Below are 144,179 nucleotides of genomic sequence, written 5' to 3'. Positions count from 1 at the left end.
AGAAATGGTCCTCTTTTCTTAATAGGCCACCAGGAGAACAGTGGCAGCTTCTCAGGTCAGCCTCACCTGTACGAGTTCCCAACTGAAAGTTAGTTTGAGACTTCTTTTTTCAGTGGGAGTGTTAAGGTCACAGCTGGGAGTGGGGTCAGGAAAACTGGGTTCTAGTCCTAGGTCATCACTGTCTCTGAAATCTCTGGGAAAGTTTTGACCCCTTTGGACCTCCAATGTTTAGGTCCCAGATGACCCATAGTTTTCCTAAGTCTTTTCCAGTCCTAAATTCCTATGACTCTCTATCAGGTAACAATAGTTGACTTCAGGATAGTTTTTTTTTTTTCCAGTATAAGTCGTGTTAAGTAACAAAAGGGATTAAGTTGAGATGTATTGTGAATCAACATCAAGCAAGAATTAACTTGGGTTTTGTTGAAAAGATTTCTTTTTTTAGTTACTGAACAACTCATATCTACACCAGGCTTGTCAGCCATTCTTCCTGTGTGAAAGACAAGATTAAAAATCTTTAATCATTGATTTAAGGAATTTGAGTAATACTGTTTGACTTTTCCCCAGGCATCCTCAATGTTTAAGAGAAAATGTATCAATATTTGGATTCAACGAAAGAAAGATGCAAGAACTTAAGTGCCCTGTTGTTTACTGCGATAGCCGCCATTTCAGAAAAGAGGTATATCTTATGGCCAGCATAAGCTGTCCCTGGTGTCAAGCAGGAAGAAATAGAGCAGGAAGCAATTGGAATCCATGTAGATTCTAAATTCCTTAAGGCTTCTTTGCATCCAAAGTATGTTACCTAAAGTGCATTGGGTTAGGTCACATGAGTATAGAGGGAGCCTGTTATTCAGAGGTTTAGGTTGTACCATGTAAGTCCACAATATAAAGGAAATCATGTGAGGGAGAAACTATCAATACGAAGCTATATAAGGAAATTCCCTGATGACCCAGTGGTTAAGAACTTGCTTTGCAGTGCAGGCAACTTGGGTTTAGACCCTTGGTCAAGGAACTAAGATCCCACATACTCTCTTTGATCTGGATTTACAGCCCACCAAACTTTTGGGAATTGAAATTTCCAAGCAAACCTGAGAAAACATAATGATAAATGACTTTTGGAACATTTTCAATCCATCAGATTTTCCTGTTGTCTAATTTCTGGAAAGTTGCATCATTAGTTCATGAGTTCATTCATTCATTTGTGCCTAATAAGCCAGGGGCTAGTCTATGGAACGTGCAAGCTGGAGGAAGGGCCTGGCTAGTCCATCCCATCAACTTTGGTTGACTGTGGACTCTATTTTAGGACGGCAGGGTGGTAAGGGATCTCTTCTGCACTAGGCTCCTGTTCTCTGATATGAATGGGGAAAATCAGTAAAGCCAGGGCCATCAAGGTGTCATATTCCCTGAGAATAAGAGGATTCAGTAGGACCATCAGGGAAAGAATGCTAACAATGTAAAATTCACTTTCTGGCCCCCAAAGACATCTTCATGAATTTCTTTTAAAAAAACAAAGTTACATAGAATGGACTGAGGGTTTTGTCTGCCTGTGGCACTGCTAGAAAAGTGCCTGACCCTTAGGGGATGTTCAGAATTGGATGTTGAGTGTAGACACTCAAAACACTAAACAGAGTTATTAAAAAGGTTAAGTTTCACCTTGTTCTTGGAACTTGATTTATTAACACAAGGCCTCAGACTCACCCATGTTATGGATTCATCAGATATTAAGGCTACAAGGAGCCTTATTGTCTACAGTTTCCTTATCTTACAGACAAGGTATCTGAGACCCAAGCTCCCTACGGTGACTGGAACAAGATCCCTGGCCGGGGAGTCAGTAACAGATGCCAGGCCTCCTGCCTCTCTGCTCTTTAGCCAGAAGTTCATCTGTAAACCTCTCCAAGCAATCAGTGCAGTGTGCTGGTGAGGACCACGGGCTCTGAGTGAATCTGGGATTCACCCCAGCTAGTTATATGACCTGAATATTTCTGAGCCTTAATTCTTCATCAGTAGAGTGGAGATCTTGATAGTACCTACCACGTTACACTGCTGTAAGTTATAAATAGGGGAAAACATGTCATCCCACTGCTCCCTGAGGAACCAAGAGGAGAAAGATGATTCTTGGTAATTCCCTGGTGGTCCAGTAGTTAGGGCTCCACACTTCTACTGAAAGGGGCAGAGCTGCGACCCCTGGTCAGGGGACTAGGATCCCACAAGCCGCTTGGTGTAGCCAAAAAAAAGATGATTCTCTTGTATATACATGCTATCGTGTACATCTGACCCCAGACAGACCAAGGAACATCCGTGCTCTTTCTACGTGAGAAGAAATCATAACCACCATCAGAAGCACCATCTGAGGGGCATCAGAACCAATCTCTGCTGGTAAACGGTGCCCACTCTTGGGCATCCACCCAGCCACTGAGGAGAGGACCCGAGAGGCTGGGGTCAGGGGAGGACGGAAGTGTCTAGGTCTCTCCAGGACCCCTGCTGCAGAAGACTGTTTGGAAGGGGGAAAATGATACAAAGAAATTATAAAAAGGCAAACTGGAGTGTCAGAGCATAACCACAGGATATGCTCAAATTCCAACACTAACACAAAAGGATTAATAATGTAATGTAATGTAAACTTGACACGGCATCTAAGAGAAGTGCTCATGGGGCTTCCCAGGAGGAAGGGATTTCCAGGGCATTTGACTGCAGCAAGTTTAAAAATCTTTATTGAATATTTTTATGCAACCTTCTCACCTGCTGTTTCCCCCTCGGCCACCCCAAGCATTTCTGTGTCTGCTCCTACCCCAGCAATGCCTGATCCATGGGCTCCACTCTTTATTGGATTTTTCCTCTTTTGACTCCCAACTTCCAATTCTCCTTACCTCCACTGTGTAGAGCTGGTCCATACCCACCACCTCATATTCCAAACCCGGTGCATTTCCAAAGATGGCACCAGCAAGATGCCATCTAATGACACCCGGCATCAGATGGCAGCTGTGGTTATAGACAGCAAAAAATGACTGCCCCAGTGGCACTAGTGGTAAAGAACCTGCCTGCCAAAGCAGGAGACATAAGAAATGCAGGTTCAATCCCTGGGTCGGGAAGATCCCCTGGAGGAGGGCATGGCAACCCACTCCAGTATTCTTGCCTGGAGACCCCCATGGACAGAGAAGCCTGGTGGGCTACGGTCCCTAGGGTCACAGAGTTGGACATGACTGAAGCGACTTAGCATGAAGCATGCACATCTTAACATATTGCTTGTATCCTATAGTGAACATGCTTACTGGTCAACCCAGTAGCCACTTGACCCCTTTTCTTTCTTTTTTTAAATTTTTTCTGTTGAAGTATAGTTGAATTACAATACTGTGTTAATTGCCACTGTACAGCAAAGCAACTCAGTTATATATATATATATATATATATATACATATATATATATATATAATACTTTTTCATTTTCTGTTCCTTTATGGTTTATAAGAAGTTATTGAATATAGTTCCCTGTGCTATGCAGTAGGACCTTGTTCATCCATCCCATATATACTAGTTCGCATCTGTTAGTCCCAAACTCCCAATCCAACCCTCTCTTACCCCCGCTCCCACTTGGTAACCAGCAGTCTATTCTCTATGTCCCTGATTCTGTTTATGTTTCATAGATTGATTCATTTGTGTCATCTTAGATTCCACATATAAAATAGTATCATATGGTATTTGTCTTTCTGTCTGACTTACTTACTTCACTTACCATGATAATCTCTAGCCGCATGCATGTTGCTGCAAATGGCATTATTTTGTGCTTTTTGTGAGTGAGTAATATTCCATTGTATATGCGAACTACATCTTCTTTATCCATTCATTTGTCGGTGGACATTTAGGCTGTTTCCAGTTGACTCCTTTTCAGTAGAATCTATATTCTCCTTCTGGTATCTTCCATGAAGGCCTACTTTTTGATGGAAGCTGACCTTTATCCCAGCTCCAGGGGTGAACCTATTAATCTGAGCCAGGTGGACCACTCCCATCACTGTTTACCAAATGCTTGGTTCAGGAATGGGTGTGTAACTAATTAGGGCCAATGAGAAGTGACAGGAGACTTACTGAGAATTTCTGGGAAAGGAATTTCCTTGCTCTTCTGAGAGAGCTACGAGAGAGATGACAGGTCTCCCCTACTGGACACAAAGGAGGAGGCTGCTACCAGCTGCCGTTCTACAGCCCAGGATGAAACAGCTTTGGGATTGGCAAGGGGAAATGACTGGAAAAACCTGGGTCTTAAAGTTTTTGAGTCTCTAGATCTCTAGCCTAAAACCAGTCCTACCTCTGACAGCCTATTATTATATTACCATCTACTTGGCTAAGCCAGTTTCAGTCGAGGTGTTTATTTGTTACAGTCAAAAGCATCCTAAGATAGGCTCCATTGTTTCCTAGGTACTGATCTTAATATCCAAATAGACCACAAATTCTTGAAGTACACAGGCTTAGATTGCTTTCGTACTCCCCACAGTTCTTGGGACAACACTGCATATATGGCAGAAGTTGGAGGATTCAACAAGGGGCTGGACTGTTTATCATAGCCAGGACATGGAAGCAACCTAGATGCCCATCAGCAGACGAATGGATAAGGAAGCTGTGGGACATATACACCATGGAATATTACTCAGCCATTAAAAAGAATTCATTTGAATCAGTTCTAATGAGATGGATGAAACTGGAGCCCATTACACAGAGTGAAGTAAGCCAGAAAGATAAAGACCATTACAGTATACTAACACATATATATGGAGTTTAGAAAGATGGTAACGATAACCCTATATGCAAAACAGAAAAAGAGACTCAGATGTATAGAACAGACTTGTGGACTCTGGGAGAAGGCGAGGGTGGGATATTTCAAGAGAACAGAATCGAAACATGTATATTATCTAGGGTGAAACAGATCACCAGCCCAGGTTGGGTGCATGAGACAAGTGCTCGGGCCTGGTGCACTGGGAAGACCCAGAGGGATCGGGTGGAAAGGGAGGTGGGAGGGGGGACTGGGATGGGGAATACATGTAAATCCATGGCTAATTCATTTCAATGTATGACAAAAACCACTGCAATGATGTAAAGTAATTAGCCTCCAACTAATAAAAATAAATGGGAAAAAAAAGAAATAAAATAAAATAAAAAAACAAGGGGCTGGTTTGTTGTTATAAGATCCTTGAAGCAAGAGTCCTTGGTTTTTGTACATTCACCCTGAAGTGTTAGTTGGAATTCAGACACACCTCAATAAACAATTCTTAGTTAATGAAAATAATGGCTCTGGATATTTTGAAATGTCAACCATTTGGAAGTCATGATTATAAATTACAACTCTGAACCTCAGGGAATCTGAACCTTTTTCTCTAGCACATCCTCCATATTTCTAAGAATCAACTTCCACACTGGCAGGATCTGGCCAAAGCCGCAAATTGGCAGAATCTCAGCGGTTTTGACTAAACATGTTATCAAATTTGGAAACATGGCTTTTAATGAACATATTTTAATGAACTTCAAAGAAATAACCCTTTCAAGGTAAATTCAGCTAAGATTTCTCCAAAGTCCAAAAGAAATAAAAACTAGCTTAATCCAGCAATCAGCCAGTAAGTGGTCGCTCCCACCCCTGAGCTCCTATCCCTGAGTGTAGACTGTATTTTTTTTTTTTTTCAGGAAATATACAGCAAGCAAAATATCCAGAAGGACCCAGAGCCTTTGCCAAACTCACAGTTCACAGAAGCACTGTAGAGTCTGTATTCCAAGGATCAGCTCTGATTTGATGGCGTACATTTCAGTGAACACATTTTCGTTTGCACAGGGAGTCTGCTCAGAAGTCACATACATCTTCTGGAGTAAGACTCTGTGCATGTGTGTTTGCTCAGTCATTTCAGTCATGTCTGACTCTTTGCCACCCCATGGACTGTAGCCTGCCAGGCTCTCTGTCCATGGGATTCTCCAGGCAAGAGTACTGGAGTGGGTTGCCATGCCCTCCTCCAGGGGATCTTCCTGACCCAGGGATCGAACCCACATCTGCTGCATCTCCTGCATTGACAGGTGGGTCCTTTACCACTAGCACTACCTGGGAAGTCCAAGTAAGACTCTACTCGCACTTAAAGGACCTGGCATTTGTGCTGAGTTTAGGGAAAAAGATTTATTTATTAGGATTTCTGAGAACATGTTGAAATTCTTGTGTGTTAACCCAGGACAGCATCTTGGTAGTTGAAGTAATATTTCCTGCATGCTTCAGTCATTAACGTGCAAATTTCTATTTCAAGTTGTAAACCCTCTTTTGAACTTCATCCTATGCCTGGGACCGCCATCACCTCATCTAGACCCTCTTCCATGTTATAAGGGCTCCTAAGGTTATTGTTCCTTGCTGACTCCCTGGGAGGGGACATTTTCAGGCACCCCATCTGAAAATGAACTTCATAAAATTCCCCACAACTCATCACCCTACTGACTGTGTTTAGCATGAAGGAAATACTTTATTTAACATAGGTATGTGTTAATGTCAACACTATGTTCATCTATTTCTCCGTTGTCCCAATGATCATGAGCGTCTAAACAGCAATGATGCTGTCAGATTCACTTAAACTAAAAATCAGGGGAAAGCAGTGAATATTGGTGCTAATGGGGTTTTCACTGTTCCTTCTCCCTTGTTCTGTCCTTGCTGCTTCTCAGACTTCTAGTGCCTAGGGCACTGCCAATCTCGGGTCATCAGCTTCCTCTCCCCACCTCCCCAGTTCAAAATACATCTGTCCTTTGCCCTTAAAACTCTGCTCTCAGGACTTTCCTGGCGGTCCAGTGGTTAAGAATCTGCCTTGCAATGCAGGGGATGCTGGTTAGATCCCTGATTGAGGAACTAAGATCCCACATGCTGCGGGGCAGCTAAGCGCGTGTGCCATAACTACTGAGCCCACTGATCACAATATAAGGTCCCACATGATGTAACTAAGAGCTGATGCTGTCTAATAAATAAATATTAAAAAAAAAACTCTGCTCTCTGTTAAATTTTCAAACAAGCTATGTTTTTAACAAGCATACCTTACCCTATTGCCCCACTCAGCTGACATATAAACAAGACAAATGATGGGAATTTTAGGTAACACAACAAGGAGAGACATTTTGACCCCAGGAGCCTCCGGGGCTCCATCGGATGGGTACTCACATGGTTTAAGTGTTAAAAGCCAGCCTTAGAAAAGGCCATCATGACACACATAAGAAGCAGAGCTTACAGGTGGCGTAAATAAGAGGACAAGAACAAGAATCAGCTGTATTCATACTGCTTTTACTGTTCACAGAGCACTTTCACATATACGGTCTTATTTTGATAACTATGATACTGACACTCATACATGGCTGAAACGAAAATCTTGGTGGCTCTTTAAGCATGCCACTCAGCACATCAATCATACAAGACAATGAAGTCATTTGTATTTTTAAGGCAGTTTTTACAAACTTTGGGAAACAACTATTTTTGTTTGTAGGTTGACTCTTCTATTTCCTCTAGATGGGCAGGAAGGGACTCGAAGCTGTCTTCTTTCCTATTCCACATCTCTGTACTGTGACCATCTCCATACCTTGGAATGTTCGTGGGAGGGAAGGGGAAAGCCGTACCTTCCTGCTAAGAAGCCTGACAGCAAGTCAAGCAACATGTCAGGAAGCAGCGTTCTTAAGCCAAAAAAATGTTTATGACTCTTTGACCCTTAAATACATAAAGGGAGACATCCTTCTTTGTCTCCTCCCCCTCCACCCCATTACCCCATCCAAGGTGGGATGAGGGAGGTGACTTCAGGGAGAGGGTGGAGGCTGGGGACCCTGGAAAATTGGGCATGGATTTCCCTAGGCATCGCCAGCATGGCAGACCCAACCCAAGACTTGAGTTTCCAGCCAGGACCTCTGCACCTTCACATGAGCATAAACACTGCAGGGGTGTGCCTACCGAACCTCCAGGTGGTGGTACAATTCCTGCCTTCTCCCCAAACACACACATTCACAACTCCCCGGATTCCAATTAGGAGTAGGAGGCAGAGAGTGGAAAGTCAGGTCAATCAGATACTTCGAGATGAAACATCCCAGGTGTGAGGCCAGCGGCCAGGTGGCTCTGCATGAAAGGAAGGTGGCAGTTTTGTTTATCTAGAAAAGACAGGAGGGGAGGCCTGGCATGCTCAGATACCCACGTCTCTATACTTTTCATCCAAATTAAGACTTTGGTGCCACAGATCACTGGAAGAAGAAGAGATTTCACAACATCTCAGGGACACAACAAATTCTAGCTGCTGCCTTCCAAAATCTCGTTGTTGTTGTTCAATCTCTAAGTTGCATCCAACCCTTTTTGACCCCAGGGACTGCGGCACACCAGGTCTCCCTGTCCCTCACCACCTCCTAGAATTTGTCCAAGTTCATGTCCATTGAATCAGTGATGCCATCCAACCATCTCATCCTCTGTCACCCTCTTCTCCTTCTCCAAAATCTTACCCTTCATAAAATATCCCAGTAGATACAAAGGCTAGTCAGGTTAGGGTTCATAGGAGAGGCAATGAAGGGAATGCAAGAGTATTTCATAGATTTTAGTGTCTCCAAAACTCTGCTCCACAGAATATCTAGGGTTCCACAATTAGACTAGATGGGGAAATGCTGCATGTGATTCCCTGCTCATGAATATTCCCAGTGCCTATGAGCATCTGCAGTGCTTTTTGGATGGATGGATGGATGAAAGGACGGAAAGATAACTAAATAAAAATCTTTATATAAAAAAGAAAAGAGACCAGTGTTGGTAAGGATCTGGAGAAAAGGGAACCTTTTTTCTTTTCTTTTGGTAGGAATTAAAATTGGTGCAGCCACTATGGAAAACAGTATGGAGGTTCCTCAAGAAATGTGAAATAGAACCATATGACCCAGCAATAACTCTACTTCTGAGTATTTATCCAAAGGAAGTGAAATCACCATCTCAAAAAGGTGTCTGCACACCTATGTTCACTGCAGCATTATTTACAATAAAGAAAATATAATATATTATATATACATACACACACACATATGCGTGCATGCTAAGTCGCTTCAGTTGTGTCCGACTCTTTGCAACTGTAGTGATTGTATGGACCGTAGCCCGCCAGGCTCCTCTGTCCAAGAGAATCTTCAGGCAAGAATACTGGAGTGGGTTGCCATGCTCTTCTCTAGAAGAGCTTCCTGACCCAGGAATTAAACCCATATCTCTTATGTCTCCTGTATTGGCAGGCGGGTTCTTTACTACTAGCACCAGCTGGGAAGCCTCTCTCTCTCTCTCTCTCTCTATATATATATATATATATATATATATGGTGGAATGTTATTCAAGAAAAAGGAAAAATCCTGCCATTTGCAACTACATAGATGAACCGTGAGGACACTGTGCTGAGTGACACAAGAAGGACAGAGAAAGACAAACACTGTAGTATCTCATTTACATCTGGAATCTAAAAAATATCTTTTAAAAAAGTATACTCCAAGGGAAATAGGGAGAGGTTGATAAAGAGGCTTAAAAAAAAGACGGATGAGGTCTGAGAATCCAGTGTCCTATAAAATCATGCTGCTGATGATTTTAGATATCTTACAATGTTATTTGTCAATTCTTCATCAATAAAACTGAAAAAAAGTTAATAAAAATAAATTTTAAAAATTAAAAAAACACATTTACAGTGCTGTTGACTGCCAGGGCAGGGGGTGGGAGTGAAGGAAATGGATAAAGCTGGTCAAACGTTACATACTTCTAGTTATATGATGAATAAGTGAAACTTCCATGATGGCCCAGTGGTTAAGAATCCAGCTTCCAATGCAGGGGACACTGGTTCAATCTCTGGTCAGAGAACTAAGATCCTACATGCTGCAGAGTAACTAAGCCAAGGCACCACAACTAGAAAGTCCCAACATCACAATGAAAGATCCCGTGTGCCACAGCTAAGACCCCACACAGCTAAATAAATCAATAAATATTTTACAACTACAACAAAAAAAAGATGAATAGATCCTGGGTATATAATGTACCGCACCATGACTAGAGTTAACAGTACTGTGTTCTATACTTGAAAGTTGCCAAGAGTCAATTTTAAAAGTTCTCAACAAAGCAAAAATATTGTAACTATGTGAGGTGACGGGTGTGTTAACAAACGTTACTGTGGCAATCATCAAGTGGTAGACACACACATAAAATCAGTACGTGGTATACCTTAAACTTGCATGATGGCGTACTCCAATGATATCTCCACAAAGCTGGAAAAAAGTGAAACTCTCTAGCCCCGAAGTGGCGGCATCTAGGTGTGTGTACCTGGACCCTTGAGTCTGCCAACAGTTCTCTCTCTGAGCTCCTAGAAACTGCTGGAGCATCCACCCTGGAGACAGCTGATGGCCTTTGATGTTTAATAGTCTGCCAACCAAGGATCTCTCACAGGTATTGAAAAGCTTGTGTCTGTTTGACACCTGCACACTAAACAGGCCCAGAAGAGTTAAACACCTAATTGAACACTAGGGATAAAAGGCATGTGCCCCCCAAAGCTACATTTTAGAAACTTCTTGCAATAAACCCTCTCTGGGGGAGATGAGATCTTTTCAAGCCAAATTCCAGGGACCACTACAGTTTCTAGCACACGCTCAGTACACATTAGTTGAAGGAATACATGGAAGACTAAATTAATTTCAAACCATCTCTGTGAGGCTGGATTTGCAGACACATGTGCCAAGCTTTAGATCAGTCCCTTTTCCAGCTGTTCTGATGCTCACTAGCTATGGGGTGATGGTGCCACTAGCAACTTGAAGAAAAAATCTGAAAGCTAGGGGATATAGACTTCCCATTTTTATTAAAGTCCATTTGCCCTCACAACCTTAAGATTTTCAGAAATTGACCTCCTTCTTTTTTTTTCTTTGCTATGATGGGTCTTTGTCCCCACACGAGGGCTTTTTCTAGTTGCAACTTAGTGGTCTCGAGGCATGTGGGATCTTAGTTCCCTGACCAGGTATCGAACCTGCATCCCCAGAATTGGAAGGCAGATTCTTTACTGCCTGAGACACCAAGGAAGCCACCCTCTAAACTTCTGGCCTTGTCTATCTCAAGGAATGCAGTAAAATCACCGAGTCCTGCGCCAGTCTTTATCCACATTCCCTGGAAGGCCAGAGTCATGAACCTCTGATGGAGAAGCATAGGTCTTCCAAACAGTTCTCTCTGCTATTGAGTTGCTAACATTCCAACAAATAATATCCACAAAATGAATCTGAACCCAGGCCTTCATTTCTCAGGTTCATAAGGTTCAAAAAGATTGAGCTAAAGAAGCCAGTGAAATGAAGAAAGACAGTTGCTCAGAGAACCACCAGACAATGGTCACCTGAATCTCTGTGCAAGACCCTGCTGACATCTGTGATGTGCTGTGCCCACAAATGCAGGCAGCAGAGGGGCCGAGACCCTCACTCACAGCAGCACACCCACTCCTTCCCCGGTCCACTCCCCACTTAAAATAACGCATCCTGTACAACGGTGTAAATGTATCAACACTCCATGTCATGGATCCATACACTCAAAATTGGTTAAGATGGTAAGCTTTAATGTTACGTGTATTTTACCATGATTTTTAAATGAAAAAAATTGTACTCATCACCAGTGGAAGAGCAAATTTGGCATTGATGGTACATGTATAGGCAAGTTAGCCGTTATAATAGTAGTAATAGTTAACATTTATTGAGCCCTAACTAGGGGATTCCCAGGTGGTGGAATGGTAGAGAACCCACCTGCCAATGAAGGAGATGCAAGAGACACAGGTTCAATTCTGGGTGGAGAAGATCCCCTCAAGGAGGAAATGGCAACCCACTCCAGTATTCGCGCCTAGAAAATCCCCTCGACAGAGGAGCCTGGTGGGCTGAAGTCCACGGGGTAAGAAGAGTCGGATCCAACTGAGCACGCCTGCACGCAACTAAGGGATTCATTTAAACACAATTGACCCACCTATTAACCATATGTGGTACACACTAATATTATTGCCACTTCATATGGAAATGAGGAAACAGAGGCACAGAGAGGTGAAGTCACTTGCCCAAAATCACACAGTAGTGATACTAAATGTAGTAAGAGACCCTAAAGACAAGAAAGGAATTTATGTGATTCAATTAAAATGCAGTTTAAAAACTTATGTTTCTCCAATAGCAGAAAGCAAACGTGTTTACTCCCAGAAGGGTCTAAATCTACCGGAGATGAATTCAGCGTTATCATGGCAGCTCTGCAGCATTTCTGGAGCAGTTACAGACTTCCAGAAACACCTTGGAAGAGCCAACTCTCCTTCAACCCACATGTCAGGACATTTTCTGTTTAAACACTTCCTGTGGGAAGGATGTCTAACTGTCCTTTAGCTGACCAGGCTTTCCCTTCCTCCCCTCTTCCAAGTTCTGTTTCCTGAAAATACCTGAGGCTGCCATTTCCGGGCCTTCTGTATTGATTATTTCACCAGTACAAAGCCCATTGGGGTCTCTGGTATTTTAACAACACAAGAATGATACTCAAGAGACAGATAGAAAAAGTGTAAGAATGGGACTTCCCTGGCTGCCCCATGGTTAAGACTCTGCACCTCCGATGCAGAGGGCAGAGGTTTGATCCCTGGTCAGGGAACTAAGATTCCATATCTGCTGCGTGGCAGAGCCAAAAAATAAAGGAGAGAGAGAACATCAGAAAGACAGTGGGGACTTCCCTGGTGCCACAGAGGATGAGAATCCTGCCAATGCAGGAGACCCATGTTCAGTCCCTGGTCTGGGAAGATACCACATGCTGTGGAGCAACTAAGCCCAAACACCACTACTGAGCCCATGTGTTGCAACTACTGAAGTCCATGTACCTAGAGCCTGCGCTCTGCACTGAGAGAAGCCACTTCAGTGAGAAGCCCGTGCACCGTAACTAGAGAGGAGCCCCTACTGTCTGCAGCTAGAGAAAGCCTCCATGCACAATGAAGACCCAGCACAACCAAACAATTTTTTAAAAAAGAAGAAGAAGAAGAAAGAAAGAAAATACAGTGGGAATAAATCATAGAATACTCACAAAAAAAGATGAGATTACCCCAGAAGTTACCATCATTTCCCTATCAGAGAGATAGCCCACTGGACAAATACAGAACACTGAGTTCAAACTCTGACCACCTGAATCCCTCTCTTCTGCCTCATTGTCCACTTCTGTAAATGGAAGCACACTTAAACTTCTACTTTACAAGTTGTTCTAAGAATAAAGAGAAAATGTATATTACAACACTTGTTGACTATAGAACGATATGTACATAGAATTATAGGTGTCCTGCCCATGCAACTTGTATAAAAATAACAGCAAATTGGTAACAGTCAACACATTTCAAGTACAAGAACAGATTTTGCATTAGAAAGAACCCATTTGTAGAGGCATCCTACTCGTCTAAGCTATTTTGAGTCCTGAAGTGAAAGGCCCTGACTAGATGGGATTTTGATTTCTCTCCAACTTGTTGTAATTTCTGTTTAACTCATGAAGGGCCTTGGCTAAAATTATCTAGGAAGGTTAAGTATATATCACTAGTATTTCAGGATAATGTCAAAAGGGCTTATGGAGAATGGATGTCAGCAGAGAATGGATGGTCCCACCGGCTTGACTCAACAGGGGATTTTTATCCTTGACAAATCCTCTCTCAAGTTCAACTTCCCTTTGGAGACTTAAAGTATTAAAATATAGAAGCTGTCAAAGGAGCTCCAGTCCCACTGCTCAGTGTCACTGAATGATTATCCCAAAGGTTTCTGTGTCATTTCCTTGTCTATAGCCCTGGACTCAACTTGACAGGACTCAAGTGGAGCATATTCCAGTGGCCAGCACTCCAACCTAGCACCTTCTCCAATGTCAGTATCCCCCCGCCAGTAGCAGAAGCCCCAGACACTTTTCTGAAAACATGGAAGACACCCTCTTCTTGTGAAGACTCTTCCCTTCATGGTCCTCCCAGGAAGCCCCATTTCTAGCACAGGTTCTATCTCCCTGAACATCTATTCACATCTTCCCATCAACACCTTACAACGACAACATTCCACATTCACCCAGTGCCAGCGGGGCTCTCTGTTCTCCATGGCACATGTAGGGGCAGGGCTCTTGCCTTGAGGGCTTCTGATGTAAGTGGGACAAGAAATAATATTGAGATAAGACATCAGATGCAGAGACTGATATGATTCATATGTGTATTGTTCCCCTGCCTTTTCCATCCCTCTGAGAGCAGATCTTCAGCAAAGAGCCAAGAGTGAAAAGAAGGGTCAGACAAGACCCTTCCAGGGATGGGGAGATGGATATTTATGAGGGGTCCAAGGGGCAGATCTGGGCTGAGGACTGACAGTGAGACAGGTAAGTGGGGGGTGGAGGTGGGGAGGAGACGGGAATGAAGGCAGAAGCATAAGTAGGAACTGAGGATGGTATTTTATTGTTTTTTTCTTCCATTTTTTTAAAAAAATTTTTTGACTTGGACAATTTTTAAAGTCTTGATTGAATTTGTTATAATATTGCTTCTATTTTACATTTTGGGGTTTTTTGGGGGGAGGGCCTGTGGAATGTGGGATCTCAGTTCTCCAACCAACAGTCAAACCCACATCCCCTGTATTGGAAGGTGAAATCTTAATCACTGGACCACCAGGGAAGCCCCAAGGACAGATTGTTTTAAGGCAATTGAAAAAGCACTTCAAAGAGTAGCCTTGTGAGATGGTTTGAAATCCCTCAGTATCTCTCCAGTGGGGACAGAAGCAGAAGCGTGATCTCATCTCCCCAGCTGCCTTGTTTTCAGATGTGCCTGCTGGTATTTCCTCAAGAAAACCATTTCAAAGAAGACAAAGTATCTACACTCCAAAATGTAGCTGGCCACCTCTATAACAAAAAAAATCTAGAAACAATCAAAATGTTCATCAAAGGAACTGGTCAGTAGATTGAAACTGTCAATCTGATGAAGACGGTGTAGGCACTGAAAATTATCATGGTGAAGACAATGTATACATATGATATGATATTAGGAGAAAAAACCACAATTCTAAAAGGTTATGTTCTAATGAACTTGCCACATTGCCAAATGACGTGTGTGGTTCAGTTCAGTTCAGTTCAGTCGCTCAGTCATGTCCGACTCTTTGTGACCCCATGGACTGCAGCACGCCAGGCAAACCTGGAACATTAGGTCCAGGAATCAAGGTAAATTGGAAGTGGTCAAACAGGAGATGGCAAGAGTGAACATCAACATTTTAAGAATCAGTGAACTAAAATGGACTGGAACGGGCAAATTTAATTCAGATGACCATTATATCTACTACTGTGGGCAAGAATCCCTTAGAAAAAAATGGAGCAACCATCATAGTCAATGAAAGAGTCTGAAATGCAGTATTTGGGTGCAATCTCAAAAACAACAGAATGATCTCTGTTCGTTTCCAAGACAAACCATTCCATATCACAGTAATCCAAGTCTATACCCCAACCACTAATGTCAAAGAAGCTGAAGTTGAACAGTTCTCTGAAGACCTACAAGATGTTCTAGAACTAATACCAAAAACAGATGTCCTTTTCATCATAGGGGACTGGAATGCAAAATTAGGAAGTCAAGAGATACCTGGAGTAACAGGCAAATTTGGCCTTGGAGTACAGAATGAAGCAGAGCAAAGGCTAACAGTTTTGCCAGGAGAACGCAGTGGTCACAGTAAACACCCTCTTCCAACATGTGTGGACAAATATAAATACTACAGCCATATTAGGATGGTAGTGTTGTCAGTTTTTTAATCTTTCTCAAATGTTTTTAGCCTTCTTTTTACATCTATCTTTTCAATTTTAAAAGTCTTGAATGCTATAATGGTTTCATGAATGGAGACTTCCTTTCAGTGCTAATCCAAGTTGCTCAGAAGGGAAGAGAATGGGAGGAGGAGCTGGTCTCCTTTTTAAACACCCACCTACAACCTCCACTGCTTTAATTCGGTAGAGGGGTGCTAATTAGTAATTTCTCACATTTGCTAATGAATAAGCCACCCCCGGGGAAACTGCTCCAGGTGTGGAACACAGGTCACTGGGGGGCCCAATTGAGTTACTGGTTTGGAATGGAAGCTGTAAACTCGAAGATGCTAAACAGCCACCTGGACCATTTGCCTCAAATCCTGATAACCCAGCCTCCCTGAGGGCCTTGTGGTTCCACCCAGTGTCTTCCTGGTTGAGATGAGACCTGAATGCTGCCTAAACATTTCACTCAGCCTTGTTTTCCCTGGTAATCTGTTTCTTAAAGCTTAGCTCCATGGATAAAAATAAGAAGGGCTTATTCAAGGACTCAGCAACAATAGCACAGCCAAACTGGAAAGAAAAAAAAAAAAAGGCTTTTAAAAGAATTTTTCATTGTTATATTGTTTTTCATCTTGATCCTAAATCTCTTGTGAAAATCTATCTTTGGAAAATTCCTGCAAATGCAAACACATACAGGGTAAATTATCTTCTTCAGTGGCTAATAAGTAAAGCATCACCTATTTTGCTGACCTAGTTAGTATTTGGGCTTCCCTGGTGGCTCAGGTGGTAAAGAATCTGCAATATAGGAGACCTGGGTTTGAACCCTGGGTTAGGAAGATTCCCTGGAGAAGTGAATGGCTACCCACTGCAGTATTCTTGCCTGGAGAATCCCATGGACAAAGGAGCCTGGCGAGCTACAGTGCATGAAGTTGCAAAGAGTCAGACATGACTGAGTGACTAATACACAGTTAGTATTTCAGCAGCAGCAGTGGGACCCCAAGGCTTAGAAGACCAGAAACCTCGGGATGCCCAAGGAAGAGTCCTGGGAACTGTGGTCCACATTGTCTACACCACCCATGTTGCCCACCAGCATGCAGCTGAGGCAAGTCACGTCTCTGGCTGAATGTCTGTCTCTTCATCATCTGCAAGACAAGGACCGGCCACTCCGCTATCATTTACTCTCCCTGTTCATCAGACAGTGTCGTGAGAATCAAATGAGATATGGGAATAAAAAGTTTTAAAAAACCTTTTTCCGTATGTTAGTAATATTATTAAATAAACCAAAAAGATGAACAAAACTCATCAAAGGGCATATTTCAGGTGTGTTAACTGCCTCCAGCAATTGACAGTGAAGGCCCAGCGTGGGAAACGGGCTGGAATGGCAGTAAACTAAGGTCTGAGCTATTCCATGTTAGCCGAGCCCTTGAAAGAGCCACCACAGGTTACAACCATCCATTGAAGAACACAGAGGAAATGCAGAGGAGAGAAGCCAAGGCCAGCAGCCTGCACGCCTGAGCGGGCAGGAGCCCCTGGCCGGAGCCTCCAGGCCTCATTACCCTCCGCAAGGCCCCCTCCCACGGACTCGCAGCCCCTGCTGCTCACCGTCAGCAGAGCGGGCCCTGAGTCACCCACATGTCGACGCCCCGGGTTTCCCTTGGATGCTCTCCCGCGGGTGCTGCCAGATGATGAGATCATGGCACTTGACAAAACCCTCTCTTTCAAAAGCACCTTTTATCCAAATGGATAAAAAAAGAATTTCACAGGCTTTATCTTCCTGGCAGCCCCATCTTTGGCAAAGCCCACAGCTCACACATTCAATTGCTGCTGTTGTTAATACACATCTTCAGAGCAGTTCTGGGCTCACTGCAAAATTGAGTGGAAAGTCCAGAGGGGCCCCACACACACACAGTCCCCGAGGATGGACGTCCACACCCGGGTGGGACTTCAGTAACAAGCCCTGAAGCTTCTCATCACCACCGCCCAAAGCTGACAGGATCTTCACTCTTGGCAGTCTGCATTCCTTCCTTTTCAAGGAAGGAAACCAGTAAGAGGGGACAGAAAATTCACCAACCAGTCAGCAAGCAAGGACGCCACTCTCCACAACCAGAAAGTCCCTCTCTCATCCTTTCTGGGATACTATCCATCTTCAACCATCAGGTCAGGGAATGCTTGATGTTTATTAACATGTGAGTGAGTGACTGAGTGACTCACGACTTGATCCTCTCGTCATCACTAATGGCTCTGGGGTTCTCTGTAAGCTATAGTAGACACAAGACAAGACCCCACACTCAGACCCTGAGACTCTCAGGACTAGCCTTCTGCATTGTGGCATGCATTTTTATGAGAGGAATAACAAACATGGGGCTTCTTCTCCTTTTGCCTGGACCCTGCCCATCCATGATATGCCCTATCCAAAACAATCCCCACCCTCGTCCCCTTGAAGAAAAGCCCCAAGGCTAGAAGTTCATCTGAGTCCAGGACCAGAAAGCTCCACCTGGTGGTGTAAGGTCTTTGGGATCTAGGAAGTAGACCGGGGAGAAGGAGAGGTCACTCTGAAACAAGATCAAGGAACACAGATTTAGGTCCATCTGGGTCTCAGATCCAGATCATTCTCAAAGCCCTTTGGAGAAAGCAGCAAAAGGTAGGAGAGCTAGAATTCAGTACAGATTCAGCCCAGCAGCCGAGGGTATAGGAATGGGGTGGGAAGTACCTAAAAATTTTAGAAACCGTGTCTGGTGACACACCCAGGAAATAAGAGATTGGCAGGAACATTCATACAACGATGTGGATGGGTGGAAACATCATCACTGCTTTTGAGTGATGAGCAATGGAAGATGCTTCTTGACCTTGAGCAGCAGGGAGACATCAGAGCTGCTCAGAATGACCTCTCCAGGGGCTCAGTGGTAAAGAATCCGCCTGTCAATGCAGAAGACTCAGGTTCGATCCCTGGTCTGGGAAGATTCCACATGACATGGAGCAACTACACCCATGCACCACCACTGGAGAGTAGCCCCCACTTGCTGCATAGGAAAACCCCACTCAGCAACCAAGACTCAGTGCAGGCACAAAAAAATAAAAAAGAATGCCCTCTCTGCCACCTGTCTGAAGATGACCAAGCCTACCTGCTCCATCCAAGCACCCAACTTGTATTAATAGTTCCCCAGGTCACCCATGGGGCTTTCCAGGTGGCTCTAGTGGTAAAGAACCCACCTGCCAATGCAAGGGACATTAGAGACATGGGTTCCATTCTCAGGTCGGGAAGATCCCCTGGAGGAGGTCATGGCAACCCACTCCAGTATTCTTGCCTGGAGAATCTCATGGACAGAGGAGCCTAGTGGGCTGTGGTTCATAGAGTTGCAAAGAGTCGGACACTACTGAAGCAACTTAGCACACAGGCACACAAGGTCATTCATACAGAACATTTGGAACCATTTACGATGTCCCTCTGGAAAAGGCCAGACAAGGCAGAAGAGAATTCTTGGCAGCAAGACCCAATGTGTATTAAGGAGAGGAAAGTCATATTTGCAACCTACCCTTCCATCCCCCTTCCTTGAAAGACCCCAAAATATCAAGTCCCTTATGTGTGCTGCCAAGGGAGGTACTGCTGCTTCCTCAAGTCCGTAAGGATTCCTGGCTCTCACATCACAGAATTTAGGAAGAATCAGGTAGTTAAGTGGATGTTATTCCTAGAAATAGGGCTCTTGATATGAATTATCAACCCATGTTTTTTGCAGATAAAAGTTGGGGGGAATCTTTAATAGTGGCAAGGGTCAAATAATTAATAGATTTTGGGGAGTAGGGATTTCAAGATTTCAAACCACTAAAACCAACTCTTATCTGGACAATGTTAAAAGAAGTGATAATTTGACATATTTAAATGTAAATGTCTGATGGATCCCAACATCTGGCTGTGGAGTAAATAACCACAGGTAACTGAAAACTGCTCCCATGCCCCATAAAATACTGATAATGCGCTATTTCTTAAGCTTATTATTATTATTAAAACTGATTTTACACAAACACATGCTCCTTTGATTGTATATTTCATGAAAATAAAATATTTCATCTAAAATTCTTCTCATAGAATGTGGTGGGAGGTGGGAGGGAGGTTCAAGAGAGAGAGGACATGTATATGCCTATGGCTGATTCATGTTGATGGATGGCAGAAACTAACACAGTATTGTAAAGCAATTATCCTTCAATTAAAAAAAACAAAAAAACATAAAGCGTGTCTGCTCTATTTCCATTGCCCAGTCCATGTGAAGTTAACAGAATGCCAATTTCTAGACCAGATGTGAAAGCATATCTTTTCTGTGTCTTTAGGTCTCTCGCTCTGTACTTCTTTTCTTTGTTTGGCTTCCTGTTTCCTGACCCTGCTGGAATGTGAGCAGCAAACCTCCAAGAATTTGTGAACAGGACTAGGGCCAGTCCCAGCCTTTGTGTGCTCAGGGACTGAGGCTGGACCACTGGAACCCCTGCCCTCCACGCCCAAAGGGAAAGACACAGCAGATGAGGAGAACGGAGGACTCCCTCCCGGGGGCCCGCCTGCCTCTGTCTCAGCCCCAGATGAGAGACAGGAGCTGTAGGACAGATGACAAACTACAGCCTCTTGTAGCCCAGGCACGGGGCGTGGGCTCTACAAAAACACCCAACCAAGGCCTGTTTAGCCCTCTTTTTCTCTCTTCCCTCTCTGTTCCTCTTACCGTATAAACATCAGCCACCTCACTGCAGGGAAAGATTCAGAGACTAGTGAAGGAGGAAAGCAAGATCTTGCTTGGAAAAGAAGAGCAAGACCCCTGAACACTTGGCCCTTGGTTACAATCACCCTTGTATGAAACATCTTCACATACACGTGGGCTTGAGACTGGTGGTTACTGGTTAGTAACCAACCTGAAGAAACTGTACAGCTAAGGGCACAAGTGACCCCAAACTGCTACTGCAGCTCTCTGGGACTGACCATTACAATCACATGTTTTGGGTTGTTGTCGTTGTTTTTTTTTAGCCTCATGGCTTGCAGGATCTTACTTCCCTGACCAGGATTTGAACTGGAAGCTCAGAGTCTTAACCACTGGACTGCCAGGGAAATCCCCATTACAATCACATTTAGAATGTAATGATGTGACCTTGCAGCCATAACTAAAGGAAGGAACAACTGAGAATCTATCTTCTTTGAAGAGCAGAACAGTTGAAAGAAACTGGTTAACGGTAACTGACAGTAATTTAGGGCTCGAATGAAACCAGTTGGAGAGAGGAGCGCACATGATGCTGTTAAGTGTGGTCAGGATTGTGCTCAGCCTGCCTGAGGGGAAGGCAAGCTGGCTCAGCGCCCTAGTACCACAGCATTTCCAGGCAAGTCAGAGATGCTCTCCAGTATCCATGAGTCCTGTTTTTAGTTAATCACTTAGTTAGAACATTATTTACCATTATTTCTTTCACTGACTGTAGTCTAAGTCTTCTGATAAAAGTTATATTTTAAGTAATTTTTTTTTTCAGTCTACAAGCCTTCCGAGGTCTTGAGGAGAGAGTGACAGGATTTAAAAGCCAGGATGAACTAACTCAAAGATGTTGACTCCGACCCTGGGATGGCAATCTCCACTCTGATGCCTCCCCAAATTGCTCCCAACTGAAGGTTCTATTTTTAATTACTCACATTGATAAGGTACTTGAGAAAGAAAACAGTGTTTCTTGTAATCATTCATCACTTCTTCCTAGAATGGAAGAACAGCCAATTCCTAGAAGACAGACTATCTGTTATAAAAGTAAAACAACACAGCTTAACCCTCCTTTTTCACATCTGACAAGCTCAGAAGGTGACCACATCCTGATGCGGGTTTTTTTTTTTTTTAAAGGTAGACTTTGGCATGTCAGAAAGTGATCATCTGGCCTCAGACCTCCTAGTGGCACTTCAGGGTCCTAGAATGTCAGAAAACACCCAAAGGAGGAAAAAGGAACTCATTATTGCACGTTTACTCTGGGCCAAGCTTTATGCTTGGCAGTTCACGTAGGCCATTTTATTTAATTTCATGACAACCCCATCATGACATCTCATTACTCCCATTTTACAGATGAGTACACTGAGGCTCACAGAGGTTAAATACTATTACCAAGTTCATACGACTGGAAGATGGGAAAGCCTCGGTTTAAGTCCGGATCAGTCTTATTCCAAAGCCTTGCTTCTTTTCCAACACATTTTACAGATCGCTAAACTCCAAGAAAATGAAGGCAGAGTGTGTGTCTACCTATCATTACCCTGGAGCTTCTACTATGAACATGTCTTTTAAATGAGACATACTTTTAAAAATATTTTTTAATCCAAAAAATACCTATGATATTTACTGAAGGTATGACATCATCACATTACAATGATAAAAAGACTTCAGTGTTCTGATCAATAAACACATATGATGTCAATTTTTAATGCTATTTGAAAATCTGGAGCCATTTTCAAAAGAAGCAATCACAACATATAAATTCCTAACAAGTCTCTACGAATCTTGTACCAAAAGAGGAGCAGAGGAATTTGGTGCTAAAAAGTGAGGAAGGAACTTGCAGCATCGTCCCTCTTGGTAGGCAAGTGGAGGCCCACGGGAGCCCAGTGACTTGCCCAGGGTCACACAGACAGACCATGCAAGCCGAGCCCAGAAGTGAGGGGACGGGCACTGGGAACTCCTGCACTTCCAGACAACAGCCCCTTCCACAAAACTCCCCCTTGGTAGGAAGCCTGAGAGAGTCCCCAGGGAAATATCCAGCACAGAAAACTGATCCTGCCTGAGTTCTAAAGATCCTAAGGGCCCCTCCAAGCTGTGTCATCACAACATCCACCTCAATTAACCCCATCAATGTTAGACTGACGCCCAGTTGCTAAGGTTCAATGGCCACGCCTGTGGGATATGATGGTAAACCTTACGTGTCAAATTGGCTAGGCTATGGCACCCAGTTGTTTGGTCAAATATCAGTCTCTGGATTGAATCAAGCAGATTACCCTCTATAACATAGCTACTGCTGCTAAGTCACGTTAGTCGTGTCTAACTCTGTGCGACCCCATAGACGTCAGCCCACCAGGCTCCTCTGTCCCTGAGATTCTCCAGGCAAGAACACTGGAGTGGGTTGCCATTTCCTTCTCCAGTGCATGAAAATGAAAAGTGAAAGTGAAGTCACTTAGTCATGTCCAACTCTTCACGACCCCATGGACAGTAGCCTACCAGGCTCCTCCATCCATGGGATTTCCCAGGCAACAGTACTGGAGTGGGTCGCCATTGCCTTCTCCATAATGTAGCTGGGTCTCGTCCAATCAGTGGAAGTCCTTAAGTGCAAAGACTGAGGTTTCTCAAGGAGAAAAAAAAAATCCCCCCAAGAATACAATATAGATGCAGAAGACCTAAACAGACATTTCTCCAAAGACATACAGATGGCCAACAGCCACATGAAGGCTGTTGCTCAATGTTGCTACTTATTAGAAAAATGCAAGTCAAAACTGCAATGAAGGACTGCCTCACACCAGTCAGAATGGCCATGATCAAAATGTCTACAGATAGCAAATGATGGAGGGGGTATGGAGAAAAGGGAACCCTCCTACACTATTGGTGGGAATGTAAATTGGTGCGGCCACTATGGAGAACAGTATGGGAGTTCCTTAAAAAACTAAAAACAGAGTTACCCTTATGATACAGCAACCCTACTCCTAGGTATATATCTAGAGAAGACAAAAGCTCTGACTTGAAAAAATACATGTACCCTCATGTTCACAGCAGAACTAATTTAATAGCCAAGACATGGAAGCAAACTAAGCATCCATCAACAGAGGAATGGATAAAGAAGATGTGGTACACATATACAACGAAATATTACTCAGCCATAAAAATGAATGAAATGATGCCATTTGCAGCAGCATTGGTGGACCTAGAGATCATCATGCTAAGTGAAGTAAGTCAAAACAAGTATCATATGATATCTCTGATATAAGGAATCTAAAAAAAAAAAAAGATACAAATGAGCTTATTTACAAAACAGGAACAGATTCAGAAATGTAGAGAGCAAATATTTGGTTACCAAAGGGGAAAGGAGGAGGGCAGGATAAGGAGTTTGGGATTAACAGATACACACTACTATATATAAAATAGCTAAACAACAGGACCTACTGTATAGCACAGGAAACTGTATTCAGTTTCTTAAAATAACCTATAATGGAAAAGAATCTAAAAGGAATATATATATATATATATATATATATATATAACTGAATCACCTTGCTGTACATCTGAAAATAACACAACATTGTAAATCGACTATGCTTCAACAGGAAAAAAAAAGAATGCAAGGTAGAAACCTTGCCTAAGTTTTTAACGTGCTACCCTGTAGAATTCAGACTCAAGACTGCAACATCAACTCATAACCTGAGTAACCAGCTCGCCGGACTGCCGTGTGGACTTCAGACTCACCAGCCCCCACAATAATCCTGTAAGTCAATTCCTTAAAATAAATATCTGTAGGTAAGTAGATGGATAGATGGATATCCACACACAGCAACATTTATGTGTGTATGTATATAAACACATACATATGGTTTCCTTTCTCTGGAGAATCCTGACCAAAAGATGGAGAATGAATGAATGATGCTGTTCTTAGCTGCACACAGAAATTAGAGAGCAACTAATTTAGTAATTATCTCATGAAGGCCCCATGCTAGCTAGCCCCATGCTCAGAGCTGCAAACTCTGCCCCTCCCTTCACGAAGCTGAAATTAAGTGAGGCTTCAAGGCCATCAGGTGGTAATATTGCTTTTTCCTTTTTTTTTTTTTTTTTTGGTGGAGCCATGGCATGCAGGATCTTAGTTCCCTGACCAGAGATTGAACCTATGTCCCCTGCGGTGGAAGCAGAGTCCTAACCACTGGACCACAGGGAAATCTGCTCTTCTCCTTGAAGAAAGGACACTTCAGCCTGAGAGGTTAAGTAACCTGGTCAAGCCACAGAGCTGGTGTGCGGAGTCAGGGTTTTAACCCACGTTTGCATGACTCAAAAGTCCACAGCCTTTCCACTTCATTGCACCCCTGACTTATCTATAACATCATGAAAGTCAAAAGGAGAAGCTTCAGGAAAAATGGAGTGAGTCCTAGTGTCAAATGCTTCAAAGAGGTCAAGGGAGGCGGACTGAACCGGAAGCAGCTCCCTCCACCGCCAGGATCCTAGATACAACCAGCAACCAACAGCTTCTCACTGTCAGTTCCAAAATAAAAGACTCTCAACTGTTTGTGAAGGAGAGGAGACACCTTTGGGGATTTCTCCTAGAAGGACCCAACTGGAAATTCCACCACTGAAGCTAGTGGAATTAAAAAGTCAGAAATGTCTGTTGTAGACTCAAGTCAAAATGTAAGTGGAAGAATAGAATTTTTTAAGAAGTCCTACAAAAGTACAAAGAATAATAAGCATGTAAGAGAGAGAAAAATAGGGTAAGAGTTATAGAAACATTAAATATTGTGTAATCATGCAGTGTGTTCCACAGGGACTAATGAGTGATAGGAAATACACAGCAGATGCTCTCAGTGTGATTCTCCATGAATAAGATGCCTTGTGTTCTCAAAATATAGGGTGCTATGAACTAAACAGGGCTTCCCTGGTTAGCTCAGTGGTGAAGAACCCACCTGCCAATGCAGGAGACCCTGGGTCAGAAGATCCCCTGGAGGAGGAAATGGAAGCCCACTTCAGTATTCTGGCCTGGAAAATCCCATGGACAGAGGACCCTGGTGGGCTACAGTCTATGAAGTCACAAAAAGAGTTGTACACGACCAAGTGACTAAACAGCAACAACGATGAACTAAGCAGAGTGAGTTTACAAAGTTCATTCAACAAGAGTCATCACTTTCACCCAGCCAGCCCAGTCACTGGTCATTGCCCAGCTGATTGGAGCCAGAGATCTACGCTCTTCCAGATTCAACAAGAGGAGAGCATGAAGAATGCAGTCTCTTATTTACAAGCTGTGAGGCCTGCAAAAACTCTGCAGCGTCTATCTCTCCATTTGGTGATAAGTGATCTCCAGGGGCTCAGAGAGGGAAACTGTTTGGGTTTGCAAGTGTAGGTGTTTGTCCCGATTTCCTGCTCTCACAATGCTCTCATTTACTCCAGCAAATGCAGCCTGATGATTCACTGGAGACCAACTGTCATTTGTGCAGCTCCTTGGAGGTAACTCAGAACTGGTGTTTGGGGTGTATGCAGATTGGCCCAAGTCTCAATAGCTTGTTAATTCCTAAACTGCTGAATGAAGCAATGCTCAGAGTAGGAAGAAGTTGCCAGACTCTGCCAAAATCCAAGCTTTTGCTCACAGTGTTTGGTTCTCAAGTTTCATTCTACGATCTCTCAGCCTAGTCCAGAGCCAAGGCTATTGAACAAGGAATCTGGAAATCCAGGTTCCATATCAATTTGCAGGATTTAACCTCTTGAGACTCAGTTTCCTCAGCAGGACCTCACCAAGGTCCCTTCCATCTCTAAAGTTAAATGAACCCCTGATTTAAACAAACAAGTGCACTTATGTATTTCCTCGATCAGACAACACCAAGAATAGGGGTCTCCCATCAACACCCAATACACCAGCCATGCAAGTAAAAACTGTATCTTCTCCTAGAAAATGCAAGAGAAGCAAATGAAAATTCAGAATGAATTTCAGAATTCAGAACAATTCTGGGAAACAAACTTAATATACTTTTAGCATACCTAACGACCAATAAGAAGAGTTATACTGACATCAAAAAGTGTGAAACATCTTCCACACTTCCCTTGAAATAAACTTCCCTTGAAATATACACAAAATCTACATGAAGAAAAGTTTAAAATGCTGATGAGTATTTACAAATTTTAATATTATCCCAATAAAACACCAATGGGATTTTTAACTGAACAAAATGGTTCTAAATGGTTCTATTTTTCTATGAAAAATAAATAAGCAAAAATAGTGATCAAATTCTTATTGCTTAAGAGATTAATAAGAATCGGCTAGCCCTCTAACTATACTGAAAGGTATAATAATCTCAAAGCATTTCATACCAAAGAATTAATAAATTAACGACACAGAATAGAAAAATCCAGAAATAAACCCAAATATATATAAAAATTTTTATGTTAAATATATATCCACATAAGAATTTATATACATATGTATACATATACACATACAAGAATACATATACATATGAGAATCTACATTTTTTTTCAATTCCCATTTTGAATCAGTGGGAGGTACATGGGATTATTCAGGAAATGATGCTGGGACAATTAAGTTGCCATTTGGAAAAACATAGGTTAAATATATGTATACTCTACATGTCACAAACAACCAAAAACAAAAATTCCAAATGAAAATCCCCAAAGCAAAAATACAAAAGTCCTAGAAGAAAACATGAGATTTTAAAAAACAGTCTCAACAGTGCAGTTTTCCCAAATATTATACAAAATTGCAAACTCAGAAAAAATTGATAAACTGAATTACCATTTTTAAAAAATCGTGATTCTTTTAAAAACATAAAGTCAAAAGAAAAACCAGGAATAAATATCTTTAAAGTATATTTTAGGCAAGAAGCTAATTTCCTCTGGCAAAGAACTTCTCAAATCAATGAGATAAATAACCCATTAGAAAAAAGTAGTAAAAAGAGCTAAAGAATATGAACAGAATTGAGAAGAGTTCACACAAAAGGAAATACACCTGGCTCTTATCATAAGAAAAGATGTTCAACCTCAGTCACAGTAAGATAAATGCAAAACAAAGCTCGGGGATAGTAAACGGACAAAAACCAGAGTGCTTGATAACAGGCTCATTTGACTAAGGTAAAAAAGGGCACTCAAAATTGCCCATGAGATTGCAAATAGGAAAAACCCCTAAGAGTAATTTGGCAATACCTATAAAAGTTTTATAGGTAGAGATATCCCTTGACTCAATAATGCCACTTCTAGAAGCTGATCTTGTAGGTATATTTGCATAGGAGTGAAATGACACAGATATGGGATAGTAATTGCAACATTGCTTAAAAAGCGAATGATTGGAAACAAATGTTCTTCAGGAGGGTGCTGATTAAATAATGAACTACTCAGACATACTAAGTAAAAAAAGCAAAATGCAAAGCAATGTGTATAGTACACTACCACATGTGTAAAAAAATGACTATTATAATGCGTGTGTATGCATGGATAGTTAATGTGCATAATCAATGCAAGAAATAAGTTGTATCTAGTACAGGAACTGAGTATCGGGAGAAGAGATAAAAGAAGGGCAATTGTTTTTCACTGTATTCCCACTTATAACATTTTACTTTTATACTATTCAAGAAGTTTCGATGAACACAAAGGCCCCCAAACTGGAGATTCTTCAGCCTTACACAGGACCTGAAGAATCAGGTTCTCTGGGGCAGGAATTAGGGGCTGCAATTCTAACAAGCACTGTGTGTGATTCTTGGGCAGAGAAGTTTGAGAAGCCCCAACGGATAACATCACTGGAAACGCAAGTTATCAAAATAATAATAGCAACAGTGATGTAAGCAGTAATGAACACTTCTTTGGAAAGATGAAGTCCAAGACACCACTGCCAAAATCTTGCACAAGCTTTCCTGAAAAAAAGAAAAAAAATTCTTTGGCACAACCAAGCATAAAGAGTTTACTCCATGACATATTATTCCCTGTTCTCTCTGGTGTTCGGTTTTAACCACTGTTAATCCTTTCACTAGCTTTTAATACTTTAGCAAAATGCTTTACTCTCATCTTTTGAGCTAGGTAAGAGCATAACAAGCCTCACTTGAAATTACATGAAAAGGAGAGAAGTGAAATATTCAAAGACAGCACACCTCCCAATTCACCACTTTTCAGCTAACAACTATGCACTTTCCGTGTTCTAAAGAAACTGCCGACTGGGAGAAAGGAAGAAGCGTGTACATTCAATAGATTTCTTCAGTCTAGGCATGTCTGTGTTGCAAAGCACAATTGTGTATTTCTGAGATGCTAGAGGGGAGGGCAAGGGCATAGCCTCAGGTTTCACACCGTTTTGGCTCCTCCTCGGTGTTCAATTTCTTTCCCTTTAAACCAAGATGAGAAAACAGTATGCTGGGGGTGATTAGGAGCATGTGCTCCAGAGCCAGACAGCCTGGGTTCAATTCCCAGTTCTGCCACTGTGTAACTTCGGGCAAGTTACTTAGCTTCTCTGTGCCTCGGCAGACACAACTGTAAAATGGAGATAGCACCACCTCACTCACTTGGCATGGGAATTAGCTACGTTGATATAGGTGCAGCACTTTGTATAGAAACTGGTAGTGCTGGATATATACCTGTAATTACTATTTCAGATAAGTCGTAGACTGTCAAGTGGTAAAGAGACAGGGAGGAGAAGTCTGTAATAGCTAAAAAGGCACAGAAGGCAAACAACAATGAAAAGTTGGTTATTTCCAAGAAATAAAAATCCAACTACAATATACTGAAGCAATGGGCCAAGCAAAGCAAAGCTGTTTTTTCCTTGTTCGGCTGATGCTCGGCGGCTAGACCTTTCCATTTTCCGGTCTGGGTCTGTATCACTGGATAAGTTTTATATCAGGAGCCTCCAACTCAGCAGGTCTGGCATTAGGGGGTGGCAGGACCTCTTACCGAGCCCCCGTGCCCATGAACATGACCAGGATCGCCACCCTCAGTGTCCCCAAAGGCAACAGGAGGACTTGACCTCCACAGAAAAACCCGAGGTGACAAGGAGCCTGGAAGAGCTCTAAAGGAATCCCTAATCCACCAGCTTCCCTGGTCATGGACTCTGGGAGCCCAGACCGGACTGCAGGCCCGCCATGGCCTCATTGCAAACAATCTGCACATGGGATTGTGGGCAGAAAAAGCAAATGGAAGGGACCCCCCAAGACCACACTGCCTGCTTTCTCCATTTTATGGTTGCTGTGGAGACTGAGGTTCAGAGAGAGGAAACGACCCACCCCAAAGCTCAGTAATACCTAGATGATTATCTCACCACAGGGACCACTGATAACTGAAAATAGAAGCCCTTCTACTAATTAAACATTATTTCATCTTTAATTGCCATATTTTAGCCATTCTTTAAAAAAAAGAATAAGTATTCTTATTATTATGCATAATAAGTATCTCATTAAAATAATGACATCAACCATCAAGCTAGCCCTTCCCTGTAACAACTGCTGAGCAGGGGGCATGGTGATGTATCAGCTGTCTTGCTAGTTCTCCAGGGCAGACTGCAGAGATGCTGCGCAGTGCCTGGAGGGGTCACCACTCTGACCTGAATCTCAGAGCCGCCTCTCCATCATCCTAGCTTCCCTTTCAAAGCTATTTGGGACTACCAAGCATAATTTACTTATCCAAAGTTCCTACAAACTTACTTAAGCTCTCAGCCTAATATCCTATAGTTGAACCAACTGAAAATACCACATGACTCCTTTCCTCTGCAGGTCCAGACAGTTATCACCTTGGCCATGACCCACTCCCCCCTTCCCCAGAGACCATAGCATAGAGGTCTGCTCAGAACCCAGCTCCAGCTAAAGGTTCAGCCACGCAGAATCCAACCTGGAGTTTCAACTGGCCAAAGCTGAAGATACCAAATTTTTACCCACAGACTGTGTTTTGAAAGATCTGGCCTAGCAAGTTGATTAATATTTTTTTCTCCTTTTAAATAATCCAAGTCACATCCAATAGACCATCGGAGCGTCCAAACAACAGAAGGTAACCAGTGTCGCCAAACTGACTTGCTATTTCAACTCAAAACAATGCATTTTAATTATTCTGAGCTGCCTTGTTCTGAAAAAACATTTGATCTTTGCTCTGCCCTCCCACCCTCTGTCCACACACCTTCTCAGAGTCACAGGGATTCGAAGACCCCGGTGGACAATGCAAGTAGACACTAGAGCCACCACACTGCCACAAATGGAGAGCAGCCTGGAATACAGCTGAGCCAAAGGCTGACTGTATTGCCCTCCCAGCAAATTTATCTCTGATCTGAATCTACAGCAAATTTCCAAGGACTGGGGAAAACATTTCCCATGAGCAAGAAGTTAATTTATTTGCAGGGGAAAATGAATGGCTCCCTCCATAGGCACCAGGAAACAACATGAAGTGACCCTGAAGACAGACCCCAGACAGAGCCCTCAGTTATGTAAGATGGCCTAAACTCAGCCAAGGGTGACAGAGGACATAAATTTTGCAATGCTCAGTAAGGGGGTCTGAGGATTCTTTAAACTGAAGCGCACCTTGTACTTAAATATACTCCCTAGTGAGAAATGACTTGGGTTTTGTAGGTTATACTTTAGGGGAGAGTGCTGAATTTGTGTACTTAGAAGAAATTATCAAACATCTGCTTTAGACAATTACACATAAGCAAGTTATCACTGAAAAGGCCAGATTAGAGGAGTCCGCTGTGTTAGGACAGGTTACCAAGAAGCCCTCTCCCCATCTTTCTGCCCCTTATATTTCATGAACTCCTTCCCTTTGTGTGTGTGTGTGTGTGTGTGTGTGTGTGTTTAAAAAGAAGCAGCACTTTAGAAACTAACTGGTATCTTAGGATTAGAAGGAGCAATATTTGAGACCATCCTCAGAAAAAAAAAAAAAAAAAGACCCTCTGGAAGACTCTGTAAGAAAAATTCATTTTCCAATCAAAGCATATTAACTTGAACATCTCCCAACCCACCAGAAAGCACTCAACGTAATAAGAACTGTAAGAGGAGGAAGGGGAAAAGAATGAGCCAGTGGGGGTAATTCTGCTGTCAGACCATACCAGTTCTACAAAACAATCAGCCAAAACCAGACTAATATTTCTGAAGCGTCCATCTCTGCCACCAGCCACCTGGGCTGAGGGGCGGGCAGGGGGAATCCCTCATTCCACTCTGCCCCACTTTGTTCAAAAGTGCAGGTAAGCCAAAGGACACAACTCTCACTGACCATAAACTTCAGGTACCTATATGGAGTGAAAGTGAAAAGTGAAAGTTGCTCAATCGTGTCCGACTCTTTGCCACCCCATGAACTATACAGTCCATGGAATTCTCCAGGCCAGAATACTGGAGTGGGTAGCCTTTCCCTTCTCCAGGGGATCTTCCCAACCCAGGGATCAAACCTAAGTCTTGAGTATTGCAGGCGGATTCTTTACCAGCTGAGCCACAAGGGAAGCCCAAGAATACTGGAGTGGGTAGCACTCCATTTGGAGGAGTACCATATGGAGTGAGGCATAAGTAGCACCATATGTAGTGGGGCATCCAAAACACTCACGCACTGCCAAGAGCTCACGCCCTTCCTTCAGTGTCAGAGTTCACACCGTGCCGGTTATGCACCAGACACTTCACACGGATTATCTCAGTCCTGTGAATTATATGTGTGTGTATGTTAAGTCACGTCAATCACGTCCCTATGGACTGTAGCCCACCAGGCTTCTCTGTCCGTGGGACTTCCCAGGCCAGATTACTGGAGTGGGTTGCCATTCCCTCTTCCAGGGGATCTTCCCGACCCAGGAATCAAACCCGCATCTCTTATGTCTCCTGCATTGGCAGGCCTAGTGCCAAGACATGCTTTATGTTATGAGGAAAATGAAAGCTAGGTAGCTTGTCCAAGGTCACCAAGCTCTTCTTGCAGAGCAGGGACTTGAAGCCTCGTGGCCTCACTCCAGACCTCACTCTTACCCACTGTCCCCGCCCATCATAGGGGATCAGGGTACAAACGAGCTTCACTGACTTCTCCCCACACACACATCCCAGGCCTGCATCTGGCTTCCAGCAACACCCCACCACAAAAGAAGACTTCCCTTCTGGTTCAGACTGGACTCCACAGACAGGCTGTAATCAGTACATCATTTACAAAGTTGTCATGTTTAGGGAGCCAAAATGAAAGGCCATCATTTTGTGAAACAGCCTCCCAATTGAAACTCATGCTGCAATGTAGAAAAAGAGAGGCTACTCAAACCATTTCTATCTTCTGCTGAGTATAAAGACTTTAACTTCACATGAGCTTGGAGATGTCACCACACTCTGTAAAAGGGAGGTACTAGGAAAGAAATCCTTCTGTCTCTGGACCACAGAGTATATTTCATTCAGTGGAAAAGAAACGATCTTCTCAATGTTTTTAAGGCTTGATCCTAAACAGAATGTTTATAATTGCAGATAATGTCATATAATACTGGGTCTTTTTCACTTATAAAATTGTCCTCAATGCAACGAAAGTGGAAACTTGCCTCCATGTGGCAATTTCAGATGAATCAAAGGTATAAAGCAGCTCCAAGAGGAGAATTCATTGAAGTCTGTAAGACCATTTGCAAATATCACAGGTACTTGCTTTATATGAATGTCTATAGCCATACACAGTATCAAAATGAAACTATAAGGGAAGGAATTCACTGTACAGAAGACAAAACAATACCCTTTTTATTTTTAAAACTCTGGTGAAATAGGTTTCCATATGACATCCCATTTTTTAAAAAATTAACGTAAACCAACCTGCCTGTGGGTTAGTCACACTATAGAGACTTCATCATGGTGTGTACAGATGCCTAAAGTATTTACAAATGTTATCTGTTAGGTAGTAAAGTTTTGTTGCCATTTTTCCAGCACATATTCCACAGTAAAATAAAGGGGAGATACTGGTGTTCTTATACAAAAATTCTTAACAAGTGGATAAAGGCAATTTACCTGAGAGAAGATTTGTTCTTGAAATATTTTTTTCACAACTGGAAATATAGAAATGGGATGTAGTTGTAAAAGAAGCATAAGAATGTCTAAGTTTACATTTTCTTCTTTTAAATTATTTAAGTACCATTAAGTTAAAATGTTTACATTCATTATAAAAAATGTTGTTAAATCTTTTATGCAAATGATTTAACACTGATTGCTGCAACGCAAATTGCACTTTTTTAAAAAAAATTATTGTTTACATGGAAGAAAAATATCTTTTGTTTGCTACCCTGTTTACAAATTCGGACTGACTTCGGGTCAGTCGCACAATATGAACTTTGAGAAACGTCAGTCACAGTGTATGTTACAGTTACGATGCAGTCCTGCAAACTGAGTGATATTTTTGAAGAGACCTCAAGAACCGACTCAGCCTCCGGAGGTGTGTACCAAACGAAGGATCTTCTCCATGGACGCGCGGGAAATCAGGGAAGGGGGCTGTGGAAAGGGGGCGGAGAAATTCTGGAATAACCAAAACTGATCAGAAGAAGCACATGATTTGGGGCAATACACATAAAACTTTGGTTTAAAAATCTCTTTCGATATTCCATGGCAGGCAAGGCCCCGGGCATAGTTCCGGTTTCTGCATGTGTCACGATGGACATCCAATCCCCTGGCCGACCCAGAGACCAGCTGCCTGGAAGCGGCCCCCGTGGCCAGGGAGGCTGTGGGCTGCCCCGGTCCTTCCCTGGAGAGGCGGTCCCTCTTTTCCCTGGGTCTTCAAGACAGGGCAAGGCAGAGCAAGCCTCTCGGGAGATTCATCTCTTTCAAATAAAGGCACAGAAATCATGTATCAGAGGAAGAAGTCTGGTCAGCATCCTCGGCCCAGTCCTGACTGCTTGCCAAGAGGATCCATGAAGGCGATCCCACGGGCCGGCAGCGTCCTCCTCTGGTCCCCGCGGCCGCTCAGGCCAGGGCCAGGGCGCACCAGGAATCCTGCCTCACCGACGACGTGACTTCAGCCGGCGAGGCCAGGCTAACGCCGATGTACAGCCCGTCTTGACCTGAGTACTTGAGCTCGCTGTTCTCGGGGTTGGCGCTGTCCCCGGCACCGGACATCACCGAGCCGCCTGCCTGGTGGAAGAGGGGGACGGAGAGAAGGGGAGAGACAGTTACCGACAAATATGTCAGGCAGGGCTTCCCTGGGGACTCAGTGGTAAAGATCTACCGCCCGTGCAGGAGACGCGGGTTCAATTCCTGATCCAGGAAGATCCCACTTGCAGCGGAGCAACTAAGACTGTGCGCCTCAACTACTGAGCCTGTGCTCTGGAGCCGGGAGCCGCAACTCCTGAACCCCACGTGCCCCAGAGCCTCTGTTCCACAGCAAGAGAAGCCACCGCAACGAGGAGCCCAAGCACCGTGACTAGAGAGTAGCCGTCGCTCGTCACAACTATAGAAAAGCCCATGCAGCAATGAAAAAAATAATCAAAAATATATCAAATTATTATTTTTTTTAAATATGTCAGGGAGAGACAATCGAGATGGTTAGACTAGCCGGCAGAGCTGCTCACTGGGCGGTGAGATGCCCTTGACTCAACCCTGGTGATTTTCAGCTCTTAGAATCAGCCTCCTGCTCATGTTATTAACTCACGGCAGGAACCACCCGGCAAGATTTGCATGGACACAGGTAGGAACGGGAACTGGAGGCAGCCTATTTGTAAAAAGTGCCAAATGCTCAGATCTCTGACAGTGAAACAAACCACACCACATATGTCCACAGGCCCTAAGGATGCCCGCACATTCTAATCTCTGCAAAAGAGAAAGTGCAGAGCACTGCATGGACGTGCACGCGCGCGCGCGCACACACACACACACACACACACACACACACAGCAGAACCATGAGGCTTAGCGGTTCTATTAAAGTCTAGGAAGGGAAAGATACATAGTTCAGCAAGTCCTGATAAATGAAATTTTTGGGCACTGACTTCATGGAAAATTAACCCATGCATACACAGGCTTTAATTCCTCCCAAGAAGAACAGGTCATGTTTGAAGCAGGCCACATGATAAAGAAAATGCTAGCATCTTATATCTGTCACGATCATGACAATTATTTCTTGAAGCAAAAGGTCATTTTTCTCATTTCATTCCTTCCATCTAAATTAAAATGTCAAATAGCAAACATGATATAATTTAGTAAAATCAAATCAAAATAACTAAAATCATGTTTAGATCATGGTTTGAGAATACAGTTGCATTTGGCTTTTTTAATCTAACCAAATTCACATACTTTTAAATCACTTTGTCCTCCTTCTAAAGCACTGTAGTTGTTCAGTCATTAAGTCATGTCCAACTCTTTTGGGATCCGTGGACTATAGCTCAGAAGGCTCCTCTGTCCATGGAATTTTTAAGGCAAGAATACTGGATATGGGTTGCATTTCCTTCTCCAAGGGATCTTCCCAACCCAGGGATAAAACCCACGTCTCCTTCATTGTCAGGAGAATTCTTTCCCACTGAGCCACCAGAGAAGCCTGGTATTTCTTCTGAATTTTCAGGCTTTCCATAAACTATAGAATACTTGTTTTTCTGACACAGGTAGAACATCTTGCACTTTTCAAAGCATTTTTTTTTTTTTTTACATTCACAAGTCCATTAAATCCTAAAACATCCATCTGTCTGGCCAAGCTGATGTTACTACATCCACTTCAGAGAAACACAGGGCACCAGACACAGAACAAATGAATGTAAGTTTCCCAGAGTGTCCCTGGCTCCACTCAGGGGCCTGGAAGTGGATGCAGTCCTACCCTCTCCTCTCCGGAGAAGATCTGGTTTTGTCTCGAACCCTCAGAATAACTGTATGGGGCCGAGAGGCAGGACTGCAGGAAGTCCGACCGTGGAACTTCCCTCCAGCTGGATAGGCTGAAACCGGCCCCTCCATGGCTAACCAACCCTTCCCCTCCCTGGCAAAAAATGAAGGTTTGTGAAAATCCAGAACAGCACACCCCACCAAAACTTCTTTTTAAATAACACGATCTTAATGATGTAAACAAAGGGCTCTGGGTGCCTAAAAAAAAAGGAAGTTTCACAAACTCATTGAGATGTCTAAAATTTAAAGTAGGTTCTTGTGAAATAGATGAAATAACCCTGTTAAACAAACTAAAGCTATGGATTTACATACACATACAAATATGGTGGCCTTCCCAGGTGGCTCAGGGGTAAACAATCCAACTACAATGCAGTATATCCTGGTTTGATCCGTGGGTCGGGAAGATATAGGAGGGCATGGCAACCCACTCCAGTATTCTGGTCTGGAGAATTCCATGGACAGAGGAGCTGGGTGGGCTACAGTCCATGGGGTTGCAAAGTCAGACACGACTGAAGGGACTGAGCATGCATGCACAAATACGGTGATTCCTTTTAGAAAACCTCAGCTATAAGCAAACTAACCATGGATCCAGGCTTAACTCCCAAAGAAATACATAAAAGGATGCTATTCAATTATAAAAGGAGTCTTCGTTTTAGAAAAGAGCTATCACACAACTAGCAGAGTGAGGTCCCTTGTACACGATTGTCATATCCAGCTTTATATTACCTACCTATTCTCCGCAAAAAGCATTTTCTTCCCATTTGTCTGACAAATCTGACTTCACCACAGTGAGTGCTGCTTTCTGGAATGGAGGGGTGCTGAGACTGGCCCAGGAAGTGGCTCACCTCAAATGGCCAGACGTGCTGTGCCGTCACCACAAATCACAACCAACAATATCAGCAGAGCCAGGCAGTGGGGCCGTGAGCCCCAGACACAGTCGCTCCCAGCTTGGGTGGGGAAACCAGGACAGATACACTCAAAAGTAAGACCGCTCAACAGCTGTGATGAGTTTATGACTATCCGAGACAGGAAGGTGGAAGGAGAGGTCGGAAAAGGAATTGCAGAGAAAGGATACCTGGGGGACGGCCGCAGACAGCCTGCACGGTGGGACCAGCTCTGGCTTTCCTGTTCTACCCTGGTTTCACCCACCCACCTCCTGAGCCTCCTCCTCAGGAAACCAGCCCTACCTCAAGTATGTTCATGACAATTAAGTGAGCTAATGTTTGCAGACGCGTCAGAATGCCTTGCCATGTTAAACATTCCTTCAAGGAAGCTATTGTTGTGGGTGAGGAAAGGGTGTTCAAAATTGGAAGAATGCAGGATGTGGGGAGACCTGCTCGCAAGACAAGACGGCTGAAAGGGAAGGACATGAAGCAACGAGTCAGAAGAGGCTATGGGAAAGGGAAACTGGAAAGTCCGACCTAGAACTTTCTCAGTTTCCTCACCTGGAAAATAGAAATAAACAGGCAGCTAGCTACATCAGGAAATTGTTGCAAGGGTTAAATTAGAAAATATAAAGAGAGCCCTTGTCTCTGACAATAGTCAAGACTGAGTATGTGCATGCTACTATGAAAAAGTGTTAGTTGGTAGTCGTGTCCAACTCTTTTCAACCCCATGGACTGTGGTCTCCCTGTAGGGGAACCTGGTGGGCTACATACAGTCCATGGAATTCTCCAGGCAAGAATACTGGAGTGGGTAGCCCATTCCTTCCTCCAGGGCAATCTTCCCGGCCCAGGGATCGAACCTGTGTCCCCTGCATTGCAGGCAGATTCTTTACCATCTGAGCCACCAGGGAAGCCCTATGCTACTCTGAGAGCTTTGTTATTGCGGTGAAGGAGCATGGACCTAATGAAATCTCCCCAATGTCATTCTTCACCAGACAATTTGCAGCCATGGATGGGTGGGAGCAGCCCTAAGAACTCAACCAGAGCTAAGTTCACTTCAACCAGGACATTTTTCTAACCATCGTTGACGGCTCTCCCCAGAAAGAAAGCCAGGCCCTCCTGCACCCCCCTTCAAAAGGGGCACTGGCCCTTTATCAAATAAGCTGCATTAAAGAAATATCAATACCCTGAATACTATTCTTACACCTGAACAACAGTCCTAAAAGCTACTATTGAAATGCTTATTGTCTTCTTTGTTCAGACAAAAATGTTATATGGCAAGCAAATCCCAAATTACATGGGTGATGTGCTCCTGAAAAAAACATCAACTTTGAAATCAAAAGCACTATCTGTTCCCTGTGAGAAAAAAAAATAAGTACTTGTGCCCAAGGTTTGAGAAACTTAATTTTTAAATGAGGATATACTATTTAAGGGCTTCCCTGATAGCTCAGATGGTAAATAATATGCCTGCAATGCAGGAAACCTGGGTTTCATCCCTGGGTCAGGAAGATTCCCCTTGAGAAGGGAATGGCTACCCACTCCAGTATTCTTGCCTGGAGAATCCCATGGACAGAGGAGCCTGGAAGGCTGCAGTCCATGGAGTCTCAAAGAGTCGGACACGACTGAGTGACTATCACTTTCACTCATCACATACTATTTAAGCAAGTAATGTGGCAATGCACAGCATTTTTTTTCATGTCAATCATACCTCAATTTTAAAAAATTGAAATTTTATGTCATGATACATAATGAGATCGTGATGAGATCAGATGGGATAGATAACGCCAGACCCCTCCATCCCTGACTGGCGGGGCTACACTCTGGCACTAGCCTTAGAGAAGGCAGTTAGCAGAACCCATCAAGTACTTTATACCTTTCTGAGTGCTGTAATTTCACTTCTGGAAATGGATTATAAGGAAAGAATTCAAAGGGAGGGAAAGACGCCCCACAGGAAGACATCCATTGCAGGGTTATTATAACAGTGGAAACCATGGAAATAATCTAATGTCTCATAATATGGGGATGGTCTGGGAAAGCAAGGGATATCCGCTCAGTGAACAATTATGCAATTATTGAACCTAGTAAGATCCTGTAATGCAATGTTAATCGAAAAACCACAGGAAAGAAATTCTAGCTAAGTCATAATTACAACGTATCCATGGGCATACATAGGTATTTCAAGAGAACCCAGGTGAGGAGGTGAGGGACCAGCTGCAAGGGCCCAACCTATTACTAGCCATCTGTAGCTTCCTTTTGAATATTTTAATGGAGTGGCACAGCGCAGTCTAACTCTGGGGGAGAGTGGAAGACATTAGGTCTGGAAACGCAAGGCACCAGCGCTTGAGAAATGAGACAGGCTAGACAGAATCATAAAGTAACATGAAAAACAAGGAGGAATCAGAATGGAGGGAGGATCAGAAGGGCCCCCACGCACCCTGAAGTCACCTCCACACCACCTGGCACAGAATGGAACCTGGCCAGTCATACAGTTTCAGGTACCTGAAAATATCACACAGAATAGAGATGGGCCCATCAGTGTAACCTGAGCTCTTGAAACTGGCATCTAACTACAGAAGAAGTCTAGAACTGGCATAACTCTCCTTCTTAAGAAATCTGGCTTGTCACGTTGTCATGTTAAGTATCTTCCCCTCACTGGGCATATGCAAGCTGCCTCTCGAAAAGCAGTTTATTATGTTTGCCGGTCGGAGGGATGGGGGAAGGGATAGTTAGGGAGTTCGGGATGGACATGTATAGACTGCTGTGTTTAAAATGGATAACCAACAAGGACCTCCCTTATAGCATAGTGAGCTCTGCTCAGCGTTATGTGGCAGCCTGGATGGGAGGGGAATTTGGGGGAGAATAGATATATGTACGGCTGAGTCCCTTCACTGTTCACCAGAAACTATTACAACATTGCAAATCAGCTATGAAAAAGTCATTCAGTTGTATCCGACTCTTTGTGACCCCATGGACTATACAGTTCATGGAATTTCTCCAGGCCAGAATACTGGAGTGGGTAGGCTTTCCCTTCTCCAGGGGATCCTCCCAACTCAGGAATCGAACTGAGGTCTCCTGCACTGCAGGCAGATTCTTTACCAGCTGAGCTACCAAGGAAGGTTCTATAATCCTATATGCCAAAACGAAAAGTTTTAAAATAAAAGTTAAAAGTAAAAAAAAGAGAGAGAGAGAATCAGTTCAATTTGGAGAGAAAATCAGAGATCACTTATTACGACCCTGGACCCAGCACAGACACACACAAAGACAAGTATAACTGTCAACTGGGTAAGGTTTTCTCACATCTACTTAAATCCCTGAAAGGATCAGTATGCAGACATCTCAAAGCAGGCACGTCACTAACCTAAACCAGCCTAATCCCCCAAAAGTTCCTGAACAAAAGCAGGAGAGAGCTCTCCGGACGCCCACAGCCGAGCCATCCTTCCTCCTCCGGGAGGCAGCCTGGCCAGCCCAGGTCCTGGCTCTCTCTCTGATCAAAGTGCAACCCGAGGGTGGAGCAGAAATCTGTTCTGTGTTTCCACTCCCAGCTTATCGGCCTCCACCCTCCCACAGACTGAAAATGGAGGCACTTCCTGTTGAAAGAATGTGTTATCAGCCCCGACCCAGGCCGGGCTTAGCACTGAAAAGCAGGCCAGGTCAGATGGGGGACCCAGAGCAACCAGCCGGACACCCCACCTCCTACAGGAATAAATTAATTTAGGGACAAGTAGCAGCTGCAGACGCGAACATGGAAAATCTCCCCTGGCCTGTGAGGTGACACAGTGATTTCTGGCTCACCCAGGCTGTTTTCCCGTGAGAATGAGCCTTCGCTCATTTTTCAGACACAGATCTGCAAAGTCGAGGATTTCTGACTTGGTGAGCTCCTCCAGAGGACGCCCAGCGGCATCGGACCCACACTGGGGCTCGCCAGGACTTCCCTGGAGGCTCAGTTGATAAAGAGACCACCAGGAATGCAGGAGGCCAGGGTTCGACCCCTGGATTGGGAAGATCCCCTGGAGAAGGAAATGGCAACCCACTGCAGGGCTCTGGCCTGGAGCCTGGCGGGCTTCTGCCTGGAATCCATGTCAGTCAGTTCTCTCTTTTCCTTCACTCGTCACATCCCATGAGAGGCAAGCCCAGAGAAAGCCTCCTACGGTACTGAGGGAGCAGTCCTGGGAAGGTGACACATCCGAGCAAAGCGAACCCTTAAAGGACATAGCCTGTCCAGGAGAATTACAGAGGTTCTCTGGCTTGTGAATTATAAATTTTGTTTTTTAGGAAGCAAACCAAAAAGGAATGGGCTGATCTGGAGAAACAAACCCAGCACCCCGGACAGGTTGGGGGAAGTGTGACCATTCCCAGAGCACAGGACTTTGAAGATGACCACACTGCCTCCGCAGCGTGGGTTCAGGCTGTCAGCTTCCATGGTATCTGGTCTCTCCTTCCTACACCTCTAAGCTGTGCTTACAGCTATTTCCTGGGTGAGGGGAAGCCAGCCACCTCTCACTGCCAAAGCTGTCTTCTCGGCTAGGGCTTCCCAGGTGGCTGAGTGGTAAAGAACCCACCTGCCAAGCAGGAGACTCTGGATCCTTGGATCGGGAAGATCCCCTTGAGGAGGAAAGGGCAGCCCACTCCAGCATTCTTGCCTAGAAAATCCCCATGGGCAGAGGAGCCTGACAGGCTACAGTCCATGGGATCGCAGAGTGGGGCACGAGTCAGCAACTAAACAATAATGCAGGTAGATAGGAGAGATGTGGGTTCGATCCCTGGATTGGGAAGATCCCCTGGAGGAGGGTAGGTACAGCAACCCACTCCAGCATTCTTGCCTGAAGAACCCCACAGACAGAGGAGCCTGGTGGGCTACAGCCCGTAGAGTTGCAAAGAGTCAGACACAAATAGAGCCACTTAGCCCAGACTGCTTTCGTAACCTCTAGGTTAGTCCCTATGGTGCTTCACTGCAGCCTTCCTCAAAAAAAGAAAAAGAAAGAAAGAAAAACTAAGTGTATGTTTCAGCAAAAGTAGAAACACTTTCAGATAAACCTTAACTCCCATGGTCATTTCAGTTTGGATGGAGGGAAGAGGGGCTAGACACAAAGTGACCCAGTTGACAGTTGCGGAGGCAATACCAGGAAGCTACACAAACACACACAGGTTCTGTCTCCACCAGGACGTGTGAAAGCCATCCATCACAGCAAAACCTCGAATTCTCCCACAACTGCTCAACAAAGCTCAAGAAGAGAGTGTCACGGTCACCTCAGCCGATGACCCAACTCAGTGTTTTGCAGAAGAGTTTATTTCTTTATAATTTAGCAAACAAATTCCTTACTGAGTAGAGTTCATCAGCCACCCCTTTGACCCCTCGTCCCCCTTCCGGGCCTGAGTTGGCCGGGTTACATCCATAGGCTAAACGCTGCTATTTTTAAGGAGGAAAAGAATTCTTCTATAGACACACTCTACTCTGGGCAAAGGAGCAAACCATTTTACACGTCCATACACACAAACAGCAAGAATGTTGTGATGAAGGCATGGCCCCAAGTTTACAAGGACCCTGGGTTTATCAGTAAGAGCCTGATGTACTGAGTTGGCCAAAAAGTTCTTTGTTTTTTTCCCCATAGCTTCCATAAGACGTTACGGAAAAATCCAAACTACCTTTTTGGCCAACCTGATACAAACTGCAGGGGGGAAAGGGTTTGTCCCACAACTTGAAGTCACTGGCCTCTTGAAGAAAAGGTTTATCTTTTGAAATGAACCAAAATGGATGACTTAGTCAAATTCAGTGGTAAAAGATCCAATGGCAAGATAAAAATTAGCTATAGGAGCTTGGATGAGCCCCCTGTTCTGGCCATCTCTGCTAGACAAAATGGACAGCAGTCCATGAACCCAGCAACATTGACAAGAAAGCATTATGGAAAAAAAAAAAAAAGTCAGCAAGCATTATGAAACTGCTAAGAATCACAACAAATGAAATATCATTGCTATCAGGGAAATAAAAGTATCGAAACACAGTTACTTTGTTAACATAATAGCTTTATGTCTCTAAATTCCCTCCATGAAGAAAGTAAAGATTTATGCCTAATGTCTTGGGATGGAAAAAAAAAATGCCATGCAAATAAAGCACATCACTATCAACTTCCAAGGTCATATTTAAACAGTGCTAGTCCTCCTGAACTTCAAAGCTGTCTGCAGGCATCTCCCACTTATGCTACACGCTATTCCTAAGGACCAGATGGTGGAAATTATTTTTCCCCTTTAGTGAAGGGAGGAAAACAGGGGCTTTACAAAGCCTTGGCAGCTCACTATAGTCACACACAGAGCTGGAGCTAGTGCCTGGCTGCCTGACTGTGTCCTTCCAGCTGTTAATCCGTGAACCCAGAGAATAAACTTCAGACCATACTCAGGCTCCACCATGAATCTGGTGACTAAACATAAGGAGAGCTTTCAATTACAAGTATTGGTTCCCTGGTGGTTCAGGAGTAAAGGATCCGCAAGTGATGCAGAAGACTCAGGAGACCAGGGTTCGATCCCTGGGTCGGGAAGATTCCCTGGAGGAGGGCACGGAAATGCACTCCAGCATTCTTGCCTGGAGAATCCCATGGACAGAGGAGCCTGACAGGCTACAGACCATGGGGTCGCAAAGAGTCGGACATGACTGAAGCGACCGCGCACTTGCTCACATGCTATGTTTAACAGGATAAAAATATGATTCTGGAGCGTGTGCTCCAGCTCTGGTAAAAACCATGCCATGCTAACAGCTACCAAAAGGGGCTGTACATCAAGCAAATTATCATTTAAACATTGTTAAGTAATGACTTGGAATTGTTTACTCAAAAGACTCCAACAGGACATTGAAATCAATGTCTGTTATTTGTTCAAATCTTTCTTAAAATCTGGGGTGAATAAAATCATCTCTTTTCGCTTCAGCTCACAAACGCTTGAGTACTTGCCCTGATGTTGTAGGTAGCTGAATTATGAATGATCGCCTGTGTCAAGACCTATCTTTGGAGATGCTTTTTTAAATTATTCAAATTTCAAGGAAAATTAACAAATTGGTCTAAATGCAGAGCTAACAGATTGTATTTAATTCATATCCATTAGATCTTCATATTGCTAGTAACTCTTTTGGCAGACACCCATGAAATGCATAATAAATTACTTTTTGTTCCAGTAAAGGAATTCATTTTCTTCGAAGATTCATTTAGCAATAACATTTCAGGGCACCCTTAGCCAGATTTCTTAAATTTGGCTGTGTTTTCCCGTAACATTATTTCATGTTTTGTGACAATCTTGTATATTCTTATAGAGGCGGAAGAAAAAAAAAATTGCAGTTATGTTCTGAGATGAATCTGTCTAACTTGAGGCCATAACAAAAAGGTGACACCCAACCCACACTTATTCTTTACCTAGCATTCTAGCTTTCAGATTGTGACAATGAGTCACTTATTAAACAAACCACAGTACTGTGATAAATTGGGTGGACACATAGGTTACAAACTATTTAAAGAGTGATACAGCTTTAGTGTTGCCTAACAGACATACAGACTCACTGGATATTAGTGTAGTTAAGTGTATTTCTAACCACCATCCTCCTCAGGACACAAGCACACAAGAAGAAAAAGAAAAAGAAAAAACGGGAAGTCTAGAAAAGGCCCTCAAATCAAAATGAAACTATGCAAATTCCACATGCTTCCACGTTCCTTGCCAGGGTGACGTGTGACTTTCTCAGTGAAGGCCAATGTGGTCAGACAGGAACGTGAGTGAGTTATTAGAAGGGGCTGTGAAAGAAGAAAAGAAAGGGAGCCTGGCACGTAAGGAGCGTGAAGATAAAATGCCAACAAAATATTTATGTTCATGGCTTGCAGCAAGTGGCGAGTGGTATATTAATAACTGCGATGATGGGCCGACTCCCTGGGAGCGGTGGGAGACGTCGGCTCCAGCCCCGGCTGCAAGGCAGGCTTGTCTTGTGACCTTATGGAGTCACTCCGGATCCTGGTTTACAAATGAGCCCCTCATAATACCTAAGTGCAACTCTCTCCCAGACCCTCGTGCGAGATTAATGCCTTTTTAACTTTTTATTCATTTAGAGAAAAAAAATATCTTGGACTATAAACTCTTGGGTGGGGGAAATGGATGCTTGTCTCTTTAAGAAGTGCTTTTTAATGATTTTGTAAAAATTAAATTGAAGGCAATTTGCTTATTCTGCAAGTTCCAACTCACTTGGCACTTACTAAGCATGGGTTTAAATCCCACTTCAAAAGGATTTTGGTACCTCGATCTTGTATTTCAAGGGAGACTTTTTACCATCACATTAGGCATGTCAACAACAGTAAACTTGCCTACCTATTATTTTTTTTCCCATTACCCAGCTAAAAAAGCCCTAGAAATGCAATGGGTTTTATTGATAAGTATATTTAACAAGAAAATGTATACAATGTAGCTTATATATTTGGTCATGAGCAAATCATTTTTCTATGGTGCTATTCTCCTAGCTGTACCATCAGCCAAAACTAACCAAAACTACTCAGATTTGTTTAAGAAAATGCCATTTCTTCCCTCTAAAGACTTCAACAGTGCATATGGTATCACACATGAATTCAGCATGCTGTAAGGGTAAAAACACTGACTCTGCATCTGCCAGGCCTGGATCCAATTCCAAGCACATCTCTTAATCTGATACATAACCTTTGGCCTATTATTGAGTGTCACTCCCCAAAATAGAAAATAGAAAAAGATATCTCATTTGTACAGTGATAACTGAGACTAAAAAAGATACATGAAAGAACTGGAACATAAAAGGTACTTGGTAGAAGTTAGTCTCCTGCCTTCCTACGTCCCACAATCTTACAAATCAGAAAGTACAAGAAACGGAAAACGCCTCAAAGCAACCATTATGGTGATTAAACCACCAACACCCGATTCTCGAGCGCCCTAAAGGTGTGTGTGGAACATTCAATGTAAGAGTTAAGCAGGAACTTTTGGCCCCCACTTCAGCAGCCTCTTAAATCTCTTTGACACGTGAAGTCCTCTGACTGAAAGCAACTCGGACTGTATGTAGTAGGTCCTTCATGAATGTTCCTTTCAGCTATCTAACCACTATAAGGATAATTAATAATAATAGAAGCTATAATTGTGTGACCAATCATTATGTCGAGTAAATCCAAAGTGATTCAACTACTCAGGGGAAAAGACAGTGGAATATAAAAGTTACTAACAAAGAAAGAAGCTACATGACTCAAGGGATGTTTTCCCATTTTCATCATAGGATGCAAATATTAACATATACAATAAAATCCATAAAAAGAATATAAAATATTAACTTGCCAAATACCTAACCTTTCTTCAGAGGCCTTATAAAGACATTCAGACAGCCCAAGAAATGTCAGTCCCTAAATCACTGCCCCTCATCTAAGAGCACTTAAGCACTTAACTCTTTCAAACCACTTCTAGCATGAGATTTAGCACCGTGCAGCCCAGAGGTATTGCCTCTGCCAAGGTCATTGCATAAAGCTGTTACCAAGGAGAGGCTGCAGTAGGGAAAGTTTCTCTAGGCAGACAACCTCCCTGAAGGTTAAACAGGAACTGAAGTTCAGCACAGAGAAAGTGACCAATGAGCAAGGCTCATCCAAACGCAGAGAACCAGCCAGAGAGGAATCTGAGGCACGATCCCCGTGTCTCAGTCTAAAGACGCCTGCCTCTCTCCAAGGAAGCTGTCTATCACAAACCACCGACCACAAAGTGAGGAAATGAATCCCTATCACTAACACACCCTCCCTAATAGTCTCCATTCTGAAGGGTCACCTGGCAGCCACCCTGAAACCATCTTGCCCCCAAGGAGCCCCTAGGGACCAAGAAACTCAACATTCTAAGGTCAGGACACATCACGAGTTTCGAGGAGGGAGTTTTCCTTCGTAATTGTGAGAGGAAAACCCTGCTTGTAAAATGTACAAAAAAGGATCATGAGAGCATTTGTTTACATCAATTATCAAAACACGCCCAGTTCAGGATGGTTTTAATTGTCAGACTGTAACTACCTGGTTGACGAGAAACCACAGTAGGGGTTAGAGAAAGTCCACCATTTAGAAATGAACTTAGTGTGGACCCTACCTAAGGCTTAATATGGACTTGAAAGCAGTTTGAAATATCTGCCTTCCACCTAATTGATCCATCTCATCTCCTGCTATATTGGCTTTTTACACCCTACGCTCAGCCACACTGAATTCCTGAAACTGTGCCCTTGAAGAATCATAGCTACGCATGCTCTTCCTCTTCCTGGAGATCTCAATCCCAATTTTTCCCCTACAAAAATCCTCCACAATTAATTCAGATTTCCTCTCCTCTATGAAGCCATTTCCAACCCTGTAGTCAGAATTCACGGCTCCCTACTTTTGACTTTGTTGTTCATTTATAACTTTTTCAAACCTGATCTGTCTGTACATACATGCTCCCACCACTACCACCACATTATGAACAATTCAATGTCTGGAACCTTGTTTTACTACATGAAGAACAGTCACCCCAGCACAATGCTCCTTAAATAGAACAATGACTGCAAGGCAAAGGCTACCCAGATGGAGTTTGTGTTTATTTCAACATTATGTATTCAATGAGGACGTCAACATTGTATTTGCAGTATTAATATAAATTTAAGTAGGCTTTAACTTTTTAAAATAATCCTCAACAGAACTACTTTCAGGCGGGCAAAATAGGTCCAGTGATTTCTTATTCTCAGACATTGTCTTATTGTTCATTTTCTCACCAAAGTAATCCTCCCTATCCCAAAGAAAATTAAGAGAAATACCCTTTATCTAAAAATTGGGGGATGAGTTATAAACATATGGTACATGCATATGTAGAATATATATATACACACACTTTATGTATGTGTGTACATACCCAAAGTATCCTCCAGTTTTATAAATTTTTAGTTACAAGTCCTAAGAGGGATAGGAATCTACAGAGGCTACTTGTTAAATCTTATTTGGGAATTGCTAAAATAAAATGTTATCATATTTATCCAATAATAATAACAAGTACCATAAAAATATAACTCAGTCAAGAAATGGAATTCAGTGAAAGATTTAAATATTCTTACAATTCAGAGAACACAAATGGCAAAGAAAATCTGATGTCTATTCAGGTCCACTAAAGACTCAAATTTTTCAGTAAATTTACAGGTATAAGAAGATTTTACACTGAATAAAAGAACTATTCTGGGGAAATTTAAGTTCCAAAGTCACAAAATTAATCAACGTATCAAAAATTAAGTTCAACACATTTCTTAACCCAAAGAATTCCATACAAGAAACTGATTCTAAAATTCTGATCAACACAGAAAAAAAATAAGGAAAATAAAAATGAAAGATAGTACGGTCTAGTGAATAATAAGTGTTATATAAATGAAAGCAAATAAATCATTTATTGCAATCATTTTTTAAAAATTCTAAAAGGAACAAGACAGGGGTTATTTTACTATCAGGCTGCGCGGCAGCAGCAACAGGTTTTCCTGTTTTCATAAAGGAGACAAACTGCCCTCCCTCCACCTCCCAAACCACACCACACCACAACACACAGGCACAGCTTGCAACACAGAAACTGAGTTCTAAGGGATCCAGGTCGGCGAGCTGATGACCATGAGAAGGAATGAGACAGAGTAAAGTTAAAACACAAAGGAACACTGCTTCTCAGCCTTTTGGCTAAGATCAAGTGTAAAACACAAAGGAGCAACATAAAGCTAAGACATGCCAAAAAGTCAACAGCATGAAGCTTCAGAGCGGTGCAAAAATGATTCTCCTGTCTTCACCCCCCCCCCCCCCCCCGCCCCAATACTCCGCTCCAGCCAGATCTGCTCAGGTTCCAGGTCCTGAGAGGACCACTGCTGAATGCGCCCACAGGCGGAGACCTCAGAATGTAAAGAAAATCCTCTAGGACTGCCTGCTGCTAATCTCCAGCAGCTGATTCCTCAGACGGGAATTAACACAGCCAGTCTGATAGGTCTCTTCTCAAAGACTTCTCTGCTTTAACTCACGGTCTTAAAGGAAGGCTAGAGGAGAAAGGTATGCAGCCACTGACGTCTCTAAGTAGAGCACATGGCCCGTTTCCTTGTTCCACTGGGAATGTTCCTGTGATCACCCTTTGTTCTGGAGCTCGGCTGTCCCTATTAAACTAGGACTTCCCTGCAGGACTAATTTCCACCCCGCCAGTCACAGGGGCCGCTGGAGATCCACAGCGCGGACCCGTCACCAGAGGAGGTTTAAGGGTCAAGCCAAAGAAGGAACCCTGTGCTACAGACCAGATACACCTTTGCTACGGGGATATAGCAACATCCCCTTTACCTGCAGCACTCACAAAATCCTATAAGCAGTTGGTCACAACGACAGCTGTCCTCCAACATCATAAGCTGAGACCTAAGTGGGAACATGTCACATCTTCGTCAACACAGCCGCCTTTCACAAATGCTTCTGCCAGCTGCCCACAGATAACACCTCCAGCAGACTCTGCATGGCACCCCCACTGCCACAGTAGCCACGCGCACGCAGAACCAGTCAGCCCAGGAGGGTCTGAAAAGTGTCAAGGGACCAACAAAGACACACCCTGGCGTGGGGACACCACGGAGTCGGCGTCAATTATCCTTGGAGGGGGCAGATTCCATAAGGCGGCCAGCAGGTTGGCTTCTGCCAAATAAGCCTGCTTCCCCCAGCGGCCCTGTCAAGAGGGCAGCGAGGACTCCGTGATGGGCTGGCCGTTGGGGAACACCCAGGAGCCCAGGTGCCAGCCCTGGCCAGGGAGGGGCGGGTGCATGGAGGGAGGAGGGCATGATGGGCCGTCCTCTCCGCCACTGGGCCGCCGCCCACCCCAGGCCACCCCCCACCCCCGCTCCGCCCCGCGCCCCCAGCTCTGGGAAGAGCTATCAGGACGCATTTCTGAGGCCACCTGGGCTCAGAGAACTGCCCATCTGCGGCTCGCATGGCTGTCTCCCATGGAAGGTGCCCGGGCCCCGAGAGCAATGGGGACCTTGTAGGGAACTGCTCTCCAACTCCCCCAATCTCTAAAGTACTTTTTTTTTTTAAATACTAAAATTGCTTTGCCTCCTGGCTGCTAGTGGAAAACAGCCTTCCTCCGACGGCACCGGCCGGCCAGCCACCCCCAGGAAGCGGGCTCCCAAGTGAGACAGGTGCCGAGATACCAAGGCTGCCTTAGGACCAGCCTCCGGATTCCCAAGGTCCCACTTCCAGACATGCCCAGACTAGATCCCATCACCACCTTTGCACTGTTCCTCCCCTGGAGGGCAAAATTGATCGGACTTGCAAATAATCAATTTTGAATTTTTACATCACAGAACCAAGAGAGCAAAACAGATTCCACCCACCAAGTTTCTAAAGCCCATTGTTGGGCAAATATCTCTATTTCTGTGCCATTCATCATTCAAATTTAGCTTTTGCCTCACTAAGCTTAGACTATAGCACTGCCAAAAGTGAGCTGGAGCAGGCAGCAACCCATTTTTCAGCCAGTAGAGATGGACCACTGAGGCTGAAATGGTAGCTGGTCCCTCAATGATTTGGAAAATCAGAACACTGTTTTGCCTCACATAAGCCCCATAATTGGCTTCCGTGGCAGTTCAGATGGTAAAGAATCTGCCTGCAATGCAGGAGACCTGGGTTTGATCCCTGGTTCAGGAAGATCCCCTGGAGAACAGGATACCCACTCCAGTATTCTTGCCCGGGAAATAGAATGGGCAGAGAAGCCTGGCAGACTACAGTCTATGGGGTCATAGAGTAGGACACAACTCAAGTGACTAGCACACTTTCAAGCTACATAATTGCTTCTGAGGACTCAGGGCTTCATAAAGGAAATTTTAAAATAATATTGATCTTTTCATTTCGTTACAAGTAACTTCTATTTACCAACTAAGACCCTTTAAGTTACATGTTAGCCTCCTGTTAAAAAAAAAAAATTTAAAAAAAAAGTCCTTCACCAGCATTCACCTTTATGAAGGTTATAAACGCAAGAATGTTCTTTAAGAACATGTGTCTGCAACAAATAAAAACAGCAAAAAAGCTTTTTCCATTTTGAAACTCTAAACTTTCTTGTATTAAAGAAACCCCCCCCCAAAAGAACTTGAATTGGAGGATAAAGAAAATATCAAATATACTTTAAAGCAGTTTTTAAAAAGGTTTTTTAATGTTTAATTTTTGTTAGTTTAAGGCAGCAAAAATACCAGCTCCAAGGTTCCCAATTCAAAGACACCTCGAGGGCAGTAGTTTCAATTTCACCTGCGGTTATTGTTCAAAAACACAAATTTCCAAGCCCCACCCCTAGAGACCGCTGACTCAGAAAATCCAGGGTGGAGCCCAGGAATCTGTAGTATTTCAAAGTATCCCAAATAAAGCAAAATTCAATGGAGAAAAGAATTACTAAATAGGGATTTTAATGCTAATGTTTCATCCTAAACTAGTCTCAGTGTAATCCTCACCCGGGACACTCTGAGAAAACCGGCAGCCCCGGGGGCCAGCCTGCATCTCTGAGGGCCAGGGTGCGGCTGGGTCATTTTTAAAGGGCATTCCAGGTAAATTTGGGAAACCCTAGGGTGGGAAAGTGCTCTTCACTTGAGAAAAACTGAGTTTCAATCAAGGCTTCACTGAAAGTAACACTGTGATCTGCTCCAAAACCCAGGCATCCTCGTAGGGGTGTGAATCTCTCACAAACCCAATTGCTCACAGGCTGATCACAAGGCAGAAATAAGCCTGGGTACAATCAAGGAACATTAGAAGAAAGCAAGGCTGCCCAGCCCAGCAGAGGATCAACAGTTAGGCGAAGATCAATGAATACAGCAGCACGTGACTCATGGTGATGACGTTTTACTTTGGGTAGATGATTTCCAAAAAAAGAGAAAAAAGGAAAGAAGGAAGAGAAGAGGAGAACAGAGAAGGCTGGAGTCAATAAGATTTGCTGCTGTTTAGTTGCTCGGCTGACTCTTTTGCAACCCTATGGATTGCCCGCCAGATTTCTCCGTCCTTGGGATTTTCCAGGAATAATGGAGTGGGTTGCCATTTTCTTCTCCAGGGGATATTCCCAATCCAGGGATCGAACCTGTACCTCCTGCGTCTATTGGCAGGCAGATTCTTTACCACTGAGCCACCAGGGAAGATGTTGATAAGATAAGCAAAAGCAATTTAAATGTCATGGGCACTGGGATACACAAAAACCGTGGAGCTGGTACTTTTCCTGATCTACACTAGAAATATATTGATATACATACATGTGTACGTATACACACACATATATAAACTCAGATAAAAACCTGGAAATAAAACAATTTAAAGCACTTCAAACCCAAACTCCTTGCTTTTACTTAGGTTAATTCAACCATAAAAAAATGATATAGATCTTAATTAAGAGGTTTGTAAAGTACTTAAGTTTGTCATTTTGTTGACATTTAAATGTAATTTCCTCTAAAAACTATTCTTAGGTATCAGCTAACTAAACTGAACTGTTGGTTTAGATTATTGTACTACCAGATAAGATAAAATTGGAGATAATATACAGGAGAGCAACTCACTAGTTCAGAAATAGTCTATGCTGTTTTAACACTTACCCCTGAGGCTGCCGGTTGTGTGGTGGGGGAAGTATTTTTGCTGCAGTCATCTGCGTTAGAAGAGGTGGAAGTTGGAGTCATGGGAACAGAATTATTGCTATTACCTGCAACGGTCAAAATTAACCTCATAAATACACATATACTCTACTAAGGTTGGCAAATATTTTACAGTCAAACAGCATTTTCTTATATTTACCAGAGCAAGCTTTTGACTTATTTATGTTCTTAGGTTTTCGTTTCCTGGTTTGAATTCCCTCTTTTTTCATAGCAAGCGGTCGAGGCACCTAAAAATTTTTTCATATAGGCCATAAGTTTAATAAATATTATACTGCAGAAAAACCAAACTAAAAAGCCCGAACGTCAGTACTGAAAGCCCCCATTTAAAAGAACTTGGCATAAATTTCAATCCAATTTTTATACACACTTCATAGATTCCAACTGCACAAAGACTACACTTTCCCCCATCAAATGCAAAGATTCCTCCAGGAAAAAAAAAAAATGGGGTGATTTGCCAAGTAGAATCTCTTCCCTCAACTTAATATTTATTGTTTTAAACAACTTCAATTACAGAGTGAAACCACTGAATTACGTATTTTTATTTCAAAGAGATCATGCATTCTTCTTTCTACATATACCAAGGTTATTTTTCTTTTTAAAATTGGCATATTTTATAATATCTTGCGCTATGCTTAAAATGCAAAATCTTTTTAACTAGAGATACCCAATGTTATGACTCTTCTGTATAGATGTGTTTGAGCGCATTCACATTTTTAAGCTATAAACTAGTTAATGTGCATTTCTAGTAGGTTCCGTGCTTTTTTCTTTTTAAGTGTACAGGTCTTTAAAATACACACTACTATATACAAAATAGATAACCAACAAAGACCTCCTGTACAGGGAACTATACTTAACATTCTGTAATAACTTAGGAGGGAAAAGAATCTGAAAAAGAATATACACATTCACATAGGGGATCACTGAATCACTGTGCTGTACATCTGAAACACAACATTATAAATCAACTAGACTTCAATTTTACAGTTTTAAAAAAGATTACTACCATTGTATCAGTTCTAAAAATACATATTTCCATATTTTGGTATTTCTACAATCTGGATGTCTGACTATGGATGTGTGTGAGTTTAACTGGCAGCATTTTTTGTTTCTTACCAGTATGATAATAGTTCCTAGGACAATTAACAGGCCCCTAGATTCACAAACATGCATATACAAAAATCAGATCTTTCACCCCATGCCCGCTCCTTTGCTGATTTTTTTAAACTGAAACTAAGTACAAAGAAGACACTGAAGGTGTATACACAGAAGTGGAGAAGGTGGCGCACCCCATGGAGCTTCATGTAGAGTCCACACGCATTGCACACAGGCTCGCCCTCGGCGTTTCTGCGCCACAAAGTGGTGGTCGTGGTGTGACAGTTGGCACAGGACAATCCAAGCCGACGGGAGGAAGGCTAGAAAGCAGCACAAGAGGGTGGACAGACATAAGTGCTTTTCACGTATACGCTACACACGTCCATGTGTCATGTCCCTGCCAGCAACAAGCATGTACCTGCTTATTATAAATAAGCAGTCCCCCTTGAGGCAAAAAAAAAAAAACCTTGACCTGTAATTAGGTTGACCTTCCTGGACCAAAGTGTGCTCCATCTAATACAGATCAATTGATCTGCCCCAGCTCATTAGCATAGATTAGAGCAGTCACAATACTAGCTAATGCCTGCGCTCACTGTTATTGTCAGAGGTCTCAGTGAAGAAATGCAGTCACAAACTGCCTGGCAATGTGTTAAGTGGCTTTGGGGAGTCTCTGCCTCATCTGAAAACTGAGATAACCAGGTCTATTTCTCAGATATGTGCAGAGGAATAAACCAGAAACTGTAGAAAAGCCTATATATAATATAAATGAATTTTGGAAGATGCACAAAAATTTTGTAAAGAAATATATTTTAATACACCTCATTAATGATCATCGCGATCGCCTATTGCCTGAATTTTCTGTATTATCCATTCTCCAAAGGATGACCAAATTCTACAACACTGTGTTAGTGCTGGCCTTCTCTTGGTGATGCTGTTATATTTGATTTACCCTGTCAGTATAGTACTTTTCCTCACGTGGTGGCAGTGGTTTAGTCGATAAATCATCTCAACCTCTTGCAACCCCATGGACGGAAGCCTGCCAGGCTCCTCTGTCCTTGGGATTCTCTAGGCAAGAATACTAGAGTGGGTTGCCTTTTCCTTCTCAGTACAAAGGGTTAAATTTATCAGAAAAGGTCAACTATCTGTCACTCTGATTTTTATGTTTCCTTTATACCCATAACATCCTTATGTGGAGTTTATCTCCTCTGAACTGTTATGTGTGAATTATAAAGAGGGACTTTTTAAGCTAGTCTAAGTTCCTACCTAGAATGACAAAAATCTAAATTTGCTTTTCAGTTACCTAGATAGGCAACTAAAAAAATCTGCTATGACCTCAGTTTAAAAAAAAAAAAAAAAACCTATGCGGAAAATCCAGAGACCAAAACAAGTTGAAAGATATAGAATTAGGGAAGTTGGCCATGATGATTAATTTAAGAAAAGAAGTTATAAAGAATACACAACAAAAACACAGATTGAGCATGTACTAACTATTCAGATTAAAAGACAGAGATTTTCAAAATCTTTGTTGGCAAAGTCAAAGCTAAAAATTGAATTTTGTTTTTACAACTCAGGTCGTTATTGCTACAGCACTCTTTACAGACAAGTTGTAAAACCAAAGAGACACTGGGAAGCTTCTTAGCACTGCCACGTTTTTAAGAAATCGGTGCTAAGAAAGAATCACTTTGACTTTTGGTGGAAACGAGTATGTTTGGCTGATAGAAGTACTTGGGAATTTGCTTTGTTAAAATGATGAAAACATGAAATCTTACACATCAGGGCTTCTTTTTTTTTCTTTATCCTTAAAAGAGAATAATTTCCCAGAAGAGCACTCCTTTCTCTTCATAAATATGAAATAAGTAAATTAGGGACAGGAAAGTTCATTTTATAAACAGGCCATTTATGATAGTTTGCAGTGGAATTTGGAGCCAATGTGAGGCAAACTTGTTATCAGGATTTGCCATTATAACAAAGAACTTTATGACTGTCAACTGCAGATCATAAGTGAAGCCAGTCCCCATAAACATGTGAAATGAAGGTGAGCAGGTTATAAAAGTTCCTTGTAACAAGCGATCTCAGTTATATTCATCACTGACAAGGAATTCAAGTTACACCATAAATCTCTTATTTTGCAATGTATTACAAGTTCAAATTCACCGTGATTGGTCCTGTACTGCTAGCTAAACAAACTTGGGTTCAACATTCTATGTCTGAGAACTAACTAGATCCAGCAAAACCATAAATAAGAAGCCCACGGGAGAACTAATTGATAGACACGCCCTTCAATTGGTATCATTTATAACCCATTTACAAAGCACATTGTCGGACCTTGGTCACTGCCAAGACACCTGCCATACAGAAGGAAAACTAATAGATTCAGAGATGTTAAAAAAAACTGGGTTTTGTGTTTCCTGTTATCAAATTTAAAATGCCACTAGAAATGAAATGGCTACTATTCTGCCAATTTTTTGCTAAATCTTGAGAAAAATGTTACCTTTCCGGGCTCAGCCAGGACTCTGTTCAATGTGCCTTTCCAAAAAAATAATAATCACTTTCATTGTTCATACACTGGCTAATGCATGAAAACAAGGAACTTCCTTGGAATATTTACCAGCAGTACTTTTTAAATATGATGCATGTAAGAAAAATGAAAACCAATGGGAGTCAGGCACAGAAGTTAAGGATGCCCTTTGAAGCAAAGTCTAAGCTGTGGGTGACTAACAAGTTTAAGGCACATACACTCATTAAATTAACCCCGGCCACTTTATTTTAAATGCATTAAAAACAAAACAACCATAAAACTAATTGCTTCTCTTTAAGGTGGCAGACTCACATTGTGATGCAATTTCACTCTAATCTATTTAACACAAACAACATGTGTAGCATTTGTTCCTGCTAATTAGAGTATAACAATTAAATAAATTACTTGGATACTTAAGATGTCTGGCATCTAACTGTAAAATATTTTACTTTAAAAGGTATTAGAGTACCAGTACTTGGCTAAACAAATGTTAGCCTTACAGTGGGGCGTGTGAAAGCTTTCATTTATTTTCTCTAATCATGACAGCAGTAAATAGCCTTTCCTTCTTAAAAACACAGGGGACAATAAGAGATTAATCCCCGAAGAAAATCAAAATTCTCACACTTTAAATCATAGTGAAACGTGTTGGGATGGTGAAAATCTTCCACTTGAGAAAAATGTGCAGACTGCATTTTTTCCCCTCAAGTTCTATGATCAGTAGTTCTCTGAACAGCCAGATTTCAAAATAACAAAAGTTAGAGTAAATAAATTTTTCACTAGACTCAAGGACAATCCAAAGGACGGATGGAATTTGGAGCTAAAACTAGTCTGAAGAGGTGGAAGGGGCCCAGAGGTGGAAAGGACAGAGTCAAAGGGATTCAAGACAAGCCTGTGGGGACAAGAGGGCTGTGGGTTCCATTTTAAACGTCCATTTTACGGGATGTTACAGAGGAGCTAGCTAAGAATCGACTCCAAACCAGACAAGAGTCCACAGTGAAAAGAAGCCTTAACCCGACCTGGGGCTGTAGCCTCAGTTTTTCTCCCTGGTGGTTACTAACATTACTCATTCGTTGGATCTCCTTCCAAAACTATTTCAGTGCATTTGCAAGTACATCTAGAGATGTGTAAAGATAGGGGGTTGGTACTTTTTTTTTAAAAGGCAGAAGCACACCACACCTTCCTTCCTTTTTTTTTTTTTTTTTTTTCATTTAAGGATGTCACTCCCTGTGTGAATTTGAGCAGAGGGCTGCCTTCGTTCCCCTGTGGCTAGTTTCGGGGACGATCTGCCCCGGTGGGCGCTGAAACTACCCAGGACCCCCAATTCGGGTCCGCTCTAGGCCGCGGGCACAGGTGCGGGCCGGGTCGGGCGGGGAGACCCGGGCCCCGCGGGCAGCGCGCGGCTCCCGGCCGGGCCGCGGGGGAGGGCGGCGCCCGCACTCACCACGCGCTTCTGCGGCTTGATGAGGGGCCGGCTGAGGCCGTTCATCTTGCTGTAGAGACCGCAGGCGTTGCACAGGTAGTGGCCGGTGCCGTCGCGTCGCCAGAGCGGCGTCTGGATGGAGCCGCAGTTCACGCACTCGCGGCTCTCGGGCAGGTCCTCCAGCAGGTCTGCGGGACGAGAGGCCGATGAGGTCCCGCCGCGCGCGCGCGCTTGCCGGCCCGACCCCGCGAAGCCCCCAATCCGCACCCAGAGCCCCCCGGGCCCGCTCCTGCGCCCTTCCCCACCCGGCCTTTCTGCTCCTCGGCCCGGCCGGGAGCCGGCTGTTGATGTCACCGCGACCGATCTGTTGACCAATTATTTGTCCAATACTTCTGCACCCCTGGGCGCGCCCCGTGAAAAGCCCTGCAAAGTCCGGTGACAGAGCTGGAAGCCCGGCCCGGATCATCCGTCTTCCGTCTCCCCAAGGACCTCGGAGTTGAGATGAGCCGTGGGGAAGTCGGTGTGGGCCCCCTGACCTCTCCTTTCCCGCTGTTCCCAAGCTTTTCAAAACTGAAATCCATCATAATTACAATATACCACTTGCCAAAACCCGAGCAAGCTTTGCAATATTAACAGTGATCGCTCACCCCAGCCAACCCCAAATATCTCCACAAATACCCCGGGACATAACCAGGCTGTCTTCTTTTATCTCAAGTAATTTTTTGAAAGTATTTTCTATAACTACCACTCTTCCTTTTCCTCCATAAAGAACAGACAACTGAAATTAGAATACTGTTCTTGAGCACTTTTGCCAATTAATTAATAATGACTCCTGGGGGGAAACACAGTAAGAAATTTGTAAGAACAGAGATGAATGTTAGTTTGATTTTCATGTCACAAAAACCAAACACTAAAATATTATGATTTTAAAATGGGTCTAATTGCTACAGTCTACAAAATTTCTACAAACGGTGGATACTGAATGGATTGAGAAAATTACCAGCACTGTTGCAGTGCTAAATCAAAGTTTTTCCTACTTTCCTACACTAAAATTTCAACTTATGTCATCTATTTAAATTAATATTTGTCATTTTACTGTTTGGTTAGTTTTCCAAAGTTCATAATTAACCTAAACCTGCTAACTTTAAAAAAAAAAGCCTTCAGAGTAAATGATTTTAACATTTATTATTTCCCCTTAAATCAGCTAAATATGAACAATCAACTAAAGTGAGATGGGTACTTATCAAGTACTTTTAAAATACTTTAAAAAATATTTCCTTTAAAATAACTGTTTAGATTTATTTATATTACACAAAATTTAAATGTTACAATTTAGCTTTCTTCAACGGGCATTTTGAATCAAATTTTAAAGTAAATAAACATTACACTTTAGAGTTTATTTGAAGACTGTGTTAGCAAACCTTTCAATTCTTTTTCTTTCTATTCATCAGTGGTTGGTTTATAGCTTGTGTCTATCATCAGCTTTTGCAAAGATATTTCAGTCTGATTTGGATGCACAAAATTATTTAATTCAATTAATATTATTTTCCCTGCAAAACAAGTTTCCTTCCTCCTCGAGAAATAAATTTAAAGGAAACTAGCACCCCCCATAACCCCAGTTCAAAGTTGTCATGGGGATACTGCAACTTAGAACACATCACAAAGATTTATTCTTCTCCGCCCTAAAAGCCACTATTGACTACGGTAATCAGTAAAATGCTCAGGACTTCAAGGACACTGAAGTTAAACAAGGTATTTGTCTTTGTTGTTGACTTTAAAATGTTACCTATCAGAGCCCCTCTCCATGGAGAAGTGGGGCATTCCCTGGAGAACCCAGCCCCATGCCTGGCCTCCTTCTCACAGGCTGGGAACAATAAAGAAACTCCCAATAGAAGACTGTGAGCACCCCAGGTAAATCTCTTTGGTCAGCTGAAAACCTAGAGACAAAATGTAAAGCCCTGCTTGGATAAATAAAATTTAGGAAGTTTGCCTATTTTTAATTAAGTAAAATCTACAGTTCCCATTCCCTCCATACTTTTCCTGCTCGTCTTTCAGTAGCTTCGATTTTACAACCGAAGTAAGCAAAATGCGACTTTTTATAAAGCACAAAATCTAACTGTGCTGGAAGCTCTCTCACCAACAGGCCCCCAATAGGCCCCCTATTCATCCTAACTTGTCTGCTTTGGGTGCCCCGGGCAGTGACAGACTCTGGGGAGAAGGGTGAAGTCATCCCCAGACTGAGAATGGAACCCAATTCAGCAGGAGCTTGGAAGTGCACTGGCCTCTGGAGACAGAGCTCACCCCCAGCCTCCCCACCACACACCCACCAGCACCAGGGAGAGGTGAATACACCAGGTTCCCAGGGCACTCAACCACACCCCTGCCTTCGCACTGAGCCCTGCCATTCACTCAAATCAGTTAAAAGAGTGCCTCCATTTTTTTTTTTTTTTTTAAATCAGATTGGAGAAGCAGAGAATCAGGAACCTGGGAGGAGAGGGGCTGGGGGTCAAGGTCTCTCTAGCAGGGGAATACCTGTGGGGACAAGCAAAATTAGGGTCATTCATCTCCCCAGCTCCCAGATTGGCTTATTCTCAGCAGCTTCCTGCCTTCTTAAAAGACTCTTTACGCAAAAGATTGGTGTTCTCAAACACCTCTCCATTAAAAAAAAAAAAAAAATTCTGACTCTATGCAAGACTTTTGTAACTTTGCAGCATCCTATCCAGAAAGCGAAAAAAATAGTGAAAGGATAGACTACATTTCAAATGAAATAACTTATAACTTGTCTGTAACTGCACCCAACCCCTCTAAAAGGGTTTTCTCCACAGAACCAATCAGTTTAACCATCCCCCAATCAGTTTAAACATCCCAAGGCAGAATGCCTTTTGGACTGCTGCTCTTCCTCTGTCCCCTGAAATGCTGAAACGGGGCAAAGGGAAATGGAGGTCAGGCTAAGGTGTGTCCGCCAGGCTGGCAGAACTGCCCCCAACCCAATTCACACCACCTTTCAGATTCCCTGCTGGATTCCTGACTTGACAAGCGCCTCACACCCCAACCACCACCTCCTCCCCATCCTTTGAAGATCCTGTCTCCCAGTCTCTCTGCTCCCAGGAGCCAGACATGGGTCCCCATGCAGCAGCAAGGGTGACCTGGCTCTGTCTTCTCCAGTCTCCAAACCTCAACGGGGCCCCTCCCCGCCCCCAATCTACACACAGACCCACAGGCTGTAAAGATTTTCCACCCAGTGTTACTGAGAGACGGAGGTTCGAGTCAGATCCTTCACCTTCAGGCCACTGGTATTCCCAGACTGTCCCTGAGCACAAGGCTGACTGTGCCTCACTTGACCCTCACTAATTAGGACCCCCAAAAGTCCTAAATGGAGGACCCCAGCCCTGGGGAGTGCAAGTCCCAGGTGGGATAACTTAGGCTGAAAGGCCTCCTTGTCTTTGCCACCTTCTGACACCCACAACACCCCTTAAAGCAGCAATGGGCCAAAAAAGTCTTTTTTTTTTTTTTTTTTTGTCTTAGGAAACTGTCAAGTTATATCAAACGCGTGAAATACAAAGACAGACCCCTGAATGCACGAAGAAGGATCCAGAACCCTGCGGCTAAGGAAAGAAGCCAAAACGCCTCTGTCGGGCCAGACAACAGTTCACACCCTCCCGCTTGAGCAGGACAAACGCTCTTCAAGACCGCGCATTTGCAGGAATTTTGACAACTTTTCCCAGCTCACTCCAAACTGCCCCCAGACACTGGAATGGAAAGCATGAGTGGGATTGGAAACTGAAAAATTATTGGCGTGCACTCTGGCGGAGGAATAGGTGTGGGTGCTGGCGTACCCCTGGTCCCAGCCTGGGGGTGGGGCGCAGACGGGAGCAGCAGCCGCAGACACCCTGCCTGTTGATGCCAAGCGAAAGGGCCCTTCCACCAGCTTTCCCTCGGGACAGTCACGAGGCTGACCTCTCTGCCTCCCCTCCCAGAGTGGCAGGGAGATGCCAACTAGGTCCTTTTTTCCACCGCGGAGCTCTTTTAATAAAAACACTGTCCTTGAGAAAAACACACTCAACTCCCGACCTTTGGAGAGGTGACTTGGGAACGACTCTATCTGAGAGGGTGACTGCCACGCTCAGCACTCACCTAAAGTCACCCTCCCAAATGGGAGTCCCGGGTGGAAACCCGGGAAAACTGGGGTCTGCGACCAGGCTCAGGCCCTGTCGAGTCCCTCCTGGGCTCACTGTTCCCAACGGCCCACTGCAGTCCCTGGCCTGAGGCGTACCGGCGCATCTAGTCTCTCTCGTGCAAAACAGAAGCACCATCCCAACGGGGCAGGACCCCGGGCACCCACACCAGGAAAGCCCCGGAAACAGGGTCCAGGTCAGAAAGCTGCTCCACACCCGCCTCGCGCCCTCCAACCCGCACGCCGCGGCGCGACCCTGCCCCTTACCTGTGCCGGGGCCGCGCGGCACCGGGAGCGGGGCTCCGGCGCGGCTCTGCAGGCTGTGCAGCACCGGGGTCTCGAAGGGTCCGGCGGGCCAGGCGGGCGTCAGCGGGGCCCCCACGTAGGGCGAGTAGGCGCTCGGGTGGTGGTGGTGATGGTGGTGGTACGTCCCGTTCAGCGGCCGCGCGGCCGACAGCGAGCCATACTGGTGCTCGCGGCCGCCCATGGCCGCTAGGCCGCCGCCGCCCCCGCTCACGCCGCCCGCGGCCCCACCGCCGGCCGCCGCGTAGCCCCCGGGGTCCCGGGCCGCGCCGTTGGCCATGGGTGGGCTGGGCGAGTAGGGGAAGCGCGCCGAGACGTGAGCCGCGGCCGAGCCGGCGCTGCCGGGCCCCGCTGCCCCGCCGGCCGCCGCGCCGCCTCCGCTGCCGTACGGGGGGCTGTCGGCCGAGGCCTGCGGCCAGCCGGGATGCGCGCCCGCGCCCCCCGCATGATTGGCCGGCCCGCCGCCCGCACCTTGTAGGTACGGCAGGCCCGGCAGCATGGAGCTCACGCGCGTGGTGGGGACGTAGACCGGGGAGCTCGCGGCGGCCGCGGCTGCAGCGGCGGCGGCCGCCGAGTGCACGAAGCCACCGGGCGAGCCGTCGTAAGCTGCAGGCCCCTGGCTGGAGAGGGCGGCGAGGGTCTGGTACATCTCCTCCGGCTGCTCGGGCGCGTAAGGGCTCAGCTTGGCGCCGCGGCTGGACCACAGCAACTTGCTGGCGGTCGCGGCTTGGTCGAGGTCAGCGAAGAGCAGTAGGTCCTCCCAGCTCGACAGGGCGCCCGCGGGGCCCGAGATCCCCGGCGCCGAAGGTCCGTGGGGAGCCCCGAAGGGATGCGAGGCGTAGGGACTGAGCAGCAGCGAGCGGGCCGTGGGTCCCGCCGCCGCCTCCGTGTCGAGCTGCGGCGTCCTGCAGTTGCTGGCGCCGCCCGGGCCGCGCTCCCCACCCCGAGAGCAGCAGGAGGAAGAAGAGGAGGAGATGGGGGAAGGCGGCGTGGAGGGCTCCCGCGCTGGAAAGGCTCCGGAGTCGCTGGCGTCCGCAGGAGGCGCGGCCCCAAGGCGCTTCGGCAGGCACCAGCCGCCGTCAGTCAAGGCCATCCACGGTCCTGCGCCGCTGCAAACTGACTTTTAGCTCCTGAGACTAGATGGGGAGGGAGACAGGGTCGAGAAAGGAAATTTTAGGAAGGACTTATCAAAGGCGCGGGCTGCCCCGCATCTCACCTCCACTCTTCTCTCCAGCTAATGAGATTCCTCAAAAATCCCATTTTCTGCCCCGGGTACCAGGTGTGGGGAAGGAGCATGGAGCCTGCGCAACCGCTGCAGGGTCCTCCCACGGCCAGGATACCCGCTCCTCCTCACCCGCAAGGCTTGTATCCCCTCTAGCTCCCCTCCCACCCCCGACGCAGCATCCTTCATCCGCGCGCGCCAGATCCCAAGGGTGCATGGGAGACTGGCCGAGCTTTTCCTTCCGCCCCAAAGTGGCTCCCTCCGGGCCAATGGCACACACAAAGGAACTTTTTAAGGAGCCATGCGTGTCTGCGCCGCCTTATCCTTCCTCCGTACCGCGGTCGCTCGCCCGAAATGCCTCGGGGTGAGGGCTGCCCGCGTGAAAATCATTAGCGTAGGGAAGGCAACCTGTCCCCCGAAAACGAAACCGCCGCGTTCTCCTACTCGGGCTTTCCCAGAGCTTCCTGGACTGCGCTGACGAGACAGAACGCGAGCCCCGGAGTGAAATACAACCCAGCCTTGGGAAGGTGGGGCGCCAGGGCGGAGACCGGAGTCTCAGACCTTAGGTTCACACAGGCTGTGCGGGATGTCCGTGGGGCCGGAATCTCCTGCCCACCCCCACGTCCCCGGCGCCACGCACCTTAGGTACCGCTTGCTTATGCAGCCGCCAGCGCGTGCGCTCACGCCGGCTGGGCCACGCCGGCCAGGCCACCCCGACCCACCCCGCGGTCATCCCCAGCCACGGAAAGGCCAGACCGTTCTGGAATCGGACGTCGCGGGGTGGAGCGGAGTGCAGAGAAAAGGAGGGGGAAATGCAAGGGGGGGGTGGGGTGGGGTGGGGTGGGGTGGCGTGGGGGGGACGTGAGACCGCCCCGGAGCCGAGGCCACCCCAAAGGGGAGAGCAGGAAGAATGACAGGGAGACTGGGAGGGGGTAGAGGAGGGAGGTGAACGCAGCCGGACTGGCCTTCTCGGGGCCGCTTCCTCAAATCGCTTCGGCTCATCGGAGATAACCATACTAAAATTAATACCCACACACAGACCCGGGCTAGATAGCAAGAAAGAATTCTCTGCCTGCCTGACTGCCGGCTCCCGCCCCTTTGCGCCAAGATAACTCTGAGATAAGGCTGAGCGCAGATAAGCGCTTCGGGGAGAGGAAAAGACACCAGAAGTTGGTCCGCGGTGTCCCGGGAACCTGGGAGCCTGCCGGGAATGGAGAAGGTAGACACCCCCGGAGCCAATCGCGGCCCGCAGAGGGCCGGAGAGCCGAGGCCGAGGGGCCTGCGACTAGGGAGGGGAGGTGCAGAGGAGGAAAGAGGGGAGTTAGGGCAAGAGAGGAAGCAGCCGAACCTCGGATGGGCGCTGCGCATGGAGAACAGCCGTGGTGGAGGGTGCTCCCGAGCGCGGAGAGAGGCCGAGGGCGCCGGCGGGCGAGCGCGAGTCCGGGGTCTGCGCGGTGCTGCTGGTGAATAAAAAGGAGAGAGGAGGCGCCTCTTACTGCTCTGCCGGAAAACTGCAGCCTGCGCTCCTGATTGGACTCACCGAGCCCTAAACAAACAGCGCTCGCCGAAGGGTGCCAGGCTGTGGGTCGGAACTGCGCTCTGCGAGCAGCTGGGCGCTGGAGGTGAAGAGGAGGAGGAGGGAGCGAGGGGAGGAGAGAAAAGAGGGTGGGGAGGGGACGCCGAGCGGCGGGGGGAGGGGAGCGCGCCGCCCCGGCAGACAATGAGCCCCGCGCAGCCTGCGTGTGTGAGCTGAGCCGCGAGCGCCGTCCTGGGAGCAGGAGGCCCGTCCATCCAGGGGGCGCCGATCCCGGGGACGCCGGGGGAGGGGCGGAGGTGGCAGAACGCCTGATCTGGCGGGCGACCCACACCCATTCCTCCGCCCTCCGTTACACGCGCGCTCAAGGGGGCGGGCTGGGGGGGGAGGGGAGGGCGATGGCGCGGGAGGAGTTGACCATACACAACCCCACGCAGCCACCGCAGCCGGAGCGACGCGCCAGCTCCCGGGTCAGCGCTTCCCCCGAATAAGAGGGGGCCATGCTTTCCTCCGCCGGCCTTCCCCTCTCCTCTCGACCCAGTAAATGAGCCTTTTTGCTCCACAGTTGTGTGTGACCGACCTTAAACTCTCCCGATCTCTTCTCGAGACTCTGGGGCTCAGGTCGTGGTGGCCGTCGGGGGTCTCGTCTCCTGGGATCTAGGAAAGAAAGAACTCGAGTGTCCAGCTCCCTATCTCTGTCCTACTAAATGTGCTAAATTCCTGGGAAGTTTCAGGAGGTTCCCATCTGCACTCCCCAGCTAATCTGAAACTTTCAATTCGGGGTCACGGTGCACGAAAGGTTAGTCCATGAAGCGCGCAGAGTGGAAAGGGGTTTCCACACCAGTCGCGCCCGGAGGTGCTCTCCGAGTTTGGGTGTCCCGTTTCCTCTGAACTTTCCCTGGAGAACTTCAGGTAAGTCTCAGATTAGTCGTTGGCAAGAGGAGGGGGTCACCTTCCCCGGTCCCAGAGAGAAATACCTCTTCCCCACGCCCCCGCCTTCACATACACACCCCTTCTTCGCTCCCTCCAAATGGTTATCGCAATTGTGTACAAACTGATACGGTCCTTGGCCGGCAGAGGGGCTGGAAATGAACGTCGCGGGGTTATCAGCGCCGATCTGTCAGCAGGGCGTCGCGGGGCCGCAGGTTCGTCCTCGGCAGGAGCCGTGATGTATGTCTCGCTCCCTTTCACTCGCAAAAAGGATTTTTCCCAACAGATGTGACCTCGGGAGGCTGTCGAGAGAGAGAGAGTTTTAACTAGGGCAAGAGGAGTTGTTTTGTGGGAATGGATTTTTACATTTTTTTTTTTCAGGTAAATCGAAGTAAATGATTTTCTAAAGGTCAGTCTCCCTGAAGTGTGTGTGTGTGTTTGTGTATATGTGTGTGTGTGTTTCCAGCTGGGGAAGGGAGAGGCGCCTCAGCAGAATGGAACCAAGTTAGGTAGAGGCTTAGTAAAATAGGGTTTCTAGAGATCATGAGACCTCCTGGCTAAATATATGTTTCCTCTGGATGTAACTGTGAACCTGTGGGTCCTAGGGGACAAGGGGACAGGGCCTGGCAGCCCGAGGGAGGAGGGAACCGAATGGAGAAAGTCGGCGATTCTTTTTTTTTTCCCCAATTCTTCATTGTAAATTGCTGCTAAACACTTCTGAATTTCAAATTGCTACCGAGAAGGTCCATAAACCGTTCTCATCCAATTTAGTCACTTTTATTACATTCCTCTTTGCCTCCCCCGATCACTGCGGCAGCTCCCAGTTTCAGCGCGGCCGCAATTCCGAAAGACTGAAGGCAGAAAACTCTGGAAAGGAGACTAGCGACTGGAGCAGGATCCAGGGGCTTTAAATTTTAACCTGGGTTCGATCGAATGCATCTATCCAAACAGATAACCCGGCGTCCACCGTCCACTTAACTCCGACCAGGGCTTCCAATGCCTTTCTTTTTTCTTTTCTTTTTTTAACCTGAGTTCCGACCTAATTTTTACGCAGACTGTTTTGCAAAAGCTCATCTGTAAGCCGTTACAGAACGGTTGTGGGCATTTGATTTTCTGAGTCCAGGGGTTCTTAAATGTTTCTGAGGTCTGTTCTCAAAAGCAAAGTTTAAAAAAAAAAAATACATACTCAGTGAAGTGATTTCTAATGAAACCAAGTTAACAAATAAATCCTTTGGTTAAGTTGGGAATACAGGCTGTGAATGGCCTCCAACTTTGAACCCCAAAGAGACCGAGCCCCCCCCCCCCCCCCCGCAAGAAACTGATTCCTGCTGTGTGTATTTCTTTATATTTGCAATTACGGGGGTGACCGTGTAAATTTCTTTGAACAACAGATGATCCCCAGAGACCTGCTTTTCCGGCCACTCCGCAGCAGCCGGGAGAGGGTGCCCTGGCCCCCGCACGGCCGGGACAGAGGTGAGAGGCGGGACGCACACCAACTTCACTATGTGCGATTTCTAAGGCTCGAGAAAGGACCTGACATTTTACCACCCCCACTCCCACCCCAGAACTCCGATCGCGTTTGAGTATTGCTCAGAACAAAGGTGGGGGCAGGGAGGTAATTGTTTGCTCTCTTGCAAGGTCACAAATTTTTTTTTAAAGACTGGTTTTGTTTTTCTTGCCAATTAACTAAGAAATAAAACTGTTTGACCCATGGAATTGATTCAGACAGAAAGCCAGATTGCCTGACCCTTTCAGTTTGCAGTTTTCCCAACGCGTCGACTTTGGCCCTGGGGACAACACCCCTGGGGAACAGCACATTTTCAAAGCCACCCTCCCAGGGGCCTCAGGCCCGGCGCTCCGAGCTTGCTCTGAGAGCCCCAGCTGGTCCGGGAAGGTGGGGGATATTAGGGGGCGCAGAGGAAGAAGGGCGTCGCAACAGCTGGCGAAGGCCTCCAAGTGCTCCAGGTAGACGGTCCTGTCCTTAAAAGTTGTTTCCTTTCCTTCCTTTCTTTCTTTCTTTCTTTATTTTTTTTTTTTTTTTTCCTTTTCTTTTCCTAACGCCTCTCTCTTCCTTGGGGATTGGCTAATCTGGAACGAAATCGTTCCTCTCGCGACCACTGAGACCCAGGGAGCGGCCCCTCCAGAGCTAGCCTGCCTCCCCGAGCGGCCCTCCTCATCCCTGGAGGGGGGCTGGCTCCCGGGCGCGGCCTGTCCCCAGGGCTGATTTATTTGGGCCGCGCGCGCCACACCGTTCTTCGCCGCTCGAATCCAGCCGAACCCAGTCGCCAATCGGGCGGGGGGCGGGGGCCTGGCGGCCAAACGGGGAAGGGTGACGGGGACGGGGGGGCCCGTCGTGCGCCGCTTCCGGAGGAGCCGCGAGACCCGGAGAGGACGCGCGATCACCCCCGCAAACGGCAGCGCATCCTCAGTCATTTCACCAATCTCGGGTGCTCCAGCGACGTTTAAGGAAGAAAACGAATACATGCAATTTCTGACTTAACAGCATGGTTTTAATTTGAGAGGTTTTTTCTTTTCTTTCTCTTTTTTTAGTTTTGGTTTTTATTTTTCAAACCAGATTTACGGGACCTTCTCGCTATAACCATATTTCTTCCCTCCCTGGGGACGCTCTGGGCGAAGGACACGGGGTCACCTCGGCGCCCCCCTCCACCCCCTCCAGGGCCCGGGCCCACTCGCCCGGGTGGGATGGCTCGACCCCCGACTGGACTCCACCGCTGTCACTCCGACGCAGGTCATCGCCCAGAGAGTGCTGACAGTGATGGTGATGGGGTTTGTTGTTGTTTTAATTCTTGAAAAGCCCGAAATACTGCTTAGAAACGTCAGGTGGCGGCGGCTGCGGAAGCGTGGGCCGCGCGCAGCCTGGAGGTGGCCCCACCGTGTGCCCTGGGCCCCCCAGCCCCCTGCCCGCCGCCGGGTCCCGGGCTCCGGGCGTCAGGCGCTGGCGACCGCGGCCCCGCAGCCCCGCGCCGACCCCGCGCGCCGCCGGCGGCCGCCAGCGCGGCGCGGAGGTGGGCGCGCGAAAGGTCACCGCGGTGGCATTCCTCTCCGCGCGCTGTTTACGTGACTTAATGTACTTCGTCCGCCGCGGGTAAGTTAGGGCCGCGATAAGGGGGCGGCAGGGGGAGGGTCGTTGTAAAAGCCCCACGCTGGGCGCCTTCCAACCCTCCCCTCATCCATTAACCTTTTTACTTTCTTCTTCCCTCTCTCTTTTAAAGCTTGTTATCTAGGCCACCCAATGACCGACGAAAGATTTTCTCCCTCGCTGCTTCTCCCCAGGCCGCTTTAAACCAAATAAATTTAGCTATTAAGGGCCAAGATGTCTGACAAAAGATCGAAAGGTGTCTCTCCGTGATCGCTTAAAGAAGCGAAGGAGAAGCTTGCGGCTCCATCTCGATAAAGACATTCCACACCGGCGCCGGCCTCCCTCCCCGCGGCCTGCTTGCGTCCCGACACCCTGACATCCCCACTTGGCGGCCCAGACCTCGGATGGGCCGGGCGGGACCTGCGGCCGCTTCCCGGCCAAAGAATGCCGGGCCCTAGGGACCCGGGAGAGCCGGGGACTCCAGGCCTGAGCTGGACTCCCCAAACGTGCCCTCCCCCGCCGCCCGCACTAGACTGAAGACCTAAAGCGAGCTCATTCATGCTAAGTCGCTTCAATCATGTCCGACTCTTGGTGACCCTTTGGACTGTGGCCCGCCAGGCTCCTCTGTCCACGGGATTCTCCAGGCAAGAATACTGGAGTGGGTTGTCAATTCCTCCTTAAGGGGATCTTCCGGACCCAGAGATCGAGCACCGAACTCCCGCATTGCAGGCAGATTCTTTACCGTCTGTGCCCCCAGGGAAGCCCCAAATTAGCTCCCATTCGAATTATTTGCTGATCCTGAATTTATATTACAAAGCCAAACCACACCTAACCTCTCGCCCACTTCTGCGGTTTTGCTGAGGGGCAGTGTTACTCCGCATCACTGGTCCTCCGAGGCAGACCTGTTGAACCCCAGTCACAATGTAGTGGGTGGAAGGGACCCGGCGTCTGGATCACACGGAAGCTAATGGGGAGGGTGTGGACGGCAGAAAGACAGTGTGCACCTGGGAGGCAGCAGTCCAAATATTCAGGCATCCCTAAGTTGAGTTGGGTTATGAAGTGTGGGATTTATTATTATTAATTACTGCTGTAATCATTGCTTAAAGCCTTGGACTGCCAGCCATGCTGAGCCCCGCCCCCAAGTGATGCCTTCCCCTTCACCAAAGATGAGGCAAAGAATATCCAGTTTCCTGATCAAGGGCTGAAAATTGGGCTGTGCGGGAGTCAGATGCTGTGTTTTCAGTTTCCTTGCACTGAGTCGCTGCTTCATCCCCTAAGTGAATAAAGACTCCTCGGTACTCCAGGTCCACAGAAGCCTTTTCTAACCTCTTTGAAATGGGCTTCCCTGCTGGCTCAGCTGTAAAGAACCTGTCTGCCAATACAGGAGGTTCGATCCCTGGGTGAGGGAGATTCCCTGGAGGATAAAATGGCAATCCACTCCAGTATTCTTTCCTGGGAAATCCCGAGGAGAGAGGAGCCTGGTGGACTACAGTCCATCGGTTGGCAAGAGTCAGACCTGACAGCCACTGAACACACGTGCTCCACTTTGAAATATGGCAAGGCAAGAAACTGGGGGTAGAAGCTGGAACCCTCTTGGCTTCCCTGCTATGGGGCCTCTTCCCACATTTTCTGCCTTTTCAATCTTTTCTTCTTTGGCAGTGTTAGAGACAAGACTCAATTTCAAAAGGCCATTGAACATCTTCAGCTTCTTTTTGTCATCTCATGCTGGGCTCAAGGAATTAAAGATGCCTCTTTTTTCTCATCTCTTCACTGAAATAAGGTGAACTCCACCTCATTTAATTCTGAGGTGAGGATCATTCCCTTCATCTAATCCTGACCCCTCACCCAGCCTCCAAAGGTGTGAAAAATCAGACCATCAGACAGAAAGGGACCATTTATGTCTCAAGAAGATGAGAAAGATGCAGAAATTTCCATCCCACTAGACAGGTGAAACCCAGGCTTTCTCTGGGCTTTGCAGGTATCACTGGGTGTTTAAGTGATGCCCTTTCTAGAGTCAGCATCCCATGCCACTGCCCCAGGGCTGTCTCAGCCTAGAGACCTTTGTGACTGGTTTTCTGGTGGGGCAGGGGGCGTTGGAGAAGCAGAAAAAGGTGATAATAGACATTTGGAAATTTGCTAAGTAACTTATGCTTCTCCATGATTCAATCAAAGGGGGGGGGGAGTGCCCAAGAAATTTTTTTTTAAGTACTGCATTTGCTACCCAGAAACATGACCTCTCCAGCTATGTTGCAAATATGCGGAGAATTAGGACCAAAAGGCTGTCTGCCCGTATGCAGTCCTCCAGTTTTCTGCCCTTGCCCAACAGGATTGAGTGTGCCCTGCACAAAGAAGAACTCGGAGAGGCACCTACTGGTTCTGAAGTGTTTACAGTCTAGAAGGTTGGCACTTCTGTAGAGCCGGTTAGGCAAAGTACCACAGACAGCTTTCAAGATAGACGGAGATGTCTGAGCCTTTGTTTCTTTCTCTAGAAAAGTACCCATGCTCAGATTTTCCTCTAGCCTTCATGATGAACATATGAAAAGGAGGAAGGGTGGTATTTGCTCTAGGGAGACTGAGGGAGTCCTGTGTGAGCCCAGGGAGCTCAGACTCCGGGCCAGCCTTCCTGTTTGAGTCGTGACCCCACCCCCTTCCTAGCTGAGTGACCAAGACAATTTGCCTGACCTCTCTGCCTCAGTTTCCTCATCTTTAAAATGGGGTTGAGAAAAGCACTTCCCTTACAGGATGGTTGAGAGGGTTAAAAATGGTCTTGTGTGTGAGGGGCTGAGGGGACCCAGCACATCGGAAGCCCTGTGTAATCATGAACTATTACCAACATCTGTATTGTAACAAACTCACACCTACTACATCAGATTTCAGTTTGGGGGGCGACCCACCTATCCCCCTGGAGCTAAATTAGTTCCCAGAAAAGAACTTCGAGCACTCATTCAACTTTGAGACCCACCATTCACAAGGGTTCTTAGGCTTTTTCTATGAACAGCAGTTGGGGACTTTATCACACATTGATAGGAAAGGAAGGGTGGGTGATACAAGCGTAGATCTAGTTGTTTTTGTTTTCTTTGAAGAGGGACAGTTCCTTGTTTCCCTTGCAAATGCCAACAGCAGACTACTACTGGACAAAGATAGTAATCTTGAGCCTTGTCTCTGCTCCAAGAACATCAATCCTCAGCAACATTGCCTCCCTAGAAGCTTCTTTCTGGCAGAAGATAGGAGCAAATTAACAGCTGGGGCCGTGAAGGAGGGCAGACTTGAGGATGGGCATTAGATATAAGGGGTGGGGGGAGAACTAATTAAATTGACCTGGTTATTCACTACTCTCGTGCTTTTTACCTTTCAATTTTGTATTGCTGTTTATGCAGACTTACTCCACACTAATCACATTGTGTTAAGGAATAAAATAAATAAATAAAGATCTATGAGAGAGAAGCTAGGGGCCTCAATATTAGTAGAGGAAAATCCAGATCATTCCAGACTTTTTTCCAACTGATTTCCTTTCTTTCTGTTTTTCTTTTTCTTATAGCATCCCATCTTCTAAAACAAAACCTAAACCTCAATAATGAAAACTTAAAAAAAAAAAAATCCATGGGACATAACAAAGAATACTGTTTCCTAGATAAAATGGCAGGGAAAAGGGTTTGTTTTTCAGGAGGCAAGGTCTGGAGGGAACATAGAAGTCTTCCCTCTGTGCAGGTTTCCAGCCAGGTTTTTGCCCAGAGTCTGTTTTTCTCTTGTCTCTGACAGTCTTGATCTTCTCTCCTTTTGATTTACTAAGTGCTGTCATTTCTCTGCTCTTTACTTTCACAATCACACATTCAAACCTGATAAAGTTCAAGACCCTGAGGAGTTGCAGCCTTCCCAGATTTACAGTCTTCTGCCCCCCACCCCGGCCCGCGGTCCCCTGGCTGATTGAATCCTCATGGACGGAAGCCACGCGGGATCAACAGGGGAACAACAGCACCCGTGTCGGCTCTGTTACTCAAGGCGAACCTTGGTGGCTTCCTTTCCCTGGAAAGTGATGTCAGCCTTCTCTCATTTTATTTCTAACTTCTAGTTTGTAACCTGCCTGTGGGTAGGAACAGAAGTGGTAACTTGCAAACTTTACAGTTGGTAAGAATTAGATGTAAAATCCTGGTCAGCTTGCATAATTGTCTTTCTTTTCTTAAAAATCACTTAATTATTTATTAAATATTAACAAATTATTATAATATTTGTTAATTATGAGTATAATGTAATTATTGAGTTAGATAATAAATAATAACATCATTGATATATATTTAGTATTATTTATTTATTTTTGCTGTGCCAGTCTTAGTTGTGGCTCTCTGGATCTAGTTCCCAGACCAGGGATCAAACTTGGACCCCCTGCATTGGGAGCATGGAGTCTTACTCACTGGACAACCAAGGAAGTCTCTCCATGGTTTTCCTGGGTCTATGAAAAAGCCTTATGATCGAGGGCAAGCCACTTAACCTCAACTGGAGTTGCTCAACTAGAGCAACTGGAATGCCTCAGTTGCTCCATCCATAAAATGGTAGAAATATTACTTTCTACATACATTAATCACAAATCAGTGACTAGAGTCCTCTTCCCTGTGTTTAGTTCTGTTAGAGCCCCAGGAAGACCACTAGCATGTATCTGGTCTGGCTGTTTGAATTCTGCCAGGCTAAATACAAACCTACTAGTTAATCTAAATACTGTAACAATGTGCTAAATGAAAGGAATGATTCATCTTCAAAGACAGAGCAGTCAAATCAGGCTCAAGTTTTCAAACCACTTAAAGGTCTTCCAATGGAAAATGTCATCTAAATAATCTATTCTTTGCCTATAAATATGTCATGTCAACTAAATTACAAAACAGTGACAAAAAGCAGTCACTGAATATGAATGTCCTTATTTCCGATATGGAGACTTCATATTTACTCTGTAAGTAAATATTTTACGTAATTTAATGTTTTCATTTATCTTGACCTAGTTGGGCCATAAAGAAAGCTGAGCACCAGAGAATTGATACTTTTGAATTGTGATGCTAGAGAAGACTCCTGAGAGTCACTTGGATAGCAAGGAGATCAAATCACTCAGTCCTAAAGGAAATCAACCCTGAATATTCACTGCTGAAGCTGAAGCTGAAGCTCCAATACTTTGGCTGCCTGATGTGAAGAGCCGACTCACTGGAAAAGACCCTGATGTTGGGAAAGATTGAAAAGTGGGAGGATAAGGGGACCCAGAGGATGAGATGGTTGGATGGCATCACCGACTCAATGGACATGAATTTGGGCAGACTCCAGGAGATAGTGGAAGACAGGGAAGCCTGGCCTGCTGCCCTCCATGGGGTTGCAAAGGGTCAGACACAGATTAGCGACTAAACAACCACAACAGTGAGAAGTTTATGAGTAAGGTAAGCAGAAATTTATGTAGGTCATTTTTTTTAAAATCACTGTTCCAAATCCATAAATTTTAAAAGGTATATTTTTCCCCCTTTAAAGCTCATATTCTGGAAAAAAAAAAAACTAAACTCTCATAATATCTAAGAGGAAAATTATATTTACCTATTAGAGAAAGAAGCTGAATTATTGCCTATGTTCTTTCGAAGGCTTTTTTTTTTTTTTAACCTATCCAGTCAGGAGATGCCAATTAGAGTATATTATGATGTTGCTTTTCTATCCTGATGGTAAGAATATTCGCTTCTACAGAGGTGTCTAAAAATAGAAACTTGACTTAGTGGGTATCAAATAACTTTTTCTGGCTACTCCGAAACTAGGTTACTGCTCTGTTTATAATCCCACAAATTAAAGACATGCAATTATCCAACAAAAACAGTGGGAATATTACACCATTTTTTAAAAGACTTGACAACCACATAGCCCATGCCCAGCCAGCTCTAGCCAAAAACCACAGTGTGGATCCACAAATAAAGCTGTCAACCTGTGCATTTCAAAGGCACCTTTCGGTAGAGAGCTCAGCTTGCTTTGGGCAGAAGTGAAAACGTCTTGATGAAGAGAAAAGAGCCTCCCCAGTTGTTGAGCTGGTGGGCCGGCAGCAGAATTCATCCACACCTGGGTACTATGGCTAGACGAAACTCTCATGTGGAGGTTGAGAGCTGGAGGTCTGAGTTTAAATCCCAGCTCAGCAGCTCATTCTCTTTGTGTGTCCTTACACAAGCTCCCCAGCGTCTCTTTTTGTGATTTTCCTCATCGCAACAAAGAGGGTGGTAAGAACAGTAGACTTGGGCTTCCCTGGTGGCTCAGTGGTAAAGAATCCACCAGAGTTCAACCCCTGGTCTGGGAAGATTGCCACATGCCTAGGAGCAACTAAACCCTTGCACTACAATTACTGTACTGGTGCTCTAGAGTTTGGGATCCACAACTGCGGAATCCTGAACACCCTACAACTTGTGTTCCACAACACGAGAAGGCACCAGATTAAGAAGTCCACAAACCAGTAGAGAGTAGACCCCACTCGCCACAACTAAAGAAAAGGCCCACATGCAGTGATGAACACCCAGCGCAGCCAAAAAATAAATAAAATTAATCAATTAAATTTTAAAGAAGAACAGTAGCCTCCTCCTCAAATAATTCTTATGAAGACCTAATGAGTTCATATTTATCAAATGCTTAGAAGAGTGTCTGGCTCAACAGGCAGACTATTTGAGCCATTTGATAGATAAGGAAAAACACAAATTTCCATTTCAGGTCCCCTCTCTAGGGGAAGAGAGATGAAGGGAGAAGGGAGGACAACCCAAGATCTCAAAAAAGTTAGGTAGGAAGGTGATCAAAGGCAGAAAGAAAAGGTATGGGAAAAAGTCTATAAGTATGTCAGACATTTCCTACTGGGGATTGTTTAAGGTCATAAACTCACTTTTCTGTGTGTAAAACCTTCCAACGTGCTGTCTTTACAATGATGAATGTGCCAATGTCTTGAGCAGTGAACAGAGTCATAGGTTCTCACCCAGCATATTGTGTTTATATCAGAGACAAGAGTGAAGGTTGCAGAAGCAGTAAAATTCTCAAGGTGCAAATATTTTAACAATGAGCAAGTGTAAAAAGTTGTTCCTGGCGAGTCAGTAACTTTTCTCACTCTAGGAAACCCTGCATGATGGCTAGGACTTGGCCTTGGGGTTACATCCTCCACGTTGTCCTGGTGAGCTTCTGCAGTGTCCACAGTCATGACTGGTGTGACTCTGATGGTCGTGGGATCCATCCTAAAACCAGTGAAGGCTGACATCACACAGTGGCCGTCTTCTTTCTCCAACCACCCCACCACATTTCCACAATTATGGCTGTCTTCTTGATGGTCAGGCAGTGCTTCCTGTGGTCACTGGGACATAAGGTGGGTCATAGGTGGCTAATCTTTACTGCATCCTTGTGCTGCTCTGGTCCGTGAGACCTCGGGGGCTTGGATCATGTCTCGTTCATGGATACACACAGTGTCTAGCCAGACTGTTAAGTGTGACGACTTTGAAAGCTTTTTGTTGTCATTGGTGTTTGTTTTGTTTTTGGCTGCCCTGGGTCTTCGTTGCTGTGCATGGGCTTTCTCTAATTGCGGCGAGCAGGGGCTACTCTCTAATTGCGGTGTTGGGGCATCTCATTGTGGTGGCTTCTCTCATTACAGAGCACAGGCTCAGTAGTCATGGCACACCAGTTTAGACCGGGGATCGAACTTGTGTCCCGGTATTGGCAGGCAGATTCTTAACCACTGGACTACCAGGGAAGTCCTGAAAGTTTTAAGCTACCATGCTCTAAGTCCAAATAGTGAATTCCAACATTATTGATGTCAGATGTTTCTATGCTAAGATAATGATCTCTTTATTTGAAGAGATAAAATTCCTTGAAAATTCTTTTCTTTCTCTCTTATATATAGAATTCTCAACAGAAGTATGAACATCAACTTTGGGGGAGGATTCTATATTGAATAATGCTGATTATCAAATGATATCTTTATAAGACACTTTCTGATCCAATAATCTTAATATAAACAAATCCCAACTATAACCTGTGCAAATTCTCTAATCCCAAGCATCATATCGTTGGTCCTTATAGGAGCCACTGTGAGGCTGTTACTGCAGCAGACATATTCCTTTACTTTCCAAACTCCATCTCAGTTTTTATGGACTTTATATTTCACTACATTCTACTACTTCCAACTTCTAAATACTTTCCACATTTTTCCCTCTTAATTCAACCACTTAAGAATATTATATTGTCTGTGTTCAGAATTCTTTTTTGGCCAATAATTTATTAAGCCAATTAGAAAGAGCACTTTAAAAGGGTAATCAGTGGTGAACAGTCAGCAAGAATGTATTAAGCAACACCAGCATCGCCAACACCATGAACACGAAGTGAGGCGTCAATTCTGTTCTGAGTACTAGGCACATGCTCCTCCTTTGTTTTCATCATCCTAATGTTAACAAACAAATGTCAGTCTTGAGAATAACTGCCTTTTGCCAGTAGTTATAATGAAGGAACAGATTTATAACTGGCACCTGCCAAAAATAAAGTAGGATAAGTTCACATTAAAAAAAAAAAAAAGGTTAAACAGTACCAGAGAAACAAGGGTCCCTTCTGAAGGATTCATTGGAATTCAGTGTCACATTCTTTTCACCTACATTTTCTGTCCTGTGGTTCAGGGCAGTGTAGATGTCTCTTCAATGGTAGGGATATGCCTAGTGTGAGAGCTGGTGACCTACCTGGAGAAAACCGGCCACCATTCACACCAGGGTCCTCCCTCCCTGGAAGCCCCCAGATACATGGGAAACAGGGCCAGACACTAAGAAAATGAAGTTTCAAAGTCCTCACACAACAAACACCATGAAAGATGGAGCACCTTACTAGAACACTGTCGACGAAGTTCCTCCCTACAGAACCCTTTTCTAAAAGAATTTTCACCATAAAATGTCCCACCCAGTTAGAAGCACCCCAAATCGATTCACAGCACGGTTGCAGGCCCATAGCATCAGCTATAGTTCTCCTGTAACGCACCGTCAAGGGCAAACATCACTGCCTGTGTGCCACAGCTGAAGCCTGAGCACCCTAGAGCCTGTGCTCCCCAACAAGAGAAGCCACCACATCTTCTCCTACCTGCTTCATCCCTCACACTGATGCAGGGACTATGGGCTTATCACGAGGAAGAAGCGAAGGAAGAATTGTCTCTCGCTCCCTCCGTCCATGTACCAAACCAGGGGCTCACTGAAGTGATGTTAGCTCCGGGCATGACCCTAAGGAACTCATTCAAGACACAGAAGCTGCATCCATACAATTCCACCTACAGAGCAACTGCTAGGCCACTTACAGGGGTCCTGGTGCGACCCCTTTGTAGGTGAGATGGCTCAGATAGTAAAGAATCTGCCTGCAATACGGGAGACCAGGGTTCAATCCCTGGGCTGGGGAGATCCCCTGGAGAAAGAATGGCTACCCACTCCGGTAATCTCATCTGGAGAATCTCATGAACAGTGGAGCCTGGCGGGCTGTAGTGCATGGGGTGACAAAGAGTTAGACAAGACTGAGCAACTAATACCCCTTGGGGAGGTCCTGGTCCTATGTAATAAGCAACAACAGGGCAGAGAACAAGATTGATGGAAAGGGAAGAAATATTCCTGTCCATATCCTCTGAACTTCAAGAAAGAAGATGAGATGTATTGACTTCTTTAAATCAAGATATGTAGGGAAAGCCCAAAGCAATGCTATGAAATAGGTCGGATTATCTCCAGTCTCTTGTTTCCATACCCAGTGCTGTGAAATCAACAAGAACTCCCATCAGTTACCCCACACTCAATCCTTCCTTTCTTCCCTTTCCCACCCTAAACAGGTAGACACCAGGCTGATCTAAGTTAAGCTACTGGGAGTTCATGGGCTTATAATAACCAGCCCATCAGAGGAGACATACTCTTGTTTCCATGGAGACTTTGTATAGTACAGTTTCTATAAGGTGTGATTGGTGAAATTTCAGACTTGTTGGCATCCTTGGGGGAAACGTTTTGGAGGAAGGTCTCCTAGTAATATTTAATTCAGGTAGGTTATCACCCATGATTCCAAGCATGGATCTTTCATTTCAAGTCACCCTTTGAGCTCACTTGACCACTTGTTTTTCAATCTATAACTTAATTATTGAGCTCAAAGTTTTGGGGTTTTTTTGTTTGTTTGCTTTTTTAAAAAAGAGAACTTATAATTTAAACTGGAAAAGGAAATGGCAATGCACTCCAGTATTCTTGCCTGGGAAATCCCATGGACAGAGGAGCCTGGTGGGCTACAGTCCAAGAGTTCACAAAGGAGTTGATTTAGTGACTTAAACAACAAAAATAGTTTAAACATGGCTTTTTACAAATTTCAAATTTATTACAAATTACAAATTATAAATTTATTTACTTATTATTTATTTTGGCTGTGCTGGTTCTTCGTTGTGGCTCAGGCTTCTCTATTTGTGGTGCTTGAGCTCTAGAGCACGCAAAATCAGTAATAGTAGCAACATGTGGGCTTAGTTTAGGCATGTGGGATCTAGTTCCCCCACCAGGGCTTGAACCCAGGCCCCCACAGTGGGAGCACAGAGTCTTATCCACTGGACCACCAGGGAAGTCCCTGAACCCAAAATATTATGAACTATTACATTTTTGTGTTGAAACCATCTAAAGATGACAAATACCTCTATTCTTAGAAAAAAGTCCCTGCTTTGACTAACCCATGGGTGGAGAAGGAGAAAATTACTATTTGTTTTTGCTTAGAAATGTGAGCCTGTTTGGGTCCTCAGGTTTTCATAAAACTGACAAATCAAAAAATGGGTTTACTGTAGGAAATAAGATATTCTGTATATACATATTTAGAGGCAAGATGTGAGCACTGTACTAGAGTTTCAAAAGTGGTTAAAATAATGACAGCAAATTCTCAACTGCTGTGAAAATGAACATGATAGAACTTGCTGAAGGCCAGTGAAGAACTGTCAGATGCCGTATTATTCAAGAATGCCGCCCTATTACAAGGACTCAGTTTTACTTACTTTCAAATGAACCCATAAGAAAGAATCAAGAAAGCTAGGAAATGCCTTAAACCTCATCTAATATTACACTCTCGTGAGAAACCTAAGACTCAGAGGACCCCCCAAAGTTCATTGGTAAGTTGCTTATTTGGATGTTGGAGTAGATATTCTCATAGAAATAATGTGATAAATGATGGTTAGAACCCAAAATACCATCCTTTCCCTTATCATTATACAGTATTGTGTACTTGAACATTAATTCTTTTCTAATATTGTTCACTGCAAGTGTGTACTGTTTAAACTACATTCTTCATTAATATGCACAATTGATTACCATTCCTAACATGTCAGAAGGAAGACACAGCCCTTAGAGATGGGCCATATGGTGGCTAGATATAAGATACTTCCAACCCTCTCTAAAGCTCCCAAGCTGCAAAACTCCTCTCTAACTGGACTGAGCAGTGAGAATATTCATGTGTTGATGTAACTAAAGTTCAGAGTCACTTTAATCCAGGAGTTCCTGCCCCATTTCTCTGCCACTCCCCTGTATGTGTTTCTCCCATTTGGTGACTTTATCTTCAGGTCACTTCTCTCAGGTGGCAAAAGGACTTCTTACATCCAAAAGAAGAGAGAGGAAGCACAGGTCACAGGATTCCAAGCAGGAGTCCTGAAATTCATTTTAATTGGATCCTGTAAGTTATACATCCACCCTGAACCAGTGACCTTAGCTTGGGAATGGAATGGGCTAATCGGGTTAAGCTAATCAAGAATGAAGCTTGAGAACATCGCCCCTCAAAGTCCACAGGTGAGAATGATGTAAACTAAGACAAAAATGTGGGTCCATTGAGTTGGGTGAAGGGGGGAAATGGATAGATAAGCAACAATATCTACTAAACTATCTTTCCCCGTTGACCCCAGCCCCAACTGCTGAAGGAAGGTATTATATGGCTGGTGGAGCTAAGGAAGCAAGTTTAGCAGGGCCAGGCACATGAGTGTCAGTCAGTCAGTCAGTTCAGTTGCTCAGTCGTGTCTGACTCTTTGCAACCCCATGGACTGCAGCACAACAGACCTCCCTGTCCATCACCAACTCCCAGAGCTTGCTCAAACTCATGCCCAGTGAGTCAGTGATGCCATCCAACCATCTCATCCTCTGTTGTCCCCTACTCTTCCCGCCTTCAATCTTTCCCAGCATCAGGGTCTTTTCCAGTGAGTCAGCTCTTCACATCAGGTGGCCAAAGTATTGGAGTTTCAGCTTCAGCATCACTCCTTCCAGTGAATATTCAAGACTGATTTCCTTTAGGATGGACTGGTTGGATCTCCTTGCAGTCCAAGGAACTCTCAAGAGTCTTCTTCAACACCACAGTTCAAAAGCATCAATTCTTCGATGCTCAGCTTTCTTTATAGTCCAACTCTCACATCCATACATGACTACTGGAAGAATTGTAGCCTTGACTAGATGGACATTTGTTGGCAAAGTAATGTCTCTGCTTTTTTCCCCACATGAGTGTGGGGAAGTGGAAATGTTCTACTCTGTTTGCTCCATCTTGGGGTACACTCTACCCCCATCCTCAAGGAGCCCTAGGCCATAAGTCCCTAGTCTGTCCCAGATCCCAGCCCCTAGACCTCCACTCTACCTTAGAACTTTAGGATCTACCACCACCACTAGAAAGAAAAATGCCAATGGAAAAATTATATCTTTTCCTACATCATTTTAAAATGGTTATGTTTTCCATCTTCCTCTTCATTCCACTTCATTGTAGAAGGGAAACTCAAGGGCCATAGAAATTTGACTTATGCTTTGTCCCCTGACAAAGTGGCTTAGGCACCCATTGACTGATCAGCATGCTTTGGGACAAAATTGTGGTGGCTTTTTTTTTTTTTTTTTTTTTTTTATTTTTGGTTATGCTGGGTCTTGGCTGCTGTGCATGGGTTTTCTCTAGTTGTGGTTACGTGGGGACTCCTCTCTAGTTGTGGTACTTGGGCCTCTGGGTGGCTTCTCTTGTTGTGGAGCATGGGCTCTAGAGCTCGTGGACTTAGTTGCTATGTGGCATGTGGAATCTTCCCAGACCAGGGATGGAACCCATGTGCCCTGCAGTGTTAGGCAGATTCCTATCCAGTGTACCACCAGGGAAGTCCAGTGGCTTTTACAAAACATACATTTATTTATTTGGCTGTTCAGGTCTTAGTTGCAGCATGGAGGATCTTTGGTTGTGGCCTTCAAACTCTTAATTGTGGCATGTGGGATCTAGTTCCCCAAGCAGGGATCAAACCCTGGCCCTCTGCATTAGGAGCATGGAGTCCTAGCCACTGGACCACTAGGGAAGTCCCTGTGATGGCTTCGAATCCACTGTTTAATGGTCTATCTGTAGTCAATCGGGTACTAAAAATTGCAAGGTCAACATGAGACCATCTAAAGAAATGTAGAAAATGAGATTAATACTTCTTTCCCAATTACCTAATGTTAATAAAGCTACATATGCCCAACTCTGCAGAGTATCCTCTTTTTGACTAATGCTGGGTACAGTGTTTATTCCTGAGCCATGAAGCTGTGAAATATTACAAATAGACTTCTGATTGGAACAATAGTCTGGGACTGGATTTGCAACAATGAAAACACAGGAGTAAAACAGAGAAAGGGTCAGTTACTCGGGCTTCTTAGAGAAATTGTCCCACATAAAGACTGATTTCAATCTCACTCCACTGTACTCCAAAAATCCCACTTTCTAAAATGGTGGTTTCCCACTGCAGGACTGGCTCAGAGCCCAGGCTCTGTGTCTCTAGAGCTTTCCACCGAGTTCCAAGTAATGCAGTCTTTGCTTGACTGGAAGTGGAAGGCTGGAAATAAATTGTCCCATTAAGTGTTCAATGGAAAAGAGTCTGTTGTATTGCAATAATAATAATTTAGCTGTTTGCTATGGCTCACTGTCACATGAAATGCTGACTTCATAAAGAGATGTGCAGGTGCCATATTTAGAAACTGACTTACCTGCCGTAGATCCTGAGCAATGTTGACACCTGTTCTATGTCTTGGGGGTGCAGTATGCAGTTGTCGAAAAGACAAGAACCAGGAATTTTCTTTCTGATCACGGCAAATAACTCCTGAAAGTCTTGGCTTTTATTATATATTATTTTTGAAAATGAAGTCTTTGTTTCTGAGTAAAACACCCATATTCTGCGGAGTAGAAGTGAATTCCCCCCAACTCCCCATCCCCCAGCATGGAAGATCTTACTTCTCCGACTAGGGACTGAACCCATTCCCCCAGTACTGGAAGCTGGAGTTATATCCACTGGACCAGGGAAGTCACTAGAAGTGAATGTTTTCTTAAAAATATTCCTTTTCCTTTTGACTAATTTCTCTCTCAAATAGTTTCTGCTTTTAACTAGCATGATTTTATCTTCTGTAAAGAAAATTGCTTTTAATTTGGGGCCATGAATACAGGGACAAAGATCAGTATAACAATATTAGTTGTTTTGCATTATTATCGCTCAGTTTGGGGTGTCATTGCCCCTTCGCTTTATTACACAAGCTGTTTTTTTTTTAAAGGGTGAACTCTCTCTCCTCAATTTAGATTGAGGTTTCCAGGAATGTTTTCCAAATTATCCCACTCCCCTGTGACTCCCTACCCTTCGAGGGGCCCATAGTTAAGCCTGGAGGAAAAGGTTAGTTCACAGCACACTAGAGGCTATTTAAATGGAAAGGAGCTGTTTCGAAACCCTCATTTCTCAACTGTCAGCATTTAAAATATATGGGGCAGTCACAAATGGACTTAAATGGATATAGTCTTTTGGAAAGTAACGTGATAATCAGCTTTAATAGCCAGAGAGTTTATTGTGCAACATTACAACACTCACTCCAGTGGTGGCAAACTTTAAAGAATTTATATGACCCACAACAAGGAAATGTTAAACGTCGCACATCCATACAATGGACCATTCTATTGCCATTAAAAACAGGTTTTTAAGGAATATTTAGTCAATGGGCAAATGTTCATCTTTATGGCATAATCATCTCTGTGGCTGGTGAGATAGGAAGGGCTTGGTTTTCTCTGTGTGTGTGCTTGAGTTTCTCTATTTCACATGTGTCTAGAATGAGCGTGCATTGTTTTCGAAATAAGAAAAAATAAATTCCAGAAATTCAAGAAGGTTGAGTTTGGACCCTCACCCTGAGCATGAAGTCTGGCTGTCAGTGGGTCAGTGGATCAGGCAGCAATATTTATCCAGCGCCTACTTTGTGCCAGGAGCAGGGACGAACACTGGGAACACAAAAATGACAAAAATAAAACAAAACAATGCCAATCAGTAGGGGCGGCGGGGCTGAGGCACTTAGAGTTCATGGGTCTGTTTTTTTTTTTTTTTTTTTTAGATTTTTTTAAATTTATTTTTTAAATTTACATAATCTTTAAAATTGATTTGTATCTCCTATTTTGGCCTCTCCATACAGTATGTGGGAACTTAGTTCCCTGGGGACTGAACCCATGCTCACTGCATTGGAAGTGTGAAGTCTTAACCACTGGACTGCCAGGGAAGTCCTCACAAGTCTTGATTGTGTGAACAAAAGTGGATGCTGGGTGCCCTGTTAGTCAGTTCTAATTGCTGGTACTCTAAGGAAAAGAAGCTGGTGTAATACCAGCTATATTATCCAATCAACAGAAAGTCCACTTTATCAAAAATTTCTTTCTCCAATATGCTATTTTTAGGAGAAAAATGGTTAAGGAAACAAGGTACCGTAGAAGGTTATTAGCTCATCTCCCACTGTTCAATGAGAATCACTTTTCATACTAATGTAAGATAGTGTCTGATTTTCTTCCATCCAAATCTCATTCTCTTTTTATTTATAGCAACTTGATTAATCCTACACATCTAAGGAATGGCCTAAAATGTCTATTCAATTTTAAAGAAAACTTTTCCTTCGTCTTTGTATTTGGATTCTTTGAAGAGTGGGGGGTCCTGCTACATACAGAAAAGTTTAGTTAACTAGAAACTCTTAACCATTCTGGATAAATAGAATTCTGTATTTAGAATGCCAGGTCACCTTGAAGAATTCAGCTTGAGATAAAAATAACTTTTGTAAATTATATCTGCAAGAAACTTCTGTGTAAATAACTACTATTGTTATTGCTTGCGAAGAGAAGACTGGATTATTGTGGGTGAAAATGTACATAATAATTAGCCAAAAGAGTGACTTCCCAGGTAGTCCAGTGGCTAAGACCCTGATCCCAATGCAGGGGGCCCCTGGTTCTAATCAGCAAACTATTCATAGATCCAGCCTGTGGCAAGAAGATGGAGAGTACTGCTTAAGACCCAACACAGCCAAATAAATCAATAAGTATTTAATACATTTAAGAAAACACCTGTGGGTTTCACTTTTCTCATCTGTAGAGTTGGAAGTGGCAATGGCTACTTTCTGATTACAGTGATGACTTAAGGATAAATCATATATTAAAAAGTGCCCATAATTCCTTGGCAGAATGAACTATAATTGGCTGAAACTCACAAAAGTGGGAGTCAATGCAGGTATGAAGATGCCTCACCAACTCCAAGCCTTTGTCTGTGCAACCCCACCTTTAATGATCCGCATGTGTTTGGATTACAGAAACAACAGAATGAGCAGAGGATAAACATTCTCTTGCCTTTTTTTTTTTTAAGGATAATCTAGGGCTGTATAGGTAAGGAAAATCTATAAAAACTGTCTGAGGTAAGTCACAACTAACATTCATAGTAAGAATAATGAACACAGAAAATCACCATCTGGAAAACACCACAATCATTGCTTAAGGGATGAATCATCACTGAAAGCTAAAATTAGTCAGTGAAAGTATGATAAGAAACAAGATTTCTATTTAATACATAGTCTCAAAGTAGAGCCCTACAATACTTACTAAGGAAAAAGCAGTAACTTTACAGCGGAGGAACCTAACAGATACCACCTTAACCAGATTGATTAAATTTATCATCTCTGATAATGAGATGGATCAACATAACATGCCTCCACACACAGATGCTCTGAGAAGGGCCCAACCTCATTCTGGTGGTACAAAAACTTCATGAGGAAATACAAGATGACCCAAGTTGAGGGTCCCCCTATTAAGTACTTGGTCAGTACTTTTCAAACATGTCAAAAGTTGTGAAAAACAAAGGACTGAGAAAGTGTTCTAGATTAAAGGAGACAAGGAAATGCAGGCAGCTACTGCAACCTGATTCCTCATTGGATCTGGGGCCAGAAATCAATGGTGATATTTGAATCAGGTCTGGAGTTTGATAAGAGTGATGCATCAGAAATAATGTCTCAATTTTGATCATAATGCTATGTAAAATGTTAACTTTGGGTGAATCTGGATGAAAGGTATATAGGAATTCTTGTTTCTAATTATGCATTTTTTCTTTTCTTTTTTTTTTTTTTTTTGGTACATCTGAGGGGGGAAAAAAAACTGTTCAAGTTAGGCAAGTAGATTTTTGTTGTTGTTCAGTCACCAAGTCATGTTCAACTCTTTGTGACCTCATGAACTGCAGCATGCTGGGCTTCCTTGTCCCAGGTAGAAATTTCTTAAAATCATTTTTGTGAAAGTGATACTCAGAGGAAATAAGCAGAAATATGATTTGATGTACCAAGTCAGGATGTCTCAAAAGGCCCCTCTTCAGAATTTGAGACAGAAATTTTGAGAAGTCGTTTTCTTTTCCTTTCGCCAAACATAGAATCATGGAATCTCAGTATTGGAGGGAAACTTGGGGGGAGAATATTGATAAGGAGGAAACTAGCCACAACTTTAATATCCAGCAATAGAGAAATCATTCATTATGCTTCCCACACACTCCCTGTACTTACATAGCCAGTAAAGGTTGTTCTCATGAGAAATCATACAGCAAAATGGGAACATGTCTGCACTATAATTTTATTCCTTTAAAAATCAGGATGCAAATTACATATATACATTTTCTAAATCCAAGTACCTAAACTATACATCCATGAAGAAAGGCAAAAGAAATACTTGGTAAATTTGGATAAGATGATGGGATTGTGGAGATATTTTTTCCTTCCCTATTTTCCAAATTTCTTATGATATTTTAAATGTCAAAATATTTTTAGAAAGAAAAAAATGAAAGATCTCCTAACTTTAAGCCAAAATTTATTCTCTACAACAAACTCTAAACCTTCTTCCACATGACTGCTTTGCCCCAAGTCCCTCAGCCGTAGGTACAGGAGACTTTCATATACACTCCAACCTGACCCAGACACTGGGCCACTCCCCAAGGAGGCAACTTGCAAAGAATTTCCTAGGCTCTTCCTGACCTGAATTTGATGTCGGCTCTTTTGAGTTTGGGAGATGAGACCTGGGAAAGCCCATGAGTGTAGCTTTAACTTCCCTGACTACGCCCCCAAATTCACTGGCTTTGTCTCAGTTCCCCTTTCACTTTCATCCCTCCGTGAGGCTGAAGTTTCACTCCCTCACTTGGTTGGTCCTTGCTGGTCCCCTGCCCCCATCCTCTGGGAGCCAAGGCCGGTTCCAGTGTATTGGTTCGCTAGCCCTGCTGTAACAAAGCACCACAGGCTGAGTGGCTTAAACCACAGAAATCTATTGTCTCACAGCTCTGGAGGACAGAGGTCCAAGATCAAGGTGTCTGCAGGGCTGGTTCTTCCTGAGGGCCGAGAGGGAGAGCTCTGGTCCAGACCTCTCTCCTTGGCACCAAATGTCCACCTTTTCATTTTGTCCTTCACAGTGCCTTCCCTCGACATGTTTCTCTGTGTCCAAATTCCCCTCTCCTTAAAAAGGCACAGAAGAGTCAAACTGAGCAACTGGTCACAACACAGTCATTGGATTAGGGCCCACCCTAGTCCAGGATGACCTCCATGAAACTTGATTACATCAGCAAAGACCTTATTTCCAAATAAGGTCACATCCTGAGGTTCTGTGGAGTAGTAGGCTTTTCTACAAGTGAACTTGAGGAAGGGTGGGGGCAGGACAGGATTTGACCCATAACATCCCGAGGCACTGGTGGGACAGTGACTCCAAATGAGATGAGAAGACCTGAGAGGATCAACAAGCCTCTGGCCTGACACTTTCTAGAGCTCTCAGATAGTGATTTTTTTTTTTTTTTTTTTCTGTTTACCACACAGCTGAGAGGTGTGTGGGATCTTAGTTCCCCCCCAGGGGCCAAACCTGAACCCTTGGCAGTGAAAGCGCAGAGTCCTAACCACTGGACCACCAGAGAATTCCCCACTGATAATGGATTTTTTTTTTTTTTTATAATGGATGTTTTATCAGACTCCTTTTTAACAGACTTGTGCTGCTTGGCTACAGGGAGTTATTCTGCCTGCTGGAGGGTTATCCCCATTGGATGAGTGACAAGTGTATCAGCCCATCATAAAGAATCTGCTTGCCTGGTCACATGAATTTCAGCATCATATTTATCAATTAAAAAAAAGGAATTATTGTTTGATATTCTACAGTCTCAACTGTACATTTTTTTAATCTTTATGAAAATATTTTAATTTTTTTCACCCACATAGACAAAGAAATTCTTTTCTCTTGATGGAGATGATTAGAATTTCTTTTTTTTTTTTAGAATTTCAAGAGAACATTTTTTAAAAGTCTTTTTAAGGAACGATATGTACCTATTTCAAACATAGAAATGGGCATAGAAAAGTTGTGTTCGCAAAATCAGGGTGAGAGTTTTCCATTAAAGTTTTTGAAAGGATTTTATCAGAATATTTAATTCAGATTTGATATTCAATATTTTCCCACTCATCTTCTAGGCAAATGGTGTGTAGTAACTGCTTTTATGTTCTGATCCTCTCCTCCTAAATATTCATCATTATGCTCTTCCAATTAGTTCCTCTGCAACATCCAGGTAAATATACCCTAATAAATAAGCTTCTCTGCCTCATAAATATGGGCATAGGTTTCATTTCATCACTGTATGTCAGTCTTTTTTTAAAAAAATAGTACTAGTTCTTTATTCTACCAAAATTGGATCTCATATTATGTACATCTATTTGTAACTCACTTTGTTTACTGAATATGTTTTCACATTTTTCTGTATAAATGTACAAGAAGTTGCCTCATCTCTCTTTTTTTCTAACTTTTTAAAAATTTAGTTTTTGATGGAAGTATGCTTGACTTACAATGTTGTGTTAATTTCAGCTATATCCCAAAGTGTGTCTATAGGTCCCAAGCCCTGTCTACAAGGTTTCTATGAGGTCATCTTGTCTCTGCCTGGTGTTAAAATCTCAAGTTTCCTTTGCTTGTTACCTGTGCCCTATGTGTTTGTACTTAGACATCTGAGGCCTTAAGTATTGTTTCTGGCTTCCTTCCCAACTGGTTTCTCACATGAATCACCAGGCACCTCTCACTCCCTTCTTTCTATATTGTACCTATTACTCTTCAGAGTAACTAGATTCGCAGGTTTACCTGGCTGCTTTCCTCCCTTCCCTCACTTATTCTCTTTTCAAGCTCCATGGATAAATTACTATTTATCTAGTAAACTCCTGGGTTAATTATTATTCCCAATCTTGGGAGATGTCCTCCATCTCAAATCAAAAGTGCACCACTTCCATCACCTAACTACCCAGGACTAAGATCCATAAATCCAAATACAGTAAAATGAAACCATCTTCAGGGCCCGCCACTCAAGTCTCCGGCCTTCAAACTCACAAATGTCACTGTCTGCTCAGTTGATCAGTCATGTCTGACTCTTTACGACCCCATGGACTGTATTGGCCATCTCCTGGATTGGCAGGCGGGTTTTTCAACACTGAACCACCAGGGAAGTCCACTAAACAACCAATCGGGCTACCAACTCCTAGCCTTTGTAGTCTCTTTAAAATGCTTCCTTTCTTTGCTGATGAAGTCATTCATTCCCACAGGAGGCAGAGTGATCATTTTTCAGAGTCCTAGGTATTACCTTCAAGCAAACAATCTCCTCCACTCACTTCAGCCAATCCATTGTCCTGTTAATTCTTCCTCATAAATGCTTCTTGGGTCTGTGATATTTCTATCTCTACTGTATTGCCTTAATTGAAGCCCTCATTGTATCCTGTTTCGTACATTGCCCTGCTCTCTTTTGGGGCTTCCCAGGTGGCAGCAGTGATAAAGAATCCACCTGCCAATGCAGGAGACACCGGAGTCAATCCCTGGGTCAGGAAGATCCCCTGGAAAAGGAAATGGCAACCCACTCCAGTATTCTTGCCTGGAGAATCCCATGGACAGAGGAGCCTGACAGGCTACAGTCCATGGGGTCTCATAGAGGCCGACACGGCTGAGCATGCATGCAGCACAATGCTCTCTGCTCTCTCTTACGGTGTAGTCTCCACCCTGCTATCAGTTATTGCTCGATGCTTCTCAAAAACTGTTAGTAGCTCACATTACTAACCAGTGAAATTCATCACCTTTGATAATATGGCCCCAACCCTCTGTTCTGGCCTCAATATACATTTGGTGCCAATAATCTTGTGCAAAGTGAGCGATCTTCAATTCACAGAATGTATCATATGCTTCCATGCTTTGGGGCCTTCCTTAATGATTATTCCATCTTTCAAAGCTCAGGCAAGGAAGCTACTCTGAGTCTCCTCCTTCCCCACACCTTGCCAGAGCTAATCTCTTCTTCCTCTAGTTCCTCTTTTAGCGCCCCCACTGTATTTCTGTTGTCTGGCAGACATGGATTGCATCATAATCTTTTCTCCATCTCTCCCCAGCACTTGACTCAGAGCCTGGCACATAACAATTGCTTGAATTGTTAAATTTCCAAGAATTTGTGAGCTAGTTGCCTTGACTTTGGTTGCTTAAAATTAGCCATGAAAGTGAAAATGTTAGTTGCTCACTCGTGTCCGACTCTGCGACTCCACAGACTGTAGCTGGCAGACTCCTCTGTCCATGGAATTCTCCAGGCAAGACTACTGGAGTGGACTGCCATTTCCTTCTCCAGAGGATCTTCCCAACCCAGGGATCGAACCCAGATTTTCTGCATTGCAGACAGATTCTTTACCATTTGAGCCACTTGGGAAGCCTTAGTGGAAGTATTTACACCATGGAAAACACTGCGATAAAACAACACTACAGTATAACCTTTTATTTATTTTTTTTGGAGAAAGTTGCTTCTTAAATGTTTTTTTAGAAATCACAGTAGAGTTGCTTCACAATGTTATGTCAGTTTCTGCTGCACAAGGAAGTGAATCAGCCATATGCAAACATATCATCTCCTCCCTCCTTCTTGGACCTCCCTCCCACCCCACCCTCAATCCCACGCCTCTAGATCATCACGGAGCAACGAGCTGAGCTCCCTGCACCGTGTGGCAGGTTTCCACTAGCCATCTATCTTAGACATGGTAGTGTATATACATCATTCCCAATCTCCCAATTCATCCTCTCCCTCCATGTCCACATGTCAATTCTCTGGGTCTGCGTCTCTTTTCCTGTCCTTCAAACAGGTTCATCTGTACCATTTTTCTAAATTCCACATTATGTGTTAATACAGCACACCCTTGATTATACAAGTAATACTGGTCATTTTTTTATTGGATGCAATCAGAATCAACTGTCCTCTTTAATACCTCACATACTCAATCCAATAAACAGTTTGGTGTGTTTCTTCCAGACCCTTTATCATACATTTATGTATTGTGACATTTGCTGAGTTTAAATCTACTGGCTTATTGCCTCTCAGCTGGGAAGCTTTCTCAGACTGCTCCTGCTGCCACTATTATGTCTTTCCTCTGACCTCCTTCTACACCCACTACATCTTTTCCAACTTCTGTGTGCCTTGTTTTTTCTTAAGATTTCAAGCTGTTTGGAGAAAGGTATCTTTAAATGCCTGTATTTTCTACTCAACGGGCAACCCTCATTAAAATGAGTACGTTCTAAGGATCCAATGTACAGCATGCTGACCACAGTTAACAATACTCTATTGTACACTTGAAAGTGGCTAAGAGAGCAGATCTTAAGTGTTCTCACCACAAAAAAAAAAAAAAGGCAGTTATATGAGATGATGGTATTAACTAATCTTATTGCAGTAATCATTTTGCAATGCGTATGTTCCTCACATTGAACACCTTAAACTTATACATTGTTAGGCATCAAATTATATCTCAGTAAAGCTGGGGGAAATATTAAAATGAAAGAAAAAGAACAGACCCTCCAAAATGTCACTCGTTTAATTCTTTGATCCAAAACCACCTAGGAATCATCCAGGGCCTATCTAATCTAGTATTAGATAGAAACAATCCAAGCAATAAGCCCTTTTGAGGTATTTTCTTTATTTTTTCTCTCTTTCTTCATTTGGCTACCTCGAGTCTTAGTTGCATCATGCAGAATCTATCATAGTGATGCACAGATTCTCGAGTTGCTTCGTGTGGGCTCAGTAGTTGCATGCAGGCTTAGCTGCTCCACAGCATGTGGGATCTCAGTTCCCCAACCAGGGATCGAACACAAGTCCCCTGCATTGCAAGGCAGATTCTTAACCACTGGACCGCCAGGTAAGTTCCTCTTTAATTTTTGATATAAAGGGCAAACTGTTTCCTCCGGGTACTGCAGTGCCTCAGTCATGAAGTAAAAGACAAGAGAACGGTACCATGTTTTGATCTGTTATCACGTCCTCAGTTAGGCAAGGCTTCCATCTCTTCCCAGGTCACCCTGTGGACCGGGAGCCACACAGAGTAAGAACGAACCTTCCGGCTCTCAGCAGAGATTCTCATGGTAAGTAGACCTTCCCTGTGGGTGTGGAGCTTCCATCTGCCCATTAAATCTACCCCTCTGTGCCCAGGAAAACACTGTGATGCAGCCTGAGGGCTGAAGTGGGATCCCAGTTGGATGGCAGACCTCAATTTCAGATGCAAGGAAGAGGTCTTTTTGTCTTACACTTGCTCTTGCCCCAGGAGCCATGAGGACCTTGAGCTCAGGCAGCAGAACTCACTCATATTTGTTTATCCAAAGGCTACCAGAGCACCAAACATACTGTTGGATGCTCAATAAGTGTCAACAGAATGAATTATGAGTCTGTGTGAAGGATATCACAGTGTCCCTTGTACTGTTCTTTCAACTTCTATGTAGGCTTGAAAGTTTTCAAGCAAAAAAGTTGAGGAAAAAATATCCTCCCAACCCAAGGATCAAACCCTGGTCTCCAGCATTGCAGACAGATTCTTCACCATCTGAGCCACCAGCGAAACCTGAATTGAATGGTGGGAGGGTCACTAAATTTTTGAGTGATGGTGCCTAGGATGTTAAGTTCAATAAATTTAGTTCTTCCTAAAGAGCAGCCTTCCTTACAGGATCTAAAAGCCTCTGAAATGTCTAAAGGTGGTTCTGTCTGGCGTGAGTGTGCCCTGGAGGGGGTGGGAGAGGGAGGGGCAGGAGCTGCCAGGCAGGGGCATGATTATGGAGTAAAATATCACAGCTTCCGCCAGGGGAGGGGGTCCCTCCCCAGTCTGGGGTCTGTCCAAGGAAGGCTTGAATAAGGACATTGTAAGTGGAGTGAAAATCTGAGATGTAGATCTCCACCCACTCCATCCCAAGGAGCAACCGCTCTACACTCTGCCACAGGTACAACAAGACCTGCCCCTGGGAAGTGGCCACCTTACCTGGCTCCACAGGTCTCCACCTCGGGGTTCATCTTCTCAAGTTCACAGCCCTCTGCTAGCAGACTATAACCTGCTAATCTCAGTAAGTCAAGGTCAACTACAGCTTTGATTTGGCCATCTCTCTACCAACCTAAATCTTCATTTCAGATTCCAGGAGCGCTTGAATTGTTTGCCTCTTGAGAAACTAAACATTCACCATTTATCTTTGCTCACATTTTAGAAATCTCCAGCTCCAGGACTCAACCTCCTCTTCTCTTTTCCTTAATGTCCAATGGTGATGTTGTCCGGGTGACCTGGTCTTCAGCACATGCCCAAGCCCTCCCTAATGTAGTTCCCTCCTCCAAATTGTAAGCTGTGGTTGGTTAATATCAGTAGTAACCACAGAAGAACACACAAGAAGTCAAGACACTTTTCATTGAGAACTATTACTTAGTGATATGATTAGTCATCATCTATTGAACTCTAATGGGGCTTCCCTGGCGGCTGAGTGATAAAGAATTCACCTGCCAGGGCTGGAGACACAGGTTCAATCTCTGGTCCAGGAAGATCCCACATGCCTCGAAGGAACTGAACCTGTGTGCTGCACTATTGAGCCTGTGCTCTAAAACCCTGGGAACCGCAACTAAGGAGTCCCCACGCCACAACTACTGAAGTCCGTGCACTCTAGAGCCCATGCTCTGCAACAAGAGAAGCCACTGAAGTGAAAAGCCCAGGCACCATAACCAGAGAGCAGCCCCTGCTCACTGCAACTACAGAAAAGCCTGAGCAGCAATGAAGACCCAGCACAGCCAAAAATTAATTAATTAATTAATTTTTTAAAAAAAGAATCCACCTGCAATGCAAGAGACATGGGTTCAATCCCTGAGTCAGGAAGACCCCCTGAAAAAGGAAATGGCAATCCCCTATAATATTCTTGCCTGGGAAATCTCATGGACAGAGGAGCCTGGTGAGCTACAGTCCATGAAGTCGAGAAGAGTCACATATGACTAAGCGCGTGTGCACACACACACAGGCACACATTGAACTCTAAAACCTCACATCTGCTAAACACTAATAATAACGGTGTTAGATATGTACTGAGCATTTACTATGTGCCAAGGACTGCGGTTAGTGTTACCTTAATTTTCTCATTGAATTCTAACATAGGTCCTTTCTAGTGAGTGTTATTTCTATCCTACACATAAGAAAACTGAGACATACAGAAGTCAATGAGTGGTAGAACCACAATTTGAAGCTGGTCACTGTTTCTAAAATCTGTGCTCTTCATGAGCTATGCTAAAGTGTCTTTCCCTAAGTAACTTATTTTGAAGTGAAATGAGTAACTTTAGTTCTAAAAGTGTTGAGGGAATTCTCTGGCAGCCCAGTGGTTAGGACTTGGCACTTTTTCACTTTCACTGCCTTGGCCTGAGTTTAATCCCTGGTCGGGGTACTAAGATCCCCTATCAAAATAGTATGGTACTCGCATAAAACAAATGGAACAAAATTATGAGCCCAGAAACAAACCCAAGTGTACACAGTTAACTAACATTTGACAAAGGAGTCAAGAATATTCAATGGAGAAAAGGCAGTTTTTTTTCAATACACGGTGCTGAGATAATTGGATAGTCCCATGAAAAATAATAAAACTGAACCCAAATCTTACATCACTCATAAAAATTAACTTAAAATAGATTAAAGCCTTAAATATAAGACTTTAAATTATGAAATTCTTAGAAGAAAACCAAGGAATAAAGCTTCTTTACATGGGGGTTGGTAATCAGTTTTTAATATGAGAGCTAAAGCACAATTAGCAAAACAAACAACAAACAAGTGGTCCTCCATCAAACTAGAAAGCTACTGCACAGAAAAAAGAAATTATCAACAAAGTGAAAAGAAAACCTGTGGAATGGGAAAAAAAACAAACATTCGAACCATATATATATTGAGAAGATAACATCCAAAATCTCATACAACTCAGTAGCAAAAAAGAGACAAATAACCCAGTTTAAAAAAAGGACAAAGGACCTAAATAGACATTTCTCCAAAGAAGATATACAAAAGGCCATTAGGTACATGAGAAGATGCTCAACATCACTAGTCATTAGGAAAATGCAAGTTAAACCACAAGGAGAGGTTAAATCACCTCTTACCTGTTAGAATGGCCATCGTCAAAAGGACAAAAATAATAAATCTTCCTGTGAATGCAAAGAAAAGCGAATCCTTGTGCACTGTTGTGAGATTATAAACTGGTGTAGTCACTATGGAAAAGAATATGGAGGACCCTCAACAAATTAAAAATAGGCCAACCATATCATCCAGCAATTCCACATCTGGGAATATACCCATAGGAAACAAAAATATCAACTTAAAAATATATCTGTATCCCCATGTTCTTTGTAGCATTATTTACAATAGTCAAGATGTGGAAGCAACCTCTGTGCCCATCAATGGATGAATGGATAAAGAAATTGAATACATAATAGGAGATCCAGTCATTTACAAAGAACTGTGCCAATTGACACTCTCAGGAGACGTATATGAGAGTTCTACATCCTCAGCAACACTTCATATTATCAGTCACTTTAACTGTCGTCATTCTTTTAGTGTGTAGCAGTATGTTACTGTGATTTTAATTTGTATAACACTTATGATTAAAATGAGGTTGGGTACTTTTTTACATGTTCACTGGCCATTTAATATCTTTTTTAAAACATGGACCCATTCAAGTCTTTTGCCCATTTTTTTGATTGTCTTTTTCTTATTAATTCCTAGGAACTTTTTAATATTCTAGATATGAGTCCTCTCTCAGACATTTCCATTGCAAATATCTTTGGCCAAGAATGTTTCTGCTTTACCTTCTCACTCTCTATGCAGTTTGCCTATGTTGAATTTTTAAAAAATCATTATGTGGAAAAAAAAAACTGCACAAATAACCTCAAAATATCACTTTAGATCTTTTGATTGGTGGAAATACATGTGACATTTTCCTTCTTATTTTCACTTCTTAATATTTTCCTAAACTTTTATTTCTCATTATAAATAATAAAATTTCTATTTCAAAACTAATTATATGAGACTCTAACAATGAAACCATGAAATGCTAATGATGAAATCATGAAATGCTAATGATAATGTAGAAAGAAAAAAAAAGATAAGAAACAAATTTGATTTTACCATTTGAAGTGGGAGTTTCTATTCTTATTACTAGAAAACAAAAGCTTAAATAGATGATTCCTGAAGCTCCCGTGGATAACACTATGGATTGAAGAGAGCATCCCCAAAGTGATACTTGTCTAAGGGAGATTGTGTGCGCCTTGGCTTTCCTTGGCTCATCCCTCACCTGCCATGACATCCAGCTGCTTCAGAAAGCCCAGGAGACACTGTTTCCTTTGTGGGACCAGAAGGGCTAAAGCAAGTGGCAGATAGAGGGGCAGGCTAGTGGGTGGGAGCCCTCCTGGTCAAACTTGAAACATCCAGTCAGGACAATATATGAACTTGTTACTTATCTTGACATTTTGGAGCTTTTGGCTGAACATAAGACCTTAAGTTTAAAAGAATTTTAAATGCAATGTCTACTTAAAATTTTCTTTCCTGAAATGAATTAGAAGATCCAATTTTTGAGGAGGAAACCAGTGGAAATAAGAACTATTTGGATGTGTGGTGATGCACTGTTCCATTAGAAATGGTTTTTTTAATCATGCAAATCTCACCCATTTGTGCTCAGACACAAGGCATAGCTTCCTTCCTTTGCCATTCCTAAAAGGTATTTTTCTTTCTTCTTTTGAATGGAGTTGTTTTATGGGGACACAGTTACTTTCCTACATTATCACATGACGCTGGAAATATCCTTGACCTGGAAAGTCTTTTCTTTTATTTTAATATGATTTGGAAGAATTTTAGAAATTGCTACTGTCTGCTAAGAAACATAGTAATTCTATTTTGTTCTAGTCCCTGTCCACCTCTGTGCCTTAAATGCTCAAAGAAGCTTATGGATTTTTTTATTTAATATTTTCCAACCATCTAAATCTACAGTTTTCAACTGTAAACTAGGGAGCAAGAGACAACATGAGACAATGAATGGAGATTCTTTTTTTTTTTTAATATTTATTCATTTATTTGGCTGCACCAGGTCTTAGTTGCAGCATGTGGGATCTAGTTCCCTGACCAGGGATCAAACCTGGGCCCCCTGCATTGGGAGCTCAGAGTCTTAACCACTGGGCCAGCAGGGAAGTCCTGAATGGAGATTCTGAAGCCCTACCTTCCTTGTGCGTCTGTGATCATGGTGATAGCTTTCATTATTGTTATTATTTTGGCTGTGTTGGGTATTTGGCTGTGAGGGGTTTTCCCTAGTTGTGGCTAGCAGGAGGCTACTCTCTAGCAGTGTATAGAGTTTTCAATACAGTGGCTTCTCTTGTCGCAGAGCTTGGGCTCTAGGGTGCCCAGGCTCGGTAGCTGCGGCCCCCGCGGGCTCTTAAAGCATGCACGGACTCAGTAGCTGTGGTACATGAGCTTAGTTGTCCGGTGGGCACGTGAAATCTTCCCAGACCAGGGACTGAACTCATGTCCCCTGCATTGCCAGGTAGATTCTTAACCACTGGACCGCCAGTGAAGTCCAGCGATACCCTTCTTTCAAATTTCATGTTCGAAAGCTTAAAGCAAAGTTTGATTTTTGTCCCTCAGATGTGTGTGTACTCCTCTTTGGAAATATTCATTTTTGAATCTGGAAAGTGTTGGGGAAAGAGGCAGGATCCTGGGCAGTTTGAAGGGGGCCCACACACCCCCAAGCATCCTGCCTGGGTCAGTTAACAGGATAAACCTCCTCCACAGAAGGCCATACAGGTGTTTCCACAGCCCGCTCCTGGACCTTGTCTCAGGTCCCCTAGCCCAGCCTAGGAGGTGCTAGACCCCTCCTTCTCACAGTTCCCAGGGCACCAAGCAGTTTCCCCGCCCCTTTCCTCTGCTGTCCCCTCCAGCCTGACCAACCCCTTCCTTCCTACGCGAATATTCACAAAGCACCAGCACAGACTTCAGAGCTGCAAAGTCACATGACCACCACACCTTGACCATCCTTTTATATTCCTTACTCAAGTCCATGCGGAAGTTTATTTTTTTGTTTGCTTGTTTTGAATTAGTTTGTTTCTTGCATTATCTCTAAATGTGACTATATCAAATCTTGTCAAAGATCGGGCTCAGCCAGGGTGTGTAACCTTCTTGGTTGTGACTTCAATTAGATTTTCCTAAATGTCCTACACTTTCAAAGAGATGTGAATGCTATCAGCAGTTAAACTAAGCAGTCTGTTTCTCAAGGCTTTCCTTTACAACATCACCACCAAGACATTCACCAAATGACAGTTACCTAGAGGAACGACAACAATGTGTTTTGGAATGATAAAAACCACGCTGGATTCCCAAACGCACCTGAAAGAGTGTTTCCCATATAGTCCATCTGCTCTACCTTCCCAGGCTTTGGCTAAAGCTCCATTCAAACTAGGATACTCAGAAAGGCAGTGGCATCAGGGTTTATATTCCCCTTGTAACTACCTTCTTTGTGCATCTGTGACCACGGTGATCACAGATCTGTTATGGATTAACTGTAGCATCGATGGGCTTCCCTCGTGGCTCAGATGGTAAAAAATCTGCATGCAATGCAGGAGAACTGAGTTCGATCACTTGGTGGGGAAGATTCCCTGGAGAAGAGAATAGTTACCCACTCCAGTATTCTTGCCTGGAGAATTCCAAGGACAGAGGAGCCTGGCGGGCTACAGTCCATGGGGTCGCAAAGAGTCTGACATTACGGAAGGACTAACACTTTCACTTTTCACTGTGCCATCAACAACAACAAAATTCCTTGAGTCTCTAGTTCTCTCGAGACCTAGTTTTCCCTCCCCTTCTTTTTTACTTATGTTTTATTCTGCAGAAATGCAAGTCAAAGCACACTTTAAATTAATCAGTCATCAATAACAGTTAAGTCCCCAGCTCTCCCTACTTCTGATTCTCCAGCCACCTGTCCCCTGGAGATTCCAGCTAGGATGTGGTGTGATCATCATCTCTGAGAGAAAGTTAATCCTCTTCTCTGGAACACACCAGGGCTCTTTTCTCTTTTGTGGCAAAGCACAAAATGACATTTAGACAATCCCACTTCCGTCCCTGAGATGGCTTGTGTAAGAGAAAGGGGCCATTTTCTTGCTCTTGACCTTCCTCCCCATTGAAGTGACTGCAAGCAGGTGTGCAGATCAGGAGAATGCTAGGTTAGAAATGCCAGCACTTCAGACCCTGCAGGAGGAATCTTCAGCTGAGGGAAGAGCCACTTCTGATTGGTCAGAGCATCCCACATTGACCTGTGTGTCATCAGGCGGGCATCATGCCTAGTTCTGTTTCCTAACACCGCCAGTGGGTGGCAGGTAGGGGAGGTGAATGAGATGAGATAGGCTTTTATTTGGGTCAACTCCAGGACAACTAATTAAGAGCAAGTGAGGCACTGAAGGGTGGTTTCAGAAAGAAAAAGTCTGCTAGGATCACCATTTTCTCTGATTTCAATTTATCAAAGGAACTATAAAATCCTTAAGATTTTGAGCTCTCCAGATGATTCTATTAGGCAGCCAGAGTTGAGAACCACTGGTCGACATCTACCATTGTATTTATTAACAAGGCTTTTAAAGATAGAGCAGCAAGCAAGTCCATATGTTTTTGAATGTATTCAAATAGGTAATTTCTGGAAGCTCACTCCCAGTCCAGAAACCAGTGTGCTAGAGAAGCAGCCATCCCTGGCCAGGTACAGGGCACCCACCACCTCTCTCCTTCCTGCGAATATGTTCTTACAGATGACTTTGCTGCAAGTGAACTCAGAGCCCAAGGGGAGGGAAGATGCCTCAGAAGAGCAACACCAAGCCCGAGGGGTGTGGAGGAGCACAAGACATTTGCCTCCTGGGCGGGGATGCTGATAATTATGGGATGGTTCTGACCTACAGCGGCTTCCCTGGTGGCGTAAACAGTAAAAAAAAATCCACCTGCAATGCAGGAGACCTGGGTTCAATCCCTGGGTTGGGAAGATCCCCTGGAGAAGGGAACAGCAACTCACTCCAGTATTCTGACCTGGAGAATTCCATGGGCTGTATAGTCCACAGAGTCGCAAAGAGTTGGACACAACTGAGCTACTTTCACTTCACTTCACTTCTGACCTACAACCCATATACACAGCAACCATCCCATAATAATTGGATGCCCCATCATTTATTAAATAAAATATTGGAGCCCTGTAATTTTTCCTATGTGAAAGACTTTGACTGTGTGGATTATGACAAACTGTGGAAAATTCTTAAAGAGATGGAGATACCAGACCACCTTACCTGTCTCCTGAGAAATCTGTCTGTGGGTCAAGAAGCAACAGTTAGAACCAGACATGGAACAATGGACTGGTTCCAAATTGAGAAAGGAGTACATCAAGGCTGTATATTATCACCCTGATTATTTAACTTATATGCAGAGTACACCATGCGAAACGCCAGGCTGCATGAAGCACAAGCTAGAATCAGGATTGCCGGGAGAAATATCAACATCCTCAGATATGCAGATGACACCACTCTAATGGCAGAAAGTGAAGAGGAACTATAGAGCCTCTTGGTGAGGGTGAAAGAGGAGAGTAGAAAAAGCTGGCTTAAAGCTCAACATTAAAGAAACTAAGATCATGGCATCCAGTTCCATCACTTCATGGCAAATAGAAGGAGGAAAAGTGGGAACTGTGGCAGATTTTATTTTCTTGGGCTCCAAAATCACTGTAGATGGTGACTGCAGCCATGAACTTAAAAGAACCTGCTCCTTGGAAAGAAGACTATGACAAACTTATACAGCATATTAAAAAGCAAAGATATCACTTGCTGACAAAGGTCCATATAGCCAAAGCAGTTTTTCCAGTAGTAATGTATGGATGTGAGAGTTGGGCCATAAAGAAGGCTGAGTGTCAAAGAATTGATGCTTTCAAACTGCAGTGCAGGAGAAAACTCTTGAGAGTCCCTTGGACTGCAAGGAGATCAAACCAGTCAGCCCCCACCTCCAAACCCCACCCTAGACCTTAGTGAAGTTCCAAATGGACTGAGCGACTGAACAACAAGAAAGGAGAAGGCAGCAACCAAGGCTGGGACTCACCAAAGGGCCAAAGTCAGTTGGACAGCCCAGTGGTCAGTCATCCTGGGGACAGGGCAGGAACCTCCACTGATCCAGAGTCAGTGGCTAGAAGAAGACTTTAGAACTTTATGATGGCCTGGGGTGGGGTTTGGAGGTGGGGGACCCCAAAGGAGGAACAAGCCCACCCACTTAACCTTTGGGGGGGCCATGTTCCCAGGAAGCTCCTAGTTTACTGTACACGGTGACATCCCTCACAGGTCACTGAAAGAAGGTGCAAACCAGCAAGAACACAGTCTTTGAAAATGGAAAGTGTCCGATTCTGTGAGCCCATGGACTGTAGCCTGCCAGGCTCCTCTGTCCACGGGATTCTCCAGGCTAGAACACTGGAGTGGATTGCCATGCCCTCCTCCAGGGGATCTTCCCTGCTCAGACATGAAACCCAAGTCTTCCGTGTCTCCTGCACTGCAGGCAGACTCTTTACAGTTGGAGCCACTGGAGAAACCCTTAAAAATGGAAGGAAAGTTAAAAGCCTGGCGTGGCAAGCCAGGACTGAGCCAGCCCCGTCCAGGGTGAGGAGATTGTTTACCCAGCGACCAGCCCCAGCAGCACCATCTGTTGGTGAGCTCCCCTCCTTAAGAACATTCCACGTGGGATCAGTCAGGTGTTGTTTAAAAAACAAAGAAAGAAAAAAGCTGTTCAAGGACATATCCCGTGCAGGCGTGGTCACGTGAGGCAGCCACAGGGGAAGGATGGGGGTGGGAGCCCGGGGCCCTCCCTGAGGCCACAGGGCCGGGAACCCGGGGACTCCTCCTCAGCCAGTACTCTGTTGGGGCAGGAATCGGGTGGGTCAAGTCAAGGAAAGGCTTCGGAAACTTTAGGCTGAGTGAAAGTTTCTGGCTTATCTTTCTACCATACCCTACAGTATTCTTCTCCATACCTGTTTTTAAAATATACAAACACCTATGCACAGAATATACATGCATGTGTAGCATGTGTCTGAAGTTTCGGGTGAGTGGGGCTGGACTGGGATGGTTGGTCCCTTCAAAATCTTTCTGAAATACAGCATATTTCCTCTCAATTTTATTCAAAGACTCAATTTTATCCAAAGAAGCAATAAGCCTTAACATGGAAGAAGCTTAATTTTGCTAACATCCAGGGATAATAATCATAACTCATTTATATTTGTTTTAGAATCACTTTCAGTGTTGATGTAACTTTAGAGTTCAGGCCATCTTCATGATCTCCTCCTGCTCCCAGACCTCCAAAGTGATCATCAGAAAACACCAGGGTAATTCACACACACACACACACACTAAACCCTCCATAGCTCCCCATTGCCTACTGGAAAAAAGGTCACACCCTTTGACTTGACACATAGCTCTGCCCCTGTCTGTTTCACCTCCTCCTTCCACCGCAACTCAAATAGGTGCCTTCTTTCCTCCATGAGCTTGAACTCGCTGTTCCTTATTCCTAGAATTGCCTTTTCTCCTTGATCTGACCTTTAAGTTCTCCAGGATTGTCTTCAAATATTGCCTGGTTCCAGATAATTTCTCATTCCCCGAAATGATCATTATTCTCCTTTCTGTGCACCCACTTTGTAACTTATTAAATTTATTTAATGGTCTGTTTGCCTGTCTCTGCTGCTATGTTGTGACCTTAACAAACAGGAACTTGGTGTTCACTAATGGATGCCACCAGAGCCTGTGTGCCACAGGCTCACAAGTGCTGACTAAGCATCACTGTGATGCTACTTCTCAAGATTTTCATGAGATTAATATCATATGAGTAAAAGATCTAGCTGCCTAGAATATAGATCTAGCTATTAATATTATACATTTGTTAAATGAACGCTCAAATCTCATTTTATCAAATTTTACTCACATGGCCATGCAGAAAGTTCATATTTAAATTCGTGCAAAGTGGACTCAATCAGAGCAGGCAGAGCCTTGGGATGAGCCTGGAATGCTCACTCCCTTGGCCCCTCTACGGCTCAGCTTTCTAGCTCTACAGATTCACCAAAAGTATTAGTCATGCCTGCCCCACAAGACAAGCAGGTCCAGGAGTGCCTGCCAATAACATTCCTGGAGTTCTATCACCAGCGTTGAAGACTTACTGTGAATCGAGGACTGTGCTGCCCACAAAAAGAATTGAACATATTCCTGTCTCTCAAAGAGAGCAGGCAGCAAAGACAGACAAGACGACAATAACAACAAGCTAGAATTTGGTGACTGTTGTCAGACAGGTACAAGCAAAGTCCATTCACAGCATGAGGGAGGGAAGGTGGGAGACGGGAGCGGCGTGGGGGCGATGCTCAGGTATATTCTTTGCCTGTCCTGGGCTGTGGGGGTTATGTGTTGCCTTCTTTAGTCCTCTTAATATGGTGAGGTGAAGATTGTTAGCCCATCTTAGAGATGAGTGGGGACTCTGAGAGGCTAAGTCACTTGATGAAACCATGCTGATGATACATGAGGCTTCCGTTGTGATGCCAGCCTGGTCCCCAAGTGGGATGGAAAGGCCTCCTGAAGGTGGTTGGGACTACACGGGAAGAAGGAGTATCTCGGGAAGAAGGGACCAAGAGGACAAAGATTCAGAGGGTAAATATAGTTTGACAAAAGGGATAGCCTCTGTGTGTGTGTGTGTGTGTGTGAGATGGGGGAGTGGGAACAGGGAGTCATGGCTGAAAAAAAGACTGTGGACCAGTAGACTAGGGTCAGAATGTGGAGTGCTTTGGGTTTCAGGCCTAGGATAAATTTTTTCACTAATGATAATGAGATATATATATATATATATATATACACATATACAGGCCATACCACATGGCTTGTAGGATCTTCCCCAGCCAGGGAATGAACCCATCCACCCTACATCTCTGCACTGGGAGCTCATAATCTTAACTACCTGAACTGCCGGGCAAGTCCAATAATGATCATTTTTAAATTAATAGTAATACTACTTTGTGATGATCGAGGTGCCTTTCTTTTTTTTTTTTTTTTTTTTAATTTTTATTAGTTGGAGGCTAATTACTTTACATCATTACAGTAGTTTTTGTTATACATTGACATGAATTAGCCATGGATTTACATGTACTCCCCATCCCAGTCCCCCCTCCCACCTCCCTCTCCACCCGATCCCCCTAGGTCGAGGTGCCTTTCTTATGACCAACTTAAAGGTCTTTCCAAACTGTGAAGTCAAATTCCCACTATCATTCACTCTATTTTATGAATCTGGAAACTGAGACAAAGAACATTTCAGAAACTTGTGCAAAGTCATAACACACGAGGCACCTTGAACACCTAGTCCCTGGCAATCCAAAATACTCTATGCAACACTTAACAACATCTGAGCCCTGAGCCTCACTTTTCTCATCTGTAAAATGGGCATAATAACATCTACAAAGTGGTCTTAAAGGGCTTTTCCAGCTTTGTAAGATAGCACGCGCAGAGGTAGGATGCACAGATAGGGAGATAAGCAAAGTATTTCCTGTCATCCTGGAAATGTCATTAGGGCCCTTTGGAATAGGGGTCTGATGTTCAGAGAGATTTATCTGGAAGACAGAAATCTGCAGCTCAGCGAGGCTGTGCTGGTGGGCCCTGGGGGAGGAAACCACCACCTTTGCACACTGAACCACTAACAATTGCTGAGTGTGCGCCTCTGCTCCCGCTAGTAAAATCTTGTCAAACAGGAAACAGGTTTTTAAGGCAATGGGGTCCCCGTGAGTTCAAACTTCTGCTTTCAAATGTTCTTCCAAGATGCACAATTGGCACAGACTTACAGGAAATATTTAATTGGAATCGGAAGGCGCTGGCTCCACGGGCCTTGTTTTATATTGTCTGCGGGCTTCTGCTGAAATGACTTCGGTGTGGAAGCAGCGGTCACTCGTTTTTATATTTGCTGATGGGGAGTGAACTCAAAGCAGACTCTGCGGGGGCGGCTGGGGCCCCAGCGCCGTCTCCCCGGCGGTCAGGAAAAGAAAGGAGGAGGAAAACTGTCGCAGGAGAATTACGCTCAGAGAAGAGACGGACTCCAAGTGACAGATTTATGAGCTTGGTATCAGTTGCTTGTGCTGATAAGCGTTGGTCATTCGAGGAAGGAAAAGTCACCTTTGTGTATATAAAATATACAAGATTCATAGCCTGAAAGGACTGAACAGGAAAGCATTAGGTAAATAGAGGATTTCCCTTCAACTATAATGTGAAAATTAAATGACTTCAAGAAGGAAGAAGGGAGGTGTTTCTGAGTCAAATGTTGAGAAAACCAGTGATTCCTTAATTTGAAATCAAGCTTAACTGGCTTTCAACCATTTTTGGCCCACTTCTGAGAACACAGTGAAGACATTCCTTCTTCCCAAAAGCCCTTTGGTCTAGTCTCCCTTTTGCATGTCCCCTGCTTAGCCTCAAAATGAATACATGGGTTTTAGAGTCTAATGGATGCAGTTTAGACTCTCAGATCTGCCTTTAACTGCCTCAATGGGATTGGCAAATATTAATTGGAAGGATTGATGCTGAAGTTGAAGCTCCAGTACTTTGGTCACCTGATGGGAAGAGCCAGCTCGTTGGAAAAGACCCCGATGCGGGGAAAGATTGAAAGTAAAAGGAGAAGGGGGTGGCAGAGGATGAGATGGTTAGATAGCATCACTGACTCAATGGACATAAATTTGAGCTAACTTTGGGAAACAGTGGAGGACAGAAGAGCCTGGTATGCTATAGTCCATGGGGTTACAAAGAGTCTGACACAACTTAGTGACTGAAAAACAGCAACAACCACCAAGTCTCCCTGCTGTATTTGCAAATGATGGTTCATCATCTCAGATTTTTGTGAGGATTAGATGAGAAAATGCACTTTCCTTGCCTCCCGAGTGCCTGGCATCTAGGAAGTGTTCTGTCAAGGTGACCCACAATTATCCTGGTACCACAGACTACTGGTTTTTCCCAGAGTCTTCCAATCATGGGACACCCCAGAGTTTGGAAGTTATTCCCTGTGAGTGTTAAGAAATTCTCCCAGGGTCCTCCAAGACTAGATTTAAGACTTCCCTGGCAATCCAGCTGTTAAGACTTTGCCTTCCATGCACGGGGTGCAGGCTGGATCCCCTGGAACCCACATGCCTCGAAACCAAAAAACCAAAACATTAAACAGAAGTACTATTGTAACAAGTTCAATAAAGACTTTAAAAATGGTCCACATTAAATAAATAAATAATAAATAAAAATCCATGTTGGCGTATAGAGCATTTTGACATAGGAGGATGGTGGGGGAGGGGATAGAAGAAGAGCTTTTCCTGGAAATTCTCTTCTGATTTTTGTTTCGCAATCTCCAGACTGCCTTGATCCCTGGAAATGACCTCCATACTTGGGCTTTTAGAGTGCTCAGTGACTCCTGGATTAACCCTCCCAAGGTAGATAAAACTCCTTCTGCCTGACTCCAGTGACCCCCTAAACCCTCCCCTTTCCTTCTCCCAACTTCCTCCTGGAACTATCGAGATTCTGGTCTGATAAGCCTATCTCCATTCGAAGTCAGGCTTTGCATATCTCAGAACCCACCTTACTGGCAGAATATCCTCCTCTGTGAGCCACCAGCTGACTGAGTCCCAGTTCAGGCACTCCTGTAGGTTCCTTCCTGATGAGGGTTTGTGACAAATGTTCTTCCCTCAGGCTGGGTTAGACAAGATATTCTAAGAAAAAAAGACAGGAAAAGACCTTATCTTTATAGAATCTTCTATCTCAGGGGATAACCTCCTGTCCATTTGCATCTACCAAGTATATTCTCAGAAGACCCCTCTCAGTGACTCCTGGGTGTCAACGAGCTGACTGCATGGAGTAAACATTACTCACAGAAACCCTTTTTATTTTATTTTTTGACTGTGCCACACAGCTTTCAGCATCTTAGTTCCGCTACCAGGGACTGAACCCAGGCTCAGGGCAGTGGAAGTCCACAGTCCTGATCACTGGACCCCCAGGGAATTCCCTGAAGTCCATGTTTTGTTTCTTTTTCTAGTTTATTCAAATTTTATTTATGATTCAGTGTTTGTAGGTTGTACATTTCAAGGAATTTATGCATTTTCATTTGTCTGATTTGTTGGCATGTAATTGCCTCTTAGATTCTTTCCATATTTGTGGTATCAGTGGTAACATCTTTTTTGTTTCTTATTTATTCAAGTCCTATCTCTTTTCTCTTTTTAAATTTTTTATTAATTTATTTTTTATTGACGCATAGTTGATTTGCAATATCATGCTAGTTTCAAATAGACAACATGGTGATTCAGATACTCTTTCCTTATAGGTTACTATAAAATATTGAGTATAATTCCCTGCGCTGTAGAGTAGGTCCTTACTGGTTATCTGGGGCTTCCCTGGTGGTTCAGATGGTAAAGAGTCTGCCTGCAATGAGGGAGACCCGAGTTCGATTCGTGGGTTGGGAAGGTTCTCCTGGCAACCCACAGCTGGAGTGGCAATTCACTCCAGTGTTCTTGCCTGGGAAATCCCACGGACAGAGGAGCCTGGCAGGCTACAGTCCATGGGGTTGCAAAGAGTCGGACACGACAGAGCAACTAACACTTCCACTTTGTTGGTTACCTATTTTTTTTAATTGGAGAATAATTAATTTGCAATATTGTGTTGGACTCTGCCACACATTAATATGAGTGAGCTATAGGTATACATATGCCCCTTCTCTCTTGAACCTCCCTCCCATCTCCCACCCCATTCCACCCCCTCTAGGTTGCCACAGAGCACTGGATTTATAAATCACCTTTTCCCTACTCAAGCCTCTCCATGACCTCTGCCACAGTAAAATATATCTCTAGCTTCTAATTTTAAGTCACTGTCTCAGAACTCCTTACATGGGACTTGCCCCAAATGAATACCTCCAGGGCATCCTAATATTTATTTTTATTTCATACTCCACAGTCCATCAGCAGATTCCAGTTCACCTCTATTTATGTTTGGAACACAGCTCATCCTCTTCTCTGTTCCTAACCTGGGAACCATCGTCTCTTACCCAGTTTACTGCCGAAGTCTCCTAACTGGACTCCCCACCTCCGCCCTGCCCATCTCGAGTCCATCTCACGAAGCAGCCAGAGGGCCTTATTAAAAGTTAAGTCATCACTTCTCTGCTCAAAGGTTTCCCTGAGTCCCCATCGCATTCTGAGTAAATAATGAAGTCCCCTGTGAGGCCCTGTCATCTGCCACTTCACTTTCCATGGCTTCAGTTACCCTTCAGTCAGAAAATATTAAGTATTAAATTCCAGAAATAAGCAATTCACAAGGGGGTGTGTTTGTTTTGTGTTCTGTTTTTGCTACAGTGCGTGGTTGGCGGGAAATTAAATGTTAGCTCCTGATCAGGGACTGAAGCCAGGCCCCTGCAGTGAAAGTGCTGGGTCCTAACCACTGGACCGCCAGGGAATTCCCTTGTAAGTTTGAAGTTGCCCGCTGTTTTGAGTCATGTGATGACATCCACTCTGCCTCACCCAGGACGTGAGTCATCCAGGGTGTCTTACCTGTGAGTCACTTAGTTATCAGATGACTATCTTGGTTGGGGCTTCCCTGGTTGCTCAGACGGTAAAGAATCCACCTGCCAATGCAGAAGACTCGAGTTCAGTCCCTGGGTGGGTAAGATCCCCTGGAGAAGGAAATGGCAACCCACTTCAGTATGCTTGCCTGGGAAATCCTATGGACAGAGGAACCTGGCGGGCTACTGTCACAAAAAAGAGTCCGACACAATTTATCGACTAAACAACAACTATAATGGTAGCACAGGGCTTGTGTTTAAGTGACTTACTTTACCTAATAATGGCCCCGAGGCACAAAAACAGTGATGCTGACAGTTTAGATACTCTCTTACCGTGGCTAGTTTATAAATTAAACTTTATCACAGGTGTGCATGTGAAGGAAGAACATAGCATATATAAGGTTCAGTACTATCTGATGTTTCAGACATCCACTGAGGGTCTTGGAATGCATCCCTTGAAGATAAGGAGGGACAACTGTATGGCCCACTCAGTCTGACCCCACCCAGGCTCCATGTACCCCTCTCGTCTCATCTACCACCCTCCCCCTCGATCAGCTACTTCTGCAGTCACACTAGTCTTCTGTGGGTTCTGTGAATGTGCCAAGCACATCCCTACCTCAGGGCCTTTGCACGTTCCATCTGCCTAGATTGTCCTTCTCCAGATAGCCACATGGCTCACTTCCTCACCTCCTTCAGCTCTTTCTTAAAATCTGGCCATATCAACTATGCTTTTCCTGACTATTCCAATTAAAACTGCAACCCTGCTCTCATATCCTGTATATTCGTGTCCTGACTTATTTTTCTGCATATCATAGGTCACCACTTAACTAGTATGTAGTTGATCATTTATTTTGTTGATTTTACATCTCATATCACTGACCTCACTAGAATGTAAGCTCCAGAAGGGCAGGGGTTTCTGTCTGCACTGTTCGCATAGCTCCAGTGTCTAAGACAATGTCTGGTACCCAGGAAAATCTTTCATCCTATTCAGGCTCAGTAATTGGATGAATAGGGTGAATGCCCTTCCTTCAGTGCCTCAGTTCTATGGGAGGCAGACATTATCATTCAAGTCAGAACAGGAGTTAGAACTGGTCTTAAATTCCTTTGGTTGCCCTTTACTACCTGTTTGACCTTGAGCCAGACACCTAAACTCAAAACTTTACGTTCTCAACAGTAAGATGGGAATAATAACATTACCCATATCATAGGACTGTGTGGCTAAATAATTTCCAGAGAGTGCTTTGTCCAGAAAGTCAATAAGTGATAGATACAGTTATTGTTATTGCTATCACTATGAGGTGCCATGAACAACAAGAATAAAATTCTCCAGCCATGGAATGGAAGAAAAAGAACACAGAACACTTTTTAAACTAATTACCAAATAGAACAACTGTGACTCAGGAATGTGTTGGATTTCTCATTGGAAATTGCTGCGTTTTCATTATTGTAAAGCATACCACTAATAACTTCCTTAAAGAAGCAAAAAATGGGCATGGCAGGAAGTATAAAAATATTTTCCAACTGCTGCAGACTCCCCACATCAATCAAGTGTTTTCTTCTTGCAGTGGGGTAATCTCAAGTACATGACACAAGATAAACACAGAGCCATGCTCCATTGAATTTATGAAAGGATGTTGTTTATTTTTATCACATTTATTAGACTTGAAAGATATCCTTTAGTTCTCAGATCAACATCAGCATCCATGTTTATTTCTGGGTTGCTGAGTGCTTTAATAAATAATAGAAGGCTGATCTTTCACCTTGTGCAGCCTAGTCAAGTGCTTGAGTGCCAGGGTTGAAGATGGCTCTGGGGGTGGTGCACTGATGTGTTGGGGGGTTATTTTTTTATGTTTGACTGTGCTGTGCAGTTTGCTGGATTTTAGTTCCTCAACCAAGGATTGAACTCAGGCCCTCAGCAGTTAGAGTGCAGAGTCTTAACCACTAGACCACTAGGAAATTCCCTGTTGTTATTGTTTTCTACATTTATATATTATGTATTTGGCAGCACCAGGTCTTAGTTGCAGCACATGGGATCCAGTTCCCTGACCAGGGATGCAACCCCGGTCCCCTGCATTGGGAGCTTGGAGTCTTAGCCACCAGACCACTAGGGAAGTGTCCCCGTTGGGATTTTAAAACAACATTTTTTTTCTGGTAATTTAAGGCAACCTGGAATTCTGTGAGATTCAAAAAAATAGGAATGGTTCTTCTACTTGCCGGGAGAATCTATCAACTCTGCTAGGCTGTTGGAGCCTACTGGGCATTTTATGAATGGTGAACACGCTGTTCAAGATTCAGAGCAGTTTGGCAGTCTGCCACTGCCTATGGGGCCAAGAAACGGCTCTCAGAATCCTTCCCCAGCTATCCCCTGCTCTCCTTTGCCCTCAGCACTACTGTCTTCCCTTCTGGAGAAGTCCAACGATGCAGAGGTCATGGCTAGGGCAGTAGAAGTGTGATCACACACGCGTCCGCTCCAGCCCCACGATTCCGTCTTGTGGGGCTACCACACTCTCATTCATTCCCTCATCTTGGGGTCCCTCTGCCCTACTGCTGCACTAGAAAGGGGGATGATGAGGGAGTTGTTAGGGAGTGAAAATTCCTCCATCTTTTATCCTTTACTATCTTCTTAATACGGGTGTTCAGTCGCTTTTGTCGCGTCTGACTCTTTCTGACCCCATGGACCTTAGCCCGCTGGGCTCCTCTGTCCATGGAATTCTCCAGGCCAGAATACAGGAGTGGGTAGCCATTCTCTTTTCAGGGGATCTTCCCGACCTAGAGATTGAACCCAGGTCTCCTGCATTGCAGGCAGATTCTTTACCATCTCTGGAGACAGAGGACATTGAATATAGATATTCTTCTCTTTCATGTCTGAAAAGGCTCTTGTCCTCTGTGAGAGATGCTTTATGATTAAAATAACTTTTAAGGCTGATTATAAAAGGAGACTTGAAATTTCCTGACTGTGCTGAGGATGCAGTGACTTGGGAAACTGAGTTAGGCGGGGTCTCCAATCTTCCCTGTTGCTAACAGATTCTGCCTCCTGCAACCTCTGGCCACAGCCCGGTGGGCTGCAAAGCACCCAGGACTCAGTCAGCACCCTGTAGCTCCAGCTTGGGAAAGCTGCTCAATCAGCCCAGACCTCAGTGTCTTCTATTATGAAACTAAGACCTTGGGCTCAGGCGCTTTGCAGTCCCTCTCCTCTTCAAAGTTCTGGGGTTCTGTGCAAGCAGTGACCCGCCCTGTGATGCTTTCGGTCCTGGAGTGACGTCATCGGTGGTCATCAGTAGTAAAGTGGCCCCTGAATCTAAAACGTTTCTCCTCCAGGTTGTATGTCCTTGAAGAGTCGGTACTGCAGAGCCTACCAGGAAGCCGCTGGCCTGACTCCCATCCAAAAGGAGTCTCTCTGAGGGCTGAGATCACCATGGTGTCAGCTCTGGGTTAGAGATCAGAGTCCCTGAGATGGGTCCTGTCTCATCTAACAGCTCCGTCATTTAATCACACTTTTTTCTTTCCCCCGAAACCAAAGGTGGGGAGTAGCTGTGGGTCAGAGGCACAAGAACAAAGGACACCCTCCCCCACAGAGGAAATACAGTGAGGATTATCCCTTTTCAAAGGTACAATAATGAAATACTTTCCTTCTCCTGGACAGGCAATTTTATCAGGGTTCACTGCAGGGGAAACAAGATGCTATTGTCTTGATTTAATTGGCATAATATCTCCCCCTCCTCCAAATGATCGTTCAGACGGCTGCTAAAGGCTTTCTGCTGGAAAATGAAATCTCTTTCAACTTGGCACCTTTCATCCTGGCCAGGCCCCTCACACTGCCTTCTCCCAGTGACTGCCTCCTCTGGGTGCCAGAATCTGGAACATTCTCCAGGTTATCCTTACTCCTCACCTCCACACAGCCTGGGTGTTAAAACAGCCACCAAGGGAGCCGCTCCACAGTCCCCACAAAAGTCACAGAATTGCTAAAACCCTTTCTGGATCTGTTCTGAGACTCGGCAGCTGTGATGAGGGGAGTCCGGAGTGAGGACTCCTAGAGAATTCTATCATGAAGACCTGAACTTTTTTTCTTCTTTTTTTTTTAATTTAAAACACTTTTTTTAAAAAACTTTTTATGTTGCATTGGAGTATGTGTGTGTGTGTGAATTTGGCAATAAGGAGTCCATGATCTGAGGCACAGTCAGCTCCCAGTCTTGTTTTTGCTGACTGTATAGAGCTTTTCCATCTTTGGCTGCAAAAAATATAATCAATCTGATTTCGGTGTTGACCATCTGGTGATGTCCATGTGTAGAGTCTTCTCTTGTGTTGTTGGAAGAGGGTGTTTGCTATGACCAGTGTGTTCTCTTGGCAAAACTCTATTAGCCTTTGCCCTGCTTCATTCCGTACTCCAAGGCCAAATTTACCTGTTACTCCAGGTGTTTCTTGACTTCCTACTTTTGCACTCCAGTCCCCTATAATGAAAAAGATGTCTTTTTTGGGTGTTAGTTCTAAAAGGTCTCATAAGTCTTCATAGAACTGTTCAGCTTCAGCTTCTTCAGCATTACTGGTCGGGGCATAGGCTTGGGTTACTGTGATATTGAATGGTTTGCCTTGGAAACAAACAGAGATCATTCTGTCATTTTTGAGATTGCATCCAAGTACTGCATTTCAGATTCTTCCGTTGACCATGATGGCTACTCCATTTCTTCTAAGGGATTTCTACCCACAGTAGTAGAAGTAATGGTCATCTGAGTTAAATTCACCCATTCCAGTCCATTTTAGTTCACTGATTCCTAGAATGTCGACATTCACTCTTCCCATCTCCTGTTTGACCACTTCCAATTTGCCTTGATTCATGGACCTAACATTCCAGGTTCCTATGCAGTATTGCTCTTTACAGCATCGGACCTTGCTTCTATCACCAGTCACATCCACAGCTGGGTATTGCTTTTGCTTTGGCTCCAGCCCTTCATTCTTTCTGGAGTTATTTCACCACTGATCTCCAGTAGCGTATTGGGCACTGACCTAGGGAGTTCCTCTTTCAGTATCCTATCATTTTGCTTTTTCACGAACTCCTTATTGCCAAATTCAGACTTAAACTGAATAAAGTAGGGATAACCACTAGACCATTCAGGTATGACCTAAGTCAAATCCCTTATGACTCTACAGTGGAAGTGAGAAATAGATTTAAGGGACTAGATCTGATAGACAGAGTGCCTGATGAACTATGGACGGAGGTTCGTGAATTTGTACAGGAGACAGGGATCAAGACCATCCCTACGAAAAAGAAATGCAAAAAGGCAAAATGGTTGTCTGAGGAGGCCTTACAAATAGCTGTGAAAAGAAGAGAAGCGAAAAGCAAAGGAGAAAAGAAAAGACATTCCCATTTGACTGCAGAGTTCCAAAGAATAGCAAGGAGAGATAAGAAAGCCTTCCTCAGCTATCAATGCAAAGAAATAGAGGAAAACAACAGAATGGGAAAGACTAGAGACCTCTTCAAGAAAATTAGGGATATCAAGGGAACATTTCATGCAAAGATGGGTTCGATAAAGGACAGAAATGGTATGGACCTAACAGAAGCAGAATATATTAAGAAGAGGTGGCAAGAATACACAGAAGAACTGTACCAAAAAGATCTTCATGACCCAGATAATCATGATGGTGTGATCACTCACCTAGAGCCAGACATCCTGGAATGTGAAGCCAAGTGGGCCTTAGGAAGCATCACTACGAACAAAGCTAGTGGAGGTGATGGAATTTCAGTTGAACTATTTCAAATCCTGAAATATGATGCTGTGAAAGGGCTGCACTCAATATGCCAGAAAATTTGGAAAACTCAGCAGTGGCCACAGGGCTGGAAAAGGTCAGTTTTCATTCCAATCCCAAAAAAAGCAATGCCAAAGAATGCTCAAACTACCTCACAATTGCACCTATCTCACACACTAGCAGAGTAATGCTCAAAATTCTCCAAGCCAGGCTTCAGCAATACGTGAACCATGAAATTCCAGATGTTCAAGCTGGTTTTAGAAAAGGCAGAGGAACCAAAGATCAATTGCCAATATCCGCTGGATCATGGAAAAAGCAAGAGAGTTCCAGAAACACATCTATTTCTGCTTTATTGACTATGCCAAAGCCTTTGACTGTGTGGATCACAATAAACTGTGGAAAATTCTGAAAGAGATGGGAATACCAGATTATCTGACCTGTCTCTTGAGAAGTCTGTATGCAGGTGAGAAAGCAACAGTTAGAACTGGACATGGAACAACAGACTGGTTCCAAATAGGAAAAGGAGTACATCAAGGCTCCCTGCTTATTTAACTTATATGCAGAGTACCTCATGAGAAACGCTGGGCTGGAAGAAGCACAAGCTGGAATCAAGATTGCTGGGAGAAATATCAATACCCTCAGATATGCAGATGACACCACCGTTATGGCAGAAAGTGAAGAGGAACTAAAGAACCTCTTGATGGAAGTGAAAGAGGAGAGTGAAAAAGTTGGCTTAAAGCTCAACATTCAGAAAACTAAGATCATGGCATCTGGTCCCATCACTTCATCGGAAATAGATGGGGAAACAGTGGAAGCAGTGTCAGACTTTATTTTTGGGGGCTCCAAAATCACTGCAGATGGTGATTGCAGCCATGAAATTAAAAGATACTTACTCCTTGGAAGGAAAGTGATGACCAACCTAGGTAGCATATTAAAAAGCAGAGACATTACTTTGCCAACAAAGGTCCATCTAGTCAAGGCTATGGTTTTTCCAGTCATCATGTATGGATGTGAGAGTTGGACTGTGAAGAAAGCTGAGCACCGAAAAATTGATGCTTTTGAACTGTGGTGTTGGAGAAGACTCTTGAGAGTCCCTTGGACTGCAAGGAGATCCAACCAGTCCATCCTAAAGGAGATCAGTCCTGGGTGTTCATTGCAAGGACTGATGCTGAAGCTGAAACTCCAATACTTTGGCCACCTCATGAGAAGAGTTGACTCATTGGAAAAGACCCTGATGCTGGGAGGGATTGGGGGCAGGAGGAGAAGGGGACGACAGAGGATGAGATGGCTGGATGGCATCACTAACTTGATGGACATGAGTTTGAGTAAACTCCGGGAGTTGGTGATGGACGGGGAGGCCTGGCGTGCTGTGATTCATGGGGTCGCAAAGAGTCAGACACGACTGAGCGACTGAACTGAGCTGATTGATGTGTGTGTGTGTGCGCTCAGCTGCTCAGTCATGTCCAACTCTTTGGGACTCCATGAACTGTAGCTTGCCAGGCTCCTCTGTCCATGGAATTCTCCAGGCAAGAATACTGGAGTGGGTTGCCATTTCCTTGTTAATCTGAGTATAGCCGATTAACAATGTTGTGATAGTTCAGATGGACAGTGAAGAGATTCAGCTATACATCTACATGTATCCATTCTCCCCCAGACTCCTCTCCCATCCAGGCTGCCATAACACGGAGCAGAATTCCCTGTGCTCCACAGTAAGGATCTGACCTTTTTGTCCCTTGGAATGGAAGAAAGGGAAATGTTGAGTAATCAGCAAAGTATTCTGCTGGCCAGAGCTTTACCCAACCCAATCGATCCATCTCTGTGGCCCCTCTGTGCTATGGCTGGATACCTAAGCCAACAAAGTCAGGTGGGCCCCACCTGGGCAGGGCTTGGCAGCCACTACTGGCATCCCACCAATTTCTGGCTAAGAAAACACAGAAGCCAGCTGTCTGGGCATGGCAGCTACCTGCCTGCCACCTCCAGGTCCTTCTTTCCAGAGGGATTTGAGAATAGAAACTTGAAAGGGGATCAGCTGGTGGGTTGGAAGGTGTAATCTCTAAGGAGAACAATGTGAAGTCCCAATATCAAGCAGACAGATAGCAGGACACTTGCATACAGAACTCCTACTGCCCAGATGCTGAGCTCCCTTGATAAGCAAACCCATGACTATCGACCTCCCACCCCGCCCACTGCTATATCATGCATATTACTGAAGAAGACTCAAATCTCCTGCTAGAACTTCAACCCAACAGCAGGTTAATAAATTCTTACAACTTAAATTAAACTTACTCATAAGACTGCCGCTCAATCCCCCCACCATTTTCCTCTTCCCCACCCACCACACCCACCCTATTCTGCAACTCGTTAAAGAGGATTGAAATCTCTAGGATCTTTTTTTTTTTTTTTAAATCAGGACTTTCTGCTCAAGATAACTTGTCTCTAACTCAACTTGTCCTGAGAGCACTTTGGCACAAGTATCTCAAGAACCCTGTTCCTGGTGAGCTGTGAGATCTCTGAGAAGACCTGGTCTCTGAATCAGACTTTTAAACCCAACGTGAATTACCCCCAGAAAGACAACAGATTTAAAGTCAAGAAACAAGAGTTTGTAGGTGATTTTCTTCTTGTAGTGTTTCATGTTGGGGGGAAGCCTTGAAAGCTCAGAAAGACTTGGCTGAAGTGAGGGAATTTCTAACATCTTCCACCAGGATTACATTTCACACAAGACACTTCTGATCTCCAAACCAAAAAAGGAAAAAAAAAAAGATACAAGAAAATAAAAACTAACTCATGAAACGAAGCCTGTTTCTTCCATTTGGTTGGAAGAATATATGATGAACTTTCATTTTTAAATTTTAATTCTGGAACATAAGATTACATCATAAGTTGCCCAGGATAAAATCAGTGGCATCTACCCACATACCAGACCACCGTGATGCAGGTGTTTGATCTAAAGGGGCTTTTTCAAAACTCTGTGAGTCAAAGAAAGGTTGTAGAGGTGCATGTCTACCAAAGCTCTCAGACTTATGATTGGAAAGGATTCTTTCCTTTGAAGCCTCCCCAGCTTGTGTGAGCAGCTGAGAAAGCAAAGTGATGGTCACCTCATTACATGAAGACGCCGAGCCAAGAATGACTCAAGCCTGAAGAAGCTTCCTTCTTCAGTCACAGTGATGGCCACCCCATGTTCACATCCAACACACACACACACACACACACACCAGTGACAGCTAACCCCGTTCACATTCCAACGCACACACACACACACACACACACACACACACAGAGGCAACAACAGCAGTCATTAGTTGCTCTAAGAAGGGATATTGGACTAGAATGGAAAGAGTTGAAAATAAGAACTTGGGCTTTCAGTATAAGATGATAAGTCCTGGAGATGTAACGTACAGCACGGTGACTGTAGTTAATGATATAGCTATTAGATCTGAGATCCAAATCCTATCATAGAGTAGCAATTATAATGTTACCTGGAAATAAACTGGTAAACGATGAAGTCCCTATGACCACATAACTGCTGCTTCCCCCTTGGTGTCATACCATCCATTTTCTCCGAGGGTGGATGCTGGGCAAATGGACAACCCCACCATTCTAGAAAATGGCTTATCCATTATCTACCAGAGATGTGGATGTCCCCTGGCCTTTTCCCCAAATCCTGGGTCACTCATGTGTGTGTATTTTTCTATTGCCTCTTGCATTCATACATAAATAATAGTATTACTTACAAATTTCATTTCAAAAAAAAAAAAACTTAGGCATTAGATTTTCGTTTTCTTCCCCCGTGTACCCCCATACACTTTTCCATGGTGACTGGTTGATCTTGTTTACTTTTCTATTTTATGAGCCTTGGCCTTTCTGCCGCCCTCCAGAACACGGCCACAGTATGGGTCTCCTTCTGCATTTCCTTGTAACAAGGATGTATTAGTTCCCCTTTTGTAGACACCTAGAACCACCAATGACCTGTTTCATCATGAGGGCTAACACTTTTATTTCCTCAAACTATCTTCTTGGGTTTGTTTTTTAATACTTCTTAAATCACAAAAAATTGAGTTACTAATCCTAGACATACTGTTCCTGGTGTCTACGTGTCATTTACCCAAAAAAGAAAAGGAAAAGTAGAGAGAGAGCAGATAGTAAGAGAAGTTTAATACCTAAGCACGAATTGGGTGTCAGCTCTTCTCATGAAGGGTTTAACATCTTGTTTCCAAAAATGTGTTCTCAAAAAAAAAAAAAAAAAGTGTTCTCAAGGGAGGTTAGCAGTAAATTGTCAAATACTTTTGATGCTCCTCTTAGTTAGCAAGTTCCATAATTAACCAATCGTATCAGGAGGGTTTATAGCCCACATTTGTTGCTTTAACTGTAATTTGGTTATTTCACACAAGTCAATGGCTCCAGTCTGCAAAGCCAACGGAGCAGAAGCAGGCAGCCATCGGTATCCCCGGCACCATCTCAATTTGCTGTGTCACTCTGAGTAATTCACTTAGCTTGCTGGGTCTCCATTTCTTCGTTCAAAATGTGCTTTCTTCCTGCCTACCCACAACTTAGGGCCATTTCAGGATTAACCGAAGAATGTGCTGACAAAGGAATGCTGCTTGAAGAAAGAAAAGGAAATCACTCATTCACTCGTTCAACCAGTGTTTCATGTGGATGTAAGTTGTGTGTAAGACATGTTGCCTGGCATAGGATTAAGGAGCTGTGTTGGGTCCTGGAGCCCTAGACAGTTTTGCTGACACATCAAATGGGCCCCACACGTGCAGGAGGACAGCCACGGGGAGGAGCAAGGTGACCATCTAGCGTGAGCCCAGCGGTGAAGACTTGTGAGCAACAGTCCTGAGTTTAAACCCTCTGACTTTGTCCCTATGAGCATGCTTGTCTTGTCAAATGATTATCGAATAAAAATCCTCATTATCAATCTTAGATTGGGAAAACTCAGGCCCCACAGCCTGAGAGGCGACTGTTGTGATTGTGGGGCCAGTCACCTTTGTAAGCCAAATGGAATTGATGACAGTCCATGTGGAATCGTCTGTCAGTTCCTCCTTACAGTCCCAACCTGTCCTGTGATGTGAAATAGCACACTTCTTGCTCCAGAGAAGAATTTGACTTGGAGAAGATGCCGTAAGAGATCCTCTAAAGTTATGATAGAGACTCATGGAAAATGCCTTTTTCATAATCCAGTGGGATTCTTTGCTATTTTTTTTAAGTAATAAACTCTTTAATCATCTCTACTGGTGCTTTTATAATAAATCTAATCCATTACCGGTTATGGCATAGGTTTTTAGTTATGTCTACAAAGAGACTTTAAGATGCATTTAGACAAAACTTGGAAAAATTCCTTGGTGGTCCAGTTGTTAGGACTGAGTGATATCACTGCCGTGGTCCTGGGTTCAATCCCTGGTCGGGGAAATAAGATTCCACATTTTTTTAAATTAATTAATTTAAAAAGAAGAAGAAGAAGAAGATTTGGGACTTGCCTGGTGATACAGTGGCTAGGATTCTGTGCTCCCAGTGCAGGCAGCCCAGGTTCAATCCCTGGTCAGGGAACTAGATCCTACATGCTGCAACTAAGACCCAGCGCAGCCAAATAAATAAATAAATATATATATATATATATATATATATATATAAACTTGAATAAAACATGGAGGCTAGGGGGGTGCATGGGGAATCCCTTCTGACTGCTCATGAGAAGATTACTCCTAGCTGGTGTTGGGACGTGTGCACCGTCTCTGACCTGTCACATCCAGATTGAACACAGAGGCATGTGGGGAGCCAGGGAGAAGTCTCTTTTGGTCAGATCAGGGGGTGTCAGTACCCCAAGACCAAGGCAAAATTAGGAGGAATTTTAAAATATCAGGGGATTCCCTGGTAGCTCAGACAGTAAAGAATCTGCCTGCAATGCAGGCGACCCGGGTTCAGTCCTTGGGTCCAGAAGATCCCCTGGAGAAGGGAATGGCTACCCAAATCCAGTATTCTTGCCTAGAGCATCCCATGGACAGAGGAGCCTGGTGGGCCACAGTCCATGGGGTTGCAAAGAGTTGGACGCAACTGAGTGACTAGCACTTAAAATATTCTAGCATATTTATTCTGATATTATCTATCTACATATGTCTCCCCCCACCAGACTGTCTCCTCGAGACTAGACCCCTCCTTCCTTCCTTCCTTCCTCCCCTCTTTCCTGCCTTCCTTCCTTTCTGCTTTCTTTTGCATTTACCTCTAATGTCTCGCTCTATTCCCAGGCATTCAGTAGCTGCTCAAAAACCACTGAGATGGGCTGAGCCCAGATGGTCCCAACAGATCTCCACATCTGTCTCCCCTTCCCCCTCTCACTGATGCTGTAAGGAAGGGGCTGTCCCCTCCCTACAGAAACTTAACTCCTGGCCATCCTGTGTCCCACCCCCACCTCCACCCCCAGCCTCTCTAATCACAAGGGTTCGGCTGAGCTCCTGGAGAAAGGACTCCTGCCTCCCTGGCTCTGTGCCCCTACTCGTCACTCTGAATGCATGAGAGACTGTGGCCTCTGAAAGTTCTCCCCTCCTTTTTCTTCTGAAACAGAATCCGGTGGGCACGGTGAGAAGCCCCATAACCTCAGTGCCCCTGGCAGGGCCGGCTTCAGAGCTGACAAGGATCCCAGGCTTGGTTCTCTCTGCTCTCACTCTCTTGAAACTCTTTTTTTTTTTTAATTGTTTTTTAAGATTTCTTTTTTTTTTTTAATGTGGACAATTGTTAAAGTTTTTTTTTTTATTTGTTATAATAGTGCTCCTGTTTTGGTTTTTTGGCCTCAAGGCATGTGAGATATTAGCTCCCCAACCAAGGACTGAACCCATACCCCCTGCATTGGAAGGTGAAGTCTCAACCACTGAGTCCCTCTGCTGAAACTGAATAATTCTTGAACAGAGGGCTCTGCATTTTCATTTGGCACTGGGTCCTGGGAAATAGGTAGCTGTCCTGTCTCTCAGGCACAGGGCACTTACAAGGAGAAAATGGAAGGGTGAATCAAACTGTGTTTATCAAATAATGTCTCCCGGAGTTGGGGGAAAAAGGCTCCATGTTAACTTTCATCATTGGCCAGCTTGTAAACAGGAAGTACCTATAAATGTAAATTTGGGGCAAATGAGCCTTTTCTTGTTGGAGGAAAGGTGTCGAGGACAAAAGTCACATTCTTTGCTTCCTGTGACCCTTTCTGGGTTTGACTCAGAGGTTGGTTGGCAGGAAGCATGAAGAAATTTAAGTCGTGGTGTTTGGGAAGTGGGGTCAAGGGAAAAACCATTTTACCTTAATTTTTTTTTTAATTTACCCTAAAATTTTTTAAACCCTGAATTTAATGGTAAGCAGACATTTTGGTGGAAGAGAATCCTAGGCTTCAGAGAGGAATACCTTACATAAATGTACGTTATCATACAGTGAACCTGAGCCTATAGATTCTTCCTATCATATTTTATCCTCTTCCAAGAAGAAAAATACAAGATGGTTATAGAGATGAGGGTCTAGGAAAACTTGGTTAGTTATATCTTTGCATATGTGGATGCTATGTCGATTCAGTTGTGCCCAACTCTTTGCGACTCCATGGACTGTAGCCCACCAGGCTCCTCTGTCTTTGGGATTTCCCAGGCAAGAACACTGGAGTGGGTTGTCATATCTTCCTCCAGGGGATCTTCCTGACCCCTGTCTCCTGCGGCTCCTCCTTTGTAGGCAGATTCTTTACTGCTGAGCCACCGGGGAAGCCCACTTTTATCTTTAACCCTTATATTTTTAACCATTATCAAAGGCATTTCAAAGTGTTACAAGGAAAAATTCCTTGAAATTTCTGCATGGATTTTGTTAAGATGTTGTTGTATCTGTATCCGTGTGTGGTTTTTGTTTTTTTTTTTTTTTCTTTTCTGGGTTAAATTTCTAGGCTACAGGAAAAAAACCACAACTTTCAATATCAAATAAAGGGAGATGGGAGCCAAATTATTGGGTGTTCAGTGTAGGAATTCTTTCTAGTCAGCCTCTTCCTTATACCTGTTCTTGTGGAGTGCCTTCTGTCAAAATCACCATAGAAATTTTCATCCCCTTCCATGGTGAATTTTGCGGCATGTACTCATCTTTCTAAAGTGAAAAAGTCACTCAGTCGTGTCCGACTCTTTGCAATTATACAGTCCGTGGAATTCTCCAGGCCAGAATACTAGAGTGGGTAGCCTTTCCCTTCTCCAGGGGATCTTCCCAACCAGGGATAGAACCCAGGTCTCCCACATTGCAGGCGGATTCTTTACCAGCTGAGCCACCAGGGAAGCCCAGGAATACTGGAGTGGGTAGCCTACCCCTTCTCCAGCGGATCTTCCTGACCCAGGAATCAAACCGGGGTCTCCCGCATGGCAAGCGGATTCTTTTAACATCTGAGCCACAAGGGAAGCCACCTTTTAAAACTTTGTAAAATAAACTTTTTAATGTTAAAATTATTTTTTAATTTTAATCTGTATTTTTAAAAATTTAATTAATTGATTTGGCTGAGCTGGGTCTTCATTGCTGCACATGGGCTTTCTGTAGTTGCGGTGAGCAGGGGCTACCCTCCAGCATCAGCTTCTCATTGCAGTAGCTTCTTCTGTTGCAGGGCACAGGCTCTGAGGCACCAGGGCTTCAGTAGTTGCTATGCACAGGCTCCGTTGCCTCTCTGCGTGTGGGATCCTCTCAGACTAGGGATGGAACCTGTGTTCCCTGTTTTGGCAAGTGGATTCACTGGACCACCACGGAAGATCCTAAAATGGTTGTAGACTTACAAACTCATTGCAGAGGTAGTACAGAATGTTCCCATGTACTTGGCGCTCAGTTCCCCTATTCTTAACACCCTCTGTCACCATGTGCTTTTATCATAACTAAGAAACCAAGTTGGGGAATTCCTTTGTGGTCCAGTGGTTAAGACTCTGCTCCTGATACAGGGGGGCTGGGTTCGATCCCTGGCTGGGTTCGATCCCTGGGTTAGATCCCACATGCCACAACTGAGACTCTATGCAGCCAAATAAATAAAAATAAATGTTTAAAAAAAAAAAGAAAAAAGAAACCAACTTGTTTTATTTTGTATTTTGTATTATTCTATTTATATGAAATGTCCAGAATAGACAAATCCTTAGAAAGCAGATTAATGGTTTCTGGGAGCTGAGGGTAGGAGGGAATGGGGAGTAACTGCTTAATAGGTACGGAATTTCTTTGGGGGCACAAGGAAAAGCCTCAGAACTTATACTGTGAATGTACTGGAAGCTCCTGGTTTGTGTGTTTTAACATGGTTCACTGTATACTGTGTAAATTTTATCTCAATTTTAAAAGAGTGTCCAGACAGCAACCTAGAAATTCTGATTTCACAGTTTTGGGACAAGGTTTTTGAAAGCTTTCCAGATGTTTCCAAAGTGCAGTCAGGATTGACTGAAAACCACTAACTAACTGGGAATTCAAATAACAGTAACAGAGATAGGTATTACTGAGCACTCCAGGTGTGGTTCACACAAAGGGGATGGAACTTTGAAAGATGAAGGACCAACCCCAAACTCTGTCACCTTGCTGCTCAGCATTTGTGTTTCAGCAGCATCAGCTTTGCCTGGGAGCCTGTCAGAGAGAGACTTTTCAGCCCCACCCCAGAGCTCCTGAATTATAAAGCTGCCTTTTAACAAGATCCCCATGGCTAAGAGGGCTTCCCGGGTGGCAATAGTGGTAAAGAACCCACCTGCCAATGCAGGAGACATAAGAGACACTGGTTCAATCCCTGGGTCAGAAGATCCCTTGATGGAGGAAATGGCAACCCACTCCAGTATTCTTGCCTGGAAAATTCCATGGACAGAGGAGCCTGGTGGGCTCCATGGGGTCGCAAAGAGTCGGACATGACTGAGCGACAGAGGACACGCACACCATGGCTAAGAAACCAACATTGGTGAATTACTATCAACTAAACTTCATGCTTTTATTCTGATTCCTTTAGCTCTGTAACAGGATACCATGTTGCATTTCATTGTCACGTCTCTAGTCTCTTCTGGTCTGTGACAGGTTATCAGACTTTTCTAGTTTGCCAATAACCTTGACAGTTTTGAGGAGTACTGGTCAGGTATTTTGCTCAAAATCCCTCCATTTGGGTCTATCTGATAATTTTCTTATGGGTGTACGGGTTGTGGGTAAGACCACCATGGAAATCAAATGTCCTTCTCACCACATCACATCAAAGTTAAAGCTATCAGCATGATATATCGCTGCTGATATTGACCTTGATCACCCAGCCAAGGTGGTGTTTGCCAGATTCCTCCATGGTGAAGTTACCCTCCCTTCCCCTTCTACCCTTTGGGAGGAAGTCAGAAACAAGCCACTCTGCACAGCCCACACTCAGGTGGAATGTGAAGGGAGCTTAGCGTCACCTCCCAGTGGAAGCATCTATATAAATTATTTGGAATTCTTCAACAAAGATTTGCCCCTTCTCTCCTCATTTATTTATATCAGTATGGACACAGGGATATTTATTTTATGCTTTGGGTTATAATCCCATTTGTGGTTTATTGTTGTTCAGTTGCTCAGTCATGTCCGACTCTGCAACCCCATGGATTACACCACTCCAGGCTTCCCTGTCCTTTACTATCTCCCAGAGTTTGCTCAAACTCATGTCCGTTGAGTCAATGATGCCATCTAACCATTTCATCCTCTGCCACTTTCTTCTCCTTTTGCCTTCAGTTTTTCCCAGCATTAGGGTCTTTTCCAATGTGTCAGCTCTTCAGATCAGATGGCCAAAGTATTGGAGCTTCAGCTTCAGCACCAGTCCTCCCAATAAATGGTGGTGGTTTAGTCGCTAAGTCGTGTTGACTCTTGCAATTCCATGGACTGTAGCCTACCAGGCTCCTCTGTCCATGGGATTCTCCAGGCAAGAATACTGGAGTGGGTTGCCGTTTCCTTCTCCAGAGTATCTTCCTGACCCAGGAATCAGATCTGGGTGCCCTGCACTGCAGACAGATTCTTTACTGACTGAGCTATGAAGGAAGCCCCTTTCAATGAATATTCCAGTCCAATACTACACTGTTTTATTGCTCAAATTGTTCCAGCTTTGGCCACTGGGAACTCTCTCAGATTGGGTCTTGTGTCCCTTTGATGCGCCTCATCATTTTGTTTCATTTTGTTTTACTTCTTTATTTTCTGACACTGAAAGATGCTTCAGGCTTCTCCTGTATTTCTCTGCTCCAGCTTTCAGTTCAGTTCAGTTCAGTCACTCAGTCATGTCAAACTTTGTGACTCCATGGACTGCAGCATGCTTGGCTTCCCTGTCCATCACCACTCCCAGAGCTTGCTCAAACTCATGCACATTGAGTCGGTGATGCTATCCAACCATCTCATTCTCTGTCATCCCTTTCTCCTCCTGCTTTCAATCTTTCCCAGCATCAGGGTCATTTCCAATGAGTCAGTTCTTTGCAACAGGTGGCCAAATATTGGAGCTTCAGCTTCAGCATCAGTTCCTCCAGTGAATATTCAGGGTTGATTTCCTTTATATTTGACTGGTTTGATCTCCTTGCAGTCCAATGGACTCTCAAGAGTCTTCTCCAGCACCACAGTTCAAAAGCATAAATTGTGTGAGGGTGGCAAAGTTATTAGGAAGCATCTATAACTCCATTTGCCAAAGAGAGAGAATCGAGGTCCAGAGCAGCAGACCATCTTTCCCAAGGTGACCCAGCAGTATAAATTCTGCAACCCTGCCTTTCCAAACAGTTGCTTAGCAACCCATGCCCACCCACCCCCAGCCCCCACCTCTCAATAACTCTATTCTCACACAACACACACAGGATGCATCTAGATAAGCAGGCAGTTCAAATAAAAGATCAAGGAGTGATCAAATAAAAGATGGAAACTAGACTGCAGATTCCCAGAATCGAAGGTGTTCTCATGACCCAAATGTCACCACAACCCACTGTTTACCATAAGAAGCCAAACAACCATGCCTCTCAGTTATCAAGGCATGCACAAGTCACATTTCTCAGTGACCCCCTGGGGGAATTCATAACCTGCTAATCCCAGCCAGAACATTCTTGGAAATGTCACCTGCCAAAGCCAGCCGTTCTGAGAACAGAGGGGTGGGTCGCAGTCGTCGGTGAGGGAGCTGGAGAAGTTATTTAGGGAAGAGTGTTTCTGCGAGAACATTGGTGCCCGCTGAGCAACACCCTCCCCACCACCACCACCAAGGGAGTGTTGCTCTGTCTGCACTTAGCACAGGCTTGGCAGGATCTCATATCCTGCTCTTTCCAGGACCTTGGCCTTCTCCCCTTGTCCTGTGGCTTTCTGGTTTTCCAAGAAGGAGGAAGTCCCAAAGCAGACTTCTGACCCCTGGGAGCCAGAGTGCCTTCTCGCTCTCCCCCGCTCTGCTCTGACTCTTCGGGGTGTGGACAGTGGTTGGCCCTGCAGGCTGTGGTTCCCAGGATCTGAGTCAACTGGCTTCTGTCAGACAAAACTGGGTCATTGGTAGTGAGGTGGATGTACCTAGAGTGTGTCATACAGAGTGAAGTAAGTCAGAAAGAGAAAAACAAATATTGCATATTAACACGTATGTGTAGAATCTAGAAAAATGGGACAGATGGACCTATTTGCAGGGCAGGAATAGAGACGCAGACATAGAGAATGGACATGTGGACCCAGGGGAAGGGGCAGGGGAGGGTGGGATGAGTAGCCCTGACATATATACACCACCAGGTGTGAAATAGATAGTTAGTGGTTGGGAGGGAGGCTCCAGAGGAGGGGATACGGGTGTACTTACAGCTGATTCATGTGGTTGTACAGCAGAAACTCACACAACGTTGTAAAGCAATTATATTCCAAAAATAAATACATAAATAGCAATTAAAAATAAAACATTGGCTTCTGTCTGGGTTCAGCAAGGGCCCATGAGAGCTTCCAGTTGGAAATGGGAAGGAGGATGAGCATTTCTCCCCACCTCCCTCTTTGCCAGTAAAGGAGACAACTCCTCCTGCTCCACCTCCTACAAGATGGACTCACTGTGGTCCCAGCTTCTGCCACATGACCCAGCCCTGCACTCGAGGAATGCCAGCTCCTTCTTTGGTCCCTCCAGCCTGGAGCAGTGGGGGCTTCCTGCTCCAGCTAACCCCTTGGCTGTCTCACTGTCCCCTCTTAGGAGTCTCAGCCATTCCTTCAACTACACAACTGATTCCTGGCACTGAAGTCTATCAGCTGCAAATGCTCAGGGTGGGTCCTGTCCTCACTGGCTGCACATTCTCCTGACAGGAATGGCAGATACCATCTCAGTGACCTTCTGTCTTGTTTTCATTGCAACAGTCCAAAAGTGGGAAGAAATTGGTCTGAACGGAAAGAAACCATGTTGTGGACAAGCAGACCTTCCAGTGAAAATTTTCCTCACAGCTTCTGGCCACGGCTTCCCCAGGACAGGGGCACTGAGAACTAGCCCGGGCTTGTGAGCACCTCTGTTGTGCTCACCTCACACATGGCGTCATTTTATAACCCACCTTTAAGAACACGTGGCAAAACGTGTTCCATAAATTCAGTCCAGAAAGTCTAGGAAACCTGGGCATGATCAGTCCTGTGGCTGATTTTTTAGATAGTGTTAGTGTTAGTTGCTCAGTCATGTCTGACTCTTTGTGACTCCGCAGACCATAGCTCACCGGGATCCTCTGTCCATGGGATTCTCCAGGCAGGAATACCGGAGTGGGCTGCCACTTCCTTCTCCAATTCTAGGGAGACTTTCCCCCAAATTTAGTTCCTCCAGTCTCCACCCCTGAGGAATTCCCCAATGGGGAATCATCTTCCCAAGGGATGGGTCAGACAGGGTTTGGCAAGTGTTCAGGGTGACCTCATGGAAGAGGAAGGAAGAGAGAGGACCCAGGGAGCCATTCATGACAGCAAGAACACTCCAGAGCCTCTGGAGGAGGGAGCAGGGCCACCACGGCGTCTGCACTTTGCAGCCTCGAGAGCTGGACCTGAAGGAGGCAGGTGGCCCCGAGGCCACACTGGCAGCATGCAGGGAGACGGGCCAAGGCCTACCCGGTGGCCGAGGATCCCCTGGCCTGGGAGGAACAGGATCAAATGAGTTCACCTCCTCCAAAGTGCTCTGCTGAGTGAAGATGTTTGAAGCCAAGGCCCCAAGGGCACATTTGTCAAGCTCTCAAAAAATAGAAACCGGGATCAAAGCAGAAGCACTTTCCAAATATAAACATTTGTCACCTACATTCACTTTTGATGTGCTCCATTTTGAATACGTTTCTCCTTTATAAGAAGGACAGCTTAATCTTTCCGTACACACACTTGGGTCCTTCAAACGAAGCCCAGGGACAATTTGGGGTGAGTGGGGGGAGGTGAGAAAGGAAGTGGCAGCCAGGCAAAATAAAAGACAGGAGGAAGGAGAGTCCCCCAGAAGAGGGAGACAGGAAGGAGAACAGGAAACCACGATTTACGGGGTCCCCGACATCCCGCGTGTCACTGCATATTTTCCTGCAGACTAACTCTGGGAAGAGGGCACCAATAGGCCCGCTTTATAAAGGGCTGCCCTGGTGTCTCAGATGGTAAAGAAGCTGCCGACAATGCAGGAGACCTGGGTTCAATCCCTAGGTTGGGAAGATCTCCTGGAGAAGGAAATGGCAACCCACTCCACTATTCTTGCCTGGAGAATTCCATGGACAGAGGAGCCTGGTGGACTCCATGGGGTTGCAAAGAATTGGACACAACTGAGCAACTTTACACCACATAAAAAGTGTAAGTCATGAATCCGAGCTCATAAGAGTGGAGTTAGAATCTCTTCCCAGCCGTGTCTGACCCTGTGGGCCTTGCTGCCACCTGTAATAAGTGACCTCAGCTAAAGAGAGGTAAGTGACCTCAGGTTGACATACCGTCCATTGGGCATTCAGGGCCCACTCACAGCTAGCTGTGTGTCTGGAAGGGCCCATGTTTTAGAATTGAAAAGCACCTTCATGTTTCTCCAATCCAGCTCTCACCCAAGATTTCAGAAGCAGAGCTTTTCTGTTTTTATTTATTTTTTTGTTTTTGCCCCACAACATGTGAGATCTTGGGTCTGCCGTGGTGGCTCAGTGGCCCCAGGTGAAGAACCTGTCTGCCAAGCAGGAGACTTGGGTTTGATCCCTGGGTCAGCAAGAAAACTGGAGTGGGGTGCCATTTCCTCCTCCAGGGGATCTTCCTGATCCAGGGATCGAACCTGCATCTCCCGTGTTTCCTGCACTGCAGATGGATTCTTCACCTGCTGAGACATCAGAGAAGCCCCTACATCTTACCTTTGTTCTATAATAATTTTCATGGGTTAGCCCTTATTCTTTAATGGGATTGCACATGCCGTAAAGCAAGTGCAGCAAAGGGAACACTATTCAGCAAGGCACATGGGCCATTTTCTTCTCAGCATCAGGCTGTGTGATTAGAAGCCTCTGGAGTCACCATTAAAGGGACAGAACAATTAAGAGGGTGAGTGGGACCTCCCTGGTGGCCCAGGGGTTACGACTTCACACTCCCAATGCAAGGGCACAGGTTCAATCCCTAGTCAGGGAATGAGGTCCCACACACTGCACGACTGGCAAAAGTAAGAAAATATTTTTTAAAAGAGAGTGACTGGTGAGGGATCTGGCCTTTCTGTGAGTTCAATGGAGTCAAGACAGTGACTGGCTTCTCCTAGTGACCTAGGTAAAAGAAAAAGAGAAACTAGTGGTCTCTATCATAAGCCACGGACTTGGAAAACCTCACTTTCCAAAAGCCACAGAGACAAGGAATTAGGATCTGGAAGGAGGAAGGTAGGGCAGAGGTCGGGAGGAAGATTCTTCCAACCGTCTTAACTGACCCGGCAGCAGTTTGGGTTTCCACTTTCCCAAACAAAAAACCTTCTCTGAAACTAGGAATCGGCCTGTAGACTCGTTTTAAAGCCAACCTAGAAAGAGATTTACACTCCCTGAGTTGATCTAGTCCTTGAGATGAAACTGTGAGATATATAATGATATTAATAGCAAGAGATCAAGTCCAATTTAGAAAATTTGGTCGTTGTTGAGCATGGTAAATCATCTTTCAAGCAAACACACTTACAGTCTCAGAGATAAAGTTCATTCCCCTGTGATGAGGTCGCTTGATGGAATGCTAGTAGGTCCCGGGCAGGGTTTCAAAGCCGTTAAGTGAGCCTAGGTGAGATAGAGCTGCTGGGATTTATGGGAATGTTGGCACCCAGGGGACACGCTGGATAATCTTTAACAGAGGAAGTCTGGCTGGTGCCTGCTCTTTGTTCCAGCTCCGCTTTCATATTTGAGAACCCTTGTGATATACTTGCTATTCACGGCGCATTTCAGTCAGTCACGAGCGTGGTCTGGCGTTGGATGCTGAGCAAATAAAGCCCTCCCCCTCCCCTGGCCTGAGTCTCCCCCCCAAAAGCCGGAGGGCAAGGGCAAAATTTGCTCTCCACCCAGTAATATTTTGCAGGGGGTCGTGGGGTGTGTTTTCCAAAATATATTTTGTAACCATTGCTTATTTTCTTAGATAAAATAAGCATTTGGGGCTCCAAACGTGTTTTGTAGGTTTGGCTGCTGGTGTCACATGACATACCTATGGTATAGAGTACTTTCTCCAGGGGCTTTCCTGGAGGTCCAGTGGTTAAGACTCCACACTTCCAATCCAGGGGGCATGGGTTTGATCCCGGGTCCAGGAACTAAGATTCCGCACGTTGCACAGCCAAAAATAAATAAATTATCTTAAATATATAATGTATATTTAATTGACAGCCAAGTGCTGTCAGCAGCCTAGGGGCTTCCCTGGTGGTTCAGATAGTAAAGAATCCACCTATAATGTAGGAGACCCGGGTTTGATCCCTGGGTTGGGAAGATACCCTGGAGAAGGGAATGACTACCCACTCCAGTATTCTTGCCTGGAGAATCCCATGGACAGAGTAGCCTGGTAGGCTACAGTCCATGGGGTCATAAACAGACAGACATGACTGAGCGACTAACACACATCACTCACTACACACACACATATATACATATATTTTAAGAGTAGTTTCCCTTGGAGAATATAAACTTTTGTCCAGACAATCTTCTGAAGATTATTAATAGAGAAGGAAGCAGGAGATGAGTCAGTGTTTTCATAATCAATAAAAGACTTTGGAAAAGAGTGTCTAAGAAACCAAGAGATTTGACTGCAAAGTGTTGAGTCTTTCTCTCCCCTGCAGAGAGAAGCTCTTTAAGATACACAGAGAGTATACACAGGAGAGGGTGGTTAAACCAAGAATGACTAAACCTACCATTGCGTCTCACCTATGCATTACCTAATCCCAGCTGGACATTACCAACAGCAACAACAATATCGAAGATGACTCTGAGGTCACTGACTTTCTCCCAATGCCTGCTGGAGAAGAGGGGTGTCTAGTCGCCATCATGGGGCCACTGGCAAGCACACTGGGGTTGAATGACTCCCTTCCATTTGTCATATTATTAATAGTTAACTGGAAGCTGAGATTCCAAGACTCCTTGGCACTGGAGTAGCACAGGTTCATTTCCATTTACTAATAAGTGATCACAATGAAAGGCATGGTTTGGCTTGGTTCTGTTTTCCACAGACTCAAATGACCAGTTTACATCACTTCTTGCAACAAACATCTATTAAGTACTCACCCGGGGTTAAACACCAGGATTCAGAGATAAATGAGACACAGTAACTGTCATCCAAGAGCTCCATGGGGGCAGGCAGATTGGGAAGCAGCTCTGAAAGAATTGCTAATAGGAAGTCCAAGCAAGGAGCCGGGAGGATGGCCGGACCCCTCTGCCCACTGGGAGAACATGGAGAAACTCACCACTGTGTTCTGGGGCTGAAGGGGGCTCACCCGTCTCACAGAGGCACCTCCGCTCCCCCCCCCCCCAACCCCCCCATCCCCCCACCCCCAGCCAATCCCTCAACAGACAGCGTTAACAGAGCCTGAGGTTGGCTGCTGGCGCCAGTGGACAGAGCCAAGTGCTGTCAGCAGCCCCAGAGCCGACTGGAGCAGAAGTCTGCCCGTCACACTGTGTGAGCCCACAGCCTCGCGCCCTGAGCCCCTGGAAGCCAGCAGCATCAGTAGCACCCCCGTGAGGCTCACCAAATGCTCTCCCATGGGGTGAGACTTCGGGCAATGAGGGGGCAGGGACAAAACCTAAAAATAGAATACCTCCAATGGATTAACTGTGCTTCCCAGCTGGCCCAGCGCTTGCCAATGCAGGAGATGTGGGTTCAATTCCTGGGCTGGGAAGATCCCCTGGAGGAAATGGCAACCCACTCTAAGTATTCTTGCCTGGGAAATCCCACAGACAGAGGAGGCTGGCAGGCTGCAGTCCATGGGGTCACAAAAGAGTCAGACGCAGCTGAGCATGCATGCATGAGGGATTACCACACTGTGAGCCTCAGAATAGCCCAAGTTCACTAGATGTTAAACTGGACGCCTGGGGGGGAGTAACAACCTTCCCCCAACAGCGTACTTTCCATCAGGGACTGACTTTGCTACCAAAGGCAATGAAGATAGTAGAGGTCATTACAGAGGTGACTGGAGGATTTCTTCCCTAGAGGCATTTTCATTACAGCACCACGTTGCTGGAAAAATAAGTGAATTCCTTAACGTCTCCTGACACAGGTAAATCCTGAAATGGTATGAGATGAGGCTTTCGCCTCAGTGCCTCATGTGCAAAATGAAGGATTGAACTGGGTGATCTCTGAGGTCTCACATTTAATCTATTAGCTTCTCTGCCCGAACAAATCATTTCCCCAAACCCTCGATCAGCAAAGCCCAACACTGGCTTTTCATTCAACCACTATTTGTCTTCATCACGAAAGGCCTTTCTCAAAGACAAAGAAAACTTATAGGAAAGAAAAAGGAAGGAAAGAGGGGGAAAGACGCAATAATCTCACCCAGGTATTTATCCATCACGGTGCTTTATGTAGAGAGTGATTTTCCTGTTATATTTAGATTACAATCAAACTGTAAAAGAACTCTTATCTCCCTGGGCCTGCTTTTTACTTTAAACTCCAAGACCTTTGTCCCCCGACATTAGAGAAGCTGTAAATACTACAAGAGAATGTTTACATTTTAAAAATCCATTTTCCTTGATCATTTGTAGAAGGAAGAAAAAAATCTTTGTACTAACATGCCAATTCATCTTGACTCTGTAAAAACTGTTGCCCACAGAAATTAGGTTTTGTACAAACTCACCTGAAGGCCACCCTTCTACACAGCAACTTCATTCCTCCCAGCTTTTGTCATAGTTTTGCTATGTGCCTCTCTCTTTTCTTCTCTTGTCCTTGACAAGTCCCTGAGAGCTGAAAACACTCTCTGAGTTGGGAAGGAGGAAGGCAGAACCTGACCTTGTAAACTTGGGCCAGACCTTGCACACTTGGGCCAGACCTTGTAAGGGACATGGAGCTTGGGTTTGTTGTATTCTAAATCTCCAGTTAATGTGAAAAGTGTTAGTCGCTGAGTTGTGTCCAACTCTTTGCAACCCCATGGACTGCAGCCCGCCAGGCTCCTCTGTCCATGGGATTCTCCAGGCAAGAATACTGGAGTGGGTTGCCATTTCCTCCTCCAGGGGATATTCCCGACCCAGGGATCGAACCAGATCCTGCTTGGCAGGTGGATTCTTTACCACTGAGTCACCTGAGAAGATCAAAATCACTATACTTCAATAAAAATAAATATGGCTTGTGGTTTAGTCTCTAAGTCGTGTCCGACTTTTTCAACCCCATGGACTTTAGTCTGCCAGGCTCCTATGTCCGTGGAATTTTCCAGGCAACAATACTGGAGTGGGCTGCCATTTCCATCTCCAGGGAATCTTCCAAACCCAGGGATCGAACCTGGATCTCCTGCACTGCAGGCAGATTCTTCACCAACTGAACTATCAAGGAAGTCTAAAAATAAATATATAAGATAAAAAATTAAAATCACTTCCTAACCTTCCATAGATGTGTGGCTTATAGAGCCTTGATCGATCAAAATAGATCAATCTAGACTTTTATCCAGAAAAAAATTCATGCTGAGTTCACATTATTGAGAATGTTCTTAACAAGATCCAATTGTCACCTGGATTCTTATTGCACATGACCTTATGAAAAGTCCTATTCTTAGAATGAACGATAGAGGAGAGAGGAAAAGGAACAAGATTCAGCCATTTTCCTCAAGAAGAGAAAACAAAAATATAATATAGAATGAGATAAGTGAAGCTGGCACATATTTGGTGTTTAATAAATATTTACAGAATGAATGAGTGATTAAATAGTAAGAAAGTATTTTAGAAGCACAGATGAGAAGATTATTTCTGGTGGGGGACCTCTAGGAGCTGACATTTGAATTTGACCTTGGTTGGTAGATAGGATCTTCTCACTGGGCTTGGAATCCATTCCAGGTCAGGGAAGAGTGTGAGGAAAGAGTCAGCACTACAAGATGTGCATGAGAGAATTCCCTGGTGGACCAGTGGTTAGCATTCAGCACTTTCACTTCTAGGGCCCGGATTAGATCCGGGGTCAGGGAACCGAGATCCCAAAAGCCACATGGCACAGTCAAAAAAGAAAGAAGTGTTTGGTCATAGCAAAGTGGCTAGAAGTCTGTTGAGATGGGATATTTAAAATGGAAAATGGTGAGGGGTATGACAGCTGGTTCTCCATTTGAACAAGGAAGCTTCAGATGCCAAAGCAATTGGGACTCAAGGAGACCTTTTTTTAAGGATAAAGTCTATGAGGTTCATGAGTTGATTGATCTTTTTGCCAGAAGTGTTCATTTCACCACTTTAGCGTCTTTGTATTTGTTGGCCTGGACCAGTCCAACTGCATTCTAAGACCCTCAGAACAATCCTACAATTGATGTTTGTGTCTAACTGGACTTCCTGCAGTCAGTGTGAATGAGGAAAGGAGTCTAACTCTCTGACAACCCATCAGAATCCGAAAGCAGCTGAGGTTTCCAGTGCATTCAGTCTAATTAATAGTTATGAAACTCCGACAGTACTCTGGGCATTCTGATCCATGCTACCAAGGGTAGTCCAGAAGCTGATGGCCTGGAGGAGACATTCATCTCAAATAACCATAATAAGCTGTCATGAGAGTGATCCAAACAGAGCATCACCCAGGATCACACGAAAGGACCGTTTGGATTTGGGTCCCTCAGGAGAGAAGTTATGGAGTAGGTGGCACCTTTTAGGGAGGAGCTTGGATCCAGCAGAGAGGACTTTCTGTCAGGAGGAGCAGCAGAGGATTCAGTAATGGTTCTCTGCGGGGGCTGTGCATTAGAAGTAGCTGGGACACCCTGAAAATTATTCAAATCCAAACCCAATATGTGTACAAATGTGAGCATTAGACCATAAAGAAGACTGAGTACTAAAGAACGGATGCTTTCAAATTGTTCTGCTGAAGAAGACTCTTGAGAGTCCCTCAGACAGCAAGAAGATCAAATCAGTCCATCCTAAAGGAAATCAGTCCTGAATATTCATTGGAAGGACTGATGCTGAAGCTGAAGCTCCAATACTTTGGCCACCTGATGGAAAGAGCCAACTCACTGGAAAAAACCCTGAGTTGGGAAAGATTGAAGGCAAAGGAGAAGACGGCAGAGGATGCGATGGTTGGATGGCATCACTGACTCAACAGACACGAGTTTAACCAAACTCTGGGAGATAGTGAAGGACAGGGAAGCCTGGCGTGCTGCATGCAGTTCATAGGTCGCAAAGAGTCGGACATGACTTAGGGACGGAACAACAAGAAGCCCAGCCCAGAAATTCTTGTCCAAATGACACCCGGGGCACCTGTATTTCTTAACCTCCTGGTGATTCTACATCATAGTCTGGGTGGAGAACAACTTCTATAAAGCATGCTGATGACTTTGGGGGAGGCTAAACTGAAGCTGAGTTTAGGAGGCAAGTTGGGCAGGGCAGAGCCTGCAGGGTTCAAGGCACATTGGCACCAAGGCCCTGTGATCCAGTCCGTAAGTATTGAAGGTGTTCTTCTCCTTGGACATGTCTCTTCCCTGTTGTCTAGGACAGGAAACAACAGCAGCTGTTTTATACATCTTCCACCCAGCACTCACAGTTAGGAGAGCAGAGAGAGAATGCAGAAGGATATTTCCTTTTATCTTACAGTTAGGAGAGCAGAGAGAGAATGCAGAAGGATATTTCCTTTTATCTTAGCAAAAGAAGAAATAGCATGCATTGAATGGAACTTCCCTAGTGATATAGAGGCTAAGGCTCCCTGCTTTCAGTGAGGGGCCACAGTTCTGTTTCCCGGTCAGGGAACTAAGATCCCACATGCTGTGTGGCATGGCCAAATAAAAAATAAAATAAAATGATAGAGGAGAGAGACAAGCATCCTGAAAAGTACTTTCCTCTCTCACTCACCCCCTGCCCCAACACCAACACCACCAAATAATGCATAGTAGAGCACGTGTCCTCTCTTTCAAGTGGCTTGCAAGCCACAGACCACAGAAGTCAGGGATGTCTTCACTCAGCAAACATTACTGAGCATCCGCTCTGCGTGCCAGGCTTTGTTTTAGAGGCTTGAGGACACGGAGCTTGAGCAAGTCCTGGCCCTGCCTGCAAGAAGCTTGCCACCCAGCAGAGGAGAAGACATGTCCCAGACACTAAGCTCTTCCTGGAACTGGGGAGCACAGGACTTCCCTTCACCAGGCACGTGGGTGACAAACCCCAGCCAGGCGAAGACGACCAAGAATTCGGACAAATGGGTGAGTGAGTGGGTGGGGAGGTCTTCATTCTCAGCAGCCAGAGCTAAAACATGTGAAACTGGCCAGAGGGGAGAACCAATTACAGGGACTAGGAGTTCAGTTAAAGGCAACAGAACTTAGAAATCCAAGGATGTGCTTATTTTTAAAAGCTGAGCCTGGAGAGAGAAGCAGAGTGGACTCAACTTTATCTGGGGCAGTGGGGGGCCAGGGGAGGTTTTCTAAGTAGGGAGATGATATGATCAAGGTTTGTGTTGGGAAAGATAAGTCTGCGGTTTGGAGGATGGATGGAGACATGAGTGAGAGAGGGAGCAGTCAGTCAGTTGGGGGAGAGAAGGGGGCACAGAGCTGACCGGCAGGGCTTGAACTGAGTGAGCACTTACAGGTGCTGGGCATAGCGGGGATGCACAGGACCCATGGGGACTACTTTCTACGAGTCTACATTTTGGGTGGAATGACTTGAAAATACTAAATAAATGATTACACAAGTAATTACTACAATTATGATAAATTCTAGGAAGGAGAGGTACAGGGTATGGAGAAAAACAACCAGGTGGTCCCAGCCTGGTGTGGGGTATCAGAAAAGGCTTCCTGAGTGGGACTTCCCTGGTGGTCCAGTGCCTAAGACTCCTCACTCTCAATGCAGGGGACCTGGGTTCGATCCCTGGTCAGGGAACTAGATCCTACATGCTACAACTAAGAGTTCATATGCTGCAACTAAAGATCCTGCAAGCTGCAGCTAAGACGCATGCCTACGTGCTAAGACCCTTCAGTCGTGTCCAACTCTTTGCGAACCCCAAGGACTGTAGCCCACCAGGCTCCTCTGTCCATGGGATTCTCCAGGCAAGAATACTGGAGTAGGTTGCCATGCCTTCCTCCAGGGGATCTTCCCAATCCAGGGATCGAACGCATGTCTCTTTACATCTCCTCCATTGACAGGCAGGTTCTTTACCACTAGCGCCATCTGGGAAGCCCAACTAAGACCCAGCGTAGCCAAATAAATAAATACTTAAGAGAAGAAAAAAAAAAGGCTTCCTGAGAAAGAGATCTTTTAACTAAGACTGGAAATTGGTTTGCGGCAAGATGAGGCACGCAAAGCAGTCAAGAGCCTGGTAGCAGGACCTGGTGGCCAGGTTGAGTGAAGACTGTGGTCTGTATTCTAAGAGCCAAAGGTGAGTTTAATGGAGGGATGGCCCAGTCAGATCTGGAGGTGACTTCTGCTGCTGGGTGAGTAGAGATCCATGGGTCCTGGAGCTAGCTACTAAGGAACTTGGAGTTATCAGGGTAGGGGCTGGGACAGACCCAAGAAACAATCATTCGGAAGGGACAGTGGGGAAGAGAAGCCCGTGAAGGAGATGGAGAGGCAGCAGCTGGAGAGGCAGGAAGAAAACCAGGCCAGAGGGAGAAAGTGTTAGTTGCTCAGTCATGTCTGACTCTTTGTGACCCCATGGACTGTATCACACCAGGTTCCTCTGTCCGTGGAATGCTCCAGGCTAGAATACTGGAATGGGTTGCCATGCCCTCCTCCAGGGTATCTTCTAGACCCAGGGACTGAATCTGAGTCTCCAGCATCGCAGGCAGATTCTTTACCATCTGAGCCACCAGCGAATAGCCAGAGGGAGAGCCAGCCCCTAAAGGAAGAATATCACTGTGGAGTCAGGTATGACAGGGACAGAAAAGCATCTATTTGAAGTTGCCCCAAGCAGGTCTTAGGTGACCTTGACCAGAGCAGTTCAATACCAAGCTGTGGGTCCAAACCAGATTCCAGAGGTCTGAGGTGTAAATGGCAGGGAGGAAGAAAAGATTTGAGTGTAAACGACTCTTGCCTGAAGCAGGGAGATTAAAGGGAGGAGGAGGTAGCTTCCTGGCTCCTTGAGAAGGTCGAATGGGATACCCTGCCTGTGAAAGGGCCCAGGGAGCTCTGCTGCTCATTACAGGCTAGCTCATTAGTGTTGGAGCAGGAAGCAGGTTCCATATGCACATGGCCAATCGCTGACTTCCTGCGAGCTGGGTAGCACTGAGTGCCCTGAGTAGGCCAGCCCCGTGAGATAGGGGCTGTTGTTCCACTTTAGCGATGACTACACTGGGGCTCAGAGAGGCATGGGCCCACATGGTATCAGTTTAGTTCAGTCACTAAGTCATGTCTGACTCTTTGTGACTTCAGGGACTGCAGCACGCCAGGCTTCCCTGTCCATCACCACCTCCCGGAGTTTACTCAAACTCACGTCTATCAAGTTGGTGATGCCATCCAACCATCTCATCCTCTGTCATTCCCTTCTCCTCCCACCTTCAATCTTTCCCAGCATCAGGGTCTTTTCCAATAAGTCAACTCTTCACATCAGGTGGCCAAGGTACTGGAGTTTCAGCTTCAGCATCAGTCCTTCCAATGAACATTCAGGACTGATTTCCTTTAGGATTGAGTGGTTTGATTTCCTTGCAGTCCAGGGGACCCTCAAGAGTCTTCTCCAACACCACAGTTCAAAAGCATCAATTCTTTGGTGCTCAGCTTTCTTTATAGTCCAACTGTCACATCCATACATGACCACTGGAAAAACCATAGCCTTGACTAGACACACCTTTGTTCACAAAGTAATGTCTTTGCTTTTTAATATGCTGTCGAGGTTGGTCATAACATTCCTTCCAAGGAGTAAGCATCTTTTAATTTCATGGCTGCAGTCACCATCTGCAGTGATTTTGGAGCCCAAAAAAATAGTCAGCCACTGTTTCTACTGTTTCTCCATCTATTTGCCATGAAGTGATGGGACCGGATGCTATGATCTTAGTTTTCTGAATGTTGAGCTTTAAGCCAACTTTTTCACTCTCCTCTTTCACTTTCATCAAGAGGCTCTTTAGTTCCTCTTCACTTTCTGCCATAAGGGTGGTGTCATCTGCATATCTGAAGTTACTGATATTTCTCCTGGCAATCTTGATTCCAGTTTGTGCTTCCTCCAGCCCAGCACTTCTCATGATGTACTCTGCATATAAGTTAAATAAGCAGGGTGACAATATACAGCCTTGATGTACTCCTTTTCCTATTTGGAACCAGTCTGTTGTTCCATGTCCAGTTCTAACTGTTGCTTCCTCACCTGCATACAGACTTCTCAAGAGACAGGTCAGGTAACCTGGTATTCCCATCTCTTTCAGAATTTTCCACAGTTTATTGTGATCCACACAGTCAAAGGCTTTGGCATAGTCAATAAAGCAGAAATAGATGTGTTTCTGGAACTCTTGCTTTTTCGATGATCCAGCAGATGTTGGCAATTTGACCTCTGGTTCCTTTGCCTTTTCTAAAACCAGCTTGAACATCTGGAATTTCACGGTTCATGTATTGCTAAAGCCTGGCTTGGAGAATTTTGAGCATTACTCTGCTAGTGTGTGAGATGAGTGCAATTGTGCGGTAGTTTGAGCATTCTTTGGTATTGCCTTTTTTGGGATTGGAATGAATACTGACCTTTTCCAGCCCTGTGGCCACTACTGAGTTTTCCAAATTTGCTGACATATTGAGTGCAACACTTTCACAGCATCATCTTTTAGGATTTGAAATAGCTCAACTGAAATTCCATCACCTCCACTAGCTTTGTTCGTAGTGATGCTTCCTAAGGCCCACTTGGCTTCACATTCCAGGATGTCTGGCTCTAGGTGAGTGATCACACCATTGTGATTATCTGGGTCATGAAGATCTTTTTGGTACAGTTCTTCTGTGTATTCTTGCCACCTCTTCTTAATATCTTCTGCTTCTGTTATCAAGTGATAGGCAAAATTCAAACCAGGTCTGTCAGCACATGAGGCCTGTGCCCTTTCCATCACACTGCACTGCTTCTGTGTGTTATAGCATCTTCACACTGACATCTCCCCTAAACCCCCAAATTCCCATGCAACTGTGGCTACAGTGACTAGCTCTGTTCTTTTGCTGTCTGCCCCCCAGGATTCGTGAACTTAGGCCATGGAGTGGTTACCGTTCAGTTGCTAAGTCATGTCCAACTCTTTGCAACCCCCATGGACTACAGCAAGCCAGGCTTCCCTCTCCTTCAGTATCTCCTGGAGTTTGCTCAGACTCATGTCCATTGGATCCATGATGCCATCCACGGAGTGGTAATGCACATGAAATCTGGATACAACCAGACCTGCTCTGGGGCTTCCCTGGTGGTTCAGCAGTAAAGAGTCCTCCTGCCAAGGCAGGAGATACAGTTCGGTCCTTGGGTCGGGAAGATCCCCTGGAGGAGGACACGGCAACCCATTCCAGTTGTCTTGCCTGGGAAATCTCATGGACAGAGGAGCCTGGCAGCATACAGTCCAGGGAGTCAGGAAGAGTTGGACATGACTGAACAACAACAACAGATCTGCTTTTAACTCTCATTCTCTGTGAACTTTAATTTTTGTGTCACAGGGAAGGAAAATAAAGATTTTATTTTAATCTATAGGCTTCATGGATGAGAATTAATCTTGTCTTAGATGGGAGTGTGCATAGAAAGCGCCCTGTCTAAGGCAGACCCGCGAGCTCTTGTGAATGGCGGTGATTGGTATTTCCACGTTTCTTCCCCCAGCACATACCTGCACATGAGCTCTTTCTCCCCAGTAGCATGACAGCCGAGAATAATGTGCTGTTATAGAGCCTGACACTCCTCAAATACAAGCTGCTGAGCCTCCGACCCATAAAGGCCATCTCAAGGTCACATCAGGGAAGGCCCTGACCACGGGGGTCTCCTTCGCCATCACCTTATCCACTGCTGGGCTGTGACTTTGCTTCTTGGAAAACCTTCCCCATCTTCCAGAATCCCCTATTTAAACACAATATAGGACCTCCCTGGTGGTCTAGTGGTTAAGAATCTGCCTGCCACATGCAGGGGACACGCGTTCGATCCCTGGTTCGGGTTCGGGAGGATTCCACATTCCACGGAACAGCTAAGCCAGGTGCTCTGAGTTCTCCAAAAAGAGAAGCCCCTGTGATGAGAAACCCCGCACCGAAACCAGAGAGTAGGGCTCACTCTCTGTGACTGGAGAAGGCCCATGTGCTGCAATGGAGATCACACAGCTATAAGTAAATAAATAAATTAACTAAAATGCAGGATGGTGACCGATACAGGCAGGCTGGTGACCGCAGACAGCCAAGGCAGAGAAGAGGCAGAGAAAAATCAATCATGTCAGTGCTAATAACGTTAGAGCTTTAAGGTCACTAACCCTGTAGCGCCCTCAGTGGGCAGGGGTAATCCAGCACTCAAACCACTCCAAAGCACAGCAAGTAAAAATGACAATTCCTTCCACTCTTTTCTGTATCCCATCCCCAAGAATGAACCTGGTCTTCCATTGGGTGTGTATCCTTCCAGATCTCTTCTTATAGACACTAAAAAGCTACATGCAAATTTTTGAGGATTATCTCGTTCAGACTTTTATCCAAATCACTTTTTTTCTCATCCAATACCATGGACATCCCACCATTGTAGACATACAAATCTACAGGCTTCTTATAAATAGTTACATCATTTTCTGTGCTGTCAGTTTCCCTGGATCTTTTGACCGTCCATCTGCTCCAATACATTGTTCCCCAGAACTGCACTTAAGATAGAATCCTAGAGTAGAATTCTTCACTCAAACGCATTATTTAAAACTATTAATACAAGCATGCCCTCTGAAAATCTTTTCTTTTCCAGGTCTGGAGTACAAGGACTTCAGGCCCCATGCCTTCTCCACAATACCCTTTATAGAAAAACAATTGAGCAGTTCAAAGATAGTTACATGTTGTCAAAACATTGTGTTTAAGAAGGTATATCTAATGCATACTGAAAGATTTCTATTTAAAATGACTGAGAAAACAATTACTGAGCACCTATATTTTGCCACCTCTGTAAGGTGCTGAAATAGAAAGACACATAAAATAATAATTTTTTTTTTTTTAAAAAGAGAGATAAGACATCATGCCTGCCCTCATTCACTCAAACTGGAAGAAAAGGCAGTTCTGGTCTCAGTAGAACAGTCATTCCAAGCTGTAGGATTGCGTAAGACAGCCAGAAACATGGAGCAAAGATAACCTGAATAAACTCGACATGCAAGTGGCACGGGATAAGGAAATGGGAGGGGGTTGCCAGATCCTCAAAGGCTCTGAATGTCATGAGATGGCTTTTTTCAAAAACTACAGTAAATTATCGAATCCTTCTCAGCTAGACATGCACCTTTTCATTTCAGAAACTCACTCTGGCTGTGGGGTGGAGCCTGGCTGAAAGGACTCCTGACCAGAGACGAGGTGGTAGGCTGAGGTCCCAGAGCTCTGCATAAAGGGACCCAGTGAGGGACCTCTGGCCGAACTGGAGAGCTTGCAATGTCTAAGCAGGGTGCTGTGCCTTGCTGGGCTGGGAGTTAAGGGCTGAGGGAGAAAGAAGTGAATGCTTGAAAGGATACTTTTTAGGTCACTGGGGAAGACACTGACTTCTCCAATGTTGTACATCGCTGTTGATGAAGAGGATCAGGAAAGAACTGTATCAGACTCCTGGGTTTGCTAAAAGAAAGTCCTGTAAGAATGTAGCAAGGAGCACCTCTTAGGGCAGAGCCTCAGGGTGAGCCCAGTTCCTGG

General features: G+C 44.6%; 1 protein-coding gene and 1 long non-coding RNA gene across 9 annotated transcripts; one reads left to right on the top strand and one right to left on the bottom strand.

Annotated features, from left to right (window-relative positions):
- Positions 1 to 33,081: 33,081 nt before the first annotated feature.
- Positions 33,082 to 66,716, bottom strand: GATA6 (GATA binding protein 6). Of its 5 annotated transcripts, none has more exons than XM_070452732.1 (9): positions 66,021 to 66,716; positions 65,591 to 65,667; positions 64,825 to 64,936; positions 62,219 to 63,390; positions 57,799 to 57,965; positions 54,034 to 54,159; positions 52,887 to 52,974; positions 52,691 to 52,794; positions 33,082 to 34,490 (listed from the first exon to the last, which is right to left on the bottom strand). In XM_070452732.1, exons 4-9 carry the CDS (start codon positions 63,345 to 63,347, stop codon positions 34,323 to 34,325), a joined length of 1,782 nt encoding a protein of 593 aa, XP_070308833.1. In that variant the 5' UTR covers positions 63,348 to 63,390; positions 64,825 to 64,936; positions 65,591 to 65,667; positions 66,021 to 66,716; the 3' UTR covers positions 33,082 to 34,322. The 5 variants fall into 5 exon arrangements, with proteins under 5 accessions (XP_070308833.1, XP_070308834.1, XP_070308831.1 ...); XM_070452733.1 differs by having other exon boundaries at positions 64,825 to 64,933; XM_070452730.1 differs by having other exon boundaries at positions 65,591 to 66,716.
- Positions 66,717 to 68,942: 2,226 nt separating this feature from the next.
- LOC110130020 (uncharacterized) lies at positions 68,943 to 96,241 on the top strand. 4 transcript variants are annotated; one of them, XR_011482740.1, is made up of 6 exons: positions 68,943 to 70,847; positions 74,029 to 74,451; positions 76,136 to 76,382; positions 92,636 to 92,704; positions 93,548 to 93,667; positions 93,806 to 96,241. It is a non-coding gene; the product is annotated as an uncharacterized lncRNA (long non-coding RNA). The 4 variants fall into 4 exon arrangements; XR_011482741.1 differs by lacking the exon at positions 93,548 to 93,667; XR_011482739.1 differs by having other exon boundaries at positions 93,548 to 96,241.
- Positions 96,242 to 144,179: the final 47,938 nt, after the last annotated feature.

This window comes from Odocoileus virginianus, chromosome 22 (assembly GCF_023699985.2).
Source record: "Odocoileus virginianus isolate 20LAN1187 ecotype Illinois chromosome 22, Ovbor_1.2, whole genome shotgun sequence".
Lineage (NCBI taxonomy): Eukaryota > Metazoa > Chordata > Mammalia > Artiodactyla > Cervidae > Odocoileus > Odocoileus virginianus.
The sequence above is the reverse complement of the archived record's forward strand: the minus strand, read 5'-3'. Positions and strand labels throughout refer to the sequence as shown.

What these genes read in the sequence shown, in the direction of transcription:
- GATA6 (XM_070452730.1), bottom strand. Translation starts at nt 63,347, where the DNA reads ATGGCCTTGACTGACGGCGGCTGGTGCCTGCCGAAGCGCCTTGGGGCC. An exon ending in GCCGCGCGGCCCCGGCACAG is followed by an intron (nt 57,966 to 62,218) that starts GTAAGGGGCAGG and finishes CTCGTCCCGCAG; the next exon opens with ACCTGCTGGAGGACCTGCCC. An exon ending in TCTACATGAAGCTCCATGGG is followed by an intron (nt 52,975 to 54,033) that starts GTGCGCCACCTT and finishes AAAAATTTTTAG; the next exon opens with GTGCCTCGACCGCTTGCTAT.